The sequence below is a fragment of the Chlorocebus sabaeus genome, chromosome 16 (assembly GCF_047675955.1).
Source record: "Chlorocebus sabaeus isolate Y175 chromosome 16, mChlSab1.0.hap1, whole genome shotgun sequence".
Taxonomy (NCBI): Eukaryota; Metazoa; Chordata; class Mammalia; order Primates; family Cercopithecidae; genus Chlorocebus; species Chlorocebus sabaeus.
This window is the reverse complement of record NC_132919.1, coordinates 48,244,319-48,367,002: the sequence shown is the minus strand read 5'-3', so window position 1 is coordinate 48,367,002 and position 122,684 is coordinate 48,244,319. Positions and strand designations below refer to the sequence as shown.

The following is a 122,684-nucleotide window of genomic DNA, read 5'->3' as shown; positions in this document are numbered from 1 at the left end:
TTGTCCCCTCCACACAGGCCTGGGGAATGGAGTAAGGCCGTTCCCCCTGTGACCTCTGTGAGCTGGAGCGTGGCCTAGGTCCTTCTGTTAATTTTCCTCAAGGCTGTGAACTTTGGTAAGACTTCACTGGAGGCTGGAAATTGCTACCCAGAGAAACCCAGAGATAGAAGCCAAGTCAGATATGCTCAGAGCTCACAGACCCAGGCTGTTCTGGGAGGCCCACCTGATGCCTGGGTGCCTCCCAGCCTCCTCGTGGTGGCAGCTGTCTGCCCCACCTCCCTCCACCAGTGCTCAGCTCACAACAGGGTTCTGGGCCCAGTGTGTGCCCCTTTCCCCCTTCTCATTTTCTGTGCCTGGATGTGCCCCTTCCCAGGGTGACTGACAATGGAATGTCCACTTTCTCCAGGAAAACCGTAGCCCTACCCGGAGCTGCCAGGCTCTCAGAACCCAGTGAGTGGAGACGACACTTTATTTTCTAGAATCTGGGATCCACTTCTTTGGGCATAACACGTGTGCGTTGTCAAAGCTCGGCCCAGTCTTGTGCTTACAGCCACTTACTGCTTAAGACAGGGGTGTTTACACATTCCTCTGGCCACTTTCACAGACCCCCCAGTCTCCTGCCAGCCACTGCTTGAGGAAGACTACACACACACACACACACACACACACACACACACTCTTGAGGATAAGTCATTTTCAGAACTAGCGTAAGCTACATATTATGAAAGAAACATAACTGGCAGAGATGTAGCAATGCCCGCTGTAAAAGAACCCTCTGCAATGCCAAGTTTTTTGAGCTCCTTGGAGAGTCCCCCACCAACCCATGTTACACATATAGTGGGAGATTTGGGAATCGGGGGGCAGGGTGTGGTTTACCTCAGCATCACCTAACTAAACTTGACTATGATGTACCACATCACACCACTGTTGTTAGCACCCTGCAGCAGGCTCTGCAGAAGGAATTCTTATCCAAGCACAGAGCCCACATTGTGGAAGTCCAGCCTAAGGTGAGGGTCATGGGAAATCTCTTTCCCTCTCCTACACCTAGCCTTAGAGGCCATGGTCTTTTCTTTGTTACTTTAATTTTGACAGTAACAGGAATAGCTACCATTTATTGCTAGGCACAGAAATAGGCCTCTTTTTTTTGAGATAGGGTTTCACTCTGTCACCCAGATTGGAGTGCCATGGCATGATCATGGCTCTGGTTCACTGCAGCCTTGACTTCCTGGGCTCAAGCAATCTTCCTACTTCAGCCTCCCAAGTAGCTGGTACTATAGGTACCTGCCACCACACTCAGTTAATTTTATATTTTTTGTAGAGACAAGATCTTGCTATGCTGCCCAGGCTGGTCTCAAACTCCTGGACTCAAGCAATCCTCATACCTCAGCCTCCCAAAGTGAGGGCCAGGTTTTTTGTACATAATATTCTATATATTCTTCTGTGCACTTGAAAACTGCACTCATCAGCATCATCAATCACGTCCTAATTGCTAGCCCACTGGATGTTTGGTGGTTCTCTGGAATATCTCTGTGGTATGCTCCCCTGCTCACCCTGTCTTCTATTTCACCCTGTCCTTCCTACTATGTGCTGAGCACTGCCTGATGCTGGAGATAGAGCAGTGAACAAGACAGATACAACCCCTTCCCTGCCCTCATGGAACTTAAAGTCTAGCGGGAAAACAGATCAGTCAGCAAACAATTTTCACTCAATTGATAAGAGCTACCATCAGCTCCTTTTAACCCCTCCTTCCTGGATTTGTCCAGGTAGCTTTCGGCCATTTGTCCAGGTACCTTTTTTCCTCAAAAAGGTACCTGTTTCACGTGTCCTGATCTTTCCTTGTCCTCCCTTAAGGGGCCTTGTGGGTTCCCAGTCTGGATGACAATGACCCAGACTACAAATATTTGCTAAGATCAGGAGATCTAAGGAGCCCTTGAAGGGAGCCTATGACCCAGCTTGGTAAGATCAGGGAAGGCTTCCAGGAGGAAGGGCTGACTAAGCAGCTGAGACCTGAAGAATGGGCAGGTGAAGCTGGGAAGAAAGAATGATCCAGACAGAAGAGGTGCATTTGCAGTGGCTTAGAGATTAGAGGCTGGTTCAAGGCAGCAGACAGGTATGGCTGGGAGCTGCGAGGGGGAATGGAGAGAGAGGAGTCTGGAGAATTAAGCAAAAGCCAATTGTGTGACAACCGGAAAGGCTCCGGTAAGAAGAAGAGAGCCATTGATGGCCAGGCACAGTGCCTCATACCTGTAATCCCTGCACTTTGGGAGGTTGAGGTGGGCAGATCACTTGAGTTCAGGAGTTCAAGACCAGCCTGGCCAACATGGTGAAACCCTGTCTCTACTAATATTACAAAAATTAGTCAGGTGTGGTAGTACACGCCTGTTATCCCAGCTACTTGGAAGGCTGAGACAGGAGAATCGCTTGAACCTGGGAAGAGGAGTTTGCAGTGAGCCAAGGTTGTGCCACTGCACTCCAGCTTGGACGACAGAGTGAGACTCCGTCTGAAAAAAACAAAACAAAAAAAAGCCCATTGAAAGGCTGTGAGCAAGGAAGTAATAAGGTCAGATTTGCAGTTGAGAATGATCCGAGTCTTGGCTTTCTTATCTATGAAATGAGGCTAAGAATAATAAAATAGAGAATTAAATGAGATAATGTCTGCAGACAGTGCCTGGCATATAGCTTATTATTCTTCCAGCTAAGAGGCCCTTCCATTTGCGAAGTTTGTGAGGTCTGTATTACCATCATATTCAGTTATAGCTAATTATTTACTTATGTAGCTATCTCTGAAACGTAGAAATGAAATCATTGAGGAAAAAGGCCATTTCTTGATCCTGTCTGTGTTCCCTGTTCCCAGCAGAAAGCCTAACACATTTTAGGCTAATGTCACCGAGCAAAGCAAGCATCAAAGTGGCGGGTCGGGCCCTAAGCCCACGATCGGCCACAAGAGGGCGCATCACGTTTTCTCCAAGAGAAGCGGGGCTGCTGATGAAGGACGGGCTCCCGGCCCCCCAGAGACACTTCACCTCCTGGGATCTTGCTCTAAGGAAGCCCGGTGCGAAGGAGGTGGCTTTCTCAGGTGGTCGCGCTAGATGTCCAAGGCTTTATGTTCGGTCAGATGAGCTATATAATAAAATGAAAGTGTTAACTGGCATGGACGATAACTGCCGCCTCCACCGCCACTAGTCGTGACGGTTTTTACTCTGGATGTTTTTCAATTGGAAAAGCAAACTCCACCTTTTCCTGAGCCGCTTGGATCTTTGTGGAAGTGGGTGGGCTGCACATATACGGGACGGATTCGTATAGGCTTGCACCCTGGTTCCGAATTTTGCAAATATTCGCAGTCTGGGTCACTGTCATCCGGACTGGGAATCCCCAAGACCCGTTAAGGGAGGGCAGGTAAAGATGATGACAGGTGAAACAGGTGCCTTTGAGTTGGAGGAAAGGGATTGGTTGAAAGCTACCTAGACAATTCTGGAAAGGAAGGGTTAAAAGGAGCCGGCGGGTGAAGGAGATGCAAGGAGATAGCGAGGGAAAGGCAGGCGAGGAAGAGGAAACGAAAGGGCTGGCGGGGCTCTGGGAAGGAAGGGGTTAACCCCGGCTTCGCCCCCGGGAGGAAAGGGACGCGTGAACACAGGGGAGCTGGGATCTCGGCGCAGCCTCCCCAAAACAACAGGCCGCTCAGGCAAAGCGCGGGTTAAGGGGGCGGGCCTGGAGGGAAGCCACGTGCCGGGGCGGAAAGCTATTGGTTCTCCCGGAGTTGTTTGTGAGTGGCCATTGGCGACGTCGAGGCGCCACGACGAGCCGATTGGCTGGGCCTTGGAGCGCTCGCCAGGGCAAGGGTAGGGAGGAGGCGGCCGAATCGCGTCGCTGGGCCGAACGGTGCGCGAGGGCTGCCAGCGCAGGGACCACAACCCGAGTCGCGGCCGCCGCAGCCATGCGCTGGGTCTGGGCGCTGCTCAAGAATGCGTCCCTGGCTGGGGCGCCCAAGTACATAGAGCACTTCAGCAAGTTCTCCCCGTCCCCGCTGTCCATGAAGCAGTTTCTGGACTTCGGTACGGAGTGGGCGGGAGGCGGCTGGCAGCGGAGGCCCGCGGGGCGCCGGGAGGGGCAGCCGGGGGCCAGGGGGGACGGAGGAGAAGAAAGGCCCCGAGTGACAGAGAAGGGTTGTTTGGAAAGGTACAGGCAGGAAAGAGTTAATGGGGAAGGAGGGACCGGCCGGGGCCTCTCGACTGGGCTGTTGATGGGAATGGGGGGGCACTTACAAGGACGGTCCCGAGGTTTCTTCCTTGGCTACATGAGGGGTCTTGAAGAGTTGGGGGCAGTGAAGCTGCGATATTACTACAGGAAGGGAGTAGGGTGGTATCCAAACGCTAAAAGGTTAATGGGAGTTGTCCTCATGACTGGAGGAGTAGGAGCCCCTCCTCCCACCAGAGGAAACCGGGGGTCTGTTGGTGGGAGTGAGGAGGCAGGGTTGAGAGGTGCAGCCATCTGGAGAGAGACCTGGACTGGGCACGAAGGGTCAGACACCCCTAGGCAGTGGGTGAGATTAAGCCAGGGGCAGTTGGGGAAGGGGGCTCTTTCAGAAGATGCCAGCGGGACAGAGTGCCCTGACTGGTAGGCATCCACCCGCAGGAGCTGGACCCTAGCTGCCCCAGTAGGCAAGGACACTTGAAGATCAAATCTGTTCCGGCCTGGCAGTCTCTCCCGAGCTGGGCAGGGGCCCCAGGCACCGTGATGTGGAGTCAAGCCGCCTATACCTCCCTTGGCTGCCCCAGGGTTGCTAGGTCAGGATCGCCCACTACCAGCATTCTGGGGGTGGCCCTGGGGCAGGAGGGAGGCTGTGCCAATGTGGCGGCTGAAACGGGCATTGTGTGGGCCCTGTCTGTCTACGTGGTATTTCCATGGTGCCAGCTGGGGACTGCGGGTGGAGGGCAGTTTCTCAAGAGTTGAGTTGATAGTGCCTGGCTTGGGGTGCAGCTGCGTCAATGGTGCGACGGGAGCAGGGAGGTGGCAGCCGAGACACAGGGCACCTGTTCCTCAGGACTCGTCTGCCTGCACCCCTGCCCTGTCTGAGTCTTGAGCCTCCCCCATGTAGGAAAGCCTCCTGGGCCCACTCCTAGCCCCCAGCCGCTGTCCCTACAAACTGCACCCTTATTACAGAAACACCACAGCTGTTGGGGGCTCACAGTACAGTTTGGTCAACTTGTAGTTTTATGGGAGAAACTGAGACCTTCGAAAGGATGATGGCATGGCCTGGGTGACAGAGTTGCAAGCAGAGCCTGATGGACTGGAACCCAGGGCCTCTGACCCTGGGCCAAGGCCTTATTCGGGCCCCCACCCTCTCCATCTTGATGCCAGACAAGGACCGTGGCATTTGGACTCCTGTTCTTGGGCCCATTTGCCTCATGGATGGGCATTAAGACACAGCAGCCCCACATGGGCATTCAGGCCAGGCTGGGTGAGGTGGGCTGGCCAGAGACAATATTGGGACACCGCAGTGGTGGTCTGGCCATAGTCCCCCTCAGCCAGAGCCCAGTCCTAGGTAGGGATGGGTTTCCCAGGCTCCTTTGCCTCCGGGATCAGCCCCTCAAAGTGAGTGTGCTGGGAGGGAAGGAAAGAGAAGTGAGGTGACTGAGGCCAGAGGCATTTCCAAATGGGCCCAGTAGTGGCCCTGTCCACTGTGGTTAAAGGCAGGCAGGGTTCAGCTGGGGGTGAGGAGAGGATGCCACCCCCTGAAGTATTAGGCATAGGGTGTAGGTGTTTGAGCTCTGCAGGGGATGGGGAGCCTTGCTGTGTGCCCCTGGGCAGGTCAGTTGCTCTCTGAACCCCCAGTTAATGAAGGGTTTAGCTGACCTGGCCGAGACATCCTTTGGCTTTCATAGTTTGTGGCTCTGTGGCTCACGTCTCTTTCTCCTGCCAGGATCCAGCAATGCCTGTGAGAAAACCTCCTTCACCTTCCTCAGGCAGGAGCTGCCCGTGCGCCTGGCCAACATCATGAAGGAGATCAACCTGCTTCCCGACCGGGTGCTGAGCACACCCTCTGTGCAGCTGGTGCAGAGCTGGTGAGACCCCTGGCTCCGTCCCTGCACCTCCCACTCCATCGCCAGTGTCCCTAGGCTCAGGGATGGAGTCTCCAAGCTTTTAGCAGCCTTGAGGGTGGGGTGGGGACAGACAGGAGACACCAAAGCCCCAAGAGCTTGGAGTTGCCTAGGGTCACATGGGAATCTGAGGCCAAAGCAGGACTGAGGTCAAGCTCCTAGTCTCCATGTCTAGCCCTCTTCTTACCACCCACCTTTCTTTGGAAACCCAGGATCCACCCAGGAAAACATGGTTTTCACAGCCAAAACCCCAAGTTAGGCTGATGTCAGCGTTAGCTACCAGCCCAGTGCTGGAACTCGAGTAGCTGTTAGGCAGTATTTATTTGGGGGTAACTTTTTGGGAAACAGAAACAAGAAGCAAGTTTTCAAATAAACTCTATAACCCAAGCTGCAAGACAGACTGTTTTGGATGTTGGAAAATACTCAGATACACACAGGGATGGCACAGTGCCTTCCCGCAGAGCTTTGGAGGGGCAAAGACCAAAAGTTTATTGCGCACTGCAGCAGGAACAGAGGGAAGGCTCAGCAGGCTTCACTCCAGAACTCAAGTTAAGTAACTGGATGAAATTAGCCAAAGGCCAGTCACATGAAGAATAAACAAGGGTGCCCCTTGTCACTGGGCATGTAAAATAGCTAATCCTCATTGACTCTGGTGGCACCCGTGCGGAAATCTTCTGTTGGTTCTTCTGGACTTGCAGTATGATATGGCTGTGATTTCCTTGTAGACTCAGGAGCACATGCCCACATGTACTCTGAGCCTAAAGCCATGCGAAGTCACAGCAGCTGCCCTCAGGGGCCTGTGATCTGGAAGGAAAAATAATACGCAGGCAGGGTGAACTGAGTCCAGCATAGTGCTAGGAGCAGGGAGCTGCGGAAGAGTTCGTTTTATTTAAATTAGGAATCCAAACATTATTTTAAAAGAACATTGATACTTTTCCTTTATTGTGGAAGTATAACAGGGTCACTTGACACTTGGAAAACGCAAAATAGTAGATAGAAGAAATTGCCAACCCCTCCCCTCCACCCCCTAACGGAACACAGCTCAGTTTCATCAGATGTAGTGGTGCCTTTCCGCACTGTTTTCTATGCACGGACCTGTGGATATGGGGCTTATTGTAATTAAATGAGATATGGTGAGGGGTAGTGTTGTACACACAAGGCCAGGAGTGTAGTGGATACTTGAATGTTGGTTGAATGACACGTTGTGGGGCAGTTGCCACGGACATGCAGAGGAGGTGACTTGTCACTGGACCTTCCAGGGTACCTAGGCAACCTTAGAGCTACAAGGAAGGGAAGGGCATTCCAGGCTAAAGGAATAGGCTGGGCAAAGGTGTGGAGACAGGAAGGGGCCTGGCTAATGTAGCTGGGAACTGACTTTCTGGAGATTGTGCTGTTAGTGTGGGCTGTGAAGAAGGGGCGGAGGAATGAGGCACAGAGCCTGATTTTCATGGAACCCAACCAGGTCACCCCTTGCTGTGCCCTGCCTCTCGGAGGTCCAGGACCTCTGAGCCAACCAACACTTCCCACTGTGGGTGGTGTGGAGTGGTGGGAAGGAGACAGAAGGTGCCATCTGTTCTCCCTGGCCCTCCTCTGGCTCTATCCGGCTGCCTGACCTGGCTGCCTCTCCACCTGGTCCCTGACTTCAGGGCAGAACTTCTCAGGCCCCTCCCTGGACACCGTGTTCCTGGGAGAGCTGAGGGATGCAGGAGGAGGGCACAGGGCTGCTGAGCTTCCCATGACTCCCCCAGGGGCCCCTGCAGAGTCCCTTCCTGAAAAATCAGTGACGCAGATAAGGGGTTGGCCTGACATTCTTCCACAAAGCTTGCAAGTAATGTCAAGTAACAGTGGGAGGGAATGAAGTTAGACAAGAGAGAACACTTCCTCAATGAAAGATTCAGCTTAGAGGAGAGCAGGCCGAGGGATTGCTAAAGCATCCCAACATGCTGAAGAGACAGCCTGCCAAGAATGTTTCCAGAGAGAATGAGCATTGTCTGCAGCAAGAGAGACTGCAGTGTGAGGACAAGAAGGACTTCCCGACAGGGTTGAGGTGGCTGCCTGTGAGAGAGTGGAGACCTCGTTCTCCAGGAGGAACAGCCTGCCAGCTGGAATGATGGAGGTGGGCAGGTTCCAGGTGCCTGAGAGGAGGAAGGGAGACTTTACCAGGGAGCTTGGCAAGAGGGCCTCTAGCCTGAGTCTGATGAGTAAGGAGCAAACCCTCTTTTCTGGAAAACACAAGAACCCTCAGCAGATGCAGTTATTAGTGGTCATGGTTCATCTGTGGTCACAGAAATGGAGTTTCTACTCTGCTGGGGAGAGGTTCTAGGCAGAGTCACTGTGGGCAAGCTGAGAATTCCTGGTTCTAAATAACCCGGATACATTATTTCAACTGGACAGACTTGCAATAGTGGGCCCTGTTTTGGTGGAGACTGGACTGGGAGGGAAAGTCCCAGGTTTGGCCTCAGCATGCATGACTTTGAAGCTTCATCCTGGGCAAGCCATATGGCATCTCTGAGCCTCAGCTTCCTCATCTGTAAAATGGGGACCCATTGTGTTTGTAAGGGCCAAAGGCCAGTGCTAGATGTGAAAAGTGTGCAGAACTCTACCAACACAAGCCACGTCCCCAGGCTGCCAGGCAGCAACACCTCCAGCCCACAGATGATGTCATTGTGGTGTGGTTTCTTGGGCAAGGTAGTAATAAATTATGATAATAACAAAAGCAAACACCTCCAAAGGCTGGCTGTGTCCCAGGAGCTGTCCTAAGTGTCTACACATATTAACTCATTTCATCTTCACAACCTTATGAGGTAGTCCTTGCTATCATCCCATTTTCTAGATGAGAAACTGAGGTTCAGAGAGGTGAAGAAAACTTATCTGAGATCACTCAGTGAGTAGATGGTGGAGTTGGGATTCGAACCCAGCTGTTATATGGAGACTGGATTCTTGAAGGGAAAGAAGGGAGCCTGCGTTCTGGGCGGTGATGTGGAGTCAGAGATTTCCAAGTTCATGTTTCAAGTCTGTGGGAGAGCAGAACTCACTTTACAGAATTGTTGACAGCTGGTGTTGTTAGAGACCGAAAGGGACAACCCCGGCTCCTCTCCAGGCATGGAGTCCTGGGGATGTGCTTCCAGAAAATGCAGGGTTAAGCAGGAGCCGCCGAGTAGAATCAAATGACAATGACTCACTGCTATCACTAACAGGATATTTGTGGGGGCTGTAAGTGGGAGGTGATATGGCCGGCACCTTCGCACAAACCTCCCTTGCTTGTCAGCAAGGTGTGTGGACCCCACACAGAGGGTGTGGCTTGGGTGCCCAGGACCTGCTAAAGCCAGATGAGCTCTCCAAATCCGTCAGCTGCTCCTTGCATGGCCGGAGCAGAACCGACCACTTACTACGCATGTACTCGAGGCATCATCTCCTTTTCTGTACACCCAGGCCCACGAGGTGCTTATTCCTGTGAACCCCATTTTGCAGATGGGGACCTGAGGGACTCGGTGGCCTCTTTAGGGCACAATCAGCAGCGGAACCCAAACCTGCCTGGCTCAGAGGCTCCGGAGGCAGGACACTGCCACCTCTCCCCCAGGTGCAGCGAGCACCCCCTCCCCAGCCTTTCCCTTGTTCACACCTTGCTCACCAGCAGCTGTGGATATGAGTGCACAGGGCACACCCTCACACACACCCACAGGCACGCACATGCCACATGCACACAATTACACACACTCCCCCGCTGGCTCCGCACCCCCTCTGCTCCCACATGGGGCTGCAGGGCCCTCCTCCCACACTCGCTCACCCTCTGCTCCCGCCCCCACCGCCCATTCTCAGCCCCACACTCTCACCAAGGCCCCTCGCTTCTGCATGCATCCCACACCTCCTCCTTCCCAATCCTGGGGCTCTAGACTGGCTCCGGAGCCCTGGAAAGCAGGGTTTGGGTGGACCTCCACATTACCTCGGGCTGGGCCTGGGAGCTCCGAATCTCACCAAGGGACTCCTGGGGGCCTTGATTACTGTAGAGGTCAGCAGGCCCAAAGACCCCAGCCTCCCTGCAGGCCCGGGGAGGGGTGGGGGCAGTGCCTCTCCCGTCTGTTGGTGCCTCTCTGTCACTGCACCACTGCTTTCAGGTCTCCCTTATATATTCTCTCTGGCCTGCAAGGGGTGGGCAGCCCAGAGGCCAACACCACTAATCCCCAATCTCTCTTCTTAGGACCAAGAACCGGCCCAAGGGTGACATTTGGTGTACCAGGCCCCTAAGGGGCTTCAGGGCAAGGCCAGGGACCTCTGGGAAAATCCTCATCCTCTCCCCTCCATTTTAAGAGTAGCCCGGGCCCCCTGCCCTGGAGGAGCCCTGGCCCTGTGAGAGAGGCTGGCAGGCGCTGCCCACTGTCACTCCATGCCGGTGCCCTTTGCTCCACTTCAGTGGCCACATGACCAGGTCCCATTTCTGCCCTCTAGGGTTGTTGAGCAGCCACAAAAGGGGTGGTGCCAGCAGCTGGGGCACTCTCCCTAAGTGAGACTGGGACTTTGACCGTGCCCACCCCCACCCACCGACCAGCACAGTCAGGAAGTGGCTTAGCCTCCCAGCTCCCACCTGCTTCATCCCCACCTGCCCCCTGGGAAGGGGTCCCAGGCCCCACTCTGCAATGGGTCTCCTCTCCCTCCTCTCCCCACCTGCCCCTAGCACTGCCTGCATGCAGGCCCTCTCTCCCGTAAGAATTATATGAGCATGAAGGTCTATCCTGGGTGCATTTAGGGAGCAAGGGATTCGGAGCCATGTGGGCCTGGGAGAGAGAATCTCAGCTCTGCATGTTAACTTCCTCATCTGTAAAATGGGTCCAGCAGTAGTGCCTACCTCCGGGGTTCTTGCGGAGGTGAAAGTGGGGCAGGAGGGAAGCACAGGGTGGACCTGGCCATTGGTACCCAGTAAATGCCACCATCACCCTCAGCAGCAGCATCACCGTCAGGGCCAGTGTCGGCTGTTGGCCACGTGGTGTAGACTTGGAGTCTGCGAGAGCTAGGTTTGAATCCCAGCCTGCTGCTTACTGTGTGGCCTGGGGCATATCACCTAACCTCTCAGTGCTGGTCTCATCTGCAAAAAAAGGGAAATACCTTGTGTTCATCAGGGCTGTTGGCAGAGGAGAGACCCTGTGTGGGACTCGGCACAGGTGGGCGTTAGTGGTCACTATGTTATTCTCCAGGGAGACAGGTCTTAGGAGTGCCAGCCTGATCATCTGCTGGGTGGGGTGGCAGGGATGGTGTTGGGGGCTGAGACGAAGGCTGATCTTTTCTGCTGTCAGGGCCCCCAGCGCCCTCAGCAGCCACAGCTCCTCCTCTCCGGCTCTGTGCAGAGCTCTGGGTAGGGAGGGGTGGGCGGTGAGCTCTGGGCCTGAGACAGCCCCCTTCCTGTGGCAGTGGGGCAGGTCTCCAGGGCATAGGGGCTCAAACATGCTGTGGTTCAGAGCCTACAAGCAGTGGGAGAGTATCAGATGCCGCCTGGGGGCTCAGAGGATGCACGCAGCTGTCGAGGATGTTTGAGCCACCAGCCATAATAAGAGCAAGCATTTAGAGAGTGCTCACTATGTGCTAGGCACTGTGCTAATCGTCACATGGAATTCTCACCGCAAAGCAGTAAATACGTATCACAATCCCCATTTTCCTAACGAGCAAACTCAGGCCCACAGAGGCTCCTTGACCTACCCAGGGTCACACAGCTCCAGGTGCTTAAAGAGCCAGTTCTGGGTCCAGAGCTCGTTCTTTCACTCTCTCCTCTGCCAGGCAAGAGCGAGAGCAGCAGACGCTAGGTTTAAGGGGAAGGGCATTCCTAGCAGGGCATTCACAGTGCAGAGGGCACTGTGTGAACAGAAGCGTGGAGGTGAGAGTTGAGCAGAATCAGCACCCTGGGGTGGCAAGAGCGCTGGAGACTCGGGACTTCCTCATCCCACTTACTAGCTATGGGGCCTCTTCACGCCTCCCTGGGGGAGGCTGTGCGTGGGACTGATTCCTGCCTGTCGTACCTGTTACAGGTTACAGTGAAGGTCAGAGCACTGTGGACGTGGGAATGAGTCCTCGTGTGGTGGGGCCTTTTCTAGAAACACTGTTGGGCCCCTGGGACCCTCGCTGCTGCAGGGCTCTAGGCAGCCCCCCCTTCCTCCTGGTTATAAGTGTTTCTGCCAGAGAGAGGCTCTTCCTGCCCTCCCCAAAGGAACAAGCCACAGACTGGGCATGTTAGCAGGGAAACAGGTCATGGCTCCCCAGGGCATGGGGCACAGTGGCTCCAGCTTGGTACCATCTGCCACCACAGGTGGGTCTGACTCCCTTGCAGAAGGAGGCCTGCTGCTGTCCCTGAGTTCAGGGCTTCTTTTTTGTGGGGGACAGAGTCTCGCTCTGTTGCCCAGGCTGGAGTGCAGTGGTGCGATCTCGGCTCACTGCAGCCTTTGCCTCCCAAGTTCAAGCAATTCTCCTACCTCAGCCTCCTGAGTAGCTGGGATTACAGGCATGCGCCACCATGACCGGCTAATTTTTGCATTTTTAGTAGAAACAGGTTTTCGCCATGTTGGCCAGGCTAGTCTCCAACTCCTGACCTCAGGTGATTCACCCGCCTCCGCCTCCCAGAGTGCTGGGATTACAGGTGTGAGTCACCACACCTGGCTGAGTTCAGGGGTTCTTGATGCTTTTTTTAGAGCATCAAGCTCTTCTCACAGCCCAGGGAAAACTGGCCTCCCCATCAGGCCTGTGGATGGGAGGGGCGACAGGGCATCACCTACTCCTACCCGGCCTTTTGCAGTAGAGAGCTTCTCTGGACTCTCTATGGGCCCCAGCCCCACCTGGGAACAGAGCCAGGCACACCTACCCCACCTTTGGGTCCTTCCCACCTGCCATTTTAGAATCCAATTGCCTAGGCAGGTGCCTGGCCCAGAGCACCCCAGCTCAGGGGTCATTCTGGGAGGCCCTGTGCTGGCCACTCTGTCAGGGGTCACTCTGGGAGGCCGTGTGCCGGCCCCTCTGCCATTGTGTCCCACTGGATGCAGCAGTACCCTGGGGGGAGAAGCATTAGGAGCCGTTTCCACGCTGGGGTTCAGAGAAGTTGATGCACCTGCCTGCCTTCCCCCACTGCAGGCGCTAGGTCCAGTCTCCCCGCCCCATCTCAGCCTCAGTCTCCTGATCTGTGAGGCCTCTTGGATGGGATCATCTCCAAGCCCCTTCTGAGAGGACTATTCTAGGATTCCAAAGCAAAGGTGCTAAACGGGGGACCAGCACATTTGAAGTTTTCTTGCATAACTGACTGGGTTGTCAGGGAGACTCACATACAAATGAAATGGATGGAGAAAAATAGTGAGGCGGCTTGTGGGCAGCTCTGTGTGGGGCCCGCGTAGGAGCAGGACAAGAGCGAGGCCCAGCTGAAGTGGGTGAGGAGGGGCTAGCCACCTGAAGCTGAGGCTGTGTCCCCTCCCGCCCCCGCACAGGTATGTCCAGAGCCTCCTGGACATAATGGAGTTCCTGGACAAGGACCCCGAGGACCATCGCACCCTGAGCCAGTGAGTGGGGGCCCTGGGTGGGGCAGGAAGGCAGGTGTTGGCCAGGGGCATCTGGGGTTGCAGCCCCTGGGGCAGAAGTACAGCGGGATGGAAGAAAAGACGCCTGCCCTCAGGAACACCCAGTCTGAGACGGGAGACAGACTCTGCTTCAGGGAGCCCCAAGTTTGATGGGAGAGACATGGACTCCATTCTCACTGTTCCCTGAGCCCAGTGGGCAAGACCCAGGCCCTGCCCTGAGGAGGATGAGAACTCTGGGTTTTTAAGTGGGAAGCCTGCCGGCAGGCAGCTAAAAAATCAGAGTGGGCTTTGGGAGGAGCAGGGAGGGCACTGGGAGTCCATCAGATGGCGAAGGGTGGAGCAGGTGAAGACACCGTGGAGAGGGGAGTCAGAAACGGAGGGGAGTCTGGGGGTGTACCATGTGAACACCTGCTCTGCCCCACAGGTTCACTGATGCCCTGGTCACCATCCGGAACCGGCACAACGACGTGGTGCCCACCATGGCACAAGGCGTGCTTGAGTACAAGGACACCTATGGTGATGACCCCGTCTCCAACCAGAACATCCAGTACTTCCTGGACCGCTTCTACCTCAGCCGCATCTCCATCCGCATGCTCATCAACCAGCACAGTGGGTGCCGGCCACGGCGGCGGGGCGTGGGGGGCGGTGCTGGGGTCCAGGGCCAGGCTGCTGAGGGGATCTAGGCCACTCTTCAGAACCCCACAGAAGGAGTCTTTGAGTAGTTATTCCAGTAACTTTGGAGTTAATGGCTCCAACATGGAAAAATAAAATTTTTCTTTCTCATTCATTTTCCATTTCAAAAACGTTTTGTTTTCAGTGTTTGCAAAATGTAAAATTATGTCACATCTTTAAAAGAATGTTTAATTTAGTATTCATAAAAACTCTCATTATGTTCAAAAACAATTTGTTGTTTAGAGTTTCTTATTCCAGGAAGATTCACTATGATTTTTGAGAAGTTGTAGCCAGTCATAAGTGAAACAAGTTCCTCATGCTCAAATAATTTCCAAAGCAAGGTGGTAAGAGTTCTCTTAGAATGTTATAGTCAAAGAAAAGAATAAATGCAATGTGGAGATGTGATGTGGGGAGAGACCTCTGAAAAGATGTCTGTTTCAGGCTTGCAAAGGTCCAACGCAAAGGTTTAAAAACGGCCTGAGCCAGGGCTGGAGGTGTCAGGGGTCAGGGAAGGGAGGACAGAAGCAGGGGAGCGGGGCAGCTTTAGGACTGAAGCCTACAGAGGCATTGGAGGTGAAAGTAGAGAGAGGAGGAGAGCCCAGGGGAAGAGGGAGCACTGGGACAGACTGCAGCCCAGCCAACACACCCTCCCTTCCTGCCTGCAGCCCTCATCTTTGACGGCAGCACCAACCCAGCTCATCCCAAACACATTGGCAGCATTGACCCCAACTGCAACGTCTCTGAGGTGGTTAAAGGTGAGCCATTCCCATGGTGCCTGGCCCGCAGAGGAGTCCCAGAGACCCCTCCAAGCTTACCTGGCCAGAGGGTGACTTGTTCCTCAGTGAGGGGTGCTATGGGTTTAATGCTGGTGGTCCCCAGTGTCAGTGTCAAGAGGACTGCCTGCTAGGTGGGCCACCCATGCCCTGAATGACCCCATCTTCTCTCAGATGCCTACGACATGGCTAAGCTCCTGTGTGACAAGTATTACATGGCCTCGCCTGACCTGGAGATCCAGGAGATCAATGGTGAGTGAGTGGGGCTATGTGTGTGTCTGTCTTGGGGCTGGGGACACAGCAGGGCAAGGTGAGATGGAGAGTGAGGAGATGGACTGTTTTCTAGACAGGGGAGAAGCAGAGTTATTATTGCATTATTAATTCATTTGATAAATATTTGGACTGGGCACAGTGGCTCACATCTGTAATCTCAGCACTTTGGGAGGCCAAGGCAGGCCAATCACTTGAGGTCAGGAGTTTGAGACCAGCCTAGGCAATATGGTGAAACGCTGTCTCTACTAAAAATACAAAAATTAGCTGGGCATGATGGCACATGCTTATAATCCCAGCTACTTGGGAGGCTAAGACAGGAGAATTACTTGAACCCGGGAGGCTGAGACTGCAGTGAGCTGAGATCATACCAATGCACTCCAGCCTGGGTGACAGAGCGAGCAAATAAGAAATTGAGTGAATGAATGAATGAAAGAGTAAGCAAGACAGAAATGGTCACCGTTCTCATGCAGCTTACATTTTTTGGTGCTGTGAAGACTGGGAAATGGGGCCTTCAGCCAATTAACAAGTAAATAAACGAGACCATCTCAGATCATGACGAGTGACAGGAAGGAAATAAAATGGGGTAACTCAACAGGGATGGGGAGGAGGGGCATGTTAGATGGTGTATCAGCTTGGCTGCTTTCCTAGAACCCCAATACCAGTGGCTTACTTAAGAGGGAGGTTTCCCTCTCGCCAGCCTCTAGCTGGGGAGGTCAGGGCTGGCTCCCCACCCCGATTCAATTCTAGCCTGGAGGAAGAGAACAAGGGTGTGGAAAGCAGGGCCCAAGAATTGAATGCATCACTTCCATGAGTCACCGGCTACCGCAGCTCAAGGGAGGCTGGGGATTTAGTCTCTTGCTGGGTAGCCATGTACTCAGAACCTTGTGGGAGGGGTGCCTCCTTTGGGTAAGGTGGTTGAGTGGTGACCTCCTGACAGTTTCCTGACCCTTGTTCTTGACTTGCCCTGCAGCAGCCAACTCCAAACAGCCGATTCACATGGTCTACGTCCCCTCCCACCTCTACCACATGCTCTTTGAGCTCTTCAAGGTGAGGAGGCTGGGAGCTGGTGCTTTGTGGGGAGCGTGGGTAGGGCTGGCTTCTCCCATGCTTCTCTTACCTCTGCCCCTCCGCAGAATGCCATGCGGGCGACTGTGGAAAGCCATGAGTCCAGCCTCATTCTCCCACCCATCAAGGTCATGGTGGCCTTGGGTGAGGAAGATCTGTCCATCAAGGTATGTGACCCTTTGACCTTGGGGACCAGGGAGCAGTAGTGGGGGCTTCTCTCCTGCCAGGAGATGGGCTCTCCTTTTCTCCTACATGGTGGGCAGATCTTGGGGGTGGGGAAGACCATGAGAAGGTCAGGGTACCGGGCAGGGTGGGGGAACTGAGCTATAGAGAATCCCTGACACGTCCCCTCTCTCCCAGATGAGTGACCGAGGTGGGGGTGTTCCCTTGAGGAAGATTGAGCGACTCTTCAGCTACATGTACTCAACAGCACCCACCCCCCAGCCTGGCACCGGGGGGACGCCGTTGGTGAGATGGCTTCACCCCAGCCCCTCCCACCTCCTGAGGGAGGCTTCTCTCCTCCTCACTCACTTCCCCTGCTCACTCAGCTCCTGTGTGGCCATCTATGACAGTCACCTGTCTTGAATCTGGGCCCCGCGCCTCCCGCATCTCCCCAGTCTGCACACATCTCACCTGTGTCAGATGTCTCTCTGTCACCTTTCCCCCATCTTCCCTCTTCTCTGTGGCTCCCAAACCCCCAATTTCTACCTTTCTCAAGTGTTGTCCAACTTGTCAGCACCTCCCTGTTAGAGAACTTGAGACTCAAAGGAGCCATGGGGCCTGCTCTGACCTCCTGGCCCTTAAGCAGAACTCCTCTCCCTGCCCAAGCCTCCCTCCCATATTCATGATTCCCTCATTCACCCCACACCCACTTCTTGCCTCAGTGTCCCCTCCTGCATGTCCCCTCCCCACTCCAGCTCTGGGACCCCCGCCGTGTGACTCCAGCTCCATACCCTTCCCTCCCTGCGTCAGTCCCTGCAGCTCCAGGAGGCCCCTGCCAGCCTCCTCATCCTCACTGCCTTCCTGCCCCGCTGCAGGCTGGTTTTGGTTACGGGCTCCCCATTTCCCGACTCTACGCCAAGTACTTCCAGGGAGACCTGCAGCTCTTCTCCATGGAAGGCTTTGGGACCGATGCTGTCATCTATCTCAAGGTGAGGGCCCTTCCTGCAGAGCCCAGCTGGAGAAGAGGTTTGCTGCTGGGACCTGGGCAGTCTTGGCCAGCTGCGAGCCTTCCTTTCCACTCCCCCAGTCCTTCCCTGGCCCCAGACTCTGAGAATCCAAGCAATGCTACAGTTCCTCAACCTGAAGAACCCTCAACCCCCAGACATGCACAGCTTCTCAGGGAATTTAGGGGAGTCTGTGGTCTATGATTAAGACCCCTGTGCTGGGAACCCTTGACTTGTTAGACCCAGAAGGAAGGGGACACCCTAGATCTTGCCATTCAGCTCAGAGGAGAGAAGACTGAGGCCCGGGGTCGGTGACTTGCTCAGGGTCACACAGCCCAGCCTCCTCCCTCTCCTCCCTCAGAGGGAGCTGCTTTCTTGAATGGGCAGGAGGGGGACACAGGAGAGACCACCCTTTCGTGGGTCTTTGCAGGCCCCCGTGTCTGGCAGCTGGGCTGCCGCTGAGCTAGGGTGGGGTGGTCTGCTGAGGAGTGGACAAGGCACAAGGAGGTAGGAGGGGCTGACCCTGGCACTCCCCAGGCCCTGTCCACGGACTCGGTGGAGCGCCTGCCTGTCTACAACAAGTCAGCCTGGCGCCACTACCAGACCATCCAGGAGGCCGGCGACTGGTGTGTGCCCAGCACGGAGCCCAAGAACACGTCCACGTACCGCGTCAGCTAAGGGCCGCCACTCATCTGCACCTGAGAGGACGGACTGCCGCCTCTGGGCCCCGCCACCGCGGTGCCCCTCACCGTCCTCCTGGGGGAGCACCTGGGGTGGGTTCTACCTGATGACCAGGCTCTGTCTCTATAGAAGTCACTGCGGTGATAGGTCTGCGATGGTCCCTAAGTGCCAGTCCATCTCCGTGGAGAGCCCTCGGTGGCCTCCCCATCTCTGTGGGTGATGCCTGAGGGTTGGGGATGTCTCCACCCTGATGGGGTGTCCCAGAGACATTTTCCCATGGCAGTCCTCCTCTCTGAGACCAGGGCTGTCACTTTTCTGCCAGGGGTACTGGGTCCCCCTCAGCACCCTCCACAGCCCAGGCCTTCCAAGTGGATGCTCCGCTTGCCTTATTCCCCCAGCCCACAGAGGCACCCTGGCCTTGGCCTGTTGAAGAGGCTGGGTGCCCTCCAGACCTGGGGACTGAGTGAAGAAAGGGGTTACACCCGTGAGTGGGGAATGAGGCTGGTCCTGCAGCCTCTCTCTCCACTCGGGACTTTGGTCGGTGGCAGAGGGGGTGGCTCTCACAGGGCCCAACCCTAAAGTGGAGGAACCTTGTTAGACCCAGAGCTTGCCACCCAGCCAAGCTGCGCGAGGCCCTGCAGCAGCCTTGGCAATGTCTGTGCCACCTCCCGAGCCCTCCCAGCATGTCCTCACGTGCTCATGCCCATCCACACCCCTCCACAAGCCCAGTCCGTCCTGCCTGAGTTCCAGCCCCCAGCCCCCACTGTGCCCAGACACGTGTGCTCAGGGTGGCTTTCTCCCAGGACCCTGTGTATATAGTTAGTTTTATAACCCTGAATGCCCCCACCCTTCCCCTAAGCACACGGGGGTTAAAGCTGTGTGTCCCTCCCAGTGGCTGTGGCAGTGACAGTGACACCCACACCCACAGTAAAGAGGAGACTGAATGAGACTGGCCTGGCTGCATCCCTGGGGGAGGGGACCCACACGTGCGCACGTACACGCGCACACTGCAGCGCCCCGTGACCACCACATGCGCGCTCGGGACGTCCAGCCCAGCTCAGGACCGTGAGTAAAACACTGGGCAAAGCCATCCGTGCAGAACGCCGGATGGCCCAGCACCTGGTGACAGACCTGTTGTCCCACCACACTCAGGGCCCAGCAGAATCTGGCCAACCCAACAGCTGGAGCAGACAAATTCTGGTCACTGGCACATCATAAGTGTTTACTGAAATAAATTGAGAACTGCCTCCCCTTCGCATGCAGGTGGGCACCCACTGTAGCTACTGATGGCTTTAAGGACGTGGGTGCCTTCCAACCTCCCATGGCCCTGCCACCAGGCCCAGATGGTGCCAGTGTCCTCATATCTGTTTCCCTCCGAAGCCCCTCTCCCAGCACAGATAGCAGAGGGGGGATAAGGACTGAGTCCCAGGTACAGGGTGCTGGCTGTAAGCCACAGCCCCTGGGCAGGAATGAGGGAGCCAGCATGCATTGGTGCCATCCGTCGCTCTGGGCAGATGGGAGGAGCTGGAGGGGTTTCCAAGCAGGAGCCCCCCGGCCCCATCGGTAACTCTGACTAGTGTCCTGGAAGCGGGGCTAGCTGCTGACCAGCGCCACACATGGACACTTCCTCCAAGGACATTTCCTAAAAAGGACACATGCTGTCCCCAGGCTGCTGGTAGACTCCACCCCCATCCAGGGAGCTGGCCCCAGCCCTCAGTATGGCCCAGCGAAGCAGAGCTTGCACTGCCTGCCAACTTCTGAGCCCACTGATTCCCTGACAATGCCTGGGGCAGATGGAGTGCTGATGAACCTTTCCAATCTCGCAGCTGCCAGGGACCCCCAGGTTTTGCCCCTCTGCCTGGCTGGGGTGACAGCTGACCAGGTCAGCAGCTCCTAGGCTTTGGCTGGTGGAAGTGGTGTCCTCTGTCCCTATCAGCTCCTGTTTGCTCAGCTCCCAAAGAGGGCTCAGGTGCCCTCTGAGGAAGCAGCAGGAAGTGAAGGGAGTCCTGGCTTGGAGAATGGGTCAAAGACCAGGTTTTGAATGGGCCCTGATAGGCAGACCTGTGTGGATGTCATCTCGCCCCCTGGAACCCACAGGACAGAGGAGGGGAGTGGGAGAAGGGGGTGTTCATCTTCCCCTCTTGAGTCCTGGCAAAGACTGCACTCGCCCCAGGCTGCTTTCTCTGCTCTCCTGTTGAGGAGTTTGGCTGGGAGTCTACCCTGAGTGCAACTTGCTGCAGCGCCCACTGGCATCTCAGGGGAGCAGGACAGAGCTCTCCCACCACAGAGCCCCCTGGGAGAGTGGAGAGGAGCAGCTCCCACACCTGCTTCTGCTGAAATGCCCAGCCCAGCTCTGAGCCCTGGGGCCCAGCCTCAGGGCCTCTGGCAGGCAAGCAGGCAGGCAGGCCTCCTAGCTCCCCTCTACCCCAGCCGCACGGTGGCCTGAGGGCAGTGGGACAGCCTGACCCAGGCTCCCAGACTTGCCTCGGCCCTGGCCTCTCTGCCCTCTCCCCTTCATCTGCTTCTCCCCCAGGAGTTCTGTGCCAAACAAGTCCTCAAAATAGGATTTATTACTAGGCCCTCTCCCTGGGGTCTCCCTTTCTGGGGGCTCTGGGTCCAGACCAAGTGACAGGGTAAGAGAGGGCATGTCCGCCCGTGATCGTGGGACCAGGCTAGCCCAAGCGCGGCGCCCAGGCCCAGCCTCCCTGGTGAGGCCTGTGCCCGCCGAGCCAGCGGCCGCCAGCGCCTGTGCACCCTCCCCTAGCTCTTCTTGGCCTCCTGCTCTCGGCGCCGGAGCTTCTCCCGCTGCCGTGCAGCCTTCTCCTGGGCCTTGCGCTCCTTCTCGGCCGCCGCTGCCAGCTCCTTCAACTTGCGCTTCACCAGTGCCCGGTCATGCGAGTTGCTGAGCCCCAGGCTCTGGGGAGGAGTCCAGGGTGAGGGAGAGAGTCCCAGAACCTTCCCAGTCCTGGCCCCCCACGCCCAGGCTCCTTTTGCCCCAGGTGTACTCTGGAGCTCCGAATCCTCCCTGGAATGGAGCCTCCGCCTCCTACACCGTGACCTGCCCGTGGATCAGAACCCCCAGAGCAAGAATTTGGAATGAGTGTGGTTGGGAGAGATGAGGGTTGAGGGTATTAGGCACTTCCTCCTCCTCCCCTACCATACCTCCACTCAGGATTTCAGCCTTGGCCTGGCCCTGCCCAACCTCCTGAGGCCCAGAGATGGGGAGTCACTTGCCAAAGGTCACACAGTTAGTCAGTGCCCAAGGACCCTCCTCACTTCCAGAGACTTCCTGGGGGCTCTTTTCACCATCCCTGCCCCCAAGCAATTCAGCAGAGAGCAGGAGACAGGCCGGGAACCTCCCAGCTTAGAGGTCAGAGACCACCCACCCCCTCCCTACATCCTCCCTCTGCCCACCATTACCACCAGCCTCTGAGACAGAATCAGACCAAGCTGACCAGGGGGAGACATGTGGCTTCCCATGACACCAGGAAACTCATATGCATCAAGGGTCATCCTAGAGGGCAAGGTCAGCCTGGAGACCAGGACTGGAGCTTGAAGGTCACACTGAAGTCATGGACTAGAGTTTCACGTCAAACTAGGGATTCATGCTACAACACAAAAGATTAGACCAAGGACCTTGCCTAGAGGTCAGAGGTCAGGGTAGTGGCCACAGATGGAGTGAAAAGGTCAGCCCAGGAGACTGGGCTGGAGGGTCAAAGGTCAGGACAGGGACTTCCAATCCTTGAAAGTCACCTCAAGTAACTGGGCTGGGTCATGGCCCTTCTGCTCTGACCCACCTTTAGTTTGCTTCCATCCAACTGCAACAGCTGTGGCCCGTCTACCTGCCGTGCAGCAAACTCGGCAGCATACTGTTCCAGGTTGAGGCTCTGCAGCCACTGGCCCACCTGCTGGCTGGTCCAATGGTGGACAGGGGGGAGGGGTTCATCCAGGAACTGGGCAGAGACCAAGGACAGTGAGGGGGAGGCTTGGCTTGTGACCTGAGCACCTTGCAGAGTCAGAGGTCAGGACTCTGTGGGTACCCTGGGCCAGCCTTGCTCACCTCATCTGAAGACTGAGACAGCGTGTGGTAGGGGTAAGAACATTTGACCTCCTGCCGGGGCCCACTGGGAATCTTGGGGCTGCTGCTGGGGGGTGTGGAGTCATCACTCAGGGTGGATTCCTAGACAGAAGAGGGTGCATGCCACTGAGGAGAGTTCACCCCCAACCTACCATCCCTATCTGGGTGGAGCCGAAGTCCTGGACTAGGCACCAGGAGTTGCTCAGTGCCCCTATGCATCAGCCAGGAGCTGGGCCCGCACACAGGACATGATAACTCATGTCGGGCATCAGGACCTAAAGCTTCCAGGAGAGCAGGCAGCCATCTGGAGCACATGAGGTTAGAACCAAGCCAGGTTAGTAGGAATGGAGGCGGTCTGAGGCAAGGTATCACTTCCTACAGGCAGCCCACCGGGATTCCCCCAGGCTGGGTCAGGCATCTCTGCTCTGTGCCTCCCACCGAGGCTCTAGTACCCCAGCTAATAAGTGCCTGATTAGAGGTCTTTATCCTCACTGGACTGTGAGCTCTAGGAGGGCCTGGGTTTTATCTTGTTCATCATGGTGTCCCAGTGCCCAGCAGAAGGGAAGAAAGAAAGAGAAGGAGGAAGGAAGGAAGTTCCAGGTCCGAAGGGATTCTTTCTCCCCCAAATTCCCAGCTTCTGATTTTCTCCTCTGCCCAGCTGATCATAAGAAACAGAACCATAGAACAAGTACTGGGCTGGGGGTCTTAAAGCTTGGCACCTACATCTGTGCCAGTCTGTGGGCAAGCCCCTTCTCTCTGGGCCTGCCTTTGCTCATCTGTACAATGGAGATGAGTGTGCCTTCCCTCCCTACTTCACTGAGCCTTTGTGAGAGTAAAGCAGAAACGCGTTTGGGGCTTTGTAAACTGTAGAGGGCACTCTGAACATAAGCAGATGCTCATCATTGCTGCTTTTACTCGGTCTCACATCACATAGGTTGTAAACTTTCAGACCACTAGGCTGGGGTCCTGTTCTTCTCTATATCCCCCAGGCCTCACCCTACCAAGCAGGTGGCCCAGCTCCTCACACAGGAGTGGGGTTAGAACTGAGCCGGGCAGAAGAGTTAGCAGGAATGAAGGAAGTCTCCAGCTGGGGGAACAGTAGGGAATCAGTGTCCAGTGATTTGCTGAATGCATGAACCAGTGACTGAATCAAGGAATGAACTCCTCAGGATATGAAAGAGTGGATGAGTGAATGAATGAATTCAGAGAATGCAGGAAGTAACGGATCACTGCATGGCTCCATTGATGGACACATCGATTCCAGGAATGTCTGAATCCCAGCCTGAGCCAGGGTGAACTATGCCCTCCTGTCACCTAAGACTGGGGGCCAGTTTGGGGACAAGTAAGCTATGGACTTACCTGGGAAGCTGACTTCTTAGGGCTGAAGCCCTCGTGTTTAGGGGAGCAGGCGGGGGAGGTGGTGCTACCCGAGGATGCTGAGCCCTTGCCGCTGTCTGTGAACCAGGAAAAAGGCAGGAACGGGGAGACCCCTGACCTGCCGGACCCCTCCACTGACTCCCTGCAGAGAGAGTATCCAGCATGGGTGTGGGTACAGAGGGGAGGACCAGGGCACACGGGGAGCCGGGGTGGGAGCTGTGGGTGGGCCGCCGTGGGCACTTCTCACCTGCTGCCCATGGACAGGCGGTTGCTGCCTTTCTCCTTCCGGCTCTTGCCTGTGGATGCTCGGCGCAGGGTGACCCTGTGGGGAGGAAGCAGGAAGTGGAGCAGCACTGCCCACTGTGCTACCCCTTACCCCAGCATCTCCAAACCGTGTGATCTAGCCCTGCCTCCACTCACCCCAGGTCCAGGAACTTTCGGCGGGTCTTCTTATCCAGGCCGATGGTGGGGCTGGCGGGCTCGGGAGGACTGGCGTCACGGCTGTCATCTTTCCAGGGAGAGAAGGAAGGAAATTGCCTGTCTGCTGCCCTGCCTGCCTCCTTCGGCTGCCAGTGTGCGCTGGTAGAAATTCTCTTGACTTGGAATCAGGCAGCCTGGCTCTGGTGACCTTCACTAGCTGGGTGTCCTAGGACAAGCTACTTTATCTCTCTGGGCTTCCTCTATTTTAAATATGGGGATAATAACATCCACCTACTTCATGGGACCTAACGGGATGCTTATGACAGCCTTTTACAAGCTATAAAATGTTCCAAAAAGGTAGGAACCACTACTACTCAATTTTATCCTGGCTAACTTTTTTTTCTTTTTGAGACGGAGTTTTGCTCTTGTTGCCCAGGCTGGAGTGCAATGGTGTGATCTTGGCTCACTGTAATCTCCACCTCCTGGGTTCAAGCAATTCTCCTGCCTCGGCCTCCTGAGTAGCTGGGATTACAGGCACCCACCACCACGCCCAGTTAATTTTTTGTATTTTTAGTTGAGACAGGGTTTCATCATGTTGTCCAGGCTGGTCTCAATCTCAAACTCCTGACCTCAGGTGATCCACCAGCCTCGGCCTCACAAAGTGCTGGGATTACAAGCGTGAGCCACCACACCGGGTCTGTCCTGGCCATCTTCTAAACAGCCTTCCGACCTTGGCTCAAATGTCATTTCCAGGATGTTCCCAGCCAGGCCAGGAATCCTGGTGTATGCTCTCCTGCCACGCTGCCACACACATTTCCCAAATAGCACTTGTTATAGTTTGTAGCTAGACATTTAGTTAGAGGATGATTTGATTGGGTTCTTGTTTTGTTTTGTTTTTGAGGCAAGGAGTGATCATAGCTCACTGCAGCTCAGAACTCCCGGGTTCAAGCTATCCTCCCACCTCAGCCTCCCAAGTAGCTGGTTCTACAGGTGCACACCACGCGGGGCTAATTTTTTAATTTTTTTCTGGAGACGGTCTCGCTGTGTTGCCCAGGCTGGTCTGGAACTCCTGGGCTCAAGCGATCCTCCCACCTCAGCCTCCCAAGGTGCTGGGATTACAGGCGTGAGCCACCAGCCAGGCCTGATTCGATTGTTTCTCCACTAAACTACTATGATGATAAAGGCTGCATGTGTTTGCTCACCTGGCTGTCCCAGAGCCCACAGGGTCTGGCACTTAGTATGCGTTCGGTAAAGAATGGGCGAGCCGCGGCGTTCACTCTCCACCTCCCTCAGCCACTCTGCCCAGTTGCCCCTTCCGCGGCTGCGGTGCGCGCCGGGACCGGAAGGGCTGCTGCGCCCCGGAGCGACCAGCAGGGGGTGCGGCGCTGGCCGCCTCTCACCTTCGCTGTGCGGCTCTGCGCGCGGGTGGCGGCGCACGAAGCTGGGGGAGCTGTCGGAGGAGGGCGCGGAGCGCGGCGGAGAGCAGGAGGCGGCGGCCAGGCCCTCGTGCGAGGCAGCGTTGTGCAGGGGCCGGTAGCGCGTGAGCGGCGAAGGCGGCGGCTCGTCCTCGTCCAGGCTGCGCCGCAACCCCGGAGGATCCAGGCAGAAAGCGCCCCCGGCCGGGGACCCCGGGCCTGAGTGCAAAGGCGAGCGCAGCCGGTGCAGGGGGCTCCCGCAGCCGTCGGTCACCTGGACGAGGGGGCAGGCGCTAACCGAGAACCCTCTGCCTCCCTTCCCGAAGGAGCTGGGAGACTTTCACCCTGTAAACTGCGGGCCCTGAGGGTCCTTCCGGGGCCTAGAGGGAGGGTTTCCTCATGGGGGGTGGCTGGAGAGTGAGAGGTGGGAAACAGGAGCTTTGAGTCACATAGGCTGGGGCTGAATTCCCCCTCCTTCACTTACAGTGACACTGCTACTGGACCTCTCAGGGCCTCAGTTTCCTCAGCTGTAAGATGGGGCTAATAATATCTTCTTTACAAATGATTAAATGAGCCAGAAGTGAACTGCAGCTAACACTTGTTAGCATTACTAGGTCAGAAGTCTGGGGATGTGGTTTCCCTGGAAAAGCACTTTGGAGAGTATCCAGGGGTGGGAGGGGTGGGAGGGTGTATGTGTGTTTTCCTAACTTGCCCCAACCTTGCCTCCGGGCCCGTCGGAGCCTTCACCATCCTCTGCGGAGCTGGCACTGTCTCGAAGCCTGGAGCGGGACGGCCGGTGTCTCCGGCCCTTGGCCAATAGTTGGGCCCGGGCCTTGTGTAAACTGCTGTCCAGTCTGGCCGTCTCTGGCACAGCCAAGTCCAGGTCTGCGAACCGGGGGAAGGGAGCAGAGACCAGACACATGAGAGGTGATGGCAAGCCCAGAGGCCCACCTCAGGGGCCACCTGCACCCACAGCCCAGGCATTCAGCCCGTGTTCTTGGGTGCTGGGAGTACAGACAGATGAAAAACAGGGTGTCTCCCCGTCTCAGGTGGGAGTGGGTGAGTGTTCAGGGGAAGCAGACATGCCAGCACTAAAATACAGCGCGGTGTGATGAACCCTCACGGAGACACGGAGGAATGGCAGCCCTGTTTGGTACATCAGAGGAGGAAACACCAAAGCTGGGTTTTAAGGTCTGGGTAGGAGTTTGTAAGAGATGAGGTGGGCAAAACAGGTATATGCAATGCTAGGAAGTAGGGAAACAAGGGTGGTACCTCCAGGGACAGCTGGAGGGTAGCTTTGTGGAGAGAAAGGTTGGGTGATGAGGCTGGAGAGACGATGGAAATAATGGCTACCATTTAAGAAGCACTTACGACACATCAGACAGTGTACATACATCATCTCTCACTCAAACAACCTGGTGGGGTTGGGACAGTTACTGTGCACACTTTACAGCTGAACAAACTAAAACTTAAGTCACTTGACTAAAGCCACCAGCTAGCAATGGTCCAGGATTTGAGCCTGCCTAGTCTGGTTCTAGAGACTGGCCCTACTGGGGACACTGACTTGCTGTGCCATGACAGGGTCTCACTCAGAGACAGCACTGCTGGGCATCTAGAGGGCTTGCAGTTGGAGTGGAGCAAAGAGACACCCCCAGAATCCAGTGGCAGTGGCAGGAAGGAAAAAGTCCCATCGTCCCCTGAAATCTCTCTCCTGCCCCGGGTCTGTGACCCAGTGCTAGGTCTTGCACAAGGACACGGAGGAAGAGTAGGCAGACCCAATGGGTCCAGCATAAAAGTCCTTATTGCTCATAGCTCCGCTTGTCATGTGCTGTACCTCGGAATGAAGCCCTCATGCTGTACCAGTCCTGAGCTTGGCACTGGGGTCTCCAAACAGAAAGAGTCTTCCCAGGCTTCAAGATGGGTCAAGACCTTTCCTCCCTACTCCACCCACCATGATCTCAGGGGCTCTATTGCGTCACCCATACCCACCTGGCCTTGTCTGATCCTCTTTCCTGTCTGTAGACAACCCCTAAGCCACCCCAGTTGCTCTCCTGACTTAACTACCACCTATTTCTATTTCCAGCCTTGACCCCCTCCCCTGAATTCCAAGCATGGGCACTCAGGCATCTGCCAGGGAAGTTACCATGTCAGAAGGCCCAAGGCATCTCAAGCTCAACTCATCAAAATGAACCGATCATGTAACCTCAAACCAGCTTCTCCTCTCTTCCTTGACTCAGTAAAAAGCCCCCTTGTCCACCCAAGTCGCCCAAGTCAGACAGCCCTAAGCTACCCTTCTCTCTCAGCCCCAGACCCAGTTGGTAATTCATGTGTCCAACTGTCTAGTTGACACCTCCACTTTGATGTCCACCAGGGGTCTTCAGCCTACATGTGCTGCAACCTCCTGATCTCTACGCCCCAGAGCTGCTCCTCCCAGTCTTGGTGAACAGTAGCTCCATGCTTCTAGTTGCTCAGCTGAACCCCTGGAGTCATTCTTCACTGCTTTCCCTTCCATCCTACAAACTGATTCATCCACAATTCCTGTTAGCTCTACTTTCAAAAGATAGCTAGACATATTGAAATATTTATGGTGAAGGGATATGATGTTTTGGACTAGGTTCCATATAATCCAGGGCAATAGGGGGAGGGTGTGGATGGAATAGATATGAAACGAGACTGGCTGTGACTAGGTATTGTTGAGGCTGGGTGGTGAGTTCTTGAGTGCTTGATAGAGTACACTCTGCTGTAATCTCTAATTTTGAATCTGTTTGAGATTTTCCATAATAAATTATTGTTTGTGCAAATGTATACACATACTCCTATATATGTGTATATATGAAGAGAAAGGGAGGAGAGCAGAGGAAGGGAGAGGAGAGGAAAAAAAAGGAGGGAAGAGGATAGGAGGAAAGGGAGGGAAGTGAGAGGGAGAACTCACAGTCTCTTAGACCAGAGGGTCTAAACTGCCATCATCTTTTAGCCTGGATTATTACAAACAGCCTCCTAGCTGGTCTTCCTTCCACCTCCCTTTCCCATCTACAGTCTATTTTCAACACAGCAGCCAGAGTGATCCTGATCAAACATGTCAGTTTATATCACTCCCCTGCTCAGAACCCTCCAGTGACTTCTATCTCATGCAGATTAAGAGCCAAAGTTCTCCCAGTGGCCTTCCAGAGTCAGCCTATGCTCCCTTGCCTCTCTGAGCACTACTCCTGTCCCTCCACTCCAGCCACCCTGGCCACCTGGCTCGTCCTCACACAAGCCAGCCTGCACTGCAGGGCCTTTGCACCTCCTCTGCCCTTTTTCTGCAAGGCTATTTCCACAGATTTCTGCACGGTTCTCTCCCTCACTTCCTTCGTCTTTGCTTAAATGCTTTCTCTCACTGAGGCCTTCCCTGACCACCCAACTTATAATAGCCCCCCTACTCCAAAACCCCACTCCTTTTTTTCCTATATCATTTCTCATTCTCTGGCATGCTATATATTTTGCTTGTATCATTTAATGTCTCTCTCCACCCGTTAGAATGTCAGCTCCATGAGGACAGGTTTCTGTTTTGTTCACTGCTCTACCACAGGCAGAGAACAGTGCCTGGCACACAGTAGGTGCTTAGCACACCCTTTTAATGAAAGAAAAAAGTTCTGTTGATTGGCCTCCTCACACCCATGGAACCTGGGCTCTCCTCTCCCTCTGGACTGAACTGCCTTAGCTCAGGCCTTCACCTGAGTGGAGGGGAAACTGCCCACACCGGCCACCCCCTGCCACCCCAAAACATACGACTCTCCCTCCTTCGCTCCCTGCCTCCAGTCTGGCTCCTCCTTGTACCTTCCATGTGACTAGAAGAAACTTTCTGAAGCACATTTCTTTTTCCCTCCCCTCCCCTCCCCTTCCCTCCCCTCCCCTCTCCTTCCCTTCTTTCTTTGACAGAATCTCACTCTGTCACCCAGACTGGACTGCAGTGTCATGATCTTAGTTCACTGCAACCTCCACCTCCCAGGCTCAAGCAATTTTCCTGGCTCAGCCTCCCGAGTAGCTGGGACTACAGGTGTGTGCCACCACACCTGGCTAACTTTTGTATTTTTAGTAAAGGTGGGATTTCGCCACATTGGCCAGGCTGGTCTTGAACTCCTGGCCTCAAGTGATCTGCCTGCCTTGGCCTCCCAAAGTGCTGAGATTATAGGTGTGAGCCACCACGCCAGGCCTGAAGCACATTTCTGACCATGTCCCATACTCTCCTGCTTTTGAAACTCTCGCAGAAGGGGTCCCAAAGCTAACAATATAAAGTCCATGCTATTCAGCCGTCTATTCAAGGCCTGAGGAGCCCAGCTCACCCTTTCTGTGTTCCCCACAGATTCCTCCTCTTATATGACTATGGCTGAGAGCACTGGCCTTGGAGCCAGATGGCCAGGCTGAAGCCAGTTCTATCACTTGCCAGTTGGGTGACTCTAGGCAAGTTACTTCCTTTTAGGTGTTAGCTTTCTCATGTGTAAAATGGGATTATACTAGCACTGTCTTCCTTATAGGGTGGTTGTGAGCATCAGATAAAATAATCCACATACAGTGCTTCACCATAATGCTATGACTTAGTACGAGCTCTACAGGCGCTCGCTGGTGATGGCGTCTGTGGAATCAACTGAATTGCGTATACTGATACCTATATGTGTACCTGCCCCTGCTTCGCTTCCCACCTCCATCCCTGTGCTCCATCTCTCTCCAGCCCTTCTTTGTCTGGCTAATCAACTCTGGCACAGCACCGTCTGGCAGCCGCACCACACTACCATATGGTCACGATATGGTCGGGATATGGTCGCCAATGACTGTCTCCTCATGCTGGCCTGCAACCTGCAGAGGGTGAAACCCTTCCCTGTCCACTGTGTATCGTGAGAGTCTGGTGTGGCTCCTGACAAGGAGCAGGTGCTCAGGAAGTGTTGAAGCAAAGTCACACTTCCATGGACCAGTGCATGCTTTGGCGAAGATGGACTCCAGACACACACGGGTGCTGATGAAGGTCACCTCCACGCCCATGCCCACATCCCATCACGTCCACATTTCAATCCTCTGCCCAGCACTCCCCACCATCTAGTATGTTCCTTGTTTATTTATGTGTGCTTTGATCATCTTCCCCCTACTTGCCCCTGCACGAAAATTTGAGCTCCATGAGGACAGTGATTTTGTCTGGCTTGTTTGTTGCTGTCTCCCCAGAGCCAAGGACAGAGCCTGATGCATATTAGGAGCTCTATAAATATTTGTCGAATGAAAAGACAGGGGGAGACTGGGAGGCTACTACCTTAAATGTGGCAGCCAGACTAAGGTCTGCCATAAAGAGCCGAGGTTGTAGAAGGAATAAAAAGAGCTTTCTAAGGAGAGGGAATGGTGCAGCCCTGGGCTTGGAGCATCTGGGGAGCAGCGAGGGGGCCAGCACAGCCTGTGAGGGGACAGGAAGGGTCTGGTTGAAAAGGGAGGGTGGACACCTACAAGAGGAGATTGCAGTTGTCCAGGGGGCAACCTGCTGGTGTTTCCAGTCCCTGGGGCTGTGCTGGGGGAGGGAGCCCTCTGTTCCCAGCCCCTGACAGAATCTCCAGGCACTGCCTGGAAGCAGCAGCAAGGATTGAAGCTGAACCACAGAAAAATAAGAGCTAATCCTTATTGAGCTCTTACTGTGCTAGGCACTGTTCTAAGTGCTTTACAATTACTCAATTACTAGCTCATTTGAGCCTCCCCACAGCCCTACAAGGAAGGGACTCCAGGAATCCCCAGGGCAACCTTAATTTGCCCGAGGGCATAAAGCTGGTGAGGAGCCCACCAGGGTTACAGACAGGCGGTCTAGCTCTGTTGGTAAGCATTAACACCCTCTCTGAAGCAGAGATGGGAAGGAATTTTGAGTCTAACCTCTCATTGTATGGATGGGAAAACTGAGGCTCACATAGGATAGGAGGACATGTTTGGCCGAGGGGACAGAGGGAGTTAAGGACAGTGGCTCCCAGGCCAGTGGTCTGGCATCCTCTCCCCTTCTGGCACTTAGCTGGTGCCTAACCAACTCAAAACAGGGAGAGGGGCCCCTTGCTCCTGACTCTGGGCCATATCAGCACCATGGCCATCTTACCTTGGAGGGGCTGGGGAGCAAGGGGACTCCTAAGGGGCTTGGTGGTTTTGAGGCAAGGTGGGGCCAGCCTGTCCTGGGTCCTCTGCTCTACGAAGCTCTCCCTCCAGCTTCTATCTCTTCCCTCTTCTCTGCTCCAACCCTCCTTCCCTATCCTCCTCCCCCATCTCTCTCCCGCTTCCTTCTCCTCCCAGCCCTGGGCAGTGGGAATTCATAAATATTTAATGGCCTTTCACATCAGGAAGCAGTGAGGACCCAGCTACCTCAGCAGTGAGGAAACAGGCAGGGGTTGCATGTGGAGTAGAGGGTAGGGAGGTGGGGGAGTAGGGGCAGAAAAGCCTAGGGAAGGGAGAGCTCATTTCTGTCAGGCCTGGGCTTAAGTCTGGCCTGAGTAGGAAGGCAGTTCAAGGCTAGGGAAGCTGGAGGAGACTGGGATGGGAAGCAGCAGTTCCTGCCATGGCCAGGGGAGAGAGGGAAGAAGAGAGAGATGGGGAGAAGGAAAGCAGGGGAGGAGCTGGGGACCTTCTGGCATAAGAGCCCCTCGAGGAGCAGGCCACTCTCCCCCTCTCCCTTATTCCTCCAAGTTCCTTTGCTCAACGACTCCTCCTGACTCCTCCACCCGAATCCCGCTGGGAAACCGGCTTTCCGCCCCAGTGCATGCTGGGAACTCTGCCCAGCTGGGGTGGTCTCTTTCTCCAGTCCACACAAGAGAAGACTGCAGGGGGTAAATGATGGTACCATGGTGTATGCATGCACCCCAGTGTGTACTGAGGACGTGGGCGTGCAGGCCAGCATGAGGGGGCCAGCCTGGGGGTATTGAGGCTGTGTGTGTTGTACATTTGATTTCAGCACACATACAAGCAGGGTGAGGTCCCTTGCACTTATTTATGTGACTTGGAAAACGTGTGTCATTTGGGCTGGAGTTTACAGGTGTATAAGATAGTCACTAAGAGCAGGAAGTCTGGCAGTTTGGGGTCCTATTCCCAGCCCTGCCACTAACTAGATACGTGATCTTGAAAGCAAGTGACTTCAGCCCTCTGTACCCTACACTCCTGGTCTGTAAACTGGGCTTACTTCTAAGCATTATTGTAAGGGTTAACGAGTGCATTGCATGTGAGATGGGGGTACTTAACCTAGTATCTGGCATAAGATAAGCACTTAATAAATGGGGACAGTTATAACTGATGTGTCCACTAAGATAGTGGTGAAAAAGGGTCAGGCCACAATACACACACACACACACACACACACACACACTCTCTCTCTCTCTCTCTCTGAAGTTAAAAAAGAAGCGCCCTATCCCCCTCAATGCCTGGTAGCCCAGGAAGGAAGTACTCTATGGCTGTGTCTATTGACTAGAGATAGAGCCACACAGAACTTACCAAAAACCTCATCCACGGGTTCTCGGAGCTTTGAAGAAGCCATGACTCAAGACAGCTGGGGAGGACAAGAGGGGAGAGAAAGAAAAAGAGAGCCTGGGTAAGAGATTCAGGCTGGCCGAGGCAGGAGAGATGTCAAAGGCTATCTGCTCCAGGCCTGTTGGCTCCTCCCCTTACCTTAGAACCCTTATTTTAGCCCCTGGAAGAGAAGCCATTGGAATCATAACCCAGATCATGGGCGCTGGGGCAGGAGGTATAGTAGGAGGGTGGGGGCAGATGTAAATCCAAGGCACAGACACAAGCTGAGCCCTGTGTTCCTGGTGTTCTGGTCCACTGATTTGCTGTGTGCCTTCACGTGGGTCACTGAACTTCTCCCCTTCACTGTCTTGGGCCTTCGCATCATTAGCATCCCCTAAAAGCTTTCAGTCATCAACAGTCCAATCAAATCTGGGAGAAATCATGGAGATTATTAAATCCAATCCTCTCATGTTACAAATGAAGAAACAGAAGGGGGAGTGACTGGCCCAAGATCACATAGCAAGTTAATGGCAAAATCAGGACCAGGACCCAGGTTCTGCCGTCCGTCTACCCACCTATGCACTCATCCACCTACTTGCTTACTCATCATCCATTCACTCACCCATCTATCTACCCATCCAGCCATCCAACATCTGCTCCCATGCACCCAACATCTGTTGCCGTCTGTCCATCCACCTATCTTTGCATCCATAAATTCTCCATCTCTTTTCCAATCCTGCCTCCCTCTTCCCTACACCCCCATCACTGGTGCCCTCACCACCTGCCTTTCTGAACATGAGCTGTTCAGGAAGCTGGCACCATCAGCAGGGCCACTGTTCCAGACATAGTTCTCACAGTTCTTGACAGACTCACAGATGTAGGAGGGTATGAGGAGTACACACAGCACACAGTGGACAGCCAAACCTCTATGATGCAACTATGTTCTGGGAAGAAGTGTGAATGGGTAGGGTTTTCTTTTTTTCTTTTTTTTTTTTTTTGGTTCAAGGTTTTTTGGTGGGAAGCAAGAAGGGAGGGCAGATAGGGAAGGATATATGTAGCTGAAACCATTTGAATAGACTTTCAAGCAGATGTAGGATTCCAGTAGCCCTAGGGAGCCCACTGGTCAGGGAATACTGAATCAGGGGAGAGTGAGGAAGCTCAGGGGCCACTGATGGTTTAAGGCAAGGGGACGCTGCGTGGCTGAGACTTGACCTCCAATTACGTCTAACACTCAGGTCCCCAGGAGAATGGCAAGACACTGAGCTAGATCATACATGTGTCAGATGTAGGAAGGCTAGGCCACACGCCTCCTGGGAGCTTTTCCAACTCTTCTTTTCCATTATTACATAGACATCATCTACCTTTACTGTGGCCAGCCTTGGGAATTTTTTTTTTCTTTTTTTTTTTAAGACGTTGTCTCGCTCTGTCGTCCAGGCTGGGGTGTAGTGGTGCTATCTCGGCTCACTGCAAGCTCTGCCTCCCGGGTTCACGCCATTCTCCTGCCTCAGCCTCCCGAGTAGCTGGGACTGCAGGCACCCACCACCATGCCTGGCTAATTTTTTTGTATTTTAGTAGAGACAGGGTTTCACCATGTTAGCCAGGATAGTCTCGATCTCCTGACCTCATGATCCGCCCGCCTTGGCCTCCCAAAGTGCTGGGATTACAGGTGTGAGCCACCGCGCCAGGCCCAGGAATTATACAGATACATATCCCCACTTTACAGATGTGAAAACTGAGAAACAGGAGATGAGAGGAAGAACTAAAGCCAGGCAAAGTTGATGCATGCTTATAATCCTAGCTACTCAGGAGGCTGAGGTGGGAGGATCACTTGAGCCCAGGAATTCTAGACCAGCCTGGGCAACATTGTGAAACCCTCATCCCAAAAATAAGTAAGTAGCTGGGTGTGATAGCTCATGCCTGTAATCCCAGCACTTTGGGAGGCCAAGGCGGGCAGATCACCTGAGATCAGGAGTTTGAGACCAACCTGGCCAATACGGTGAAATCCCGTCTCTACTAAAATTACAAAAATTAGTTGGGTGTGGTGGTACACACCTGTAATCCCAACTACTCAGGAGGCTGAGGCAGAAGAATCACTTGAATCTGGGAGGTGGAGTTTGCAGTGAGCCGACATCGTGCCATTGCACTCCAGCCTGGGTGGACAAGAGGGAAACTCTGTCTCAAAAAAAAAAAAAAAAAAAAGTAAGTAAATAAGTAAGTAAATAAACAAAAGCAAAATAATAATAATAATAAAAGAGGCAGAACTCAGCCTTGAGCCAGGGCTCCTGCCCCTCTGCACTATCTTAGGTGATGATCTTCAGTTAGGGGTGGAGGAAGGGATAAGCGCAGAGGGAGGGAAGCTGCTCCACACTGACCAGGGCTGGGAGAAGCATCAAAACCACCTCCAGGCTGGGCGCAGTGCCTCACGCCTGTAATCCCAGCACTCTGGGAGGCCAAGGTGGGCAGATCACCTGAGGTCAGGAGTTCGAGACCAGCCTGACCAACATGGAGAAAACTGTCTCTACTAAAAATACAAAATTAGCCGGGTGTGGTGGCACATGCCTGTAATCCCAGCTACTAGGGAGACTGAGGCTGGAGAATGGCATGAAGCCAGGAGGCGGAGGTTGCAGTGAGCCGAGATCATGCCATTGCACTCCAGCCTGGGTAACAAGAGCGAAACTCCATCTCAAAAAAAACAAAAAAAAACAAAACCACCTCCAGATTCCATAAATGCCTGGGGCTGAAAGCAGAAAATGAGCTGTAGGAAGGGGTCATCAGGGAAGTAGACCCTCCAAGAACGCTCCTGCCATTCTTGAACTCCGGGGGCTACTAGCAAAGATCTAGAACATTTCTTCCTGTCCTGACAGGCCAGATGGGAAGGGAGGCTGACCCTAAGAATTAACCACATTTCCTCATTCAACCCACAAAGCCTTATCTGGCTAGGACCCAGCTGCCACCTCCTGCAGGAAGCTGTCCTAGGTAGCCCTCCCTCTCATTTGTCTGCATAATTTCTAAATCCACCCTTCTCCAACTACTGGGAAATGGGGAATTCTTCATACTTCATTGATTCCTTAAATAGGTCTCATCTCCCCCCCACCAATCAGATGGGTGCTCAGAGAAGAGAGGGTCAGACTAGTCCCGTCTAGTCCCCTCAGACTAGGGACTCTGAAGACAGGAACTGCCTCTCCCATCAGAATGGAGGCTCTCTGAGGGCAGTAGTGTTGTCTCCTCTCTGCCTCTGAGAATGAAGATCCTGTGTTCTTTATTCAAGAGCCCAGTCCAGGGTCGAGATCCTCTACTGGCTGGAGGCCTCCTCTTTCAGGCACCCTCTGGGCTGGATTGGGGTTTCCTGCTCAAAGTCACTCTCGGTCCATCCTGATTCAGCACAACTGCTCTCTTTTCTTTCCTTCAACAACTAACTTCCTGGGGTGTGTGCGGGGACTCTCCCTACATTGTCTCCCGGGGGTCACCAGACCCCTCCCACCCAACCTTCTCCTTCCAAAACTGAGCCTAGAAAAATTAGACACCAAACCCCGCCCCCACTCTCATGCTCACACATACCCCGCACACTCACACACACATTCAACCAGGTAACTGCACAGGGGTGGGAATGAACCGGTTCCTCTGGATACCCTTCCCCCCAAGGCTTCCAATCCCGGAGAAGGAGCACCAGTGACCTTTGACCCTTTTCTGAGAGAAAGGGAGGCAGGTGAGCTCACAGCCTCTTGGGACTCAGGGGAAGGAGAAAGAAAGAAAGGGCTCACAATTCCTGGGGAGGGAGCGGGAGCGGAAGGAAGTGAGGAGTAGGAAGAAGCAGAGACAGACACACAGACTGGCGGAGAGTCCACAGGGCTGCTGAGAAGAAAGAGATCACACCGAGAGTGGGGCCAGGGGAAGCGGCACTGGGGATAAGGGATTCCGCCGCCCTGAGTGACGCCCGAGGGTGGGAGAGAAGGGAGAAGCCCTTCGGGCAGGCGAGAGGAGAGGGCCCCTGAAGAGGAGAAAGCCACTGAGAGAAGTGCAACTGGGAGAGGCCGGGAAGAGGTGGATGGGAAAAGGAGACTGGTGGTCGGGGAGGCAGTTGTGGAGCCAGAGAGGTGGTCCCGCCTTCACATATCGCCGGCCGTCCACCGGCTTCAGGCTTGGGGTAGTCCTCAGGAGTCGGGGACCCCCTCAAAGCACTGTTGGAGATGGGGTGAGGTTGGGGATAGGGCACCTACTCCACTCCCAGAGCCCTTCTCCCCGGTCAGAGCCCGGTGGCTAGTTTCTCTCCAATCCATCAGCACAACTCCCCGCCGGGCAAGAAAGAGTTAAACCCTCTCCCCCTCCCCCCACACCAGCTTTTTATTAATTTCTCCGGGCGTCGGGCGGGAGGGAGGGGATTAGGGCCATAAATCCTATCTCCGCCCCCTCCCCTGACAGCCCGGCACCCCAGCCCCGTGCGGTCCCCCTAGGGATAGGGGAAGAAAGGCCCTTGTCCCTTGGCCCTGCCCAACCCCACTCAGGGTCCCACCGCGGGCCCAAGTGGCCCCAGCCCCAGTTCCCGGTCCACCCTAGGGAGCCCGGCCCCTCACCTCCGGCATCGGTCATCTTCAGCGTCCGGCGCCCCTGGAACCCCTCAGGCCCATGGTGCTCGAGGCGGGGGCCGGGCAGGAGAGGGGTGGGGGGACCGTCACCCCGGCCGCGGGGGGCTCCGGGCGGGCTCAAGCCGCTCCATCCCGGGGGTGGGGGTGAGGTCGGCAGGAAGGGTCCCGGAGCCGGGGGTGAATGGAGGGCGGGGGATGTGGGGAGAGGGAGCAGTTTCGCTGGAAGCAGGAGGCGCGGGCGGGGCCGGACCAGGAGACCTGACGGGAGGATGCTCCGTGTGTGTGTGTGCGTGCGTGTGTGTGTGTGTGTGTGTGTGTGTGTGTGTGACAGAGAGAGAGAGAGAGAGAAGAGCGAAGAGCGAGCGCCACCTCCCTCCCCGCCCCCGCCGCCCGCCAGGCCCGGCCGGACGCGGGGCCCCCGCCTGCCAGGGCCGATTCGCGCCGCGTCGCGTCGGCCGGGGTCCGCGGGGGTCCCCGGGGAAGGGGCGTCGGGGGGTGGGGGGGCGTGTGGCGGGGAAGCCGGGAGCCCAGGAGACAAAGAGCGGGAGGGAGCGAGGGGGCGGGGGCGGGGGAGGGCGGCGGGGAGGAGGCGGCCGGGCCGGGGGAGCGGAGTTGCCGCTACTTCTCTGCCCGCGGGAGACGCGGCGCACCGGAGTCTGCGCGGGTGAGAGCGGCTGCGGGGCCGCCCCGCCACGGGACCCATTCCGCCTCCTCTGCTGGGTCTGTCAGGGCTCCCGATTCGTTCATTCATTCAACAAACGTCCGCCGAGCAGCCGGGGCGCCGAGGCTGGAGGGGACAGAGGTGAAGAGAACCCCTCGCCCTGCAACCCGGCTCAAGGCCAGTGGGCCAATCGGGGGCGCAGACGAGTGAGGAGGCCCTCACGAGCTCGGGCGCCATGGGCCCGGCTCACAGAGGGCACTTCTCACCGGAAGGGAGAGCGCACCTTTGGCCCCGCCTGGGTCCCGGCGGCCGCGGCGGGGGCTGGGCGGGGGGATTCCCAGAGGAGGTGATGTGTTGGCTACAACTGCGGGCCGAGATAGGGAAGTGCCAGCGGGTGTTGGGGGTGGGAGGGCAACAGGGGAAGATAAATTTAATCTGGGGAGGTGCAGGGGGCTTGCGCTTTATTCTACCAGCCGCCCCCCGCCCCACCCCCTACACACACATGCACACACACAAATAACAGAGGAGGGAGGGGCTCAGGTGTGCATTTAGGAAGCACCCTTGGCTCCTCTGGAGACAGGGTTGCAGAGGACACCCTGAAGGCAGGGAGACGCTCTGGAGGCTATTGAGGGCCGGTGGCAGTGGGCATAAAGATTACAGATTAAGCTGAGAGCCCTTCAGGATGCAGGCCTGAAGAAGCTGACACTGAAGAAGCTGACAGGATTTGGGGACCTGCTGGACTAGGAGGTGAGGGAGGAGGGGGTCTAGGATGACTGTGGACCTTGGCTTGAGGCAGGGAGCCCTGGAGCAGGTGGGGGTGGGTACGGATGAGATCAGACTTGGACCCGGTGAGCTGGCAGCAGTGGCAGGCCAGCCATGGGAGGCAATGTAGGGATCCACAACCAGCTACTGCACGTCACAGCTTGGCAGGTGCCAGGCACTCTCAGATCATCTATTGTCACCTTCACAATAAACCCACAAGGTGGGTGTTTCCATTACCCACTGCCTCAGAGAAGACAGAGACTTAGAAGAAGGAAGTGGTGAAAGGCCAGGTGCAGTGGCTCATGACTGTAATCCCAGCACTTTGGGAGGCCAAGGTGGGTGGATCACCTGAGGTCAGAAGTTCAAGACCAGCCTGGCCAACATGGTGAAATCCCTGTCTCTACTACAAATACAAAAATTAGTCAGGCATGGTGGCATGCCTGTATTCCCAGCTACTCTGGAGGCTGAGGCATGAGAATTGCTTGAACCCAGGAGGTGGAGGTTGCAGTGAGCTGAGATTGTGCCACTGCCTTTCAGCCTGGCCAACAGAGTGAGACTCAATCTCAAAAACAACAACAACAACAAAAACCCAAAAAGGCAAGTAAGTGGTGAAGCTGGATTAGGGGTCTAGAGTCAAGGGAGAGGTGTGGAGTCTATAGGACAGAGTTCCCTGATGGCCCAGAGGACTCTGCAGTCTGAGGCCTCTGGGAAGTGGCCTGTTGAACCCCGACAATCTTGTGACTGTGAGTGAGGATGGAATTAACAGCCTTTAGGGTCTGAGGGTATCCTAGGGATTTTATGGGAGTTTGGGGGTCTCTGGGTGTCTTCAGAATCTTCTGGCAGTCAGGAGGCTAGATTGTAGAAATCTGGGGAAAGGGTGATGTCTCTGTTGACAGCTGTGGGGGCTGCATCTGGGGGTCTTAAAGGGGGATGTGCTTTGTAGGCATCTGGTGAGCTCTGGGTGGTGGGCTGGAGTGGGACTGATTATATAGCCCCTGTACATCCCAAGGGGGTGGGGAGATGAGGGGTATGTTTGCTAGGCCATAGGACCCAGGAGGAGCCCCTGTTCCCCCTATTCCTAGTGAGGCCTAAGCTTCTGGGAGTTGGGAAAATACCCCTTATTGGCAAGTGTTGGCAAACCTACTCAAGCTTCCAAAATTGGGCGAGTGGGGGGATAAGGGAGGTTTAAGGTGACAGGCCCACTTACAGTCACTTGATGAAGTCCCAAACATGGACATACTGTGTATCATGGGCAAGTCATAGCTCAGGCTTGAGAAACTCACAGCAAAGCCACACACGCCTCCAGCCACACAACACACTTGGGCTTAAATGTGAGGGGCTACATGGCCCACCATTTGAAACAAACAATGTATAGGCCCCTCACCTAACACACAGGACAGATGGGGAGTGGGGGAGAGACAGAGGGACCCCACCCTGGATGCTTAGCCCCAATCAGCCCAGCAGAAACCCTCAAAACATTCATGCCTGCCTCCCCACCCAGGAAGGTCACGCCACTTCACTTCTCAGCTAGGTTTCCTGAGCAGAGCCTTGGTGGCCCCAGGGTTCAGTGACTTCTAACTCTGGAGCTATGACCTGTGACCCTGTGGTTTGGTGGTCTCTGATCTTGGGGATCAGACACCTTGATCTGTCTTCAGCATCCTCAGGGCTCCCAGAGTGTTCCAACAATCGTCCACATAGCCAAGATGCCTTGGGAAGAGCATTCACCATCCCCAGGTTTCCAGACAACCCTCAGGTGGGAGGCAGGTTTGGACTGGCCTGAGGTGTAGACCTAGGGTTTTTGAGGGATAGCTGTGGGAAGCCAGCATTCAGCTTAGCATGAATGGGACCTGTGTGACACAGCCATCTACAGGGGATGCTTCTGGAGCAGACTGTCCCTAAGGGTGCTGGCCACCCATCTGGATGTTGTCAAGGACCCACCAAAGTGACCTTGAAGGGCCCTGAAGTTGGGACTTCACTCCTTATGGCAAAGGTGAGAATCCCCTAGTGCCACGCCACTGAGTGCCAGTGCCTCCATGCTTCAGGTCTCTCACATCTGCACACCAGCACCCCGGCAAGGAAAGACTGGCCTTGGGGCCTGCCAGAAGCTCCTGCCCCATTCCCTGCTGGCTCTCACCCCTCTGGGACTTCACCAAAGCTTGTCCCTGGAACCCTGGCACCTAGACTCCCAGACCCATTAGCATTCGAGCTGGTGAGTCAGCACACAGGCTTGCTGGCCCAGCACAGGGGCTGGGGCTATTTCAGGCCACTTGGCCTGCCTGAAAAGGCAAACAGATTTTCTAGGACCCTGGGGACAAAACTGCCAGGCGGTCACCTCCCACTCCCAGCTATCTTTTGATCCTTCACCTGCCTCACATGGTGTGCCTCTTAAAAGTGTCCCCACACTTTAGAGGCCTTCTGGGGGAGGGACTTGGGGTTCACCTTGCTGTATTTAGCCCATCCTTGGAACTTCATGGAGGCCCTGAAAAAGGAATACAGACTGAACGAACTCGCTAGAAACCCTCAGCCCTGCCCAGGAGGACTGGACAAAAAGCATAGGTGCTGCTGGGTGGAATGGGGGCAGAGAAGCAGTTTGCTGGAACCGGGTATGGGGGGGGGGACACTATAGGAAGTTCCTCAGGGTTAGAGGCAGCACTGGTGGGAGGGGACCACTGGGGCAGCCTGGCATCCTTGATCCCTGCCCACTCCCCACCCCAGTGAATCAAGAAACCAGGCAGCAAGGCTCTGGGGGCTGCTTTTATGGGGACGACCTGACAGAGGGCATGGTCCGTACAAAACCGGGAACAATACATACATATATATATTATATACAGAGACGCGGTCCTCCGGATGGCTGGGCAGGGGTGGCCCCGCCCACCCAGTTCCGCCCCCTCCATCTGCCGGGGTGAAGTGCGTGGGCCCAGGACTGAGACGGCCAGCTCCTTCAGGGAATGGGGGAACATCTGGGAATAGGAAGGGGTGGGGACAAGAAATACTGATCGAAGTCATGGTCTATTTACAGGGGACAAGAAGCCAAAATGGATGGGATAGGTGCTCTGGTTTTAAAAAATGAACAAAAACCCAGTTAGGGCAAGGGCATGAAGTGGCAAAATGAGATGGATTTTGAAAGGGGAGGGGACCTGGGGGGGGTCTCACCTCCCTTGGTCCAAGCCCCAATTTGGGGTTAAAGTGGGGAAACAGAGTCGATTTCACTTAGAAGGCAGGCTGCCAGCAGGGCAGCCCTGGTCTCCAAAAACATGAGTAGTAGTAAAATTTTGCCCTCCAGTCAAAACATTGGAAAAACAGTAGGGGGTTGGGGGGTGAGGCTGACTCCCTGCAATGTCAGTAGGCTTCCAGGCATTGCCCTGGGCTGGGCAGGCAGGGCGGCACAGGATAGGACCTGGCTCTCCAGGGAGAAATGTTCCCCTTGCCTAAGACCAGGGTCTCTGTAGCCAGACCCCCTAAGCTGACAGCCTTTCCTCCTGGGCATTCCCAGCCTTGACCAGGAAACCTGGACCCCAGAGAGGCCACATAACAGTTCCAAGAGGAGGTTATGGCTATTTGGCACCTGGGAGTGGGGAGGCACAAGGAGAAATTGAGGGCTGCTGCCCCAGGAAATGGGGAGCTGGGGACCAGGTGTCCTGAACTCTCCCTTTTTCCTACTCTCACTCCCCTTTTCCCGAAGGACACATGAGAAATCAGTGCAGGGCCAGGGCTAGGCCCAGCCTCCGGGCTCTGGGGTGGACTCTATCCCTCCCAGGACAGGGAACAGGGATGGGGGAGGTGTTGAGGCAATGCCCCCACCCCCCAAGCAGGAGGGTCGGAATGCAACAGAGACAGCACAATGATGGGGGAGAGGGAAGGGCCGAGAAGGTAGAATCTCAAGTCAAGAGGCCCAGGGGCCACCCAGGTGCCCCATGGGCAGGGAGCAGCCTCCAGTTGGCAGATGCTGGGAGAGCCCCAGCCCCGTTCCAGTCCAGAGACAAAAGCTGGAGTGTGTAAAGTCTGGCAGCTTGATGTGCAGGTGCTTGTGTCCATCGACCACCAGGCCAGCCCTTGGCAGCCCTCGGCCTCTGTGCCTCAGCCCCATGGGGCAGGAAAGAGGCCGCCCTTCCAGCCACCTCTGTCTGCCCAGGCCATCCTAAGGGGGCCTGTGATATGAGCCCTCTGGTCCCTGAAGCTGGGGGAGGTGGGGGGGAGGGGTGGGGGGGAGTCGGGGCACCTGTCCCCAGGCTGGTAGGGGGAGGGGTGGGGTGTTGAGGACAGGGGAGGGAGGACAATGGGAGGGGGTTAATTATTGTCCTGTCAAGGAATGATTCCTGTTAAGTAGAATTGGAATTCCTCAGTGTTTGCAAGTTTCCTTCCAGTTCTGAGATCTGGAAAACAAAGGAGGGTAGGGGGTCAGGTCTGGACACCAGGCATGATCCCAGCCCCTTCCACCCCCCTGGTGAGGACATGGCATCCCCTCCCCCCAGGACCCACAGGGTAGGGGCTTCAGTGCTGCTCCCTCCATTGGGCCCTGCCCACAGGGCGCCCCAGGCCCACCTTGTCCAGGAGCTTGTCCATCTCCTCCTTTCTGGCCAACTCTGACTCCTCCAGAACCCGACGCTGTGCAGTCTCCTTTTTCAGGAACTCTATCTCCCTAGCATAGGCAAGGGACAGATGGCCGGTAAGGGTGTGTGGTCTGGCTTCCATCCAGGATGACCCAGGTCCTCAGCTCTACCTGGGCAGCTCTGTCCTCCCCTGTTCTCAGGTTGGGAGGCCCCAGGTTTTCCCAAAGCCTCTGGGGGTCTGGCTCTGTGCTGGCTCTGATGCATGGTCATTCCAGGCCGGGTGTCCCACCATGGGGCCCTCCAACTTCTGTGCTCCTTGCCTCCCTACTCAGCTGGAGGGGTGGGGAGGGACTGCCCCTAAAAGCCTCTCAATGCTCCCTGGGCCCAGGCCGCCCAGCCCCCAGCCACGTACTTCTGCTGGTAGTCCTTGATGAGGCGCTTGGCTTTGCTATACTTGCGCTCCAGGGCCTGGTACTGCGCCTGAGTCTCCCGCAGGTGCTCGTCCACAGCCTGGCACAGGCTCTGGGCCTCGCCCCAGTAGCCTTCCAGTTTCTCCATGCGCTCCTTGTTCTCCTCCACACTCTGCTCCAACTGCGCCTTCTCCACCCGCCAGCGCCCCTTCTCCTGCTCCAGGCTTTGCAGCTGAGAGAGGAAGGCATGGCCCTGGGTTGGTGGGGGCCAGCAGGAGCCAAAGGGTACCCCAATCCTAGCACTGGTACCAGAGTCGCCAGGGGATGCCTACAGTTGTGGAGTCCATTGCATCCCAACTACTAACCCTCTTTGACTGAGCCTGAGAACTGAAACCCAGAGAGTAAAGTAGAGCTCAGCCTCAGAGCTCCCACCAGACTCCCTGTCACTGCACCCCTCTCACAGGGAGGCTGGAGGCTTCGGTTTGTCGCTGATACTCTGACTTGGGGCAATGCAACTAATGTTCCAAGCCTCAGTAATCCCATCTGTCAAATGGGAGTGATATGTGTCTCCCAAGCTCACAAAAGCTCTAGTGAGACAGTACATGTGAAGTAAAAGGGCAGATGACGGTCACCATCGCTCTCTGTCCCCTCTCTGCAGCCCCAGCCCTGCTTGCCAGTCTGCTCCTGTGGCTTCCTGAACAATCCTGGTTCCTCTCCCAGCTTCCAGGTGACCCCAGCGCAGACCTCCAGTCCCCCACAGCTCAGTTCTGGATCCTCTGTTCTCTCTTATACTCACTGCCCTGGGGCACTGGCCCCTCTCCCACACCACCTATGTGCACTCTGAGCCACAAATCTCAAGTCCCAGCCCAACCTTGCTCCCAACTCCCAGCTTTAGCTCCCAGCTCCTCCCAGGTACCATGCCCCAGACCAGATCCCCGCAGCTGCACACACCTATGCCTTCTTTCCTGATTTGCTCTTTTAAAAGGCGCCACAACCTCACAGACATGTTGGCACTCAGTCTCAGGCCCCTTCCAGTATTTGCTGCAAACATCCCTTGCTCTCTGTCCCCCAGCCACACAGGCCTTCCTGCAGATCCTCAGACTTGCCACAGGGCCTCTGCATGTGCTGTCCCCTCTGCCTGAAACGTCCACCATCTACCCTCCTGCTTGCCTAATTATTTCCCTCTATCTCACCCTTTGGCTCTCTACTCAGTGTGTCACTTCTCCAGAGAAGCCCCCACAACTCCCTGCAACAGCATAGCCCTATCCCCACCTCCACCCAAATCAGGTTCCTCCTGCTTTAGCAGCTCAGGAAGCCTGTTCTCTCCTACAGAGCCCCATGCCAGTGTGTGACAACACAGTTACTGGTTTGCAGATGCACAAGAACAATGGTCAGCTCTGGCTTTGCCCATCATGGTGATGGGAACAGTACCGGACATCTATAAGGTACCCAGAGGATGTCTGTAAGTGGAACGCACAAACAGACCTTTGGCGTGTCCCTCCCCTTCATACTCTGCATACACCCCAGGAACACAGCCTGTCACTCTGACCCCGGAAATGCAGTGCCCACCCACCCTTCCTTTCCAGACCCTCTGCCAATACTCTGAGCAGTCCTGGCCTACCCCTACCAGAACACTGTCTGGGCCCCTAACCAGTTTGCCTGCCTCCCAGCACTGCCCACTTTCATGCCCTCCCACTTTGTAGGCAGTGGCTTTCCAAAAAATCCCAATGGCCACATACTCCATGCTATCTATAGGACCAAGGCCAGAGTCCTTAGAGGGGAGGCAGGACACTGCAAGCCAGAGCCTACCTTGGCAGTCCAGTCCTCCCTCCACCTCTCCCGGACAGGCATGCTGCCACCTCCTGGCTGGCCTCCCCCAAAGCCAGCCTCCATGCTCCACAGAGCTCCTCTCCCTGCCAGGAATGCCCCTGCTTCTGCCCCAGCCATCCAAACCCCGCCCTCCTCTCCTGCATACCCCCATGTGGGAGGGTACGCACACTCCCATGTCTGCAAGACCCCTACAGATCTGTCTCTCCCCACCACGGCAGAAGCCCCATAGGTACTGGGACTCCTATAGTCTAGGTCCCAGCAGGGACCCCATACAGACTTTTAATATGAAATCTGTATATCCACATGCCTGTGAGGGTGCAGGCACCTGACATGCTTGTGTAAGCATCAGTGCAAGCTACACGTGTGTGTGTGTCATGTGTCTCCATCTGGCGTCAGCGTCGGCACCTCTGTGTTGCTTGCCCAGGTGAGAATGTGCATGTCCTGTCACATTCTTCCTAGACCAGGTGGTCTGAGCGATGGCCATGCCTGTGTGTTTCAAAGCAGATGGGTGCAGAGTGGGTTTGCGTATCCAGGCTGATAGCCCCGAGTGTAATGTCACATGAAGTACAGGTCCACTGTCTCTGTGACCGTGTCTGTGTAGAGTGGGTGTCTCTATGTGTCTGGGTGTCTGGGTGAGGGGGTCTGTGGGTACTATGTGCCTGGGGCCAGGCTGCTATGTGACAGTGTGTGTATTTCTGGGTGGTATTTATCAATGGGCTTATATATAGCAGACATACATGGGACAGCACAAACATAGAAACACCTAGAGTGGAACTTAGCACGCTTCGGTATCACAGCTAATATACTGACTTTTTTTTCTTTTGAGACAGGGTCTTATTCTGTTACCCAGGCTGGAGTGGAGTGCAGTGGCACAATCACGGCTCACAGTAGCCTCCACCTACCCTGGCCCAAGTGATCGTCCCACCTCAGCCACCGAGTAGCTGGGATCACCGGTGTGCGCTACCACACCTGGCTAATTTTTGTATTGTTTGTAGAGATAGGTTTTTGCCACGTTGCCCAGGCTGGTCTCTAACTCCTGGCTCAAGCAGTCTGCCTTGGCTTCCCAAAGTGCTGAGATTACAGGCATGAGCCACTGCACCCAGCCTACTTTGACTTTTTATTGAGCACCTATTATGTCAGACATTGTGTGAAAAACTTGACACACATATATATATACACACACACATATATATACACACACGTATATACATATATACATATATAGATATATATTTTTTTGACATGGAGTCTCACTCTGTGGCCCAGGCTGGAGTGCAGTGGCGCAATCTCGGCTCACTGTAAGCTCCGCCTCCCAGGTTCACGCCATTCTCCTGCCTCAGCCTCCCTAGTAGCTGGGACTACAGGCGCCCGCCACAACGCCCAGCTAATTTTTTTGTATTTTTAGTAGAGACGGGGTTTCACTGTGTTAGCCAGGATGGTCTCGATCTCCTGACCTCGTGATCCACCCGCCTCGGCCTCCCAAAGTGCTGGGATTACAGGTGTGAGCCACCGTACCCGGCCAACTTGACATATATTATCTCATTTAATCCTACAACGACCCGGTGGTGTTGGTGCTATTATGATTCCATTTTATGGATAAGGAGGCTGAGGCACAGAGAAGCAAGTGATACTGGAGCAGATGGATCCAGAGCTTGAGCTCTTAATATATCCTCTTGCTTTAGAGCAGCCTGTTCTGTGGGTGCCTGTGCCTAAGTGTCAGCATGTGCAGGTGTGAGGGTAGGGGGACCCTGCTCCTCAACACACGCGTGCACGCACACAAATGCACACGCATACACACCCTCACCTTTCTTTTCAGCTGCTGTATCTCTGCCTCAGTGACCGCGTGCTTGATCTGGAGCTGTTGGGCAGAGGGGTAGGCACTCAGCTCCGGCGGGGTGGGGTAGGCAGTGCTGAGGGCAGGAGACCTGCCTGCCTTTCCCTCCACCACTCCAGGGAGCCCCTCCTCCCACCTCCTTGAACTTGTGCACCAGCTTCTCGGGCTCCATGTCCACAGGGGACAGTGCATCCTCGTTCTCTGCTAGCTCAAACACCTCGATGGCCATCTCACCACCCGGGAACGTGGGGCTCAGCTCCTCATCCTCGTCAGTGGCGTACTCTCCCGTCTGCAAAGGGAGACCGGAGACTGTGTGCCCTCCCCACCCAGCTGCCCTCAGCCCTGATGACCAGGGCTGGGACCAGTCTGCCCATGCCAGACAGACAGCTACCCAGGAATGTGGTTTGTGCCTCCCGCTTCAGCCTGAGGCTGGACCAGAGACACAGTTTATGTCTTCCCCCAACAGCCTAGTATTCCTCTGATGACAGAGGGAGTCAGTTCCCCATCAGCCTGGGTCTCTGAAGAAACAGCCTGTACTGTCTTTCCCCTTCTGGATCTATCTCCCTTTCAGATTAGGTCCCCCAAGGCCAGGGGCTATACTCTCCCCTCAGACTTGGGGCTCTTTGAGAGGACTGTGTATTCCTTGTCCGACCTCTGAAGACAAAGAGTGTGACTGGAGGACAGGGAATGGCACTGTGGGCTTTTTACCAGGGCAGGGGAAGCAGTAGAGGCAGATGACTGTAATACTTCATCTAGCCACCAGGGGGCGACCACGCAGCCAGTCAGGCAGGGACTCCCTACCTCCTCGTCATCCTCCCCATACTGGGCGTATCTCTGCTCCATCATCTCCCGCTGCCATCGCTCCTGTTCCAAAGTCTGCTGAATTAGCTGGGCCACTTCGCTCTGCTCTCCCGGCCGCTCCCGGCCAATCATAAACCTGCAGGGGCACCAGCATCATCCGCTGCTTCTGTCCTCAGCCAGGTAATGCCACCATCCTCCCTGCTGATGCTCCCCTCTCCAAGCTCAGGCCCTCCCAGGGGAGGAGAGATGAGAGGGCTGAGTCCAAAGGCTGCAGTGTTAATAATGAATGGGGGAATGGGGGCCCTTATCAGGTTTCCTTCCCAAGGGAGGCAGGAAGGCCCATTCACCCCTCTGGCCAGTACTGCAGGAGAGAGACTGTCAGCCAACCTCTAGGCTGGGCTGCAGGGTACATGCACTCAGGAGGCTCCTCCCCTGCCACAGGGGAGAAAAGGAGGCAGGGAAAGGTGAAGATGACCCTCCCAGCAGGGATGGGCTGCGGAGGTGTTTCTTGGGTATGCTCCAAGCCCCTGAGCTTCAGGAAGGGGCGGGATGATGGCAACTGGAGATTAGGATGGAGAGGAAATAGTGGAACTTCCAGGCACCAGCCCCTCCTCCCAGTGGCCACCCACATCCTGTTTCTCTCCACCACCCTTTCCTGGGGGTAGTGCCCCTCTTGCAGGGGGGCAGGGAGTGATCCCTGAATGTTAAGCCAGAGGTAGAGTGGACACAGGGGGCTTCTGATCCAGTCCCCTTGGTTATAGGCCTGGGGAGGAGTCTTCCCAGGATGACACAGGGCTGGTCGGGGGGAAAGATGAGGTCCTAATGAGGGGATCCCAGTGTGGTTAGCATTCACCCTGGACGTCCTAGTTCTTCAATCAGTGAGTCGGGGACAGGCAGGGGGAAGGAAAATAAGCCCTAGAGGACATTTTGGAGGGGTAGTGGACAGTGGGCCAGGAAGGCTGAGTACTGGTGGCCAGGGAGCTGGGATGAGAAGGCAGGTGTGAGGCAAGGGACTCCAGGCACAGCAACTCCTGCAGCCAAGGAGTCAGCAGAACCTCTGTGAGCTGGAACACCAGAACCTTAACTGGCTGTAGACAGGTGAGCGGAGTGCCTGGACGAGGACCTCCTGCCCACTCCCACGCCCCACCCCTCTGGGCTCTCACCGCACTCGGCCCTTGGTGTTCCGGAGCACAGACGCCGCGAAGCTCTGGGTCACTCCCACCAGACTTGTTCCATCCACCTCCACCAGGAGATCATTCACCTGGATCCTAGGGGAGTGACATTGGTTAAGGGGTCACAGGGGAACCGTGGAGCGAGGGAAGAGGTAGCCTCCTCCCATCAGAAACTCCAGGCTCCCCAGCCCGAGTACATAGTGAGAACTCATCTCTACAAACAATAATAAAAAAAAAAATTAGCTGGGTATAGTGGCATGTGCCTGTAGTCCCAGTTACTTGGGAAGATGAGGGGGGAGGATCACTTGAGCCAGGGAGGTCAAGGCTGCAGTGAGCTGTGCTCACGCCACTGCACTCCAGCCTGGGCAACAGAGTAAGACCCTGCCTCAAAAACAACACAAAACAAAACAAAAAAACAAGAAAAGAAAACAACAACAAAAAGCCTCACAGGGACTTTGTCCCCACAGGGACCTGGTACTTTGTCTACTTGCGTAACATTCACGAGGCCAGAGGATTCAGTGTCAGCCAGGCCCACCTGTGTGGGCAGTGAGAGCCAGGCAAGCAAAGCAGACACAGGCGTCCAGGACCAGGAGAGGCGGCAGGCACACTTCCTGTGACAATCACACGCTTGTCCCCTCCTCCATCATACTTGACTGAGCGGTATGACATTCTCAGAGTTCATCTCTGCCATGCACACTGGCCAGGGGCCCCACGGCACACAAGTGACAGCCACCCTCTTACGTGTACATTTCTGCACAGAATTGAGTGCACAGATGTCCTCCCAAGTCCCCAAGACTGAATGGCACTCTCTTAAGTTCACACACTGTCCCACACACACCTGATACAGGTGCACCTCCTGACACACTCCAGTTGTGTCCCCTGAAGCTTGTGTTCTCCACATAAGGGGAGGTTCAGTCCGGCCTGCCGAGGGAGATGGAGGGTGGGGGGCCTCTCAGGCACCTCCCTCCTCCACTCCACCTCCCTGGCAGCTCCAGGCCTTCTCTCAGACTCCCACACGGAAATGGAGGAAATGGCCTATTGTCAAGAGCTCACCCCAACACACGCCACTCCCAGGTGGGCATGAGTGAGTGACCACGGCCACCATGCACACTCACTCCTTAGACAAGCCACAGGCAGCAATGGGAAAAGGCTCTGGAAGTTCACACTGGGAGGGGGAAGGGGTAAATGAAAGGGCATCCTGTTCCCTGCCCTTCTCCCTGCCACCTGGGCCACAACAGGTAGAAGCCCCTTGACAGGGCAGCCCCATCTCTAGCAACAAGATCCCAAAGTCACCCAGCTGCACAAGGATACCTGCTCACCTTTGTCACATGGAGAGGGTCTGGGTTTGAGGTATCACAAGAGATCCCCAATGTCAACCTCTAACTTACAGCCACCTGAGGGATGCCCTACAGCCCTTCCTACTGCCACTCCCCACACCCCTGCAATACAAAGCTAACACAAGAGTCCCTGGCTGGCACACAGCTCCAGGATGCCCTCCCTGAACCTTCTGTCCCACAGAACTCACCCCCTGCAACCACGGATGCTCGATAAAGGCATGCACACTAACAAGCGCAAAGATAGCCAGTCTCCAGAGCCACCGCCACCAATGTGTCTAGTCACAGCCTCCTGGCCCCTGCTCTCTAAGCCCCAGCCACACCTGCCTGCTCGTGGCTCCACGGCCTGGAACCTCTGCACTCACTCCCTCAGCACAGCTAACTCCTGCTCAGCCTTAGCTCTCAGCTCCAGCACTGCTTCCTCCAGGAAGCCTTCCCTGATACCCAGAGAGGTTAAGCTCCCCTATTGTATGCCTTCACAGCACCCTGCATTTCCCTCCATTTCACCACTTTTTGTGTGTCTACTTGTTCAACGTCTACCTCACACTACACTGCACACTTCTCAAGGGCCAGGCCCTCACCACTGACTCCCCAGGGCCCAGGACCAGCCCAACATTGTCAGAGAGTCAATGTTTGTTAAGCGGGAAAAAAAAAAAAAAAAAAAAAAAAGCTCAAATATACTCCAGGCACACAGGTTCCATGCCTGTCTTCTCCCTACCAGGGCCCAAACCATACTCCAGACCAGGATGCACAACATACGCCTACAGCCCCCATGGTCACCAGTCCCTCCTGGAGAACGCACGCTCCCTGAGGGCATGGGGGCTGACTGTGCTCGCTGTTGTATTTCTGGGGCCTGGAACGGCACCTGGCAGGGCAGTGCTCCCCGAACATCTCAGCTGCACACACAGCACAGAAGTCTCCCAGAGAAGGCCCACCCCACCCCCAGCTCAGTGGCTCACCCCGCCGAGGATGGCCAGTCGGGGAGCGAAAAAGGGTTGGGCAAGACTGGGGAGGATTGGTACCTGCCGTCCCGATGGGCCGCACCACCCTCCGTCACGGTCTTGACGAAGATACCCAGCTTCTCCAGGCCCATGTCCGCCCCAGCACCCATGCCAATGATGCTGATGCCCAGGCCCTCGGAGTCTGTGGAACAGAGAGTGGTGAGATGACAGGGCTTGTAGGGGACATACAAGACTCTCCACCCCGAATTCCAGGGCACAGACCCCCATCAGGAAGCAGTCCCCATTAGGGGATGTCCCACAACTGAAGAAGGGGTATGGCTCTGTCCACCTTCTTTGCCAAGCCAACTAGGAGGGCTCCTGAGCCACTCCCTGCCCTTTGTCCCTTCCAAAGAACCAATGGGTAGAAGAGTGTGCCAAAGGTGGCACAGGCAGGTAAGACTGTTGTATATGCAGACCAGGGCGTGTGGCCGGGATGGGGGTGGCCAGGATGGGACTCAGCCCTAAGCCTTTGGTCTTCTCCCTCTTAACCAGTCTCATCTGTACTCACAGCTTCAAGGACCAAAGACCTCCAGATTCTCTCTCCCCTGAGGTCCATTCCCCTATCCACACCTGCCCCTGCCTGACTCATGGGCCTCTGACGTCCAAACTAATGACCTTCCCCCACAAACACTCCCTCATGGGGGATGCCACCACCACCTGCCACCTGCCAGACCTGGGAGGCACCTGGATTCCTCCCTCCCACTCACAGCCTCCACCTGAGCCAAATGACCCCCAGATCCTGTGGATTCTATCCCTGGAGATCTTTCCAGTCCACCCACACCCGTTCTGCCATCTTCCTGTCCACGCCACAGTGGCCTTTCTCCATTCACTTGTGATCCCCTCCCTACACCATAGCCTGGCGTGGTCTTTCTAGACCTTTCCTGTGCCTCAAAATGGCTCCCAGTCCATCTTAGCAACAAGACCACGTGGTCTGCAAGGCCTCATTTGCATGCCCTTCTTGCCCTCCCTGTGAAAATGCAGCCAAGCCCCTTTCCTGCCTACTCCCCTAATTCCTCCTCACCAGAGTGCAACTCAAGCCTCACTTCCCCGGGGAATGCTCCCAAGCACAGTCTGGTTAGGTCACCTGTTAAAACGCTTTTACAGCAGCCCCTCCTTACCTTCCCCAGCCCCTATTCCAGCGCCTAAGGGTGAAATTAGATGTGACTGTGCCTTCCATGTCTGCCTTCCCCATCCATCTCCCCAAGAGACCATCACTGTGTCCCCAACACAGAGCCTAGGACCTAGCACACAATAGCCTACAGAGACCTGTTAACTGAATGTGCCAATGTGGTTCCATGACTGGGGTGGTGGGGGTGTGGCTTGGCCTGGGTCCGAGTCCCTGTTGGCTCTGGGTGCCGACAAGGGAGAAGCAGGGAAGGTCACCAAGGGCCCGAGTCAGAGGGAGAGGCCCAGCAAGTCTGTGGGAGCCCCTGAGGGCACAGGGCAGGAGCTGGTGCCAGAGATGAGACCCGGGTCAACCCCAGCTGTGCCCAAGTGGCCTGGCCTCCTGGCCTCTCACCCTTTTCCAGCTCCACAGGGAACAGCTCCAACCTTTCCACCCGCTTCTCCAGCTCGTACTCAGCAGAGGCCGCCATGGGATCCACATCCTCGTTGCGACGATCGTAGTCCTCGTTGGAGTAGGTGCTGAACACCTGGGGAGGGAGGCAGCTGGTCAGAAAGGCCGGTAGGAGGACAAGGGCAGAACTGGCATGAGGAGGCTGAGGAGGCAGGCCGAGTTACCCACCCCATGCCTCCCCATGACAGCCCTAAGATAAGGCCTCGCCCAGCCCCAAGAGACCCCAGCTCTGAGCAAAACAAAGGCCCTTATAGTTCTGGAGCCCAGGTTCAAGACAGAAAGGGACCCAGCCTTGGTTGACCCGCACTGCTCTTCTCTCTGCAGCTCCAACCAGCGTGAGCATGATCTGCCATAGGCACAGAAGGGGAATCCTGGAGAAACGTCCAACTCAGGAACCCAGACACCCAGATAGAGAGAAAGTGAGAGATAGGACCTAGAGAGCCAGATAGGCGAGAGGGGACACAAAGACAGACACAGAGAGGAAGGAACAGGCTGAGCAGAAGAGGGGAAGAGGAGGAGGGGAGAGAGGATAGAGAAGATGCTGGAGGATGCCAGATGGGGAGAGAGGGGGGAGCGGGTGTGAGACAGCAGAGGGGGTGGGGAGCAGGAGGGGTGGAAGAGGAGAGGTACCCAGGACTGGCTCTGAGTTGCCACTCAGGTGGATGTTGGAGCAGGGGAGGGAAGCAGGAAAGACCACCTCTATCCCTGTGGAGAAAAGGCAGGCCCTCCACCCCCAGGAGCCCCTCAGGTGGCAGGAGCAGGGGAAAAAGCTGGGCCCTGCGGCCTGGCCTGCACACCCAGGCTGCTCTCCCTCCACAACTGCAGCTCTGAGTTATACCCCCTGTCCCCCACGTGCTAGGGGGCCCAGGAGACTGAGGAGGGGACGGCCTCTGACACTACCCACAGTGAACCCAGGTGCCATGGGGCTCCAAGGGCAGCCCTGCCTTGGCATCTCCTGTACCCCTCTGTTGTCTCTCTCCCGTGTCTCTCAGCAAAAAGGGGAATTCCTCAGCTCTGACCCTCTTGGAAGGACAGAGAAGGTAGGGCTGGGCTCTGTGGGAATGTCTAATTCTGGGCCCAGGCAGGGGTGCCCCCAGTGGGGGGTTAATGAGCACCATTTGGGGTACCATGACATGCTCAAGCTTCATTGCCTGCAGTGACAGGTTGGCACCACTTGGAGCCAGGCGGGGGCGGGGAGGGATGAGGAGCAGTACTATCAGATGGCTGAGTCTCAGCCCCGAGGAGTCAGACTAGGACCCCATCTCCCCCAAGGGCCCTTGGCAGGGCCCTGTCTCCTCCAGGAGCAGACCTTGTGGGCACCCTGGCAGGCAGTAGCACTCTTGTGTCCCAGCCTTTGTCTGGGCTTGCTCTGTGTCATCCCCACCCCCTACCAGAGAGGCTCACTGCCACAGTGGGAGAGGGAGGGGGTGCTCATAGGACTAGAAGGCTTAGGTGGGAGGGGCCCCTCTGGTCCCTTAGCTCAATTTCACAACATCAGAGGAACTCCGGCTCCAGCCCTTAAAACTCATCTTCCATTGCACCCTTTGAACAAACAGGCTGCCCACCTTGCACATAGTACAGGGCACCAGGCCCACTGCCCAAGGTCACACGGGTTAAACTGTGGCCAGGGAGGATGAGACTGCACCCCGCTGGGCCAGGTGGGTGGGTCACCAGTGACTTTGTTTCCACCGCACACATGCCCCAGGCTCTGGGACAGGGCTGGTGTGAGCTTGGACTCAGCAGTGGGATTTGGCCCACTTTGCATTGGAGTCCCCTGACTCTCACCCCCTGCTCTGGGAGACAGGGTCCCTTCATCCTTTAGTCTCTACAGTCTCCTGGGTCAACCAACCCCTCCCTGACAAACAGGGTCACACATACCCACTGTGACCTCCAAAACACACCCTCACAGCCTGTCCTGGGCTGCACCCTGCCCTCTTCTCTCAGCCTATCAAATCCTGTTCCCTTTCTGGTTCTGCCCCCTGCAGGAATCCCAGGCCTGGGCTCAGAGGCCCCAGACCACCTCCTATCCCTCCTCGGGTTGCCCACCATGATATGCCGGTCTAACAGAGGGCCCTACGTGAAGTCCCACCTCCCCCAGGCCAATCTGGAATTAGGTTCTCTGCCCTCAGCAGAGGCCTCCACCTCCAGAAGGGGAACAACTGGGTCATCCATGGGGCCCAGGACCCTGGACTTGGCATCAAGGCAGGGGCAGGAAGAAGAAAAAGTGGGGCCCCTGTGCCAGGGTGGGGAGGAGGAAATCCCCAGTGAGGCTGAAAGCCAGCCACACCGGGCCGCCACACACCCTGGCTCTCACACAGGGCGGGCCAGCTCCAGAGTCACCAGGGAGCCGGGAAGCACTGCTCCAAATCATGTGCTATTTTTTACCAAAAAATCAGGGTAAGGCGTCAAATATAGACAGTCAGAGGCCCAGACCACGCTCCATCTCCGAGGGCATCCGGCTGCTCGCAGAATTAGTGGGGGTGGGGTGGGGGGATCCAGACTCTGCTTCAGAGTCCCAAGAAACAGTACAGTCCCCCATTCCCTTCAGAACCCCACTGCCTTCAGGAGGGGAAAGCAGTTGGGAGAGGACCCCCCAGGACCCAGCCTAGGGGAGGGACTGGCCTGGGAGGGGAAGAGCAGCCACTCACTTTTAACCTTTCAGGCCTCTTGCTGGGGTGGGAGGTGGAAGAGAGGCAGAGAGAGGCTAATATTCCGGTCGAGTGAGAGGAAAGTTGGGCAGCTTCAGAGTCCAGGAGTAGTTATGGAAACGGCAAGCAAACAGATGGTGGTTTGGCTAGGGAAGGGTAAAGGCCGGGCAGGGTCCAGGCCAAGGAGAGCCTGGACACTTCTATGGGGCGGACCTGGGGCCGGGTGCAGCTGAGCCTGGGGCAGTGAGAAAGAACCCTGCAGGCTGAATGTGCCAGCCAAGAGTGGAAGGTGGTGGGAAGTGGGGGGAGGGGTGGCCTGGGGTTTTTGATTCCCCCCAGGGGATGTCCCCTCCCCATCGGCGCTGTTCTGAGGACCTCCAAGCTCTGGCATAACCCACAAACCAACCACCAATAGTGGCAGTGGGGATGAGACTCCCAAAGGGGCAGCTCTCATCCCTCTTTCAGGGCTCCTAGAGAATGTGGCAAGAACACTTGGGGCCTGCCAAGGCCATGGGAGTCTGTCCTATTGAGCAGCCAAGAGCAAAGGCATACCCATTACTGCCAGGCACCCAGGGGGATCCCAGCCCCACCCCCCCCCTCCATGCCTGCAGAAGGCCTCTCCCCATCAAGGACCACACAAAGTGCCCCTCCCTGTGCAACCAGGACGGGGCAGCTGGCCTGCAGGGACCCCCCAGGGAACACGGCGCCAGCCAGTCACATGGCCACAGACCAGCTCACCCTCACGATCTGCTTCCCTCTTTCACTTCTGCAAAGTTGGGGTGGGGTACAAACAGAATGGAGGAAGGGCTGCCGTCCCCTGCAGCTTCGTTTTGAGAAGTTCCTGGCTTTCCCCTTTCTCACCCCATCCAGCTCCCATACAGGAGGAGAGCACCCCTAGCCCCCTCTCTACCCAGTGAAGGGCAAATGTCTTTCCTGAGGACACACACACCCCTTCACGCTACCCAACTCCCAGCCTCTGGCAACCTCCGGAGTAAAGAATGTCTGGGCCAGGAAGGCAAAGCAGGTGTCCCAGGACCTGCGTGGGGCGGGGCGGGTTCCACGAAGTGAAGGGGCGGGGCGGGGCAGCAGGCAGAGGAACCTGAGGGCAGGTCGGGGCAGGCCACCCCCCTCGCACACCTGAAAATCCCTCTCTGACAAACAGCTGGAACTCCCCCACGCCCCCCTGAGGGTGGGAACTTCTGGGAAGGGGGCTGGGTGGCAGGGGCTGACTCAGCCTGCCAAACCCGGCTGGCTGGCGAGCCGGGGGCGGCCGCGTGCACGTGGCAGGGGCGGCGCGGGGGCGGGGAGGGGGGGCTCACTTACTTGGATGGGCGCCGTGCTGAAATGGATCTTCCGGCTCGGGGCTGGGTCCTCCTCCTCCGACAGCCCCGGGATCTCCACGCACCCCGACTCGGGCTCGTAGGGGGGCTCCCCATCCTCCTCGTCTTCGTCGTCCTCCTCTAGGGCACTGCCCCCAGAGTCCTCCCCGAGCCCACTGTAGGCGCTCACGTCCACCAAGTCCGCCTCCGAGAAGTCCTCCTTCTTGGATTCATCTACTTCCTCAGGGGCCACGTCCGGGGCCCGGCCATTGCCCACCCCCCTCTCTGGCGTCGCTACCGCCGCCGCCTCCTTCTCCGGGGCCGCTTGGGCCTTTGGCTCCTCGGGCGCGGGGCTGGCTGCGGTTGCCGCGGTGCTGCCATTCTCCAGGGCCGCGTGGACCGTAACCTCGGCCTGGATCACCTCCCCGGGCGCCGACTCGGCCTCCGACTCCCCGCTCTCCTCCACCTCCACCGGCTTAATCTTGCGCACCTCCCGGGGCTTGGGGGGCGGCCGGGCAGGGGCCACTCGGTGCTGCGGGGGCTGCTGCCCTCCGGGGCAGCGCTCTTTCTCCGCCGGAGCATCCCCCGACGGGGCGGGCGGCGGCGGCGGCGGGGGCTGGAACACCCGGGACCGCTTGCTGACCAGCTTCGAGTTGACCTGGGGAGCCCCTGCGGCCCTGGGGAGCCCGGGCCCGCGGTGGAGGCCGGTCCTCGAGTCGGCCTTCTCGAAGACGGCGCTGAGCTGGCTGACCGTCGGGGACACGGCGTCAGCGTCCAGCTTGTCCAGCGCCTCAGTGCTGCCGTTGAAGCGCACCACGACGTCCAGCTTCCGGTCCTGCAGGCCGGCGCGCTCCTGCCTCAGCAGCCGCCGCGCCGCGGCCTCCTTGTCGCCGCCTGCGGCCGCCGGGGCGCTCCGTTCGAACAGCTTCCGCGTCTCCTGCAGCCGGGACGGCGGGTGCGGCGGCGGCGCAGGCTGCGCGGAGGGCGCGGGCTTGGAGTCGAAGCGGCTTACGCGCTCCGACACGCTGGTGCCCAGCTTCAGCAGGGCGCTGTGGTCCACGTTCTCGTTCAGGCTGCTGGCCCGCGGCAGCGACAGGCGCACGCCGCGATCCGACGCCCGCGGGGCCTCGGCCAGGCCCGCGCCGCCGCCCGCCTCGCCCGAGGGCCCCGCCGTCGTGCCCATCTGCAGGAACATACTTTTGATGCGGTGGACGTTGGAGCCATATTTCTTGTGGTGGGTCCCCTTGGGTGCCTCGTCGGGCCCGGGCGCGTCGGGCGGCTTCAGCGCCTGGATGCCCGCCTCGTAGGCGCTGCGGTGCGGGGAGGCGCTCCGGAGGGGACCCCCGGGCCCCCGTGGCTCCGTCTTCATCATGGTGGGGGGAGCCGGGTTCGCATCCCCTTGCTCCCCGCTCCCCCCCTTCAACAGGCGGCTGGCCAAGTCGGGACCACCGCCCCCTCCCCCCGATAAAAGAAACCCCAGAAGGCCTTTTTTAGGGTCCCCCCAAAACCGCTGCCAAAAACAGTTAATCCCGCTTTTTTAAAAAAATGAAAAAAAAAAAAAAAATCTCCAAGCGCCCTGTGTGTGGGTCGCCTCCCCCAGTCAAGCTGCCGAAGACAGCCAGCCCCGCTTCAAAAGCCCGAGCGGCCTGGTACGGTCGCCCCCACCCAAATTAGCAAAGCGGCGTCTGGGGCCGGTGGGAGCGCGCGCCCTGCCCGCGAAGCAGCCGCGGCGTCGCCGGCTCACATCGTCCGAGGCGGTGTCAGTGGGGCTGGCAGCCCGGGCGTCCCCCAGTCCGGCCGGAGGCCTCGGCTCTCGGGGGGCCCGGCACCCCAGCGCCCATGGCTGCTCTGCCGGCCCGGGCCGCTCCGCCGCCGCGCCTCCCTCCCTCCCTCCCTCCCCCCCGTGCCCCGAGCCTCGGTCTTTCTCTGGCTCTGCCCGAGCGGCGGCTGCCGGAGACCGAGCGGCTGCCCTTCTCGCCGCCGCCGCTGGGGGACTGGCACCTCTGGGTCCTAAAGGGATCGGATTTCCGGGGCCGGAGCCTGTGAGCCCTCCCCTTCCCCTCCACCCGAACGGATACCCTCCCCTCCCCAGCCTTCGCTGAGAGCCTTCCTCTGCCCCCGGACATTGGCCAGCCCTCTTCAACCCTTCCATCACAACCTCTGACTGCGGCTTATCACAACCCACAGAACCGCACCCCCGTGAAATATTGGGCGGAGGCAGTACATCCACGATGGTCTCAATGTGAGGGGAGGGGGTCTGTGGGGAGGGGCAGAGGTACATTCTTCAGGGTCCTTGGAGCTAGCTCTTCGGTGTGCTTCAAGACTTTAGCATCAGAATCGCTGGGCGCTTGGTAAAAATACAGATTTCTGAGCTCTCCCTCGAACCTTGTGTAGGAGAATCTCAGAGGCTGAACCCAGGAATCTGCATTTTAACACTTCACTACAGGGAATCTTTGGCACCCTTGGAGGTGTGAAACCTTGGCCCAGTGCTGGTGACCTTTCGATGGTGGGGGAGGGGTCGTGAAGAAAGGAGGTGGACCCCGTCATCCAAGTAGCAGGGGATCACCAAAACTGCCCCTTTAGACGTCTGGAGAGGATGTCCTGTCGCCTGTCTGCTGTGCACCCGTCTTCAGGCCCCTACCCTGGCACTCCTGCCTCTCAAACCGGAAGGAAGGGTTTGGGAGCAGGAATTCTAGAGGCCTGGGGCCAAAGTTTTCCCAGTGAGAGCTCTAACTTGGGTCTCTGATTTAAAGGATCCTGGCGACTGTGTTCCGGTGGGGGTGGGGGGGTGGGGAGGGTGACAGTGACCTACACAACCCCTGTCCTGGCAACCCAGAAAGCTGTTTGATGCTCTCTGCACCCCCCACATACACACCTAAGGTGCTGGTGCTTCCTGGGCCCTGGGTGTGAGGGTCCACCCTCAGGACAGGTCCAGGTGAGCGGGTTCAGTCCACACATCCCAGAAACTGGTGAACACAATGGGCCCTAGGACCCAGAGAACAACTCAGGCACAAAGCCTCCCCCCACTCCCAGCTGCTTCCTGCATCTCAGGCCTTTCTGCGGCCTCTGCCTCCTCCCCCGCCCTCTTCCCCTCCATCCTCTTCCTCCTTTTCCTAATCTCCCACTCTCTCCCCCCTGGCCTGGAAGGGCTGGCAAAGGGAGCCCTCTTACCACTCCACTGCAGGGGTGTGTGTGGGTTTTGTGGGATATTAACGCGTTACCATGTGCAAAAGAGCTTAGAGTACAGCGTGGGGGATGGGGTGTGGGGAAGCCGCCTGGGAACCCTGGATATTGGGATCGGGAGGGGCCAGGAACCGCAGGACTGATCCTGAGGCTGGTGCTAAGGAGGAGGGAAGATCTAGGTTGTGAGCTGGAGCTGGAAATGAACCCAGACCTCAGACTTTCCAAATGCCACCTGCATCTTTGCCCAGCTGTCCAGTAAAATTCCCCCTCCGCAGTTGTGCACTTTGGGATGGGCAGGGTGAAGAAGCCTCCCTCCTAACCCTTCTTAGAAGGCCTCTGTCAGGAGCAAGCTTTGGGACTTGGATTTCCAAACTCAAGATGCGGTCTTGAAAACCCCTCCCCACAGGCCCCCCAACCCCAATACAGAAGTCCAGAGAAGACAGAAACCTCACCCAGCTGGGGTTTGGAAGTTTGGACAATGTCCTCAGAAGCTCTTGTGTGGATTGGAGGAGGGCGCAGGCCCCTGTGTTCTGCCCAGAATCTCCCACACCCTTGGTGGTGAGTCATCTTAACTGGTCCCAGCACAAGGGGTCGGTGCCCACGCTTCTGGCCAGGTGGGGAAGCCCCCAGTTTCTGAGGGTGGGAGGAGGATTGAGGCCCAGCTGCTAGGCCCAGAGACCTTCGGACCTCCAGCATTTCCGGTAGCAGCTTAGAGCAAACTGGAATTACGGGGATTCTCTTGGGTCTCCCTTGTCCAAAGGTTTATGAGTCTCTGGACAAACCCCTTTAACAAATCCCTCTAGGGGGTTTGGGCTTCAAGAGGGTGGAGATAGCCAGAGCTTGGGGGACTGAGGCTAATCAGTGGGATTATTATTTCATGGGCTCCTGGTTAGCAGAGCAACACCCCGGCCAGAATTCCCAAAGATGCTTTTATGGAGCAGTAAGTGCTTCACCGTCACTTGTTCTCTGCTGTCAGGCACCAAGCTGGCTGGCCTGTGAGATGGGTGAAGAATGGGGTATCATTCCCTCCATCCCTTCTCTGCCTGTCTGGAGCAGTAATGGCACCTGATAGGAACAAGGAGGGTTTGAGAGGGTTACCATCCAAACTGAAGGCTTTAAATCGAATTTTCATTTATTGGGCTGTCATCTTCACCTGCTTCCTCCGGTGAGGAAGCACTCCAGGATAATTTCACCATCCTTTCTCTTCCCTTTGTCTTCATGGAAGAGACTTTGATGGCCAAGTTGCCTGGTGGTCTTTGGATGGAAGTTCCTTCCTTACGTTTGCCTTGGCATAGCGTGGTTGACCTAGGAGCCAGGCTGCCAGCGTTCAAATCTTGGCTCCACTGCTTACTGGCTGTGTGACCTTGGACAAGTCACTTATCCTCCTCTGTGCTCTGGGAGGATAAAAGAAGGCCCAGAAAGAGACAAGAGTGGCTCAGACAGGGAAGAGAGGGTGTGGGGGAGGAGATGCCTTTCCCAGCCCGTGCTAAAAAGGCCAGAGGCTGCAATAGGCAGAGATAATTCACCCCCAACTCTCCTCCTGGTAACCGCCCCCCGCCATGGCTTTCCCACACACCCCCAAATCTGATGAGGGCCCTTGGGAAGATGCTCTGTTAGGATTCTTCCCCAAGGCTTGCTAGTTTTAAACACCAGGTGTAACTGCAAAGATGGTGATGAAGGCAGGGAGAGGCCTGATGAGTGATAAGTCCCGAGACCTCAGCGCCCTGGGCACAGGCCCAGGCTGGGTGCCAAGGCTGGCTTCTCTTTCCAGTCCTGGGGCCTTGAGACTCAGCTTCTAAAAGCGGTTTTTCCTTGGCCACGGTCATCTAAGCAGAGGTTGGCCTAGACCCTGCACTTGGATCCTTATGTGGTGAGCCAGTGGTCCCCACCCAGTTGCTCTCCCTCATGGGTTGTCCTCTGCCAGGGATTTGGGCTGGTTCTAGGATGCTGGAAAGGTATGCTTGTGTGTGTACACCTCAAATCCAGGATGTCAGTGTTGGAGGGGCCTTTAGTGACCCTTGGCTGACTTCTTCACAGGGAGAATGACGAAAGCTGAGGAGTGACATACCTAGTTTTAGAGGAAACAGACCAGGCTAGGGTTCATGAGGTCTGAATTGAGTCCTAGCTGCCCTCATTTGCTGAATGACTGTGGGCTAGTCATGTCCCCTCCCAAAGCCTAAGTTTCCTCAAAAAACTCAACTTGACTGTCTCCTGAGCATAGATAACCGTAGGTGTCCCCTCACTTTTGTGCATGGAGCACAGCAGAACACAGGCCTTGAAGTCGGGCCATCTTTGTTAGAATCTCCAACTTGCCATTCCCTGGCTAAGGGACTTCAACAAATTCCTTCTATAAGATGGAGATAATATACCAACTTCATAGAGTTGTCGTGAAGAATAAATGGGTCCTCAATGCATAAGGCACTAAAAGGGGGCTCAGAGTGTTGGCTGTTACTGATTGCATGGTATGCAGGCACATGTAGGGGTGTGCGCCTGCATGCATGTGCGGGCAGGTGTGGCTTAGGATGTGTATTTCTATGTGTGTCTTCACAGGACTTTGGGGCTCTCATTTTTTTAAGGTTCATTATGTGAAATTCTGAAATATAAACACCCCTTGCCTACAGCTTCTCCAAATCTTTGGGGGTCACTCTTGGGATGACCTCTCTTCTCTACTTCCCAAAGGGTTTTTCACTCCTGCCTGTGGGTGCCTCAAGCCCCTCATTGTCCCTGCAGGGAGAGGGGTACCTTAGGGTCCTCTCACAGCCAGGAGTCTGCCTTGCTGCTGGTTCCCTGTGCTGTACCCGGTTTCTTTCTATCACTCTCCACACTTGCACCAGTGGCTCTTGGAAAGTTCAGATACATCTTGGAGACTGGAGAGGAAGACTCGGTAGGAGGAGTCAGGGTGTGTGTGTGTTGGGGGGTGGGGGAAGGGGTGGGACAGAGGAAAGATTTCTCCAAATCATCAGTTGCTTTAAAAGAAAGCCTATATTTAGCTGGGCTTAGAGGGCCTGTAAATATGTATTTTGCAAGGCAGACAGCCCGTAGCCATGGGAGCTCCAGAGATATGCAGGGAGGTCAAAAAAAAAAAATAATAATCAGAAAGATTAGGCAATATATTTTGTCATCAGCAGATTCAAAGAACTCTTTCTACTGCCTGCTCTCACTGCTAATAATACACATTTCTGTGTTTGGATGGTTTCTGTGTTTCATCTGCTCTCCAGATCTTGTGCAGTGGGTGCCTGAGAAGGCGACTGGCTCTCGGAGACACCTTTTCCTGCCAGCCTTTGCCTCATCTGCCCTGGGTCAAGGGAAACAGCATCCCGCCATCTCCATCCCCACTAGCCCGCCAGGCTCTGCCTGGCGCAGGTGCAGCCTCCAGAACGCCAGCTCTCAGGTCTCCCACACTCAGTGCCCAGTACGCAGGTGGCTTTGGGGTGAGGTGTGGGGTGAGAAATCCTGCACTTCAGGGCAATTCCACTTCAGAGACCTCTTTTTTCTACAAAAATGTTCATTCATTATTCCTACTTTTTTACTTTTACTTTGAAAGTTTCTTTAACAGTAAGAAGCCTTCAGAGAATCATGTGACAAAATTTACAAATGCTAGCAATGTGTCATTTTTGCTTTGGGTTTTTACATATAAAATAGAATATTCGGCCGGGCCCGGTGGCTCACGCCTGTAATCCCAGCACTTTGGAAGGCCAAGGGGGACAGATCACAAAGTCAGGAGATCGAGACCATCCTGGCTAACACAGTGAAACCCAGTCTCTACTAAAAGTACAAAAAAAATTAGCCAGGTATGGTGGCAGGCGCCTGTAGTCCCAGCTACTCGGGAGGCTGAGGCAGGAGAATGGCACAAACCTGGGAGGCAGAGCTTGCAGTGGGCCGAGATGGCGCCACTGCACTCCAGCCTGGGCAACAGAGCGAGACTCCGTCTCAAAAAAAAAAAAAAAATTTCAAGCCCCCTTTTCTTTCTCCCCAGTTCCATTGTCCACCTCCCCCAACACTGGCACACTTGGAATACAGCTTTTCTAGACCATAATTTTTGCATTACTATATTTTAATTGTAGCAAACTAGAGATATAAAATTCACCATTTTATGTGTACAGGTCATTGGCATTAAGTATAACCACATTGTTGTGCAACCACCACTACCATCCATCTCTAGAACTTACTTTCATCTTCCAGAGCTGAAACTCTATACCCATATAAGTCCCCATTCCCCTCTCCTGCCTCTCGGGTTCAAGCAATTCTCCTGCCAGAGCCTCCTGAGTAGCTAGGATTACAGGCCCGTGCCACCATGCCCGGCTACTTTTTGTATTTTTAGTAGAGGCAGGGTTTCATCATGTTGGCCACACTGGTCTCGAACTCCTGACCTCAAGTAATCTGCCCAGCTCAGCCTCCCAAAGTGCTGGGATTACAGGCATGAGCCACTGTGCCTGGCCTAGAATCATGTATTTAAAAAATTTATGTAACAAGGGCAGGTACAGGGTCTCATGCCTATAATCTCAGCACTTTGGGAGGCTGAGGCGGGAGGATCACTTGAGGCCAGGATTTCAAGCCCATCCTGGGCAACATTGGCAAGACCCCGTCTCTACAAAAAAATTAAAAAGTAGCCAGGTGTGCACTTATAGTCCTGACTACTCAGGAGACTGAAGTGGGAGAATCACTTCAGCCCAGGAGTTCCAGGCTGCAGTGAGCTATAACTGTACTTCTGCACTCCAGCCTGGGTGATAGAGCAAGACCCTGAAAAGAAAAAAAAAAAAAATTTATGCAATGGCCATCGTACTATGTGTACCATTTTTCCAGTCAACATGTTTTTTACAATGTAGCCACATTTGTTCATTTGATTTGTTCATTTTAACTTCTGTTGATTATTTTATCAGGAGAATAAGCCACAATGTATTTATCAATTGGGTGTTTAGGTTTCTATGTTTTGCTATTATAGCTATTTATTTATTTATTTATTTATTTTTGAGATGGAGTCTCGCTCTGTCTCTCAGGCTGGAGTATAATGGCGCAATCTTGGCTCACTGCAACCTCCGCCTCCCAGGTTCAAGCGATTCTCCTACCTCAGCCTCCCGAGTAGCAGGGATTACAGGCACATGCCGCTGTGTCCAGCTAATTTTTGTATTTTTCACAGAGACAGGGTTTCACCATGTTGGCCAGGCTGGTCTCAAACTCCTGAGCTCAAGTGATCTGCCCGCCTCGGCCTCCCAAAGTGCTGGGGATTCCAGGCATGAGCCATTGTGCCTGGCCTGTTTTGCTATTATATAAACAGGGCTTCAATTAACATGCTTGGACTTTTCTCTGAACCCATTATTAGGGCATATACTTAGAATTAGAAAGCTAAGCTTGTCGGGCAGGCACACTTTGAAGTTGACTAGTACTGCCAAACTGCTCTCTACAGCGGCTGAACCAATTGATCCTTTCACCACCAGCGTTTGTATAAGATATCCTGTTTGACCACATCCTTGCCAACTTTTGCTCTTGTTAGACTTATGTTTGCCAATCTGATGGGCATGAAGTGGCATCTCATTTGCAGCTGCATTCCCTGCCTATGAGGTTGAGCACCTTATTCTCATTGACCATGTGGGTTTCCTCCAGGCAAATCACTTATGTTCATATCCTTTGCTATCCTATTGTAGTTTTTGGTGCAAGTTACAACAGAAAGCCCAACTAGAAGGGGTTTAAGCAAAAAGTAATGTTTATTAGCTCACATAACAAGAAGTCCTGGGGGTGGTTAATTCAGAGGCCCCGCTGTGACATCAAGGACCAGGTTCTTTTTGTCTTTTTCCAACACCCTTTCATTGTGTTGATTTGTCTCTTAGACTGGCCCCCTCGTGGTCCCAAGATGGCTGCCTTTCTTGTGCAGATAACAACGTCAGAGACAGAAGAAACTGGATGCTTTCTTATTAGTCTCTTTTGCAGGGGTCCCCACCAGGAGACCTTCCAGAATTGCATAAACGTTCACACCTAAACTAATCATTGACCAGAGGAACTAAATTATCATGCTATATTTAGACCAATCATCGTTCACCTGATGGGGCTGAGGAAGGCCGAGCCTCCCACAAAGCCCAAACTCCTGAATCAGGATGCGGTTCTGATTATCAAGGAAGAAGGAAGGGATGCTATTTGGAGTGGCACAAAAAATGTCTGTCCTTACTACTTGATGAGTACCGTGAAAGAAAAAAGATAGGCCAGGTGTGGATGCTCACACCTGTAATCTTGGCATTTTGGGAGGCCAAGATGGGAAGATTGCTTGAGCCCAGGAGTTTGAGACAAGGCTGAGCGACATGGTGAAACCCCATCTCTACCAAAAAATATATATACATATATTTTATATATTATTTATTATATATAAAATATATATGTTTTATACACATATATAAATATATAAGCTGGGCAAGGTGGCATGTGCCTGTAGTCACAGCTACTTGGGAGGCTGATGTGGAAGGATCACTCGAGCCTGGAGGGGCAGAGGCTGCAGTGAGCCGAGGTTGTGTCACTGCATTCCAGCCTGGGTGACAGAGCGAGACCCTGTTTCAAAAAAAAAGAAGAAGAAGAAATAAAAATAAAATAAAACTTCTGTCTTTTCCATATTGACTCCTAGGAAGTCTTTCTTTCTTTCTTTCTTTTTAAGATAAAGTTTTGCTCTTGTTGCCCAGGCTAGAGTGCGATGGCGCAATCTTGGCTCACTATAACCTCTGCCTCCCAGGTTCAAGTGATTCTCCTGCCTCAGCCTCCCACATAGCTGGGATTACAGGTGCACACCACCATGCCCAGCTAATTTTGTAGATTCCTAGGAGGTCTTTATATTATGAATGCTAACCCTTTATCTGTTGTGTATGCTGTCACCATTGCCACCCAGGCTGCTCCTTGTCTCTTAACTTTATTCATAATGTCATTTTCATAGCAGAGGGCTTTTTGGGGGTAATGTAATAAAAATCGGCCGATCTTTTTTGAGTGTGTCTCTTGTCTAAGAAATGCTTTCGGCCGGGCGCGGTGGCTCAAGCCTGTAATCCCAGCACTTTGGGAGGCCGAGACGGGCGGATCACGAGGTCAGGAGATCGAGACCATCCTGGCTAACACGATGAAACCCCGTCTCTACTAAAAAAATACAAAAAACTAGCCGGGCGAGGTGGCGAGCGCCTGTAGTCCCAGCTACTCGGGAGGCTGAGGCAGGAGAATGGCGTAAACCCGGGAGGCGGAGCTTGCAGTGAGCTGAGATCCGGCCGGCCACCGCACTCCAGCCTGGGTGACAGAGCAAGACTCCGTCTCAAAAAAAAAAAAAAAAAAAAAAGGAAATGCTTTCCTACCCTTAGGTCTCCTACATTTTCTCCTAATGATTTTAAAGTTTTGTTTTTCACTTTTAGGTCTTTAATCCATCTGGAATTCATATTTATGGATGGTGTGAAGATTTTTCATAGGAAAAGCCAATTGTCACAACACGTTTTATTGAAGCCTATTTTCTCTCACTGAGTTGCAGTGCTGCCACTATCATAAATCACATTCCCACATATACTTGGATCTGTTTCTGGGCACTCTATTCTATTGATCCCTTTGTCTAGCCCGACACCAATACCACATTGTTTTAATTATTATCACTTTCAAAAAAGTCTTGGTATTTGTTAGGGCCAGGTCTGTTTCCTTATTCTTTTTCAGAATTGTCTACTTTTTTCTTGGGTCTTTGCTCTTCTCTATGAATTTTAGAATCAGTTTGCCTAGCTCTGTGAAAAATCCTGTTGGGATATTTATTGGACCTGCAATGAATCAACAGATTAATGTGGAGAGAATCGGCTTCATAACATTGAGGCGTCTCATCCCTAACCTAATACTTCTCTACGGCTCTCCATTTATTACTATTGTAGCCTATGTTTTACTTCCTAAATATCTTGTGATGTATTTTGTAATTTTTTTCTGGGTTCTGTACAATTTTAATTTTATTGCGAATGATTTATTTTTGAAAAGATACTGTGATTTCTAATGAAGTATTGCTAGTGCATAGAAACACTGCTGAATTTTATATGGTTTTTTGTACTTGGATGTTGACCTTTGTCCAGCATGACTTCACTTAATCACTCTAATAATATGCCTGTAGAATCTCTTGATTTTCTACATAAATAATCATTCAGTCTACAGAAGATGTCAGAGACGTTTGCCTCTTATTTTCCTAATCCTTCTTTTTTTAAACTTTTTTTTGAGATGGAACCTCGCTCTGTCACCCAGGCTGGAGTGCAATGGCACGCTCTCAGCTCACTGCAACCTCTGCCTCCCGGGTTCAATAGACTTTCCTGCCTCAGCCTCCTGATTACCTGGGATTACAGGCACCCACCACCACGTCCGACTAATTATTTTTAGAAGAGACGGGGTTTCCACCGTGTTGGCCAGGCTGATCTGGAACTCCTGATCTCGGGATCTGCCCACCTCGGCCTCCCAAAGTGCTGGGATTACAGGCGTGAGCCACCGTGCCTGGCCTTATTTTCCCAATCCTTCTATCAGTGAATGATGACTTCTAAATCTGACTTTAGATTTGGGCTTGGGCTTTACCTGTGGGCTGGCCCTGGGCAGCTATTACCTTGCACTGTCAGTTATAAATAAATAAAACATCCTTACTTTCTCCAGAGCTTTACAGTTAGCAAAGCCCTTTCGCTTCCATTATCTCATTGATCCTTCTTACCCCCGCTTGATGGAGTGGGAGCGTCTGGGTGGAAACGGCCCAGGGCTCCGTGTGCAGAGATCCAGCTGTGCAGGCATAGTGCCGAGGCACCTCGGACAGTCCCTCCTCTTCTCTCTTTCTCCTGTAAGCTAACGTTTGGCCGGGAATGGTCCCTGGCATTCCAACTCATGTGATGGATTTGGGCAGTCAGAGGCTCACGGAACCCTTTGCGGGCTGAAATTCACCGATAAAAAGGCGGGAGATTCTGGGTACATTTAGGTCTCCAGGCTGGTATCCCAAAATGTCTGGGGGGATATAGAAATGTCCTTGGAAGTCGGAGGCTTGATACAGATGGTGGGATGGGTGGAGGTGGGACCGGGAAGAGATCATTATGTCCAGCCCCCTGCCTCCGTGCGGGTTCTTGTCCCCCTGTAGATTAGAGCGTCTTCTGGATCAGGAAGGGGAGGACGAGATGGAGCTCGTGGCCTTGGGTTCCCTCCTGCGTCGCCCCCTGTAACTGCGGCGCCCGGCACGCACTGCTGACGCGCATCCCCAGCCCCGGCGGTGCGCTCCGCAGGCATCCCGCCCCCGACTCCCGCTCCGCCCCAACATCGCGCAGGCGCAAGACCGGGCAGGCGCCAGCGAATGCGCCCTCTCGTGGCTGACTGGCCAGGTCGCAGTCTTTGTTGTTGCGCTGGAGGCGGTGAACGGGACGGGGGAGAAAGATGTGGGTGGAGTCTGGGAGGCAGATGCGAGAATCAGATCACAATGACGAGAAGCCCTTTCCTTTGTCCCTCACGGCAACGTATAGATGCAGATAAAGAAAACACGGCCTCAGACCTCAAGAGATTTAGAGACAGGTGCACAGAGACTGAAGCTGAATGAGACACACTGGATAGCATTCATTCATTCATTCGTTCATTCAGCAAATATTCACTGGGATGGGGAGATACAGGGACAAAGGACCAGAGGGCTTACATTTAGGCACTGGTGGGCAGAGACAGGGCAGAGACAGGGCAGAGAGCTGGAGAGACGGATGCGGATGTCAAAAAGGCGAGGACAGAGAAGCGACTAGCTCAGGGCAGGGCTGGGCCGCAGGAGTGAGGCAGAGGCCGGGGAAGTCCCAGTGGAGCCTGTAGCACGGCACAGGCACCAGCTGTGCAAGGCGGGGTGTGAGCCCCGACCCCTCCAGCTACCCTGACCGACGCCCCAACTGGGGAGGACAAAATGGAGAGCTAAAGATAGATAATATGAGCACCAGAAGGGACCCTAGTTTCAATGAACTGAAGCAATCAGATCAGTGTAAACCATGTATTCATCATTCTACTACTACCAAAATAGATCGGACTGGCCAGAGTTTGGAGGATGCTAGGGAGTCAGCTCTTTATTCTGAAACTGTTTAATACAGGTAGAGTCCAGCGTTTCTCTTGTCTTTCTTATACGGACTTTCCCACTCAGTAACCAAATCTCAAGGGGCAGTTTCTGTCTATAGTTATTCCAGCTAATAAAGGAAGGCATGATCAGAGTGATCAAATTTGAATATCACTATTCTGCACACACACACAAAATAAAAAGCTAATGGCGGAGGCACTGACACTGCCAAGACCACAGAAACGCATGATGTGCCTTCAAATGGAAGAACACTATCACTACCTATGAAGTGGTCTCAAAGAAGGAAATTGAACGTAAACCTTATGAGGCCTCTAGATCCAACTACGATTTACAGGAGATAACAATGTATAGGAAATACAACGTACAGGAAGTATGGAGGTGGAAGGAACATGTTAAAGATCACCATAGAGATGCAATCAGCAAAATCCAGAGGGCAAAAAACTACAGAAGAAATTATCTGGCTCCTTCAAGGAAAGAGAGAGAGGAGGGAAGGAAGGAAGGAAGGAAGGAGGAGGAAGGAGGGAAGAAAGAAAGAAAGGAAGGAAGGAGGAGAGAGGGGGGGAAGGAAGAAAGGAGGGAGAGAGGGAAGGAAGGAAGGAAGGAAGGAAGGAAGGAAGGAAGGAAGGAAGGAAGGAAGGAAGGAAAGAAAAAAGAAAGACAGAGAAAGATGTATGGGAACCTACAGATTTGAAGAAATTTAAAAGAGCTGTGGCTGGGCACAGTGGCTCACACCCATAATCTCAGCACTTTGTGAGGCCCAGGTGGGTGGATCACTTGAGGTCAGGAGTTTGAGACCAGCTTGGCCAACAAGGTAAAACTCCATCTCTACTAAAAATACAAAAATTAGCTGGGTGTGGTAGCGTGTGCCTGTAATCCCAGCTACTTGGGAGACCGAGGCAGGAGAATTGCTTGAACCTGGGAGGCGGCGGTGGCAGTGAGCCGAGATCATGCCACTGCACCCCAGCCTGGGTGACAGAGCGAGACTCTGTCTCAAAAAAAAAAAAAAAAAGAAAAAGAGCCCTATCAATCATCAATCAGTTGCAATGTGTGTACCTTCTTTGTATCCTGATTCAAACAAATACACTGTAAAAAATATATATATATTTACTAGAAATTGGAAATTTGAACACTAGAAGTTTGATATTAAGGAATTTTATTGATGATGTTAATAACTGAACATGTTATGTAATTACGTTAAAAAGAGTCATTATCATTTAAAGATACACACTGAAATATTGATGGATGAAATTAATCAGGAGGGGTATAGATGAAACTAGATTGGCCCTGAGTTGATAATTGTTGAAGAATGGTGACAGATACATGGGGGCTTATGATAGTATGCTGTAAATTTTTCGAACTAAGAAGTTTAAAGACCCTGTGACCTCCCTTCCCACCCCTAGACCCAACAGACAGAAGGTGCTGTGTTGTTACAAGCAGCAGGCTGCAAACCAGACAGCTCTGAGTGGGAAGGTCCTCTGATGGCTGAGGGGTCTGAGGAGGGTTTCTGGGGGACTTTCTGGCTTGTGGGACAGTCCCTGGCTCCCCTGAATTGGGCAAGGAAGATCTGATGGGGAAGTGGCTGCAGCTTTTCATTAAGGAAGGCTGGCCTCCATGGGCCTGGTGACACTGGGGCCAGGCACTGCTACCTTAAGACAGCTGAGTGGGTGGCTCCAAAAATAGTTAGGGGGACAGTGGGGGGCGGGGAGTCACATGGAGAGGCTCAGGGGTGAGGCTGAGCAGGCGCCCGGGCGCTGGCACTTCTGCCTGCTCCCCCAGAGCCCTCAGACTCTCCCTCTGCATCCAGAACCTTTCTTCCTCCCTCCCTCTGTCTCTGAGAAGACAGAGAGATGGCCAGGTGATGCTGGGACAAATGCCACCTTGCCTGAGGGGACGCTGACTCTGGAATTTGGTGACTCTCCAGGGATGAGCAGGTCAGTCGGGTGGAGAGAGAGAGAGAGGAAGGGACAAGGACTGAGTAACCTGCCTACCAGTCACCCCATCTGCAGGCCAACACCTGTGCCCTTAGGCTGGACCCAAGCGATCCTTGCCTGAGTATTTTGTTGTCATCTTGAGGCCCTGGAGGAGCGCTCACACAGGCACCAAGGATTTGCGAACCCTGGCAGCCATAGGTCCCTGCTCCCTTCTCAGGGCACCTGGGGAGAGTGCCCCTGTGCCTGCCCTAAGTGGGAGACCTGGGGAGAGGACACCATGCCCCATCACCCCTGGACTGAGATCCTTTGGCAGAGGCAGGAAGGAAGGGCAAGCAGGGCCGGGCAAGTACATTGGCAGCTGTCATTGACTGAGTCAGGCACTGGGCTAAGCCATCTGCCTGCATTCTGCTCATCAGCAATGTGGCCTTGGGGAAGGTATACACCCCTGTGCCTCAGTTTTATCATCTGTTAAATTGGCACAGTAATAATACCTGCCTCATGGAACTGCTGAGAGGGTGGAATGAGGTAATACAGGTAGATATATGTAAGACTCTCAGCACAGTAGCTGGCAGGGCTAGCTGGTATTACCCACTGGCAGGTGACCTCCACGTGGGCAGAGGTTTGCTTGTCTCTGCAACTTCAATGTCTGATACATAGCAGGTGTTCCATAAATATGCACTGCATTCATTACTTTATGGAGTCCTCACAATGATGCCAAGAGGCAAGCACTATTCTTGCCAGTTTCTAGTTGTGGAAATGAGCTAGAGGGCAAATGGCACACTCAAGGCTGCATCCCCAGCAAGTGGCCAAGGTGGGACTCGTGCCCACCTCCAGGCTTCCGAGTCTGTGCACTGAGCCCTGACTCCATGGGCCAGAGAAGGCGCCTCCTCCGCTCAGCTGTCTCTACCTGGCTAGTCCTGTCCCGGGTTTGCTAGACTTCCAACTGAAGTGCTTGGACTGGGGATAAAGGCTGGGTGGATGGCACCTACATTTGCTGTTAAGGAAACTGCCACCAGCCGGCTACACCTACTAGTTTCCAGGCCCTGTGCCAGGCCCAAGGATACAAATATGACAAGATCCTAGTCTTCGAGGAGCTTGGAGCAGTGTTGTGCGGTGGGGTTGTGCCCAGAAAAGCACGCAGGGGCGGAGGGGTCACCCAGCTTGGCCTAGCAGAGGAAGGGAGGTCAGAAAGGCTTCAGAGAGGAGAGGACATCTGTGCAGAGTCTGGAAAGGTGACTGGAAGGCTGCTGCTTGAATCAAGATGGGAAGGGAACTGCAGGCAGAGGGAATAGCCTGGGTGAAGGCATGGAGACTTGAGAGAGTCTGCCAAGCTAGGCAGGAGCGGAGTGAGGCTGAGCAGGGGCCTGGGGTTGGGAGGGTGGGGGCAGAGGATGGGATTCTAGACCAACTGGCCAGGTTCAGGACGGGCCAGAAAGCCACCAACTGGGGATGAGCTGGGAACTCAGGGGCCATGAGAAGCATTAGAGTTTTAAGGAAGGATGGAGGTGGCCAGGTTGGTGGTTTAGAAAACACTGTGGCCACTGGAGGGGACGATCAGAGGGACAATGAATGTGACGAGCGTGTCTATCCCAGATTCAGTGCCTACTCCAGGCAGGGAGGGGAGGCTGACGCTGGCACCCAGCTGCCCCAAGCCACCTCCCTCCTTCCCTCCTCTCCTCCCTGCCCCCTGTCTCTGTCACTCATGGGGCGGGCCAGGCCGGGCAGCCATGGCTGTGACACTCTTCTGGACTCCTCTCCTCGTGGGCAAGTTAGGGCCTTGCTCAAGGGGGAGGCCTGGGATGAGGGGGTAGGATTTAGGGGTGGTAAGATGGAGGTATGGAGGGCCCGCAGAACAGGGATCTGGGTTGGGTGAGGCAGGGGCCAGAAGGGCTTTGGGGTGTTAATGCCATGGCTGGCTGGGGTTCCAGGGAATGGGGCTGGGAGCTGGGCTCTGGGATGAGGAGCCTGGGAGCTCTGAGGGCTGGAGGTGTCCTAGGGCGGGGGTGAGTTTGACAGTGAAAGCCCAGAGGGTCGCGGACCCTTTAATGAGCTGTCTGGGCAGCAGCTTCTGAGCCCAGAGGCTAAATTTGGCCCTGGGAGGGAGGGTGGAGCTGGCGGCCAAGTCCTCTGCTCCTCTCCTGGGCTTAGGATTCCTTTTGCTCAGCTCCTGCTGGCCTCTAGGGCAGGCCTTTTTCTTCCCTGTATTTCAGGGGAGGAAGGTGGGGTCTCCAGGCACAGAATGGCTACCCTTCCCCTTCTGTAGGCTCCCGGCCCCCTCTTCCTCTCCTCCGGGCTCTTGGGCATTTAGCATGGGATTCTTTTCCCAGTGCCTTTCACATTCTCACACACACACCCCTCTCACACACACCCTCACACACACACCCCCCACACACACCTTCACACACCCTCACACACCCTCACAAACACCTTCACACACCCTCACACACTCCCACACACCCTCACACACACACCTTCACTCACACACACCCTCCCTCACACACACTCTCACACACTCCCACACACCCTCACACACCCTCACACACCCCCCATACACACCCCCACACACACCCTCACACACCCTCACACACCCCCACACACCCTCACACACTCCCACACACCCTCACACACCCCCCCACACACACACCCTCACACACCCTCGCACATCCTCACAAACACCTTCACACACCCTCTCACACTCCACCCCTACACACACCTTCACACACCCTCACACACTCTCACACACACACCTTCACTCACACACACCCTCACACACTCTCACACACTCCCACACACCCTCACACACCCTCACACACACACCCCCCATACACACCTCCACACACACCCTCACACACCCTCACACACCCTCACACACTCCCACACACCCTCTCACACACCCCCACACACACACCCTCACACACCCTCGCACATCCTCACAAACACCTTCACACACCCTCACACACTCCACCCCTACACACACCTTCACACACCCTCACACACTCCTACACACCCTCACACACACACCTTCACTCACACACGCCCTCACACACCCTCACACACACACTCTTCCTCACACACTCCCACACACCCTCACACACGCTCACACACACACCTTCACTCACACACACCCTCACACACCCTCACATACCTTCTCACACACACATTCTCCCTCACACCCTCACACACCTCACACACCCTCACACATTCTCTCACATATCCTCACACATTCTCTCACATACCCTCACACCCTCACACACACCCTCACTCACACACACCCTCACACACCCCCTCACACCTTCACACACACCTTCACACACACTCTCACTCACACACACCGTCACATACTCCCACACACTCTCACCCTCACACACACACACCTTCACTCACACACACCCTCACATATCCTCACACACCCACTGTCCCTCACACACATCCTCACACACCTCACACACCCTCACACATCCTCACACACACCCTCACACCCTCACACACACACCCTCACACACCCTCACATACCTTCTCACACACACACTCTCCCTCAAACACACCCTCACACACCTCACACACCCTCACATATTCTCGCACATACCCTCACACCCTCACACACACCCTCACTCTCACACTCACCCTCACACACCCCCTCACACCCTCACACCTTCACACACACCTTCACTCACACACACCCTCACACACTCCCACACACTCTCACCCTCACACACACACACACCTTCACTCACACACACCCTCAAATACCCTCACATATCCTCACACACCCACTGTCCCTCACACACACCCTCACACACCTCACACACCCTCACACATCCTCACACACCCTCACACCCTCACACACACACCCTCACACACTCTTACATACCCCCTCACACCCTCACACACCCCCTCACACCCTCACATACACCTTCACACACTCTCACACACACCCTCACACACACACCCTCACACGCCTTCACACACACAACCCTCACACACACACCCTCACATACTCTCACACACACCCTCCCTCACACACACCCACACACCTTCACACAACCCTCCCTCACACACCCACACACCCTCACACACACCCTGACACACACACCTTCACACATCATCACACAACCCACGCACACCCACATACCCTCACACACGCACCCTCACACACACTCACCCTCATACAACTCTCACTCTTACCCACACACCCTCTCACACACCCACACTCACACAGACCCTCATACACACATCCCCACACACCCTCACACACAACCCCTCACACATACCCACCCTCTCACACACACACACCCTCACACACACACACCCTCATACACACACTTCCCAGTCAAACATCAGTCCCTGCCCACTGCACCATTAATAGGGGCCTAAAACAAGGAATGGAAAGGTTGTGGGAGAGGCTCTCCCACGAATCCCACAACCCATTTAAAATGTCTAACCCAGCAGGGCCTGCTCCCTCACCCCCACCCCAATCCCTTCCTGGGAGGCAGCAAAGGAAGCGCTTCTCTTGGTCCCTTAGGGGCTCCAAGGACTTGGTGGGGAAGGGATCTTATCCCCTGCCCGGGACTGAGGCTGGCCTGTGTGTTTGGGACTTGTGGGGTCCCCACAGTTCTCCTGGCAGGACTGGGGGACACCGAGGCCCAGCAGACCACGCTATACCCACTTGTGGGCCGTGTCTTTGTGCACACCTTGGACCATGAGACCTTTCTGAGCCTTCCTGAGCACGTCGGTGAGCGGCCTGACAGGCACCCAGGCGGGCGGGCTGGGGTGGACCCCGGAGGGCTCCTGCTATGACTCTAATCCCCTCTCCTCGCTTCCACCAGCTGTCCCACCCGCTGTCCGCATCACCTACCACGCCCACCTCCAGGGACACCCAGACCTGCCCCGGTGGCTCCGCTACACCCAGCGCAGCCCGCACCACCCTGGCTTCCTCTACGGCTCTGCCACCCCAGAAGATCGTGGGCGCCAGGTCATTGAGGTGCCGTCAGGGACCCTGAGAAAATCATAGGGGTGGGCCAACGTGGCCTCCTAGGAGCAGCCCTACCAGTCGGATTGGGCGTTCCTTCACAGTCATTTACATATAATTTACATACCTCTAATTTGGTATCTGAGTCCTCTCCTGCCAGGCCCCCGCTGTGCCACGTTTCTCCCCTAATCCACCTCTCAGGTGTCTATCCCATCCCCCAGGTCACAGCCTACAATCGGGACAGCTTTGATACCACTCGGCAGAGGCTGGTGCTGGAGATTGGGGACTCGGAAGGTACCTCTAGCTGTGCCCCATCCCTTCCTCACCAATGCCAGTCTTGGGGGACCTCCCCTGGAAAGGGAGGGGGCTGTGGCCGGGAGAGGCTTGGAGAGGAGTGGAGCAGGGCATCCTGGAAAGTGGGGACAAGGCCTTAGAGAATGGGTGCTGGGCTGGGGTTCCAGGCTCTGGAGTTCTGTTACCGGTTGCCTTGCAGAGACTATGGGGCCTTGGCTCGTTGGGGTCTGTGATGGATGGGACATTGAGGGGCCTGAAGGGGTGTGCGGGGATGTGGAGAGGAGCTTCGGGGAGACTTCGCTGGGCAGAGCTGGGTCTGGGTGCAGCCTGAGGTGTCCACCTGGCCTTCCCAGGCCCCCTGCTGCCATACCAAGCTGAGTTCCTGGTGTGCAGCCATGATGTGGAGGAGGTGCTGCCCTCAGCCCCTGCCAGCCGCTTCCTCTCAGCCTTGGGGGGACTCTGGGAGCCGGGAGAGCTTCAGCTGCTCAACATCACTTCTGCCTTGGACCGTGGGGGCCGTGTCCCCCTTCCCATTGAGGGCCGAAAAGAAGGGTAGGTGTGCAACCCTAGAGGACTTCCTGAAAGAGGAGGATGCTGCTTGTGGCGGGCATAGAACAAGGGTCTCCCTAATTTCCAGGTGGGGTTTTACCATGCACATCTCCTCCTCCCAGTGTCACACCACTCTCCACTCCCCTCTGACTACCCCCCCATATCCTTGTCCTTCCAGAGCCCAGACCCTAGTTACCCTGAACTCTGTACTTCCTGGTGCCTCATGAGGACATACCAGATCCATCCATTAAAAGACATTCCTTAGTGGGGAGGGTAAGGCCCCCTAGAAGAATGGGTTGCTCTGGGTACTCTCACCATGACCTCAGATCTCTGGGAGGACTGTGACTCCTGCCAGACCCCAGCTGCGCCATGTTCCTCCCTTAATCCTCCCTCCTAGCTGTCTCCCCCATCCCATCCCCAGGTCATAGCCTACAATCAGGACAGTTTCAACAACCCCTGGAGAGTGGTGCCTGGTGCCCCCTGCCCCCACTCTGCTGACAGTGACTTCTATCTGGTCCCAGGGTGTACATTAAGGTGGGTTCTGCCTCACCTTTCTCGACTTGCCTGAAGATGGTGGCATCCCCCGATAGCCATGCCCGCTGTGCCCAGGGCCAGCCTCCACTTCTGTCTTGCTACGACACCTTGGCTCCCCACTTCCGCGTTGACTGGTGCAATGTGACCCTGGTGAGGAGGGATCCTGGGTCCAGGGGTGGGTTGGGCCTGGTCCCCCATCACCGTCCACCTTCCCTCCCATGCTGCTTCCTACCTCCGTCTCTCTGATTGCTCCAGTCCCCATTTCTTTCTCTGATGCTCTCAGTATTGCCCACAGGCTTAGTCTGATGATACACACACACACACACACGGCCTGAAGTTCTACCTTACTCCCACAAGGGGGCGACAGAGTCCGCAATCCACATGTGGGGTCTCCAACTCCCGCGCTCCAGATCTGCCCAGGCCAACAGCTATGTTATAGTCTGGTTCCCAAAGCCCCTTTCCCTACCAAGGGCCTCTGCGTGACAGCTCTGTCTGATTTTCTCTAAGGTTCTACCTAGCAAACCCACTTACAACAAGGATCTGAGAACTCTTCACACTATAAACCAAAGATGCTCACAACAGCTTTTTGGATACTGAGCTGAGGTTCACAGGATCCCACTGCTGGTGTACTCTGTTCCTGTGAATTGACCAACAGAGCAGGGACTCATTCAGGGTCCACAGCCAGTGACTGGTAATTGACAACATTCTTGAGCCCTTGCTATGTGCTGGGCACTGTCCCATCAACATATTTGATGCTCACCCCCACTCCAGGAGACAGGTGCTACTATTATCCTTCTGACTTTAGAGGTGACGAAACAGAGGCACATAATCATCCTAGCCAAGCACTTGTCTGAGTCTCGATTCAAACCAGGAGGTCAGACCCTAGAGCTGTGCATTAACCAGTGCACTGTCCTGCCTCTGCTGGACTTTGTGTCTCCTGCCCCCTAGTCCTGGCCCCTGCCCTGTTTCTGGGGACCTCTGTGTCCAGCCAGCCACTTCCTGCACCAGCCCTGAGCTCTCTGTGCAGGTGGATAAGTCAGTCCCGGAGCCTGCAGATGAGATGCCCACCCCAGGCGATGGGATCCTGGAGCATGACCCGTTCTTCTGCCCACCCACTGAGGCCCCAGACCGTGACTTCTTGGTGGATGCTCTGGTCACCCTCCTGGTGCCCCTGCTCGTGGCCCTGCTTCTCACCTTGCTGCTGGCCTACGTCATGTGCTGCCGGCGGGAGGGAAGGTGAGTGTGGGCATGAAGGGCAGGGGAGTACCTGCTGGAGCTTACACCCATGGGACTCCTGGTGGCACTTGTGCTGTGTGGGACCCAGACGCCCTGGGAGTGGGGTTCTCAGGCACAAAAGGAGTGTGGGGCCCCTTTGTAGGCAACTTGGGGCTTGAGACCTGCCTGGCCTGGCACCAGGAGGGCATTGTGGATAATCGCACACTGACCTCCACACACACCGGAGCCCTGGGGCACCTTGGGGTGAAGCCCAGAACTGGGTTAACCCTCTCCTTCACTTTCCCACAGGCTGAAGAGAGACCTGGCTACCTCTGAGTGAGTAAGGGAAAGCTGGGGGTGGGGTGGGAGCCCACCTAGACAGTTATTGGACCCCCACCCCCAAACTATGCCATGAACAGCAGAGACAAAATAAATCTTTCTGGGGTGATGCTCACCCCTTCCCTTAACCTCTGAGTCCTAGCCCTGGCTGGCTGGATCCTGGGCCTGATCTTTCCTGACTCTGCCTTCTTATCTGCTGGTGTCCACAGAAGAGTTTCTAGTGAGCTGGGTGTGGTGGCTCATGCCTGTAATCCCAGCACTTTGGGAGGCTGAGGTAGGAGGATTGGTTGAGCCCAGGATTTTGAGGCCAGCCTGGGCAACACAGTGAGACCCCATCTCCATAAAAATTTTTTTAAAATTAGTCAGGCGTGGTGGAGTATGCCTGTGGTCCCAGCTACTTGGGAGGCTGAGATAGGAGAATCGCTTGAGCCTGGGAGGTTGAGGCTGCAGTGAGCCGTAATTGTGCCACTGCACCCCAGCCTGGGCAACAGAGTGAGACTCTTTTCCCCAAAAAAGAAGAGCCTGTTGTGGCACAGGGGAATGGGAGCTACTGCCACTCTGGGGGAAAGGGCTTGAGAAGCAACTTAAGAGACTCCCAGTCTCAGTATGAGTCAGACACCTGCGGTCTAGGCCAGGCTTTGCCACACAATTACTCTGTGACCCTTCTTTCTGACTTCAGATGCTCCACCTGCAAGATCACGCAGTTGGACTAGCTGGTGTCTATGAATGCTTCCAACTCTGCCAGCCTTTCCCAAATCCTTCCTCTCTTATTTTGGCCTGGTTTCTCCTACACATGGCCTTACCCCTCCTCTGTGCCCCAGCCCTTTTCCTCTCCCGCTCCCCTGAACCCCAGATTCCAGGAGGCAGATGTGAAATGTTAGCTTCCTTTTATTCTCACTGCACTGAGCCAATGGTGGGCTTGGCACCCCTGACTGCTTACCCGGCCTGCCTCGTTAATTGCAGTGGCACTTGGCGATCCTTTGAACCCTCTTGACACGTCACTTGTGCCCCTGTTTGGAGCCCAGTAGTGACCTGCGCTGTCCAAAGGGGCACTGCCCAGAGCGGCACTGCCCAGAGAGGCACTACCCAGAGCGCCTCCTCCGCTGCTGTTGTCTCTTGACCTTGAGCTTGGACTTGGAGGCCTGCTTCTTGCCCAAGGTGAAGGAGCCAGAGGCCCCCTGCCGGTCACCTGCTGAGCATGCCCTTGTCCACCAGCCCCTTGATCACACGCTTGAAGTGATAGGCATTTCGGGCCATGTCGTAGCCCGCGGTGGAAACAGCCTTCTTCAGGGTGGCCATGGACACATACTTGCAGGTCCCCCTGTCTGCCACAGCCCTCAGGATCACTTTGGATATGCTGGGCTTCTGGCAGGCTTTGGCACAGGTGCGTTGCCCAGTCGCTCTCTTGCTAGGGACACACTGCCCTGCTGGCCTCCACTCGAGGCAGTATTTGAGGTCAAGGGCACTGACAGGGACAGTGGCGAAGTGCCTTTCGGCTTCTCTCCCTGGGGTAGGTGAAATGTCTTGGGTGCAAGGACCTCCAGGGCAGCTGGTAGTCTCCACTGGGCTGCTCTTTGCATGATGGCTGAGGTGCGTCCTGGTTCCTGGTCCTCTCCGAGGCTTTCTCTTGGGCTCCCGCCCTCACCTTTCCCTGGGTGGCCAGAGAGAGGATCAAGGATGGTCACCCATGGCTGGCCTCCACAGACTTGTGCTCCTGGTGCAGGGGGTGGTAAGGTTATCTCTGTGGTGACCTCAGAGGCTACCAGAATTCTGTGTGGGTCACAGTAGCCTCATTGTTTCCTCCAGGGAGGGGTGGACCAGAGATGTCAGATGGTGGAGGCAGGTAACATGCCAGGTGTCCTGGGGAGGAAGGCTGCTCTTATGGGCCAAACAGTGGGCCTGCACGGTGCGTGCGCAGATGCACGTGTGTGTGCACATGCCTGGGCTGATTTTATTTTGTTTTATTTTATTATTATTATTATTATTTTTTGAAACAGAGTTTCACTCTCTTGCCCAGGCTACAGTGAAGTGGCGCGATCTCAGCTCACTGCAAGCTCCGCCTCCCGGGTTCACGCCATTCTCCTGCCTCAGCCTCCCGAGTAGCTGGGACTACAGGCACCCGCCACCACGCCTGGCTAATTTTTTGTATTTTTAGTAGAGACGGGGTTTCACCGTGTTAGCCAGGATGGTCTCGTCTCGATCTCCTGACCTCGTGATCCACCCACCTTGGTCTCCCTAAGTGCTGGGATTACAGGCGTGAGCCACCACACCTGGCCTATTTTTAAAACAATTTTTAGAGAGGGTCTCACTCTGAGGCTGGACGCGGTGACTCACACCTGTAATCCCAGCACTTTGGGAGGCCGAGGCGGGTGGATCACAAGGTCAGGAGATCAAGACCATCCTGGCTGACACGGTGAAACTCCGTCTCTACTAAAAATACAAAAAATTAGCCGGGCGTGGTGGCGGGCACCTGTAGTCCCAGCTACTCGGGAGGCTGAGGCAGGAGAATGGCGTGAACTTGGGAGGTGGAGCTTGCAGTGAGCCGAGATCGTGCCACTGCACTCCAGTCTGGGAGACACAGCGAGACTCTGTCTCAAAAAAATAAATAAATAAATAAATAAATAAAAAATAAAAGAGAGGGTCTCACTCTGTCACCCAAGCTGGAGTGCAGTGGCATGATCGTAGCTCACTGCAACCTCGAACTCCCTGGGCTCAGCAATCCTCCCATCTCAGCTTCCTGAGTAGCTGGGACTAAAGCTACTGCACCTGGCATGGCCCTCAGTTTTAAACTCACCATTTTGACCCCACCATCTTGACCTACTGGGTTTTTGAGCCACTAGGTTGAGGAATACAAGCTTTGCAGGCATCAGGGCTATACCAACATTTATGAATTTTTTATGGGGAATATATTTTCCAGAGTGAACAGAGATGTAATTCCTTGATCTATGCTGAGTTGACTTAATTCCTCAAGCAACTTTCTATACAAAGCAGTTAAAAGGCTTTGCTTTTATTTTCTGTTTTCATTTTTGTAGAGTTTTTCCCCATGGGGATCAGTGATTTTTCATGTACATTTCACTGGGAAGATTTTATTCCTCAATTTTTTTGGACTGTGCCAAATATAATCACTAACATCTACTGCCACTGAGGATATTCTCTTGTGACCAGTATTTCCTCCACATCCAGCTTTCCCTGGGTCAACTCTGTAGCTCTGATGTTGTCAGAAAAATCTGCTGCCTCAGTCCATTTGAAATCAATAACCATTTTACCATGTGCAACATTAGCCTTGGCTGGTTTGGATTTTGTGTTGATGTATTTCTACAAAATCCAGTTTTTCACTTGTTCAATGTCTGCCACTTTTCAGATTATCCACAAGTTATGATTCTGCTGTCTGCTTTTCACCTAGATCAGATTTCAGCGATCACAGAGTCCTCCAGGTCCCACAACCCTCTCCTGGGGATTTCTGTGCCAGAGGCAGTGCTTTCAGGACTGTGTGTTGGTGGTGGAGTGGGAGTGGGTGAGACTCGGGCCACATGTGTGTGTGTGCCTGTGCGTGTGCCTGAGTGTGTAGGAATGCCTGCCGTTTGTCTGTCTGCCCAAGTGCTGATGTGGAAGGAACGTGGGGAAGCCACTGCGGGGTCTGGCTTCTGCTGTTGCTCTAGAAAAACATCCCCAGCACATATTTCCACCTGCGTGTTGCCAGAGTAATGAGGCCCAGATGTGGGACTGGGAGTAAGGAGGGGGCCCACTGACTGAGGCCTTCCTCTGCCAGGGCCTCACCTGCCCAGCTGTCTCCATCTCAGCATCCACACAATAGTTGCTGTCTTTCCCCCAGTCTCCCCTTGCCTGGGAATAGAAAATTGTGTTTCGGATAACTCAGCTCACCAAATTCCAGACTCAAGAGCTCATCTTACCCCTCCCCTGGCCTTAGATGGTGACTCCACCTCTTCCTGCTGGCCAGACAGGACTTGGTCCCACTCCCCGCAGGAGGAGCGTGGCCCATTCAGTGTGAAGCTAGGTCTTTTCTGTGGTCTAAACTGTCAGGCTCTAACTGGAGTCTGTGTCCACTAATTGGGACCTGAACATGGGTGGCGATCACTTCTCTCTCATCTCATCAGTAACCAAGTGGCAAGTGGGGTTGCTTCATCCCTGCCTGGGACCCCAGCTCCTCTAAGAAAACCAATTCTTGGCTGGGTGTGGTGGCTCATGCCTGTAATCCCAGCACTTTGGGAGGCAGAGGCAGGAGGGTCTCTTGAGGCCAGGAGTTCAAGACCAGCCTGGACAACATAGTAAGACACTTGTCTCTACAAAAAAAATTTTTTCTTTTTTTTTGAGACGGAGTCTCGCTCTGTTGCCCAGGCTGGAGTGCAGTGGCATGATCTCGGCTCACTACAAGCTCCGCCTCCCGGGTTCACACCATTCTCCTGCCTCAGCCTCCTGAGTAGCTGGGACTACAGGTGCCTGCCACCACGCCCGGCTAATTTTTTTGTATTTTTAGTAGAGACGGGGTTTCACTGTGTTAGCCAGGATGGTCTTGATCTCCTGACCTCATGATCTGCCCGTCTCGGCCTCCCAAAGTGCTGGGATTACAGGCGTGAGCCACCGCGCCTGGCCAAAAAAATTTTTAAAAACTAGCCGAGCATGGTGATTTGCACTTATAGTCCCATTTACTCAGGAGGCTGAGGCAGGAGGATCGCTTGAGCCCAGGAGGTGGAGGCTGCAGTGAGCTATGACTATGCCACTGCGCTGAAGTTGGTAACAAAGTGAGACCCCATCTCTTAAAAATAAATAAATAAATAATATAAATAAACAATATAAAGCTCAGCAAATACTGGCTTCTGGAAGAATATGGCCCCTGTGGATGTCTGTTCGTGTCTCTGTATCTGGTGAGCGCTTACCACGTGGTGAGCACTGTTCTAAACACTAAACTGCATTTTCTCTTTTAATTTTCACAGCAGTCCTAGGAGGTAGTTTTTTTTTTTTTTTTTTTTTTTTTTAATAGAGATGTAGTTTCACTATGTTGGTCAGGCTGGCCTTGAACTCTTGGCCTCAAGTGATCCATCTCCTTCAGCCTCCCAAAGTGCTGGGATTACAGGCATGAGCCACTGCGCCCAGCCTGGTGGTAGGTGCTATTATCTCCATTTGGCAGTTGAGCAAACTAAGGCATGGAGTGGTTAAGCAACTTGCCCAAGACACACAGCCTTGAACCCAGGCTGTCTACACCCACAGCCCATGTCTCGACCACTGGACACTGAGCAGGCACCATATAGCTTTCTCTTTCCTTTTTTTCCTTGAGATGGAGTCTCTCTCACCCAGGCTGGAGTGCAGTGGCGTGATCTCGGCTCACTGCAACCTCTGCCTCCCAGGTTCAAGTGATTCTCCTGTCTCAGCCTCCTGAGTAGCTGGGATTACAGGTGCCCACCACCATGCCTGGCTAATTTTTTATTTTTATTTTTTGTAGCAACAGGGTTTCACCATGTTGGCCATGCTGATCTCAAACTCCTGACCTCAAGTGATCCGCCTGCCTCAGCCTCCCAAAGTGCTGGGATTACAGGCGTGAACCACTGTGCCCAGCCCTGTAGAGCTTTCTGTTTATTTTCTGTCCCTGCACCATGTGTTTGAGTCTCTCCCCACATAAGTGGTGGGGAGGACTGCAGGGTGACTCAGAGGCAGTGCCAGGCTGCACTCCAGGGCAGCTGACTCCCAGAGCTGACGACTCCCAACTTGTGCCTCCAGCATCCAGATGGTCCACCACTGCACCATCCACGGGAACACAGAGGAGCTGCGGCAGATGGCGGCCAACCGTGAGGTGCCCCGGCCACTCTCCACCCTGCCCATGTTCAATGTGCGCACGGGCGAGCGGCTGCCTCCCCGTGTGGACAGCGCCCAGGTGCCCCTCATTCTGGACCAGCACTGAGGGCTTGGCCAGGTGGGTCTGGTGGGCGATGTCAGCCTTATTTCTGGGAACAAGATGGCCTTTATCTCAAGGCTGGGGCAAATGGTGGGGTCTGGGAGAGTTCAGGGCAAGAGGCACATAGACTTGCCTGCCCCTCTGAGGCAGCTGCTGGGGGTGCCCACCAGTGCCAGGGCTGTGACCCCAATGCCAAGCACTCGGGGTTGGAGGGTCAGGGTGGGGAAGGCAGGAGAATCGGCATCTGGCCCTCTCAGCCTTCCACTCTCTCTTCCCATAGTGGTTCCAGGTCCAGCCCTGACTTCATCCTCCCTTCTGTGTCCACTCAGCAAGCAGCACATCCCACCTGCTGATTCCAGCTCCTGGCCCGCCTGGAACCCAGGCTCTAAACAAGCAGGGAGAGGGAGTGGGGCGGGGTGAGAGTGTGTGGAGTAAGGACATTCAGAATAAATACCTGCTGCTCTGCTCACCTGTTGCTGCTGGCAGCCTCCCCAGTCCTCACTGGCTCTGTTTCCCTTTGTGCTTTCTGGGAGGCCACACGGGCAGCCAGTGCCTGCCAGCCTGCCCTTTGGACTCTTGGCATTTTGCCGTTTTCTCAAATTCTCCGGAAGAAAGAGGGAAGGACCTGCTACTTGCAGCCCTCCCATGAACCTGGTAGCAAGGGATGCCTAGATCATTATTCCCATTTCATAGACGAGGCAACAGAGACCAAGGGAGAGTCAGTGACTTACCCAAGGTTACACAGCAAGCAAGTGGCAAAGCTTGGATTTGACCCTGGCATGTCTGCCTTCATCCTGCCTTCTACAGTGTTGAGGGGCTCTAGAAGCAGGAAATCCAGGCCCTTACCTGCAGATTTCGTTGGCACCTCAAGATTCCCTGGAGGGAGAGTCCCTCTGTCTGTTGTGTTTGGAGAGAAGCTAATCTAGATATGGAGAGTGGGGCTGGGCGCAGTGGCTCACACCTGTAATCCCAACACTTTGGGAGGCCAAAACAGGCAGATCACTTGAGGTCAGGAGTTCGAGACCAGTCTGGCCAACATGGTGAAACCCCATCTCTACTAAAAATACAAAAATTAGCCAGGCATGGTGGCACGTAACTGTAATCACAGCTACTTGGGAGGCTGAGGCAGGAGAATCGCTTGAACCCAGGAAGTGGAGGTTGCAGATCACACCACTGTACTCCAGCCTGGGCGACAGAGCAAAACTCTGTTTAAAAAAAAAAAAAAAAAAAAAAAAAAAAAAAAGATATCAAAAGGAGGTTGGAATGCGGGTCCTGAATGCCCTAGGCTCAAGGACTCCCCAACTTGCTGAGCTCCTCCAGAGATGGGCAGGGGTGCAGAGGACAGAGCACAGCCTGGGACCCTTGTTGGGCTGAATGGCACTAGCACAGCTTGACCCCACATGAGCTCAGAAGAGCTCAGCTGGCCATGAGGAGGCCTGAACCTGTTTTTCCCAGGTGGCTACAACCAAATTGGACCAGTTCTCCCCTGATCACTGCCACCTGGCCACATCCAGGCTCATATACTCCCACGTGAAGACAGGCCTGAGAGGGGCCTGGCTAAAAGAGGGACAGCTGGCAAGGCCCTCCCCTAGTGGCAACTCCGAGAGAACCCAGACAAGGGCTGGCATCGCCACTCCAGCCTCCTTCTCCTTTTCCTCTGCTGGGAGCCCCTGGCTCCCACATCCACACAACTAGCCCCTCACTGCAGGTTCTGTCGTTGCCCAAAGGGCACTTCCTCAGAGAGGCCTTCCCTGTCCCCGCTGTGGTCCCACCGCCTGCCCTGCAAGGACTTCCTGCTCTCTGAGAGGATTTGTGCTGTCTGGGCTCACGTATTCCGAGTCCTCTTCCACACTAGAACATACGATTCTTTCAGCCTGCAGCAGGTGCAGTGCCTGCACACAGTGAGTGCTCAGGAAGGATGTTCTGAAGGGAGGCATGAAGGGACACCATGTGTATGGGTTTGCTGAGCATTCTTTCTTTCTTTTAGAGCCAGGGTCTCACTACGTTGCCCAGGCTTGTCCGGAACTCCTGGCCTCAAGCGATCCTCTTGCCTCAGCCTCCTGAGAAGCTGGGATGACCTCCGTGAGCCACCATGCCTGTGCTCAGCGTTCTTAAGGAGGTTGCTCCCCTTCTCAGGGCACAGGGGGTGAGCAAGGCCATGGCTAAAGGTTCTTCCATTATCTCCTGTGCCTCCCTGTACCCATTAGTTAGTCAATCAACTCGTCAAACATTGGTTTCGTGAGCATCTGCTGAGGCAGGCCGAGGTGCAGTGTACTGCTTAATGATTGCCTGTTGAATGACTAGCTCTTTAGGTGCCCACGCCATAACCAAACGGGTTCTTTGACTAGCGGGTGCCTCTGGCTTATCATTGGCTATTTCTTTCTTTCTCCTGAAGGAAACCAGGAGTTGCGCAGACTGGAGGCTCCAGCAGCCAGCCTGCTGTCTGGGGTGGCTCCTCCTTGATCCCTGCTCCCTTGAGGAGGAGGCTGCCCACCCCTCATCTCTGGGATGGCCCCCTGCAGCCAGGCAGCTCTTGGGCCTCCAGTGCTCTTCCTGTGCTGGCCAGGGCTGGGAGAGTGCAAGGCCAGCTCTTCACTTCCCGGCTTTGCCTTGGGGTCTTGGCAGCGCCTTTCTCCCTGCTCAGCTCCAAAGAGCACACGGGAGCCTGGCTGCCGGCCTGAGAGGAAGTGGCCCAGACAAGTAGCTGGGAGGATGGCGTGCCTGCAGAGGACGCCAAGCCCTGCCTGGGCACACACGTCCAGAGGTCCCCGGCAGCACGCTGGGAAGGCACAGACACACTTAGTTCCTCCCCACTGGGCAACAGCCCCTCCCTGGCGTGCAAGATTCCAACCAGCAGTCACGCTCCACTCCCCACAGCCAAGGACAAAGAAGGGCAGCCGCCCCCACAGCCACCTCCACTGGGAGACTTGGCCTGCTGCACACTCTGCTCCACCCCTGTCTCCTCCAGTCCCATGATGGTATTGCCCCTGTGGCCCAGTGGGTGGCCTCCACCTTCCTTCTAAAGACAGCACCCACATGTGGCCTGACGCTCAGACATTCCCTCACCACCTCTCTATCGGCCAGACCTGGCGACTGAAGGCGCCACCTAGGGCCGGCCTCAGCCCCCTGCTGCACACTGCCCGGGAGCAGGACTGGAATCATGATCCTGCCACACAACAGCTGGCTCAGCCAGCTGAGGGTTAGTTTACTCATAAGATGATCGTCATAACCACCTTGGGGCTGTTGTGAGAATTTGTGGGAACCGGACACTCTGGCAACTCCCAAGGATGGAGACATTATTGCATACAAGCACACACACAATCCCCCAAGGCCAGAGGTCCCTGGGGTCTCCCTGGCCCCTAAGATCCAGGCTAAATGAACTCCATTTCCACCTGTGCCTTGTAAAAAGTTCAATCTCTCCCTGTGAATTGGGGGTGGCAGCCTAAATTCGTACGATCTTTGGCACGGATCTGCTGCCTAGAGCTGCGCCATCCAGTCCAACAGCCTCAGGCCACGTGGCTACTGAGCACTTAAGCTGTGGCTAGTCCAAACTGAGAAGTACTGTCAGTGTAATTGTGAAATGATCAGATTTGGGGATACATTAGGTTAAATAAAAGACATTGCTAAAATTAGTTTTACCTGTAGTTACTTATTTATTCTTTTGAGATGAAGTCTCACTATGTTGCCCAGGCTGGAGTGCAGTGGCATGATCATAGCTTACTGTTACCTCAAACTCAAGTGGCCTCAGCCACCAAGTAGCTAGGATTACAGGCACTCACCACCACATCTGGCTAATTTTAAAAATTTTTTGTAGAGATAGGGTCTCACTATGTTGCCCAGGCTGGTCTCAAACTCCTGGCCTCAAGGGATCCTCCTGCCTCAGCCTCCTGAGTAGCTAGGACATGCACTACAGCACCAGCCTTTTTATTTTTTATTTTTTATTTTTTTTGAGATGGTGTCTCACTCCATTGCCCAAGCTGGAGTGCAGTGGCACTATCTCGGCTCACTGCAACCTCCACCTCCCTGATTCAAGCAATTCCGCTGCCTCAACCTCCCAAGTAGCTGGGATTACAGGCACACACCGACAGGCCCAGCTAATTTTTTCCTTGTATTTTATGTGGAGGCGGGGTTTCACCATGTTGGCCAGACTGGTCACGATCTCCTGACCTCAGGCAATACACCCACCTCGGCCTCCCAAAGTGCTGGGATTACAGGCGTGAGCCACCACCCTCGACCCTTTTTATCTTTGTTTAAATGGCTGCTAGAAAATGAAAAATTTCATCTGTGCCTTGGGTTGTATCTTTATTGGGCTGCGCTGGTTTCATGGCTCTTCCTGTATCTCCATCCCAGATTAACTCACACCCGGAACTCAGCCCTCTACCCTGCTTTCTGCAGAACACCTGCTCTCCTAGGCCTCTGTTCACTCAGCAGCGAAGCCCTGGCGTGCGGGCAGAGTTTGCCCCACAGCAGTGAATTCATCCAGAATTTGAACATGTGTGTGGCCGCCCTCTCTAAAATGTCTTAGTCCCCATCATGGTTCTCTGTACCTTCTCATTCAGTACCCCTTTCCCAGTTCCTCCCATTGTCTTTTGCAGAGAAAATCCCACTTTCTCCAGCACTAGCGTGTGCCAGACTCACCTCCCTCCTGGCCTTGCCTTGCACATTCTCTGCGAAGGGTTGAAATCTCTGCATGGGGAGGGCCTGCCACCCTACTGGACAAGACCCCTCCTGCTTCCAGGATCTTGCCTCCCTGTCTGTGGACATGCCCTCAGCCTGACTTGATAACCTCTAGAGCGCACACAGGGGAAGGGGACAGGGAGACACACCCTTCCCAGCACCAGGGCTCCTGCTGGCTGGGGGACATCAGGAGAGTGGTCTCCTCCCACACCCACTGATTTTTCCCACACTCCTCTTTGCTCCCCTGCCCCACTCATCCGTATCACACAGACAGACCCTCCTATGCCCTCTGTCACGCTCATGTACAATATGTCCCAAATGCCATTGTCCATGTGTTCTCACAGTTCACACAGGGTTGCTTTCACTGCCTCACATGTGGGGAAGCTGCCCTCATCACGCACAGATGCCTGCCCACCCCAACCCACACACATGCATGTGTATAGGGCCCCTGTGAACACAGATGCATTTATTTGTGCACAGATAGGTGGGCACAGAGAGTGAGACACATTCTCATCACCAGGCACCCCCAGGAGACAGGGAACCCTTGGTGGCACTCACCTCGCTCCCTCAGACGCCTCCTCGTGTGGACGCTGGGCTTGACGGCAGCCTCACATTCTCTCCCACGCCGCCCACGCTCACGCCTGCTCCACACACAGTCTCCTCGCCCCAGCCAGCAAGCTCTCTCGCAACCCCTCCCCTCCTCCACCCACCCAGCTCTGTCACTGGAGAAAGTCTGGAAAGCTGAGAGTTAAGGTGCTGGGGCGGGGGGAAAAGGAGGGAAAATCCACTGTATTCTGGTGATAGAAAATCCTGCCGGGAGATGGGCTCAAGTCCCAAAAGGGACCCAGGATTCTGAGATTACAGCAGAAATTAAAAATCCAAATGAAGCCTCCTCCCTTTCTACAATTTACCGTCTGGGTTTGACTGAAAAATCAACCACAGGAGCCTGGTCCTTCTCACAGAGAAGACAAAGGTGAGTCTGACAGAGCGGCAGGCTCTGTGACACCCTGCAGGGGATAGTGAGGGTCTCGGGGAGCGGGTCTGGGTGGCTGTATTTAGGGCAGCTGTGATGTCAGTGGAAAGGAGGGTTTGAGTCGGGAATATGGCACAATGGCCCCTTTGTCCCCCTCCCCTCCTGTCCTGTACACACTGAAACCACACACCAGCCCCACACCACGTGATACAGGCTCCGAGCTGCCCATGGGGCACTGCCACAAAAGGCTGCCCCTGTTGCAGCCCTGACCCACAGTGTGTGTGTCCACATACATGCCCACGCATGTACACACACACTCACATACCCACATGTAGATTTGTACAGAGGTGACAAGAGGCATATTCACTCCTTTGCCTACAGCTCTGCTGCCCCATGCGGTAACTCTTATCCCACATAGAGTTAGTAAAATTGCAATTCAGTAAAAGTGGAAACTGCATTCCTCAGTCACACTAACTGCATCTCACATGCTCAATAGCTGCATGTGGTTAGCGGCTACCATACAGGGCAGTGCAGCTCTAGGACATGTCTGTTGCTGCAGAAAGGCGTGCCCTGCGCCCTCCGTTGCTGTCCGCTCCCCCATGGGCCTTTCACTTGCTCTTCCTCTCACACTTGCTCACTTCTGTGCACAAAGCACACACAGCGCCATGCTCTCACCTAATGGGTGGCCTCCCTAGCTCAGTCTCTCTCTCTTCAGTCTCTCCAGTACCTAAGCGCAGACTCTGCCTAGCCCTGCGTCGCAACACCTGGCCTCTAGTACGGAGAGAATAACAGGATGAAAACATGACCACATCCACAATCCTAGGGTGAAGGACCGAGGGGAGCTATGTGGATCTGGAGAGCTTTGGAAACTCAGAGGGGCTGAGCTCAGGCTGGGTTGGGCAGGGAAATGGGAGGAGAATGACACATTTGAACATGGCCCAGACAGTAGGGCATTGAGCATGCAGAGAGAAAGGACATCTAGGAAGGCCTGGAAGTGGGGAAATGCAGTGCATTTGTGGAAACTGTGGCCACCCTTTTTGGTTGGTGTGACACATGTGGGCAGGGGAGGGGACAGTGAGCCTGGGCAGGTGGGTAGTGACCAGGTAGAGCCTTGGATGCCAGGCTCAGGATGTCCCTGGGTCCCCCATGAGGGCAGATGGGGATGTGGCCTGGACAGCCGGGGTCCTTAAGTCCCAGAGGTCCAGGTAGACAGGGTTTCTGCCAGCATGGCAGGCATCACCAAACAAGCAACACATTGATCAAGAGATGGAGCCCAGCACTGTGGCTCATGTCCTTAATTCCAGCACTTTGGGAGGCTGAGGCAGGCAGATCACTTGAGGCCAGGAGTTCGAGACCAGCCTGGCTAACATGGTAAAATCCTGACTCTACTAAAAATATAAAAATTAGCTGGGTGTGGTAGTGCATGGCTCTCATCCCAGTTACTTGGGAGGCTGAGGCACGAGAATCGCTTGAACCTGGGAGGCGGAGGCTGCAGTGAGCTGAGACTGCGCCACCGCACTCCAGCCTGGGCCACACAGTGAGACTCTGTCTCAAAAAAAAAGAGAAAAAGAGAGTTGGATGGGCATCATACAACTTTGGGTAATTTGCATGTGAATAAACCTTCATTTATATGCCATCATTCTTATCCTCTGTATACCTATTCCCTTTCTACACTGTCCTAAGTGTGGTAGAAGTGCTAATGATGAATTATTAAAGGCCATAATGAATGGCCATGAATACTTAATGACACCACGATATTAGTATTGCTGATGAATGATATCTACAGACTTGACCATCTCTCTGGGGACCTCAGGGAGGAGCGTGGGCTTTTTGTTCCTTTCGGGTTTAGACCTGAGACGGGGTGAGAGAGGTGACCAGCTGTCATCTCGCTGTCTCCCTGGCTCCGGGTGCCTGGTTCTCTCCGGACTTCTGACGCCCTGGATTCTCTGTCCCCCGCTGACCACACTTGCAGTCTCCCCTACCTGAGATGGGGGAGCCGAACAGTCAGTCACCTTCCCTCCGGGTCTCTCAGGCAGGTGGGAAGGAGCAGGCAGAAGGTGAAGGAAAAAAGAAGGGAGGGAGAAGAGGAAGGAAGAGGAAGCAAGAATTTAAGAAAAAAAAAAAGAAAAAGCTTCAAAAGGAGTAGGCAGGAGGCAGGGGCACAATGGCTCCCCAGGCCACCCCAGCCCAGGGGTGTTGTGGTCTGGGGATTCAGGAGGTTGAGGCACCCAGTCCGTGGTGAGCAGGGCCGGGCCTCCTTCCTTCCTGAGAGCACTGTGCAAGCGCCTTCCCCACAGCTCTCCCAGGCATCTGTCTCCCTCACTCCCACAGGGCCAGGACAGCAAGCAGGGATCCTGCCTTCCTCCTGGTCCCTCCCAGACCCTCGCCAGGCTCAGCAGACCCCTCTCCCGTTGCGTTGCTCCTTTGGCAGGAGCTCAGCATGGGTGAGGAGGGAGCAGAGGCCAGACGACCCTTCATGTCAGTCCAGGGAGAGGCCCCCAGGTCCTCCTTACGGGTTCCACTCCCCTCACCCTCCCAGTATCCATGAGCATCCCACCGCCACCAACTGCAGGGTGTCCAGGACGGTGGAGAGTGAATGGGCTTGAAGGGGAGTGGGCATAAGGTTTGGACATCCCCAGGTGTGAAGGGTGTGTGTGTGTTGTTGCATGTGGATTGACTGTATGGTATTGCAGGGGAGAAGAGAATTTGGAAATGGTGCAAGGGAATTGCAAGAGATAGAAAATAAAAGAGGAAATAAAAAGGTTTGAGGTATAAGAAGGGTGAGAGAAAGGGGAGCAGGGCTATGGAGGGATCTAGAAGAAAATAGTGGGGAGAGAAAGGGCAGGAATGGAAGGCAAGCCCACCACCCCAAAGTCCCTTCCCCATATCTCCCCCTCCCCCAACTCCAAAGAAGGAAATTAGGAGGCCACTGCGGATTATGTTTGGGTCATTTCCACATGCTTTATTCCAGCAATCAAAATAATTAAAAACATCTCAAATTATTATACACATACAAAATAGGTACAGAGTCTTTTGCTTCCTCCCACCCCTGGGGGAAAAACTGCTTGGGAAGTCGTCTCTGAAACCCGGGGAGAGAGGACGCAGGACAGACTAGGAGAGAGCCGGGAGAATGGGCTGCAGCTGTGGAGGAGGGTTTCAGAGGAGAGCGGTCAGAGAGCAGAGGCCTGAGAAGCCAGAAGCGGGTAGAGAGAGGGTGGAAAGTGAGCAACGGGCTGGGCTGGAGCCGCACACGCTCTCCTCCCATGTTAAATAGCACCTTTAGAAAAATTCACAAGTCCCCATCCACAAAAAAAAAAAAAAGAAAAATATCAAGGAATAAAAATAGACTTTGAACAAAAAGGAACATTTGCTGGCCTGGGGGGGCATCTCAATTTCTATAGCACCAGTGATTCCCTCCCCACCCCATCACATAGATGTAGCACCTTTGATATAAAATGGGGAGCCGTTTCCACCCTGCCCCCATCCCCGCCCCCAGGCAGTTGCCCCGGTGACACATCAAGACAAGAACGAGGTAGTCTTTCAGCAACACAGTTACACAAGGAACAGAACAGTCTCTCCCGCCCAGCCCTGCGGCACGAGGGATTGACGCGTTCCCCAAATCCGATGTTTCTGCTTTGTCGTGGCCCTTCCTGACTCTCCTCCGAACCCAGTGAGGGGCTGGTGGCTCCCCCGGCATGACCCCCTCAAAAACGAAGGGGAGATGTTGCAAGAGCCATGGGAGTGCCAGATGGCAAGGCTTCTTTGGCAGTCTGAGAACCCCAGGTCTCCCCAGGGTCTGGGGGTGCTGGGCGGGCAGGAGCGGGCTGAGGGTGGGGACCACTTGGGTGTTTCAGCATTGCCTTTGGTTGCTGGGCAGACAATGCATTGTTTCCTGTGTCTTCTGGGGAGACAGATTTGGGAAGGAGTGGAGGGGAGGCCCCAAGAGGGGGTGGAGAAAGGAGCAGAAAGGGCAGCGTTGGGGTTTCATAAGCCCAACGGGCAGAAAGGGACTTACCCCCGCATGGGTCTTCAAGCAAGTGGACCAAGCTTCCTTTTTTAAAAAGTTATTTATTTATTCTTTTTTTTTTTTTTTTGGTAAGGTTGAATGCACTTTTGGTTTTTGGTCATGTTCGGTTGGTCAAAGATAAAAACTAAGTTTGAGAGATGAATGCAAAGGAAAAAAAATATTTTCCAAAGTCCATGTGAAATTGTCTCCCATTTTTTGGCTTTTGGGGGGTTCAGTTTGGGTTGCTTGTCTGTTTCCGGGTTGGGGGGAAAGTTGGTTGGGTGGGAGGGAGCCAGGTTGGGATGGAGGGAGTTTACAGGAAGCAGACAGGGCCAACGTCGAAGCCGAATTCCTGGTCTGGGGCACCAACGTCCAAGGGGGCCACATCGATGATGGGCAGGCGGGAGGTCTTGGTGGTTTTGTATTCGATCACTGTCTTGCCCCAGGCTCCGGTGTGACTCTGGGGTGGGGCGGAGACAATGGGAGGGGGCATTACCACGTGGGAGTGATGGAAAGAGGGCACTATGGCCTGCCCAAAAAGCCCAAGGCCAGAGAGGTGGGGCCCTGCCTGAGGGTTCTGGCCACTCACCGTGCAGCCATCGACAGTGACGCTGTAGGTGAAGCGACTGTTGCCCTCGGCGCGGATCTCGATCTCGTTGGAGCCCTGGAGGAGCAGGGCCTTCTTGAGGTTGCCAGTCTGCTGGTCCATGTAGGCCACGCTGTTCTTGCAGTGGTAGGTGATGTTCTGGGAGGCCTCGGTGGACATCAGGCGCAGGAAGGTCAGCTGGATGGCCACGTCGGCAGGGTCGGAGCCCTCGCCGCCATACTCGAACTGCAGGGGAGGGGAGAGAGGGAAGAGTGAGCAGCTATGCAGGAACCTCTAGTCCTGCCTGGCCTCCCTGTCCAGGGTCCTCAGAGAGCAGCCCAATACACCCTTATATCAAGAGGGGCCACCTGCCCATAGGCAGCCTGTGTCTGAACCACTATCAGGGACCTGGGACCCCTGCCTCCCAGCCCAGCTCTGTCCATCACCCTTAGCAGAGACCTACTCCAGGACTTCATGTCCCTTCTGAGCACTGGGCTAGCCCATCTCCTAACACTGGCTCTGAGGTCCAGCTCACGCACCTGGAATCCGTCGGTCATGCTCTCGCCGAACCAGACGTGCCTCTTGTCCTTGGGGTTCTTGCTGATGTACCAGTTCTTCTGGGCCACACTGGGCTGAGTGGGGTACACACAGGTCTCACCAGTCTCCATGTTGCAGAAGACTTTGATGGCATCCAGGTTGCAGCCTTGGTTGGGGTCAATCCAGTACTCTCCTGTGGTAGGGCAGGGCAAGGTGGAGTCAGGGAAGTGGAGCAGCCAGCACCATATGGTAGGGGCACATATGGGCATGGGGACCCTGGCATGGCAGAAGTAGGAGGGAGGGGGAGGCTAGGGCAGGCCCTCACCGCTCTTCCAGTCAGAGTGGCACATCTTGAGGTCGCGGCAGGTGCGGGCGGGGTTCTTGCGGCTGCCCTCCGGGCTCCGGATGTTCTCGATCTGCTGGCTCAGGCTCTTGAGGGTGGTGTCCACCTCGAGGTCACGGTCACGAACCACATTGGCATCATCAGCCCGGTAGTAGCGGCCGCCATCGTGAGCCTTCTCTTGAGGTGGTTGGGGCAGGAAGCTGAAGTCGAAACCACCGCTGGGAGGACCAGGGGGACCAGGAGGGCCAGGAGGGCCGGGGGGACCCTGCACAGAGAGGGAGGAGAGTGGGGATTACCGGCGTCCAAGTGCTTTGGGGGCTGGAGGGCCATGAGCAGAGGGGATGAGGGGCTACGTACAACAGGACCAGCATCACCAGTGCGACCGCGAGGACCAGGGGGCCCAATGGGGCCAGGGAGGCCGTTGAGTCCATCTTTGCCAGGAGTACCAGCAGAGCCAGGGGGACCCTGGAGTGGGGGAAATGGTTTGAGAAAGGCTGCCAGAAGACCCAACAACCCCAGCTCTGGAGGAGAAGCCCACCGCCCTCCCTGCTGGCTCTGGCTCCACGGCCTCATAGAGCCAGTTTCAGCCTCTTTCCATAGGACATGCCATAGCTCGCTCCAGCCGCTGAGCCAGGGGAGGACGGACTGGGGAGCAGAGAGGCCAAAGCTAAATCAGATTGTTTGTTCAGGATTCTTCCTCTCTTTGCCCACTCCCTGTCCCTTAACCCTTCTCCAGAGAGGCAAAAGGTGCCTGGGTCCCCGGCAAGGGTCCCCAAGGTGAGCCTGGGCTTGGGACTCAGGAAGAGGAGAGAGAAGGCATGACTTACTCGGGGACCAGCAGGACCAGAGGCTCCAGAGGGACCTTGTTCGCCAGGAGAGCCCTGAAGGACAGATAAAAAGGCAATTCAGGCCCAGTGAGGGTCAAATGTAGCCTGAGGGCCTTGCTGGAGAGACGAGGGCAGCGTGGGCAGCCCATGCCCCTTCATTATTCTGGAAATCTAGCCCCAGGGTGTCCATAGGCAGAGACCTCTCCCATAATCCCTCTCTGTGTACCCCTCACCCTCTCAGAAGCTACTTGGACATGCCCATAAATCTTCAGACCCCAGTCCTCACTAGGGAGGGGTAAGAGTGACTATCCACAGGGGGAAACCGAGGCAAAGCTCCCCCTCCTATCATACAGCACAGCATGAGGACTGGGGAGGGGCTGAGCATACTCACAGGAGGGCCAGGGGGACCCTGGAGGCCAGAGAAGCCACGGTGACCCTTTATGCCTCTGTCGCCTTGTTCGCCTGTCTCACCCTTGTCACCACGGGGGCCTTGGGGTCCCTAGAAGAGAGAAGGGGCATCAAGTGGGGCACTGTCCGCATCTGTAGGGTTCTGAAGGTGTGGGAGACACAGCAGGGAACTTACAGCGGGGCCACGGGCGCCAACAGGGCCAACAGGACCAGCGGGACCGGCAGGACCCTGAGGAGAGCAAGGAGAGCAAGGAGAGCATGAGATCTTGGCCAGGGAAGGCTGAGGCTGGGGCTGCAGGATGAGGCCTCCCCCCTGCTGCATCTCTCTCTCCTCAGCTCCTTCCCACTGTGGCCATCTCTCCCAACTCCCAGGGAAACCTCCCCACTGCAATCTTCATGAGAGCTGGGGCCAGCTCACGGGAGAGGGGGTCCTGTCTGGGAGAGGGGACTTGAGGCTGAGCTTTAACTCAGTTTTTTGGATTAAGGCCCCGACATCTTGCAGGATCTCCTTTCCTCTCCTTGCCTGGGTGAAGTCCGACACCCATCCCCAGGCCTCTAAGGAGGCCTGGAGAGTCCCTGGCCTGACCAGACACAGGGAACTGGAGCCCAGCTACTTACAGTCTCACCACGATCACCACTCTTGCCAGCAGGGCCAACAGGGCCAGGGGCGCCAGGAGCACCAGGAGCACCAGGAGGTCCAGCGGGGCCAGTCTCACCACGGTCACCCTGGTGGGGAGAGCAGGGGAATATGGGCCAGCTCCAGCTGAATGGCCAGGATGGGGCAGGGAAGCAGCAGACAAGGCTGTGGTCATGGAGTGTTACCATCTTACCTTGGGGCCAGGAGAACCATCTCGTCCAGGGGAACCTTCGGCACCAGGAGCTCCCTGCAGAGAGACAGAGAAGTGAGAGTCAGCCAGAGAAGAGGACTTAGGCAAGGCCACAGTGGCCATGCTGAGGGTACTGGCATGGGGGCTGGGGACTGCTCACCTCACGTCCAGATTCACCAGGGGGTCCGGCCAATCCAGGGGGGCCCATGGGACCAGGGGGACCACGTTCACCACTTGCTCCAGAGGGACCTTGTTTGCCAGGTTCACCCTAAGGGAGAAGAAAGAGTCAGGCCAGTGATAGGGTCTGAGAGGACCCATGAGTCACCTGAGGTCATCTCTACCAAATCTGTTCTCCTTGGCTCCACCCCACTCCAAGTCCTGTGATGGTTTTTCTCAGGGTCCCCCAAGGTGAGGGGGGCACTTACAGAGGGGCCAGGAAGACCAGGGAAGCCTCTTTCTCCTCTCTGACCAGGCAGGCCGACCACGCCACGCTGTCCAGCAATACCTTGAGGCCCGGGAGTACCAGGAGCACCCTGTGGGAGGCAAACAGGGGTGAGGTGCGGGACAGCAGCACAGGGACCCCTCCCCAGCTCTGGACACCTCCGGAGCGGCAGAGATCTGAGCTGGCACTTACAGCAGGCCCATCAGCACCAGGGGATCCTTTCTCGCCAGCGGGGCCAGGGGGACCAGGGGGACCAACTTCACCAGGACGTCCAGCAGGGCCAGTCTCACCACGGGGACCTTTGCCACCTTCTTTGCCAGCAGGACCAGGAGGGCCAGGGGGTCCAGCATTTCCCTGGATGGGGATAGGAGCAGCTGTCAGACTCCAGGGGGCTCTGGTGCATCATTGGTTCCTCAGTCGGACCCACCATCCTTCTGGCAGCCCGCACCCACCACCCCCAACCTAGAGCAGTGGACTCCACTGCAGAGACTTACAGAGGGGCCAGGAGGACCGACTCGGCCAGCAGCACCAGGGAAACCAGTAGCACCCTGGAAGGAGAGAACAAAGGAACCGTCAGAGGGAGAACAGCCAAGTCATTCTACCCAGCTGTCCTCACCTGCCACCACTGCCTGGGGAGAGGGGAGAGGCTCAGCAGAGAGGCGGGTGATACTCACAGGGGGACCAGCGCTGCCACGAGCACCTTTGGGTCCAGGAGCACCAACATTACCCTGTAGGAGAGCACAGAGGCATCAAGACTGGACCTGTCCTGGGTCCTAGCACACCAGCATCGCAGGCACAGAGGACAAGCCACTCACAATGGGGCCAGGGGGTCCAGCGGGTCCGGCGGGGCCAGGGGGACCAGCATCGCCTTTAGCACCAGCATCACCAGGTTCGCCTTTAGCACCGGGTTGGCCATCAGCACCCTGGGGGAGGAAGCAGGGCGGTGAGTGCAGGGAGGGAGGCAGGAGTTTCCACCGGCGGGGGGAGGAGCAGTAATGGAGGCAGGAAGATGCTTGGGTGGGAAACAATCCCGTCTCCACCCTTCTCCCCAGAGGAGGGCTAACGCCTTTGTCCTCATTCTGTCCCTCGAGGTCCCAGGTCCCAGTCGGTGATGAAAAATGAGGGGGGTCTTGGTACTCACAGGGGGGCCAGCGAAGCCAGCAGGGCCGGGGGGACCAGGCTCACCACGGTCTCCCTAGAAGAAAAGGTGGCAGATTGGAGAGATGAGCTGACATGAGGGAAGGCGGAGATGGGATGAGGGGAAAGGTAAGGGGTGGAGGCACAGACAGGGCCAGGAGTGCTATGTGAAGGGAGGGAAGGGCCAAGTATGGGGTCTTAACAGGTCTTCTATACTTACGGGGGCACCACGAGCTCCAGTGGGACCAGCAGGGCCGCTGGGACCAGTTTCACCCTGAGAGCAAGGGACAAGAGGCTCAGGGTCAGGACCTCCCCTGAATATTCCTGGTAGATGACCCCAGGAGAGCCTCCCCTCCCTCTGGTCCCTCCAGGTTCCCGGGTTGACAGCTCAGTTTGACAGGACCTGCTTTCCCAACCCAACCCCATGGAACCGTGCCCAGGCCTGCTGGGGAGGCTATGTGTTAGGGCAGAAGGTGGGGAAGCAGCCACCTCACCTTGTCACCAGGGGCACCAGCAGGACCAGGAGGACCAATGGGGCCAGTCAGACCACGGACGCCATCTTTGCCAGGAGAGCCATCAGCACCTTTGGGACCAGCATCACCCTAAAGACATGGATAAGCTTGAGATTTCCAGTGTGGGGCAAGGAGGTGACCTGTAGTATTCTGCTTGTGTCTGGCTTTCCTGAGAGGCCCTCTCCTGCTCTGCCCTGCTTCCACCTGGGGCAAGGACTCAAAGGTCCTTTCAGGAAAAAGGGTGCCTGCCTGGAGACTCACGTGGAACTGAGGTTAAGAGGCCCCTGACTTGTGTAGCGGGATGAATAAGGGAGTCTCCATCAGGGAGATGCCCCCACCTCTCATCACCATGGTAACTCATGGGGAGAGACAGGCCTGGACCACAAGGAGAGGATTCATCAGCAAAGAGGCCAGAGCAGAAAGGGGAAGAGGGGAGGATTAGTGAGAAGAGGAACAGATCCCAGGGAGAAGGAGAGCTGCTGGGGGATTCAAAGCAGGCAGAGATGGGAGCCATGTAGGACTCAGGGGAGAGGGAAGGTTGAACTTACTCTGTCACCCTTAGGCCCTGGAAGACCAGCTGCACCACGTTCACCAGGCATTCCCTGAAGGCCAGGGGCGCCCTGGCTACCGGGAGCTCCAGGGGCACCAGCATCACCCTATGTGACAACCAAGAAGACTGAAGTGAGGCCTGGGGTCTCAAGAGTGGGTCATAGCCCTAAGCCCCGCTTGGTATCTCACAGGCTTAGTTCCAAGGCCAATGACAGGCCTTGAGAAAAGATGAAAAGAAAAGACTCACAGCCCAGACTCCAGGCTGTTTGTGGGCCCCTACCCTGGTCTTTTCCCCACACCCAGCACCCTATCTCCATGGCTTTGGTCACAGCCAGCCATCCCCTGCTGCAGGAGGGGTGAGACCTGGTCCCCGGGCTGCTTGCCAGAGACCCTTCCACGCTGCCCTCACCTTAGCACCATCATTGCCAGGAGCACCATTGGCCCCTCGGGGACCAGCAGGACCAGGGGGACCTTGCACACCACGCTCGCCAGGGAATCCTCTCTCGCCCTAGAAGGGAAGGACAGGGCATGTGACAGCTGCTCTGGAGACAGGGCCACATACAAGGCACCTTGATGGAAGCAGCGAGAGAGGCCTACTTACTCTTGCTCCAGAGGGGCCGGGGGCACCAAGGTCTCCAGGAACACCCTGACGGGGAGGGAGGGAGGGAGGAACAGACAGTGAGCAAAATCTATCTGGGGCCACTCTGCTGCAAAGCACTGTCCCTCCTCCTGGGGTATGGCTGTGATGAGAGAGGAGCCCCTTCTCAGCACTGAAGTGGAATTATCACAGACAGCCCCTCTCTTCCTCCTGGGGATGTGTCAAAGGCCTCCCCGCTCCCCAAACTATGGACCAAGATTTATCAATAGAAGGGTTGAGGGAAAGTCACAGCATATTCCAGCAGCTCTTAAAAGAAGTCACCCAGGCTAGCAATCATGCAGCCCCCACTTCCCTCTGTGCTGCTCCCTTCACGGTAGGAAGTTCTTTCTGGCATCTGATCTCAATCCCTCTAGCTGATGGCTGTCTGATGAACTAGGAGCAGCGACCTGTCCCTCTGGATTCCCTGCATCTCCCACCCTTCTGGCCGGCTGCTCCCAGCTGCTCCCTCTTACCTGTTCACCAGGTTTGCCTGCTTCACCGGGAGGACCAGCGGGGCCAGGGAGACCCTGTAGGTGGGAGATGGGGGAAGGAGGGAGGGAAGGTTTAGAATCTGGAAGAGACCAAAGAGCTGTTTCCCACCCCTACCTCCCAGCACCCTGACAGCCATGAGGCCTCACCTGGAATCCGGGGGAGCCAGCAGGGCCTTGTTCACCTCTCTCGCCAGCGGGACCCTGCACAGAGAGAACAGTGCGGTCACGGAGAGACCCAGGAGACGAGGGGCTGAGGGTGTTTCCCCTTTCCTGCTCCCCAGATCTCCCTATCAGCGACACTCACAGCAGGGCCAGGGGGTCCCTGAGCTCCAGCCTCTCCATCTTTGCCAGCAGGACCCTGTGGGGAGAGAGCAAAGGGGAACTCAGGGTTGGGAGGCCCTGAGCAGGCTCTGAGCAGCCAACTCAGGTTGGGAGCAGCCAAGGACTGTGGCCTCTAGCACCCCTCCTGCAGGGAGGAGAAAGTGCTGGGGCAGCAACCGGAAGTGGGTAGGGAGGGACACGGAAAGGAGATACTTACGACAGCGCCAGGGGGTCCGGGAACACCTCGCTCTCCAGCCTTGCCGGGCTCTCCCTGTGGAGAAAGGGAGTTAGGGTTGAGGGGGCTGAAGTAAGAAGCCAGGGCCTCCTGGGGACTCTCATTTACTCTGAGTGGGACTTTTTAAGGGACTTTCTTTTCAAAAGACTCTGCTGTTTGGCCCCCAGGGAATGCCCCTGCAGGCGCTTCTTGCTGGGCCCCTTCGAGCCCACTCCTCCTAAGATGCCCTTCCCAGCTCCTCCTCCTGCACCCTCTCCCCTGCCTTTTCCCTGTTAGATGCCCGCTGTGGCCTGCACTGCAAAGGGCTTTCCTCTCCTCTGCTATCTCCTTTTGGACCTTGAAGAATCCACCAAGACTGGGGGTGCCTACCATATCAAAGGGCTATCCTATCCCCACATGTAGGGGGTGGAGGGCCACCAACAACACTTATTTCCAGCACAGAGCAGTGGTCATGGAGCCTGGAGAAGTCTTTCATTTGTTCTTTTCTCGCTCTCTCTCTCTTTTTTTTTTTTTTCTGTTTTTTTGTTTTTTTGAGACGGAGTCTCACACTGTTGCCCAGGCTGGAGTGCAATGCAGTGAGTGCAGGCTCACTGCAACTTCCGCCTCCCAGGTTCATGCAATTCTTCTGCCTCAGCCTCCTGAGTAGCTGGGATTACAGGTGCACACCACCACACCCAGCTAATTTTTTGTATTTTTAGTAGAGACGTGGTTTCACTATGTTGGCCAGACTGGTCTCAAACTCCTGACCTCATGATCCACCTGCCTCAGCCTCCCAACATGCTGGGATTACAGGCATGAGACACCATGCTCAGCCGAGAAGTCTTTCATTTTACAGATCAGGAGACAGAGGTCCAGAAAGCGAGAGTGAGTGGCCACACAGCAGGTAGCGGCAGAGCTGAGCCCAGAGCTCAGGACTCCTTTGAGTCTCAGGTGTGTCTGTCCCTGGCTCTTCATGGATCCTCACTGAATACTCACAGCAGCACCTTTAGGTCCAGGGAATCCCATCACACCAGCCTGACCACGGGCACCAGGGGGGCCTGGGGGTCCGGGGCGACCATCTTGACCGGCAGGACCCTAAGGATGGGAGGCACGAAAGCAGCGGTGAGGATAGTGAGGAGGTAGACAGGACAGTGGCAGGGGCTCAGGGGGAGTGCTACTTACAGGGGGGCCAGTTTTGCCATCAGGACCAGGGCTGCCAGGGCTTCCAGTCAGACCCTAGGGAGGCAGAGAGGTATGAGTGGGTTTGGGGGAGAAGCATGATGGAGGTGGGGGAGGACTCTGGAGGGCAGACCCCTGGGCCTGCTCCAGAACGCCTCATCCCAGACTCCACATGGGATGGTCAGGGCCTGGCCAAGCCAGGCCGAAGGACTGGGGCCTCACCTTGGCACCAGGCAGACCAGCTTCACCAGGACGACCAGCTTCACCAGGAGATCCTTTGGGGCCAGCAGGGCCAGGAGAACCACGTTCACCAGCGGGACCCTGGTTGGGAGAAGTCACAGGAACAGTTAGGGTCTCAAGTTTGTGGCTCTTTGCCATGGGCCAAAAGAGGAAGACGATGCCCAGGGAGCAGCAGGGACAGCCCCCCGGCCTCAAGGAGAGGTTACCTTGGGACCAGCAACACCATCTGCACCAGGGAAACCACGGCTACCAGGTCCACCCTGCAGGAGGAGAGGAGGCCAGTTAACTCAGAGACACACGGGCACCAGCCAGGCACTGAGGGTGGAGTGGGAGGGGGCGGGCAGGGGCACTTACACGCTCGCCAGGGGGTCCGGGCAGGCCAGTGGGTCCGGGTTCACCTCGAGCTCCTCGCTTTCCTTCCTCTCCAGCAGGGCCAGGAGGTCCTTGAACACCAACGGGGCCCTGGAGAGAGCCGAGAGGAGGGGGCGGCCTGTGGTGAGGGGCCATCCCGTGCCAGCCTCAGAGCTGGCTGAGGCTAGGCTTCCTGCATCAGGGGTGGGGCAGGGGCTCCCCCAGAAGGCTAGGGGTTCCTTTCTGGATCTCCCTCAGGGGGCTTCCAGGGCAAGGTGGGCTGGGCTGCAAGAAGAACGACAGGGAGACTTACGGGTTCTCCCTTAGCACCAGTGTCTCCTTTGCTGCCGGGAGCACCAGGTTCACCCTGCAAGGGGGGAGAAGAGGATGAGCTGAGAGTTGGGAGCACTCAGTTGGCCTGCATCTTCCTGCTGCCCAGATGAGAGCCGCACTGGAGCCAGTGCATGGGGCGGGCAGAAGTTTGGTACTCACGCTGTTACCCTTGGGACCGGGAGGGCCGCTGGGGCCCTGGGGTCCAGAGGGGCCTCGGGCACCAGGGAAGCCAGGAGCACCAGCAATACCAGGAGCACCCTGTGGGAGGCAGACAGCCAGGTGAGCCTAGGAGCAGAGGGAACGGGGCAGGCAGGCTACAGGCAGCAGGGGTGGGACTGAAGCCTGGCAGGATACTTACATTGGCACCTTTAGCGCCAGGCTGTCCATCAGCACCAGGGTTTCCCTGTGGCACAGAGAAAGGAGTATGAGCAACAGGCAAGGACTCTGAGGTTAGAAAGCAGCACAGGGGACACTGAGGCAGGGACACTTACAGCAGGGCCAGCAGCACCAGCAGGGCCAGGGGGGCCAGGCTCACCACGCACACCCTGGGGACCTTCAGAGCCTCGGGCACCTTGGGGACCAGCTTCGCCCTGGATCAGAAGAAAGGACATATCAGAAGCCACCCTAGGAAACCCAAACTTGCCTCTTGGGATGACAGGAGGAAGGGGAGACAGGGACAGGAGAGCAATGATCAGGACTCTTAAGATCAGACACAGAGACCCTGGGACAAAGGTGTTAGTGAACGGGTTGCTCTCTTGCCATTCTGGGTCCCTTTGGTTTGAGGAACAAGGAGACATGAGCCGCTTGGCCCATGAGGGTCATGCTCAGAGGAGAGTGGGGGGTCTCACCTTAGCACCAACAGCACCAGGGAAGCCAGGAGGACCAGCGGGGCCGGTAGGACCCTGTGAATGAAATGGAGATCTTAACAAGAAGGAAGAGATGGCAGCTGCAAGTCACACCCTGGGACAGAAGAAGCCCTGGGGTTCAGACCAACACAACCTGCCCCCAGTGTCAACTCCTAGAGCAGACACTGAGACCCCTCCCCACTCCCAGGCCCTGAGGCCTACAGGCCACACTCACAGGGGGTCCGGCAGCACCAGTAGCACCATCATTTCCGCGAGCACCCTGCAGGAGAGAGGGGAGCCCCATTAAGTCCACTGAGCACTGGTCAGTCCCTAGAGCTCCTGGGGAACCCCTTTCAGAGCCCAGGGTTCCCCCAAGGGGCCAGGAGTACTTACAGCAGGGCCAGGGGCTCCAGGGCGACCTCTCTCACCAGGCAGACCACGGGGGCCCTGACAACCAAACCAAGAGAAGTCAAATGAGATGGGAGACAGCCTCGTTCCCCCAGGCCTCCATCTTGCCCCTGCCTCCTGCCTGTCCCTGCCCTCTGGAACTGGGCACACTCACCATCTGACCAGGAGCTCCATTTTCACCAGGGCTGCCAGGCTCACCCTGTAGAACAGAGAATAATGAGTGAGAAATTCATTCATGGTGGGACTCTGGGGATGTGGAGGACCATGATGTTCAGACAGCCTCTTACCTTGGGACCAGCAGGACCAGCATCTCCCTTGGCACCATCCAAACCACTGAAACCCTAAAGCAGGAAAGAGGTAGAAGGTGAGGATCTGTGGAGGGGGTGGAACAACCTTGACACCCACCTACATCTGAGAAAGAGCCTTGGGAGGTCATCACCGCCATCCCCCTGTTTCTGAGCTAGACTAAATCCCAACTGGCTCAAGATCTCCCCCAGTCGTTTAATCGGGACTTCTTTCCCATGAAGGGAGGTGCTTTGGATGTCCACTCTCTGCCCCTTGGGGCTTCTGTAGCTGCCACGCACCATGATGCATCTCAGGATCTTTTGGGGAAGAGGCTGGGACTGGATGGGGGTATGCTGGGGACCTGGGAAGCTTAAATGACTCAGAGGGAACTCACTCTGTGTCCCTTCATTCCAGGGAGGCCAGCTGTTCCGGGCAATCCTCGAGCACCCTGGAGAGAGATGAAGAAGGTGAGGAAGGGCCATTAGAACACACCACCATGGACCCAGCTCCTAAATGAAGCCCAAGTGCAGTGAAGCCCAGGTTCAGCCACAGTTCCCTGCTCACCTGAGGCCCAGGAGGGCCACGCTCACCAGGACGACCAGGTTTTCCAGCTTCCCCCTGAGAGGGAGAGAAAAGACCATCAGGCCCCTGCCTCCCCACCACCGCCCAGGGGCTGGAAAAATGGGGAAGGTCTCAGTCTTCTTTGGGTTGTTGCAGGTCAGGTTTGGGGACCCAGAATCTTATCTTTGAATCTAGAGCTCCATTTAAATCTACAGTGAAACCTTCGTTTGGTGAAATCGGAGTGCCTCTAAAGGAATTTCTGTCTACTTCTGTCACCAGCATTTTAATCTCACCATCTGTGCGCCAGTTTCCCCAGAGGGATGGGGTTGGGGATTGCTCTAAGGTGGCTGGGGTGAGGAGAACAGTCACCTTGTTGGGGACATGGAATCATCTCACTAAGGGAAAGGATCATTGTTCAAGGGTAGTCCATGCATCAGAGAGGACTTGCCCTCCTTCCTCTGAGTATCGTTCCCAAAGGTGGTGGAGTGGAAATTGCAGGACCCAACCCACGGAGGCCATGGGGTCAGATGGTATCTTCTTGCTGGGGATACTTACATCATCTCCGTTCTTTCCAGGGGGGCCAGGGGGACCTCGGGGACCCATGGGACCCTAGAAAAGATAGAAGAGGTGGTTAGAATAAGGATAAGAAAAAAAGAAGGGGAAGGCTGGGATTGAAGGGAAGAGGCAAGGAAGAGCCCAGGCCTGGGGGTTCTTCGATAGGAGAGTCTGTGTGTTTGTAGAGGGAGTGTGTATCTGTACAGAGAGTGCTTACTGAAGCTCCAGGCTCGCCAGGCTCACCAGGGGGACCTTGGAAGCCTTGAGGACCCTTGAGAAGAAGGAAAGAAAGATGGGGTTAGAAAGCAAGTCCCTGCCAACCTTCTCCAATCTTACCAAGAGATCTCTGAGCATCTCCCCTTCCCTCATCCCAATCTTCTCTCCAAAAAACCAAAGCCCAGGGAGGCATATGAATACGTCCTGGATACTCACAGGTGCACCAGGGGGGCCAGGGAGACCACGGGGACCAGAGGGACCCTATAGAAGGAGAAGAAAGGGGGGTCATGGTGATCCCTCTGTAGGAAAGCATGTGGATGTAGTCATTCATGCCTGTTGGGACCACCCAGTCATCCTGCATCTTTTCTGGACTCTGAGGTCCCAAAGGTGATCTTGACCTCCCAAGCTGTCTATGCCAGCTGCCTATGCCCACCTTCTCTGGATACTCATTCTCTCTTCTGTCATCCCTGCTCCCCCTGCTGGCTCACCATGGGACCAGGCACGGAAATTCCTCCGGTTGATTTCTCATCATAGCCATAAGACAACTGGGGAGCGAAGTTCTAGAACAAACAAGAGAAGTCAGGGTCAGGATAGTGAATTGAAAGGCAGAAGACGGCACTGAGGATGGAAGAAACTAACATCATGCGCTTCCTGGTGTGATGTGCTGAGAATAACAACATTGCTTGTAAGATATTCCTGCCAAAAATGCATTCTGCATCTAATCTAATCAGACAATCCCAAATTGAGGGACAGTCTGCAAAACAACTGGACTCTTCAAAACTCCCAGTGCCACGAAAGACAAAGAAAGTCTGAGGAATGTTCCACATTTGTGGAAACTAGAGATATGATGATTAAGTGCAAAATCCATAATCCTGGACAAGATCCCAGGTGGGGTGGTGGGGATGGAATCTATACAGGACGTTATTGGGACATGGGTGAACTTTGAATACGGACTGCACATTAGAGAGTGAATTTAATCACTGTGCTATGGTTAGTTAAGAGAATGATCTTGCTTTTAGGAAAAACACACCCAAGTATTTAGGCGCAAAGGAACCTGATGTTAGCAACTTACTCAAACAGTTCAGAAAAAAAAAAAGCTACATATACATAAACAGAAACTAATAAAGCACATGTCACAAACTGTGAAGGGCATGTGAGAGTTTCCTGTAGGATTCTTGCAACTTTTCTGTAAGTTTGAAATTATTTCAAAGTATAAAATTATGTCATCTGCCAAAAAACAAAAACAAAACAGGGGAGAGTGGACACACAAGGCCTCTTCACTTACTCCTCCGAGGCCAGGGGGTCCGGGAGGTCCGGGGGGTCCGGGGGGTCCGGGAAGTCCAGGCTGTCCAGGGATGCCATCTCGGCCAGGGGGGCCTGCGGGTCCCTGCAGGAGGAGAGGGCGGGGCCGGGTTGAGCGTGGGGCCAGGAGCCACGCCCACCTGCAGCTCCCCACAGCCCAGAGAGTGCAACGCTTACCCTTGGACCTCGGGGGCCAGTGTCTCCCTTGGGTCCCTGTGGGATTGGGGAAGAAGAAACAAGAGGCCAGGTTAGAAAAGGGAGGACCGTGAGGAGGCACGGGCGGTGGAGGAACAAAAGTCGAGGGCAGGAGATTACCTCGACGCCGATGGTTTCTTGGTCGGTGGGTGATTCTAGGGGGCGAAGAGACGCGCGTTAGAGCCAAGGTTTGCTAATGCAGCTCCTGGCGGCAGAGGCCTCCAGCACGCAGGGCCAGCGAGCGCCGACCATCCCCATCCCCATCCCCATCCCCATCCCCAGCCCCAGCCCCAGCCCCAGCCCCAGCCCCAGCCCCAGCCTCCAGGCCCCAGGCCCCAGGCCCCGAGCGCAGCCGCACCTGAGCCGTCGGGGCAGACGGGACAGCACTCGCCCTCGGGGACTTCGGCGCCGGGGCAGTTCTTGGTCTCGTCACAGATCACGTCATCGCACAACACCTTGCCGTTGTCGCAGACGCAGATCCGGCAGGGCTCGGGTTTCCACACGTCTCGGTCATGGTACCTGAGGCCGTTCTGTACGCAGGTGATTGGTGGGACTGGGACAGGCGGAGGAAGAGGGGCGTTGTCAGTAGTGCCTGCGACTCCCACCTTGGGGCTCCAAGACCCTCACCTTAACCACCTTTCCCCCGGGTCTAAGAGGCACACTTGGATTTTTCACTTCCCGCGCCTTCTCCCTGTTCCTCTTTCCTTAAATCCTTAAAAGTTCGCCTGCTCCTCATCAGCGCGGGTGACAGCGCCGAGGCGCCTGGCCAGGGAGGCTGTAACTCTTTCCAGTTCTCAGGAATTTAAACAAAGCTTTAGGCCGCGGTGGCTTCCAACTCCAACCTCAGCCCATTGGCGCTGAAGCCAAGTGAAATAAAAACCACAGGGTGGGAGGTGGGGGAGGGCAGGGGGAGAATAGGAGGGGCCCTATCGGGAGGGCAGGCTCGTGGGGAGTGGCTTGCGCGGTGGAGACAGGAGGAGGGCGCGGGGGGAGAGAAGAGAGGTCCAGCCCTCATCCCGCCTCCTTCCCTGGGCAGGTGGGGTGGCAGGGGCGGGGCTAGGAGAATGGGAGCGGCTGATCGGAGGGGAGGCCCCCCAAGACTTGAAATGTACCTCAAAATTAGGAGACACCCTAACCTCCGGGACCTAGACATCTTAAAAGCCCGCTCTCGGGGCCATCCCCAGTCCCCCAAAGCCAGCCAATGCCTCCGGGTCACTTTTAGCCAAAGAACCAAAAAGTCCACAAATAGTCCAGAAGTTAACTAACCACTCCCACCGCGCTAGCGGCTCCCCAGACGGCCGCTAGGTGTCGGGCAACGCTAAGCAATGGGGCCGGGGCGGGGCCAGCCTCACCGGCCCGACTACCTCTTTAAGAGGCTTGGGCTGCCCCATCCCCAGCTTTACTTTCCAGATCTAGAGATGGGGTCCGCACCCAGCAATAACTCAGGTCTTCCCGCTCCGGCTGCTGCCCCAAGAAGCGTTGGACCGGGAGACGCAGTGCTCAGCACCGGTCAGAAGGGGGCGCAAGGATCCCGCCCCGCCAGGTCCGCGCCAAAGTTTCTCGTCCGCGCCAAAGTTTCTCATCCTCCACCCGCCCACGCTCCGCGCCCCCTCCGCCGCGGCCCAGCACCCCCACAGCTCCAGCAACAATCTAGCCCGGAGACAGGGCAATCTTTCCTTATGAATCATCCCACAGCCTTCCTGATTGCTTCTACATCTTGGGCTTCAAATCCCCCGCTCGGTGCCCCCATCCCATCTTCGACGTGCTTTCCTCACTCTGCACCCAGATCCCTGCTTTCCCGGTTGCGCGCTCGGGATTCTCTCTCGCACCAGCTCACGCCGCGCTCCACCCTCACCTCCCGCTCCCGGGGCGCGTTCATCCCCAACCTCGCCCCAGGGTGAGCTCTGTCCTTTCTCAGGGCCCCGAGGAAGAGCCCTCATCATCTCCCTTCCATTCCCGAGTCTCCGGAGCATCCACGTCTCCGTTTAAGCCGCGGCCCCCGGGACCAAACGCAAGGCGCGATATAGAGTATCCTTGCACTCCCAAAAGTTTGGGACTTACTGTCTTCGTCTTGGCCCTCGACTTGGCCTTCCTCTTGGCCGTGCGTCAGGAGGGCGGTGGCCGCTAAGAGGAGCAGGAGCCGGAGGTCCACAAAGCTGAACATGTCTAGACCCTAGACATGTAGACTCTTTGCGGCTGGGGAGGGGGTTAGCGTCCGCTCATGCGTGGCCTCACACTCCGCGTGCCTCCTGCTCCGACCCCGAGGAGAAACTCCCGTCTGCTCCGACGCCTGGCCCGGGCCCCTTTTATACTGTCCTGATGGAGAGCAGGGAGGAACCCTGCCCCTCAGAGAGGGGGAGCCGGCCACCCGTCCCCCAGCCAATCAGAGCTGCCTGGCCCGGCCCCCAATTTGGGAGTTGGAATGGAGAGGGGGAGGAGGAGGGAAAGGAGTCTACCCCACATCTCCCCCCTTCGCAGCTCTGCCTCCCCAGCCCCCCAGCCCAGCCTGGGCCAGAGGTGCTGTGGCAGGGGTGCAGCTGGGTCCTCAGAATGACATGGGCTAAGCCGTGGGTAGGGGTGCCCCTCTGCTCTCTTCCTGGGACCTCCAATCTAGAGGAAGTGGAACTGGGGAGCTGGGTGGGGAGACTTCCAAAGGTGGAAGGGTTGGGGGTGTTGGGGAGGGGGTCCTCCTGGCTGTACCCCACTCGCCCTCTGACTTTTCTGGCAAGAGCTAAGGGAGGGGCATAAAAAGGCCAGCTGAGGACCTCTCCAAAACAGGGGAAGCTGGGAATTTAAAAGATGTGCCTGTTTGGGGGTGTCTTTTGGTGTGGCTAGGGGATGGAGCTTGGGAGTATTTGGGGGACAATTTACAGATTCTTTTCTAGACATTAAGAACCAGATATCTGAGGGAAGGGTGCAGGCAAGGGAGTTTTAATTTTGAGGATGTCAATTCTTCTGCTGTGCTCCAGGACAGAATCAAACGCTTTCCTCCAAACCCTAGGCGTGATTGAGAGACGGGGTGGGGAGGCTGAGGTGCACGGTGAGAAGCATGACTAGGTGGTCTCTCCGGAAGAAAGCTTTGGTGTTGGGTGATGGAGCAGCCAGGTAGGGGTGGGGGATTCTAGGGACACAGAGGTGGGGATTGGGGCTTGCAATCCCCTAAAAATTCATTCCCCAAGCTCTTGTATCCCAGAGTTGGGAAGTATTTTTAGTGGGAGGCCTGTGATCATTGGTGACTTAGAGAAGAGTTTTGTTTGCTATGGCTGTAGCCAGGGGCTGCTTAGAGACCCTCCTACCCAACACAGTCAAACCAGAGAGAACCTGGGTGGAGGAGGGAGCTTAGATAAAAAGATGTCTTTCTCAGAGCTGCATAAAGCCCCTTCTCCAGTTGTACCTGGACTCAGTGTTGGGGATGTATGGGATATTTTGGGTGTCTGGGTGAAACTTGCCTTTGGGGTGTGGGATGAGCTGCAGAGGATGATTGACTTTATTTTTAGGGGCTACTTCCCACTGCCTCATCTCTTTCCTGAAAATCCCGGTCACTGCTCTTTGCCTTAGGAACCAGAGAGGATCATCTGTACACTCTGAAAGGGGCTGGGGACCTGAAGGACAGCAGGCTATATCTAGGGAAGCTGCCTCTAGAACTCCGTGTCCTTTCTTCCTCCATGTCTGAATCCCCCAACAGGGCTCTGCCTCAACCCCAATCTACCTCGTCCTGACAGACTCTGTAGGGCTGAGAGAAGGCCTGGGGGTCTCCTTGCAGTGCCCTGTTCATTTCTCTCCCTCCTGTGCAGCTCCCCACCCCCGGTGCTCCAGAGCTGCAAACGTGGAAGCGGGGAGTCCCGCCTCCCCCAAACCATCCAAGATTCCATTGCCTCCCCCCGCCCCTCTCCACGCCCTCCCCCAGCTGGTTTTGTGCAACGAAGGCAAAGGGGAAAAAAAAGGAACAGAAGGGGAGGGAGCCACGTCGGCTGGCCGTGGGCAGCCAGGATGAGCGGTGCGGGTGGGGCAGCAAAGGGAGACTACAGGGGCTGTAATTAAAGGGAAAATATAGAGTTTCCAGAGAGGCAGGGCTGGAGACAGCAATGGAGGGACGGACCTTCATCAATTATCCCGACCATGTGGCAGCAACTTGTGGCCCAGGGTCTGCCCCCGCCTAGTGCCAGCGACTGCAGGGCAGGACTGGGGGGCTGAGGTGCTGAGATGGCAGTTCTTGAACCCACCAAAGTCCTGCCTTCTACTGTGGGTCAGTTCCAAGAGACCTCCTCCCTAATAGGGGACAGGGGTCCTGTTTTTGGCGGGAACAGACATTTGGAGTGGTGGTCTAGGGCAGGGTGTCACAGGACTTGGTGGTATGAGAGTTAGTGACCTGTCCACCTTGCTTCTTGGGTTTTTGTAGCGAGAAGGGCTCCTGCCTGCAGCTCCCCACCCCTCCCAACATGTTCCCCATCCACACTTTCCCACGCCCATCTTAAAGAACAGTTGAAACCTCCAAGGTGTGAACTGGGGGTTGCTACATCATGGGCCTGGGGTTCTGAAGGATATTTGGGGATCCCTGGTATTGGGGTTGTGTGTGCCTGGCGTGTGACAGCCACCACCCCAATGTCCAGTTCCAGGCCTTCCTCCCAGGGGCCACGGCAGACAGTTTCCAAGCATCCTTTACACGTGGCATGGAGCTGAGGCTCAAGGCCTCCCCTGCCACTCTTCGACTTAAAACGCTTGGCGGGCGCCCAGGCTGAAGATGTGTCTTTAATTTCTGCAGTATGACAGTGAGAGGAAGAATGTGCTTGGGGTCTCCTCCCAGCCTGGCTGGGCCTTCCTGGCCAGGATTGAGGGCTGCAGACTGGGGGGATGGGAAGTGGGAGGAGGAGGGAACTTGTGCCTGTGAGAGGAGGAGACGCCACCTCATCTTTAGGAAACTCTGAAGCTCTGGCTTCTTGTGGAATGTAAGACTTTGTCCGGCACTTAAAGTGGGGGGGAGCAAAAGCCAAAATCTCCTCCCCACACCCCCAAGAAATGGTAAAGTCATCAGCAGTGAGGGAAAAAAAATTCCTTAAGAAGAAAAACAGAAAGAGGAAAGTGCTGAGCTCTGAGTTCTCTCCTTCTCCAAATTTCCCCAAGTGCCCCCCCAACACAAAGAAGGAGGGAAGAGGCTCCCACCCTCAGAGCTCCTCAGGTGCCCCATCTGGACTCCATGGTGTGGGACAAAGGAGAACACACCTGGAAGAGGTAGCCCAGGTGCTGTACACCTGGGGGGGCATGCCCCCCTGCCCTGCACATCCGGGTCACCCTTTCCAGCTGCTGCAGCCTCCAGTTGAGGTTCTGTTGCCCTTCCCCCAACTCCGATTCTCCAGAACGCTTCTCTGCTCCCATCTCTAGCCCCAGACTGGTAATAGAGAGAGTTCCTAGGAGAGGGGCTGAGGAGAGAGAAGGGCGGGGTCTAAGAGTGGGGTGCAGTGAAGACCCCAGGATGAAGCTCTCCATGAGTCTCTATCATGGAGTCCTGCACAGTTCCTGTTGAGGGAGCCTGGAGCGGAGTCTGGGGACAGACCCCTGGTGTGTGCGGGTCCTTCTTCTTCCCTTGCTTTAGCATTGCACGGTCTGAGCCCTTTGCTAGGTTCCTCAGCTTCCAGGTACAGCTCTGCTCTTCTATGCCTTAACCCGAAACCCAAGTCCTCCAGCCTCCTAGGATTTCCCTTTTTCTCTTCCTCCCTCCCTCCTTCCTTCCAGGGTTAGGGGGAAGAGCTGAAGCAGCTTTTGTCCGTGCTGAGTGTTTGAAGCCTGTGAGACATCCAATTAGAAATATGGAGGAAACCCTTGGGTGCCTGGGTCGGGAGTTCAGAGGAGAGACAAATGTGGGGCCCAGGACGATGATAACTGAAGCTGGAGTTGTGGATGGTGTTGTCTCAGAGAAAGCATGGAGGGAAGAGTGTGGAGGGGCTAGCACTGAGCCTCAGGGACCCTCAGGGTGTAAGGGCTGGGTGGAGGAGGAGGAGGAGACAGGGCAAGAGTGGCCAGAGAAGGAGGACTGGGTGAGAGGGATTGGGGGGTCATGAGTGCAGAGGAAAGAGATGGTGCTAGAAGGAAGTTATATGCTGCAGAGAACTAGTATGGTAAGGAGTAAAACGTTCCCTGGACTTAGCAGAATGGTGGTGATTGATACCCCCCAGTGTGAGCTGCTGTGGTGGAGAGATGGGCAAGGAAGCTGGACTGGAGTGGGCTAAGGAGTGTGTGGGAGGCCAGGAAGCAAGGTCAGAGGGCAGCGACTGGGAGGAGGAGTCTGGCTGTGGCAGGAGTCTAGAAAGGCATCTGTCCCCTGCTCTTTCTCTTTCTTTCCACCCCGGATCCTGCCTTCCTTTCAGGTCCCTGTGTCCCTCTTCTCCCTTCCGCGTTACGCGTTACCTCGCTGCTTTCTCCAGCCCCCTCTGTCTCCAGAGCTCTTTTTCTGGATCACATTTGCCTCTTCTGCTCTCCTTCCCCCTTTCCTTTTCTTCCCAGGTGACCTGAGTCCTCAAATGTCCACAGCCAGGCCCAGCCTCCCACTCATTCTCCCGTAGAATAAGCCCTCATTCCAGACTCCTGAAGATGAGCCTTGTTTTCTAGTCCTGGACGGATTCCACCCCATTCTTTGACCCCTGCCCCCAACACCCCCACCCCAGTCCTAGAAGGAGAACTTGGGAGCTGGAGAGAGAAGGGCTGGGGGTATGGCCGGTCACGGGCCCGGGCTCCCAGGCCCTCTCCAGTCACCTCACCAGGTCCCAGCCAGGCCCCAGCTGAGAATAATGCACTGGACGGGGGATGTTGTTGAGTTAGGGGACCCCAGTTCTCACTGCCGCTCTCTGGTAGTCAGAAGTGAGGGGTCAGCCTCATCTTTCCTGCTGGAGTGAGCTCCCGGCTGGGTAACTGGCAGCTTCTCTGTCACATCCCTCCCTGCTCCTGATGTCTGGAGGCAGTGTAGTTCTTCTTAAAAGTTGGCTTGGCCAAGCGCAGTGGCTCACACCTGTAATCCCAACACTTTGGGAGGCTGAGGCAGGCGGATCACCTGAGGTCAAGAGTTTGAGACCAGCCTGGCCAACATGGTGAAACCCCATCTCTACTAAAAATACAAAAATTAGCCGGGCGTGGTGGCATACGCCTGTAGTACCAGTTACTTGGGAGACTGAGGCAGGAGAATCACTTGAACCCAGGAGGCGGAGGTTGCAGTGAACCAAGATCGTACCATTGCACTCCAGCCTGGGCGAAAAAAGGGAAACTCTCTCTCAAAAAAAAAAAAAAGAAAAGAAAAGAAAAAAAGAAAAAGAAAAAGTTGGCCTCATGAATTGATTGAATTTTTATTTACGCCTTTCTGGTTTGGTTCAATTCTGTGCCTGTTTTATCCCATTTACTTTTATCCATTCCTTTCTTCCTTCCTTTTTTCTATTCATGTACCTTTTCTCTCCCCCTCCCCCAACCTCTCTCCCTTCAAATTTTTCTCTTCATGCATTTTTCTTCCTTTTCTTAGTTTTTTTTTTTCCTTTCCTTTTCTTTCCTTTGTCTTTGGCCCATTGTCCCACCCCTCCACCCACACACTCTTTTTTCTCCCTCCCTCTTTTCCTCTCTTATTCTCTTCCGGTATCTCCTCTTCCCCAGTCCTCGGTACTCTGGTGCCCATCCTGGGGGATGGCGCTCTGCCGGGTCTCCTCATGCTGTAGGTGGGCGTGCAGCCTTCGTGAGCTGCTCCAGGGGAGAAAGGGCAGCGGCCATAGGGGGTGTGGTCGGGGGGGGGTGGTGCAGGGCTTGCCTCACAGCCAGATGTCTGGATGCCATGTTGTGTTTGGGAGATAAATGCCAGGGTTCCTTTGAATCCTGAATTTAAATAAAAGAAGCGGGCAGCTGAGGAGAAGCCTCTGTTGGGCAGAGGTACCTTCCAGATCTTGATCTCCTTCCTTGATACCCACCCCCCACAACCCCCACCCCAGGTAAGCCTTGGCCACCGATGTCTCCTGTCTTCCACTTCTGCCCCAGCCACCAGTCTTCCTCCTGGCAAACCTGAGATTCTGGAGTTTCAGGGCAGGGTGTTGGGCAAGGGTCCTGGCAGAGGACCCCTTTGGACAGTCTGGCTCGGACACAGAAAGGATCCCGTAGGGATAACATGACCTTGCCTTCTTCCCAAAAGCCACTGCCACCTCATTTTGCTAAGGAGTTACATTCATTTGTTGATGAATTCATTCAACAATACTCACATGCCAGGCAGTTTGCTGGGCACTGGGCATTCAATGGTGAGCAGCACAGACCCTGTGTCTGCCTGATGGAGTTTGTGTCTGGTAAAGACACAGCCAGCAATGAAATCACATGCATAAACATGGGGGTGCAACCATTAAGGTTACTAAGGAGAAGAATGCAGAGCTTTGAATGGGCAGACATGGCAGAGGGCCTGCTCTAGTCCTGGAGCCCTAGGAAGGCTTCCCTGGGGAGGCTGATGGGAAGGGGTAGGAGGCAGGCTGGGGAGTGATGGGACCACATATGCAAAGGCAGGTGGGAGCATGGCAAGTGCTGGATGCCCAAGGAATTCAGGGAAGGCCAGTGAGGCCGGAGTACCACAGGAAAAGGTTGGGCAGGCCAGAGAAGCCCCATCACGGTGTAGTTTGCCTCCTTTGAGCTATGGGCCCCAGCAGAGGGCCTGAGGCAGGGGAGGATCACAATCACGTCTGCATTTGTAAAAGAACACCGTGGGCACTCGATGGAGTAGGTACCTGCGGGAGGAGGGCTGTGGGCGAAGGTGGAGGAGCAGCTGAGAGGCTGCTGCAGTTGTCCAGGTGAGGGGCTTGGACCCGGTAGGTGGGAATGGAGACAGAAAGAAGAGGATGGGCTTGAGAGCCCTTTATGAAGCAAAATTTACAGGTGCTGGGGTTGGATTGGATGTGGGGTGGGAGTGGTGAGGAACAGGGATGACCCTGGGCTTCTGGCTGGGCAAGGACCCTGCTTGGGGGAGAATATGCTGAGTTTGGTGCCTGTTGCTGACCCTCTAGTTGATCCTATTCACTAGGTGGTTACTTCAGTCCTTCTGGGGCCAGCCCGGTGCTGGGGAGAGCTCTGGGGACAATAGCACCTATTCTGGGAGAGTGGGGAGCCAGGAAAAGAAATAAAACACACACAAAAATGCCCTTCACTTGAGGCAGCACTGGCTGTGTGATTTTGAGTAAATGCTCCCTTTCAGAACTTCATTTTCCCAGTCTGTGAACTGGGGTAGTAGTGAGACCACCTTGCTGGTCTATGTCTTCCTCAGTAAACGGAAGCCTCTAGACACAAAGGATGATGAGAGTGCCAATGAGAGATAAGGAAGGCTGCATGGAGGAGGCAGCTTTCCAGCAGGGCTTGGGAGGATGGGTGACAGGGTTCAAATGCATGGTTTAAATGGGAGGAAAGGCACCGCCCAGCCTGGGAAGCTTGACACAGATTGAGTGAGAGACAGACAGACAGAAAGAGGGATAAGACCATGGGCAGAGGAAGATAAGGCTGGAAAGATAGGCTGGGGCCAACTTCTAGAGGCCCGGGGTTAGTTATACTCGGTGGTGGCCATAGGGAGTTGGTGACTGCCTTTGAGAGGAGAATGGTTGTGATTCTTTTGCCAAGAACTCACCCAGAGGACTTATACCTTGGTGACAGCAGAAGGACTCAAGTTAGAAGGCCGGGGCCCTTCAATGGAGGGGAAGATTAGAGGAAAGTGTGGGTAGCTTGGGAGGAACTTGTGGATATGGAGATGAACAAATAAATGGGGCCCGGGAGCAGGTAAAGAGGTAGACCAGATAACCCCTCCAGAGTTGTGGTTTGACCTCTGTTGAATCCTAGAGCTTTAGAGTCTCTAAGTGGAAATATCACAGAATAAGAGACGTTCTGCTGGAAGGAAACTTCGAGTTTATTCTGTCCTCCCCTCCTTGTACAGATTAGAAAACTGAGGCCCAGAGAAGGAAAGTAGCTGCCAGAGGTCACACAGCTGGGACTGAGGGATCAGAGGTAAGAATCCTGTGACACTTCAAGAGCCCAGGTGGTTGGGGCTGGGGAGCTGGCAGGGCCAGGGAAGTCACTGAGGATGGCAGCGACAGCATGACACAGAGATCCCACATAATCCCAGTTTGGTCCTGGGAGGACAGCCCAGGAGAGCTGCTCCCCAACTCTCAGCTGAGCCATGTGGCCAGAGGGGGAAGGGAGCCTGGTGGGCAGGGAGGAACTGCCACATGGAAAAGCCTTGATGCGAACCATCTGGCCTGGGCGGGCGGAATGTGGGCTGCAGGGAGGGGAGGAGCAGGAGACGGGAAGGAGGCCATGGTGGGCGGGTGGATGGCGGGTTTGGGCTGGGAGTGGCCTGACCCAGAGGCCCCTACCTTCCAGACTGCTGCAGCCCAGATGCCTTCGCAGCCATGGCCTGGCCCATCCAACCCGCTGACCTCATTCCCAGCTCCCCTCCCTCGCAAGCTCCCCCCTTGCCTGCCACGTAGACTGGAGGCTTAGCTGCATCTTCGCTGGAGGGAGGAAGAGCAGAACACAGAGGCCCTGAGCCCAGAGCTCTGCTGGGTCAGGCTGGCCTAGGGAGAGCAGTTGTGTTCCTCAACACCCTCCATGACCAGGCTGGGCCTCAGTTTGCCCTCCTCAAACCTGAGGCCCAGGAAGTGGAGGGGACAGAGGTCATGGGAGAAGCATGACAATGAAATGGGTTGGAGTGGGTGAGAATCAGGTGGGGGCTCTCTGGAGGTCACTGTAGCCATCCCCCTGCCTCCTCAGGGCAGGAGGGTGCTAGGATCAGACCCAGAAAGGGACAGGGCAGGACATTCCTCCTCTTTTCAAGCTGTTCACAAGAAGAGGAGTTCCATGGTCTAGGAGGGGGCCTCTGTAAGATCTAGTCTTCCTCCCCATGTCCCCATGCTGTGTGAGGACCACGGTGTGTGGCTAGGATGAGGTGGGCGGTACACTGTCTTCCGTCTGCCAGCTGCTCTCAGGGACCTTCCCTTCAGTCCTGTCTCCAGGCTCTGCCTCTGACCCCTGCCTCCCCCTCGCTTCGCCTCCCTGCCCCCCAGGGTCCTAGGTCTCCAGCTGCCCCAGCTGAACAGGGGGCTGTCCCTGCCCCGCTCTCAAGGCGTTCCGGGGCTCTGAGTCATCGGGAATGTCTGTTCTGGCTGCAACTTCCCTCTCCTGACGTGGACCCTCTTTCTCCTCCTCCCCCACACTCAGGGAGAGGGTGCCCCTCCCAGGCAGGGGGCTCTGAAGTGGGGGAGGAAGCCACAGGCAGGCCTGGGATGAGGTCTTGCTCCCCGATTGCCATTGGAAGGGGGCTTCGAAGACTTGCACGCCCCTCACCCAGATCCTACCTTCCCACGGCAGATAGAATTCCCTGACTTTCTCCCATTTCCCAGGTGGGGACACTGAGGAGAGGTGGGGAGGGGAGGGCCTGAACTTGGGTGGGCCCAGGTTCACCCACTCCCTTTTAGGGCTCAGCTTTGTCAGACTGGGAACCTGCCCAGGCGTCCTTCTGAAGGGCCCTCCTCACATTCGAGGCTGGATCTGGCAGAAAAGCTGGAGAGGCTCTGCTGCCCGCTCCAGGGATGACACGTCTCTGCTGGGTGGGGAGTCCACGTCCGCAGAAAAGGGGGATGCCACGTGTCCAGACCCTTCCCACAGAGCCCCTGTGCCCTGCAAGTCTGCCTCCCACCCCTCTCCTCCTCTCCCTCCTCTCCCCAGCAGCCCTGGCCTGCCCCCTCCCTCTGACCTCAAGAAATAGCTGGGGGGTAGGGGGAGGGGACACCGAAGGGAAGGCCAAGCTAGGAAAAGCTCCTCTCCGCCCCCTCCCAGCATGCCTGGGCATTTCACTCCCCATCAATGAGCCTCAGTTTCCTCAGCTGGAAAATAAGGGGGATGAACAGAAAAAGTCTCCACCCATGGGTGAGTCTAAGATTCTGTCTCTGCACAGTCAGTCAGACTCGGGCACTCATACCCACTCACTCAAACCCACCTGCTCTCTCACACACATTCATTCATTCACACATTCACTGATGCACACTTACACACACATCTACACGCACACGTAGCCCTTTGCCTATTTTGGGTACAGCAGATCCCCACAATTTCTGTTTCCCTCTTTCTGACAGCCCACCGTTTCTTCTCTCATTCCAATCATACCTCCCCCAGCCCCCACCCCACCCGCTTTAGCCACCCTCTTTACATTTTTCTACTCCTGGTTCTCCTCCTCGTGAGGTCA

The 122,684-nt window shown here is 55.5% G+C and overlaps 5 protein-coding genes, 2 long non-coding RNA genes and 1 pseudogene across 12 annotated transcripts; 3 read left to right on the top strand and 5 right to left on the bottom strand.

The window, feature by feature from the left end:
* Positions 1 to 3,817: 3,817 nt before the first annotated feature.
* Positions 3,818 to 19,221, top strand: PDK2 (pyruvate dehydrogenase kinase 2). Of its 3 annotated transcripts, none has more exons than XM_008011536.3 (11): positions 3,818 to 4,052; positions 5,921 to 6,062; positions 13,553 to 13,624; positions 14,067 to 14,251; positions 14,980 to 15,069; positions 15,262 to 15,339; positions 16,331 to 16,407; positions 16,494 to 16,592; positions 16,786 to 16,893; positions 17,463 to 17,576; positions 18,129 to 19,221. In XM_008011536.3, exons 1-11 carry the CDS (start codon positions 3,935 to 3,937, stop codon positions 18,267 to 18,269), a joined length of 1,224 nt encoding a protein of 407 aa, XP_008009727.1. In that variant the 5' UTR covers positions 3,818 to 3,934; the 3' UTR covers positions 18,270 to 19,221. The 3 variants fall into 3 exon arrangements, with proteins under 3 accessions (XP_008009727.1, XP_072861066.1, XP_008009724.1); XM_073004965.1 differs by lacking the exon at positions 3,818 to 4,052 and adding an exon at positions 4,354 to 4,377; XM_008011533.3 differs by lacking the exon at positions 3,818 to 4,052 and adding an exon at positions 4,632 to 4,784.
* An 820-nt stretch (positions 19,222 to 20,041) lies between these two features.
* Positions 20,042 to 38,050, bottom strand: SAMD14 (sterile alpha motif domain containing 14). Of its 3 annotated transcripts, none has more exons than XM_008011538.3 (10): positions 37,622 to 38,050; positions 33,036 to 33,090; positions 26,281 to 26,447; positions 25,548 to 25,836; positions 24,148 to 24,235; positions 23,975 to 24,049; positions 23,710 to 23,869; positions 22,333 to 22,452; positions 22,070 to 22,225; positions 20,042 to 21,188 (listed from the first exon to the last, which is right to left on the bottom strand). In XM_008011538.3, the coding sequence occupies exons 2-10, from the start codon at positions 33,076 to 33,078 to the stop codon at positions 21,033 to 21,035; spliced, it is 1,254 nt and encodes a 417-aa protein (XP_008009729.1). In that variant the 5' UTR covers positions 33,079 to 33,090; positions 37,622 to 38,050; the 3' UTR covers positions 20,042 to 21,032. The 3 variants fall into 3 exon arrangements, with proteins under 3 accessions (XP_008009729.1, XP_072861065.1, XP_008009731.3); XM_073004964.1 differs by lacking the exon at positions 37,622 to 38,050 and adding an exon at positions 33,210 to 33,541; XM_008011540.3 differs by lacking the exon at positions 33,036 to 33,090.
* Positions 38,051 to 41,797: 3,747 nt separating this feature from the next.
* Positions 41,798 to 59,420, bottom strand: PPP1R9B (protein phosphatase 1 regulatory subunit 9B). Its single transcript, XM_073004963.1, has 10 exons — positions 57,536 to 59,420; positions 53,508 to 53,640; positions 52,010 to 52,130; positions 49,645 to 49,749; positions 48,482 to 48,617; positions 47,817 to 47,969; positions 47,651 to 47,704; positions 44,019 to 44,248; positions 43,599 to 43,695; positions 41,798 to 43,429 (listed from the first exon to the last, which is right to left on the bottom strand). Exons 1-10 carry the CDS (start codon positions 58,901 to 58,903, stop codon positions 43,376 to 43,378), a joined length of 2,451 nt encoding a protein of 816 aa, XP_072861064.1. The 5' UTR covers positions 58,904 to 59,420; the 3' UTR covers positions 41,798 to 43,375.
* Positions 59,421 to 60,390: 970 nt separating this feature from the next.
* Positions 60,391 to 69,328, top strand: LOC103242945 (uncharacterized). Of its 2 annotated transcripts, none has more exons than XR_012088827.1 (2): positions 60,391 to 61,272; positions 68,914 to 69,328. It is a non-coding gene; the product is annotated as an uncharacterized lncRNA (long non-coding RNA). The 2 variants fall into 2 exon arrangements; XR_012088826.1 differs by having other exon boundaries at positions 66,540 to 69,328.
* Positions 67,050 to 70,590, bottom strand: LOC140708662 (uncharacterized). Its single transcript, XR_012088828.1, has 2 exons — positions 69,389 to 70,590; positions 67,050 to 67,248 (listed from the first exon to the last, which is right to left on the bottom strand). It is a non-coding gene; the product is annotated as an uncharacterized lncRNA (long non-coding RNA).
* Positions 70,591 to 77,064: 6,474 nt separating this feature from the next.
* SGCA (sarcoglycan alpha) lies at positions 77,065 to 86,999 on the top strand (the record flags this gene model as incomplete). Its single annotated transcript, XM_037993649.2, has 9 exons — positions 77,065 to 77,422; positions 77,517 to 77,671; positions 77,881 to 77,953; positions 78,307 to 78,505; positions 79,024 to 79,186; positions 80,064 to 80,272; positions 80,561 to 80,587; positions 86,324 to 86,516; positions 86,779 to 86,999. Coding segments are annotated over 8 exons (1,365 nt in total), but the record flags the coding sequence as incomplete, so codon positions are not given.
* Positions 81,544 to 84,385, bottom strand: LOC103242946 (putative histone H1.9; annotated as a pseudogene).
* Positions 87,000 to 95,193: 8,194 nt separating the features above from the next.
* Positions 95,194 to 112,745, bottom strand: COL1A1 (collagen type I alpha 1 chain). Its single transcript, XM_008011525.3, has 51 exons — positions 112,517 to 112,745; positions 110,814 to 111,008; positions 110,576 to 110,610; positions 110,438 to 110,473; positions 110,244 to 110,345; positions 109,447 to 109,518; positions 109,175 to 109,219; positions 108,960 to 109,013; positions 108,743 to 108,796; positions 108,191 to 108,244; positions 108,021 to 108,074; positions 107,629 to 107,682; positions 107,496 to 107,540; positions 107,327 to 107,380; positions 107,169 to 107,213; positions 106,937 to 106,990; positions 106,580 to 106,678; positions 106,447 to 106,491; positions 106,248 to 106,346; positions 106,069 to 106,122; positions 105,759 to 105,866; positions 105,611 to 105,664; positions 105,387 to 105,485; positions 105,168 to 105,221; positions 104,982 to 105,080; positions 103,989 to 104,042; positions 103,755 to 103,808; positions 103,598 to 103,651; positions 103,433 to 103,486; positions 102,924 to 102,968; positions 102,732 to 102,830; positions 102,322 to 102,429; positions 101,756 to 101,863; positions 101,482 to 101,535; positions 101,266 to 101,319; positions 100,940 to 101,047; positions 100,799 to 100,852; positions 100,619 to 100,672; positions 100,317 to 100,478; positions 100,108 to 100,215; positions 99,843 to 99,950; positions 99,686 to 99,739; positions 99,474 to 99,581; positions 99,031 to 99,084; positions 98,839 to 98,946; positions 98,448 to 98,501; positions 97,978 to 98,085; positions 97,603 to 97,885; positions 97,280 to 97,470; positions 96,744 to 96,986; positions 95,194 to 96,614 (listed from the first exon to the last, which is right to left on the bottom strand). The coding sequence occupies exons 1-51, from the start codon at positions 112,617 to 112,619 to the stop codon at positions 96,468 to 96,470; spliced, it is 4,395 nt and encodes a 1,464-aa protein (XP_008009716.1). The 5' UTR covers positions 112,620 to 112,745; the 3' UTR covers positions 95,194 to 96,467.
* Positions 112,746 to 122,684: the final 9,939 nt, after the last annotated feature.

Coding starts and splice junctions, on each gene's coding strand:
- PDK2 (XM_008011536.3), top strand. CDS start 3,935: ATGCGCTGGGTCTGGGCGCTGCTCAAGAATGCGTCCCTGGCTGGGGCG. Junction 6,063..13,552: donor GTGCAGCTGGTGCAGAGCTG/GTGAGACCCCTG, acceptor GCCCCCGCACAG/GTATGTCCAGAGCCTCCTGG. Junction 16,593..16,785: donor AGGAAGATCTGTCCATCAAG/GTATGTGACCCT, acceptor CCTCTCTCCCAG/ATGAGTGACCGAGGTGGGGG.
- SAMD14 (XM_008011538.3), bottom strand. CDS start 33,078: ATGGCTTCTTCAAAGCTCCGAGAACCCGTGGATGAGGTTTTTG. Junction 24,050..24,147: donor CGAAAGTTCCTGGACCTGGG/GTGAGTGGAGGC, acceptor TCCTCCCCACAG/GGTCACCCTGCGCCGAGCAT. Junction 23,870..23,974: donor CGCCTGTCCATGGGCAGCAG/GTGAGAAGTGCC, acceptor CTCTCTCTGCAG/GGAGTCAGTGGAGGGGTCCG.
- PPP1R9B (XM_073004963.1), bottom strand. CDS start 58,903: ATGATGAAGACGGAGCCACGGGGGCCCGGGGGTCCCCTCCGGAGCGCC. Junction 47,705..47,816: donor TGGTGCACAAGTTCAAGGAG/GTGGGAGGAGGG, acceptor TCTGCCCAACAG/CTCCAGATCAAGCACGCGGT. Junction 44,249..47,650: donor TACAGCAGCTGAAAAGAAAG/GTGAGGGTGTGT, acceptor TTCCTCTCTCAG/CTGCAAAGCCTGGAGCAGGA.
- COL1A1 (XM_008011525.3), bottom strand. CDS start 112,619: ATGTTCAGCTTTGTGGACCTCCGGCTCCTGCTCCTCTTAGCGGCCACC. Junction 108,797..108,959: donor CTGGCGAGCCTGGAGCTTCA/GTAAGCACTCTC, acceptor TATCTTTTCTAG/GGTCCCATGGGTCCCCGAGG. Junction 102,430..102,731: donor CTGGCAATGATGGTGCTAAG/GTGAGGGCAGCG, acceptor GTTGTCACATAG/GGTGATGCTGGTGCCCCTGG.